Source organism: Ostrinia nubilalis, chromosome 26 (assembly GCF_963855985.1).
Source record: "Ostrinia nubilalis chromosome 26, ilOstNubi1.1, whole genome shotgun sequence".
Classification (NCBI taxonomy): Eukaryota; Metazoa; Arthropoda; class Insecta; order Lepidoptera; family Crambidae; genus Ostrinia; species Ostrinia nubilalis.
The window spans coordinates 10,148,501-10,281,245 of NC_087113.1; the positions used below are offsets into that span (position 1 = coordinate 10,148,501).

Consider the following 132,745-nt stretch of genomic DNA (forward strand, 5'->3'; position numbering starts at 1 on the left):
TATACCACTTCTGATTCATAAAACTAGCACTTAAAGGCACATTTTAAATGCAGTAAACTCAAAATGTCAAGGTCAAAACTTTTTTATAACTCTACCTTGTTTTTTTTTTTTCAGACAAAGAGAGAGACATACATGCAGCTACCGAAAAGATCAGAAACAAAATGGAAGACCTAAAGCGAGAAAATCACGGTCTTCAGGACGAAATAGCCAGGCTCAATTCTAGGCTAGAAGAAGCTTTGGCAGGCCTTCAAGCCGCTTCCAGGCTTGGAGACCAGGTGGAGACTAAGACAGCTCAGATCAATGATTTGAAAGAGCAAGGTAAGAATTTGGAAGGTGAGAATGTAGTTATGTAAGCTAGTGATATGATTTTGTTTGTAGATTGGTGATACTATGTGACATTTTGTAGGTTTAGTTAGTTTAGTAATAAGAATGAAAGTGTATTTTTAGTAGTAGTTGAAACCGTTTGTTTATTGAATCTCTTTTTTTTATAGTTATTTTTTGAGGAATTTTATTTCCATCACCAGACAGATTCTTTCAATTTCTAAACTGTTTATGTATGTTCTTTGTAAATTAATCGAAACTTTGATTGTATACCCCGTAGTATCATTTTGTTTTGTGTTTCACACAATAATTCACACGAATATGACCATTTGTAACTTACACTTCACTTGCCATGTCGTAAGACTTTTGGCTAATGTTGCCAGCATTCACTAGCGGTGCATTGACTAAATATCAGCTGGTAATTCTGGGCTATAAGTCGTGCCCAGGCTACCAGTTGGTATACAGTTGGGCCCCGAACAGCCACATTCAATATCGACACATACCCTCAATTTGACACGTAAGTTTGAGTTATCTAGATGATGTTGTGTTCTGTCAAAAGATTTTAGTTCGCTTTTTTTAATTGTGTCGATTAGCATGTTGTATTTTGAGTGTTTTTATGTTTCGCGAATTCAGATGTAGTTTAAAAAACATTATCAACTTGAAGCTATGACAAACCAAGATTTTAATTGTCATGGGAAATGTTACGTTTAGCATTTCATTCATTTTTTCATTAAGAATTGAAATTAGTATCATCACAGATGATATTTATGTCTGTCAAAACAAGCATTGTTACGTATGCTGTTAACTCATAAATCGTGCATCATTGTTGTCCCGAAATCTGGATTTGAAGACAAGCTTCTGCCTGCTTCGGTCTAATCTCATTTGGTAACTGTGAGGCTTTATCACGGCGCGGCCGCTGGCTGTCAAACTGACAGCTGTCACGCTGACAGCCAGCTAAGTCGCGTTCAACTCAGATTACCATATGGGGTTTGATCGAGGTGTGTGGCTTCACATCGTGACGTCCTGTTTTATATCACCATTACCGCTTATTTATTAGTGAATGTTTTTTTTTTATAGAAATCTTTTGCGTTTGTGCTAAGAATGCGAAAGGTTTGCTATGTATTGAGTTTTGTTTTTCATCTTGCACAAGCTATTATAAATGTCTTATAGCACTTTATTGTTTTTATGTTTGCTATGTTGTTTGTTTTTATTGCATTGAAAATAATTAACTTATTGCCTGGTATTAAGGCCATTATTTACTGTAACAATCATTTCTTCAGAAATTCTACTTCGTAAAAATAATGTCAGTTTTCAATGCAATGAAATTTTTACCAATTATGTTTTTGATTTTCCTTTTTATTTAGTAGAAGAAGTATACACTAGAAGATTCGCCGAGTAAGCCGCATTGCTTCTGAGTATTACTTCAGGTACTGGTAGAATTGAAAAATGGGGAATGTCAATCGCCTACACTTTATCTCTTTTTAATAGTAAAATTTACTTATCTTTTGACTTCCCAATCTAATTACTTGCAAGATTTTTACTCCACAAAGTATGTCCTGAATCTGGGATATGAGCAATTTGAAATCCATGTTAGATATGACCAAAGACTATTGCCAAATCGAAATTGAATCAAAATACCTAGAAATATTCAAGTACATAGTAAGTTTCTGATGAAATAAAACAAAAAGGCATGGTTTCATGGAAAATTTTATGAGCCCAAGTAACCTAATAAATTATTTGAGGTATTGTTTTAATTTTCTCAAACCATATCTATTCTACATGGATGACATTCTCGTATTGTTGTTGGATCTTGCTAAGCCTGTTTTAAAATCATGTTGGCTAGTCAAAAGTGACTTTTATGAATTATTAATAATCATTATAGACTAGTATGTAATAAGCAAAGTGTGAGCGGTTGGTTGTTCCTTTCCCAGTGGCTGAATAATACTTTGAAGTCGTGCGTGCGTTTGCATCGAGCTTCGTTCGTTGAATGTTGTGTGTATGGTAAGATTGTACCGTAGATTTAGTAATTTATGCATTTTACTGAAGCTGTATGCGCTTGAAATGTTATAATTTAATTGTTATGTTACTTTGGGTCATTTTAAAATTGACTGCAATATTCTCTCCACTGACTACTCAAAAATAATAACCAATTTAGTCTATGTTTTGCGCTTCATTAAATACAGTACTAAGATGTATTAGATACAACAGTATAAATAATATCCTTGGAAAAACCAGCGATAGAATCCAAACTAATTTCTTACAAATCAAAGAAAAGCGTTCGGCATTAAGATTTAAATTCAATAAAGCAGTCAATTTCAAACTGACTTTATAATTGTGTCTCATGTTTTATGTGACATTTTACTAGAGAAACACAGAGGCATTTGATTTGATGATATTGTTTTGAAATGGGCTTTGCCCATAACCATTATTGTTAATTAATCTCTTTCTTTTTTCTTAAAGATTGTAATATTATTTCTCAATTACTTTGATGCATATTTTCTAGTTTCAAAAACTATATCTTGCTATTTCTATAACGCAGTGAGAACCCTCCAGACTTCAGTAGCGGCGGCCGAGGAGAGGTACTACAACGCAATATCGAACCAGCAGGACAAGGTCGACAAGAACCTGGTGAAGAACCTTATCATCAACTATGTGATGACTACCAACAGCAGCAATAACAAGTACGTTCTATTTTATTTATATTTAAACTAGCTTTCCGCCCGCGGCTTCGGCCGCGTGGAATTTTGTCTGTCACAGAAAAACTTTACTCGACTTGGTGGGTCGCACGCGTCCCTGTTTCAAAAACCGGGTTCTCAGATTGTAAAGGATATATCAAATTGTATCAAAAATATACCACAGCGTCATCATAATTTCAGCCACAGGACGCTCACTGCTGAACATAGGTTCCCTCCACCAATGATTTCCACATCGCCCGGTTGGTAGCGGCCAGCATCCAGCTACCATTTTTATTCTTTTTTTTTAACCATTACTAAAGCGTAATGTATATAAAAGCACCTTGAATTTTTGGGTTTTTGGACAGCCAAATTGAAGCCTAAAGGGCTGTGACTTATTATTACTTAGATATAACATCGAAGAAGATAAACATATTCGACTCTCTCTCACTTTGACTCTTCTTTCCATGTCTTACGCTGCCAGAATAGTTACAGATAGAACCATACCTGAATGCTCTTTTTCATCTTTCATCTACAGAACCCAAGTCCTCCGGATCCTCTCAACAGTGCTAGACTTCAACCAGCAAGAGTGTGAGAAGCTAGGTCTAGTCAAGGCCGTCAACGCGACCGACAGTTTAGCAGCGGAGTTCGTCAAGTTCTTACAAAACGAGTCCAGGCCAAGAGCAGCCTTGCCTAATATGATGGGCATAGCACAGTCCAGCAGTAGAAGCACCACGCCTACTTCTAGAAGAAGTTCTACGCTTGGTAAGTATTTAAAAAGCTTGCAGAAGTTTGTAGAGTTTTTTTAGAATGAATCCAGGCTGAAAGCTGCCTTGCCTAATATGATGGGCATAGCACAATCCAGCAGTAGAAGCACCACGCCTACTTCTAGAAGGAGCTCGACTCTTGGTAAGTATTTAAAAAGCTTACAGAAGTTAGTAGAGTTTTTCTAGAATGAATCCAGGCCAAGAGCTGCCTTGCCTAACATAATGGGCATAGCACAGTCCAGCAGTCGAAGCACCACGCCTACTTCTAGAAGGAGCTCGACTCTTGGTAAGTATTTAAAAAGCTTGCAGAAGTTTGTCGAGTTTTTCTAGAATGAATCCAGGTTGAAAGCTACTTTACCTAATATGATAGGGCTAGCACAGTCCAGCAGTAGAAGCACCACGCCTACTTCTAGAAGAAGCTCTACGCTTGGTGAGTATCTGACAGCCTTACAGAAGTTGGTCAAGCAAGTTACTCCAGAATAAATCTAGGCCAAGAGCTGCTTTACCAAATATGACAATCCAGCAGTAGAAACACCACGCCTACTTCTAGAAGGAGCTCAACTCTTGGTAAGTATTTAAAAAGCTTGCAGAAGTATGTCGAGTTTTTCTAGAATGAATCCAGGCCAAGAGCAGCCTTGCCTAACATGATGGGCATAGCACAGTCCAGCAGTAGAAGCACCACGCCTACTTCTAGAAGAAGCTCTACGCTTGGTGAGTATCTAACAAACTTGCAGAAGTTCGTCAAGATTCTCTAGAACGAGTCTAGCTAGACCAAGAGCTGCTTTACCAAATATGACAGTCCAGCAGTAGAAACCCCACGCCTACTTCTAGAAGGAGCTTGACTCTTGGTTAGTATCTGACAGCCTTGCAGAAGTTCGTCAAGTTTTTCTAGAACAATTCCTGACACTGCCTTGTCCAAACATTCAAGTATCTCCAGAACGAGTCCAGGCCAAGAGCTGCCTTGCCTAACATGATGGGCATAGCACAGTCCAGCAGTAGAAGCACCACGCCTACTTCTAGAAGAAGTTCTACGCTTGGTGAGTATCTGACAGCCTTACAGAAGTTGGTCAAGCAAGTTACTCCAGAATAAATCCAGGCCAAGAGCTGCTTTACCAAATATGACAGTCCAGCAGTAGAAACACCACGCCTACTTCTAGAAGAAGTTCTACGCTTGGTGAGTATCTGACAGCCTTACAGAAGTTGGTCAAGCAAGTTACTCCAGAATAAATCCAGGCCAAGAGCTGCTTTACCAAATATGACAGTCCAGCAGTAGAAACACCACGCCTACTTCTAGAAGGAGCTCAACTCTTAAATACTTAATTTAAGAAGCTTGCAGAAGTTTGTCGAGTTTTTCTAGAATGAATCCAGGCCAAGAGCAGCGTTGCCTAATATGATGGGCATAGCACAGTCCAGCAGTAGAAGCACCATGCCTACTTCTAGAAGAAGCTCTACGCTTGGTGAGTATCTAACAGACTTGCAGAAGTTCATCAAGATTCTCTAGAACGAGTCTAGCTAGACCAAGAGCTGCTTTACCAAATATGACAGTCCAGCAGTAGAAACACCACGCCTACTTCTAGAAGGAGCTCAACTCTTGGTAAGTATTTAAAAAGCTTGCAGAAGTTAGTAGAGTTTTTCTAGAATGAATCCAGGTTGAAAGCTACTTTACCTAATAAGATAGGGCTAGCACAGTCCAGTAGTAGAAGCACCACGCCTACTTCTAGAAGAAGCTCTACGCTTGGTTAGTATCTGACAGCCTTACAGAAGTTGGTCAAGCAAGTTACTCCAGAATAAATCTAGGCCAAGAGCTGCCTTGCCTAATATGATAGGCGTAGCACAGTCCAGCAGTAGAAGCACCACGCCTACTTCTAGAAGAAGCTCCACGCTTGGTGAGTACTTGATAGTCTTTAGCAACGAGTCACGAAGTGTTTATTTAGCAATCAGGTCAAAGTATCCATGATCAAAGAGCCATGTATGAACAAGTTTATTGATCTCTACACATTTTGTATTGATGCGATCTGACAATGCGGACTCCAGTAACGCATCTCTTCAGTCTGCCCGCGACCATGACTCGTGCAATCGATTAGAAACGTCGGGAGGGTAAATATCTGTTTACCATTATAAAAGTGTTTTTGTTGCAAAATCCCGTGACAGTGATAATTTTACGAGTAAAGAACTCAAACTGACAGGTGCGGGATCTAGTATGGCAAATCCTTAAAGGTTCGGACAAACCAACGCGTGCAGCGATGGCGATGGCGATGGCGACCACTGCGCGTGCAAAAGTTGTTTCACACTGCCGCGACCGCGATGGCGATCACTGCGCGTGCAGGTTGTCACTGTCACCACAACTGTCACGCATATTGTCAATCACGCCTATTCGGCAAAATGGAAACTGAATTAAATGATTTGTTTGGAGCTTTTGATGCAATTGAGACAGTGGAAACACTTTTTCACTCAAGTTTATTCAGGCGGCCATATATTATAGAATGAGACAGGATTACATGCGGTATAGGTAGTAGGTATTGGTTACTCATAACCAAGCTATATTTCTGGCTTCGTTTGTAGTCCCTAGAGCCCTAACAATACCTTTTAATTAGATTTAAAGAAAGGTTTGATAGGAAGGAGGACTGCACTAAGGCTTTCTTGGCCTCAGTGGGGGAAATGAAACACAACGCGGATGGTTGATATCTGGTTTATTACTGTTATGCTATTGCTATATACAAGATTTACATAATGTACACAATTCAATGTGTCCAGTCCAATGTGCCGTCGGTGTAGAGTGCCTGCGGTGCACGTTCGTTCAGGGTTCATGGGCCAGTCGGCTAGCATGTTGTAGGTCGCGGTCGATGCTGACGTGCTCGTACAGTATCCTTGTGGGCAAGTAAGATTATAACCAATTCATCTTTTTCCTTGAGGGAAAAAATTTGCCCCCATTACCTTTTACCATTGTCGTTCTTATCGTTAAATCGCACAAAACTACACAGAACTCAACACAACATCTATCAAAATCAATTTCTTCTTCTTCTTCTTCTTTTATTGATGGCGATGAACTTGTGCTTTTTCGCCACTGTTCCGCCAATGTCACGTGCGCAGCTTTTACACAGTGATAGAATCAAATAAAATAAAAAAAAAATAAAAATTTTTTTTTGAAGATGTCGTGAGTGTATATGTTGCCGAGGCCATTTTGAACAAAATTTGTAATAATTAATAAACGATCAAAATAATTATTTTCGTCTTTAAATTCAAGAAATCCACATTGAAAAACGATTGGGAAAAGGTTTTTACATTGCATAAGATAAATATTTTTTACCTGTAGGTGTTCAACGTGCTATTCAAACATAAAGGGGCTATAAACACAAATTTCGCAAATCAGTCCGAGTAGAGTCAATGCACTAATTTAAGGAATTTGTGAAGTTGTTGTTATTGTTTAAACAAGATTAGTATACCGTTTGAATGAGGATAGACTAGAGAAGTTTTGGTAAAATTCTAAGATCGCTATCTCTTTAAAAAAAAAAAATATACCCATGTAAACTTAAATGTTCAGTCCATTTTTAACTTTTCGGAAAACTTCAAAGCTGAATTAAAAAAAACTAGATGATATTTGCCAGTAAATTTAGATTTGATGCAACCCTACATTTATGCACGTCAAAACAAAATATTTACTTTAGGGCTGCGCCTAGTAGTTTTTTTTAAATCGAAATTAAATGATGCGATTTGGGTATTTTGGTGAAATTACTAAAAAAATTAATTTAAAAGTAGCCGCCTGGCATGGAACGTGTTATGGGGGCTGAAAATATAGGAAATGACCCATTCTATCCGCCAAATCATTTTGGCACACGATGCGCCAAACACCCTGTATATATATATAAAAAAAAAAAAAAAAATGACACGGGGGTTCATTTTCATTTTTGGTGCAAGTCATCTTGACATTTACTTTTTTTAAGGCAAAGGAATTACATTATGCACCTAAACCACAGAGTACATAATAGTCCAAATATCTTTTTTGTCTTTAATAATAACCCAAAAATACAAAAAGACATCAGTTTTGATCAACTAGGTGTTTCTAGTGGCACTAAATTAATGACTGAGACGTTTGATGACTTTAATTAGGTTTTTATTTATGGCATACTTAGAATTGCTCTAGGGCCTTTGAGAAAGCTGCAGACATGTACATTCTCAATTATTTTGTTCTGCAGATAATATCCCAATTTTATTTATGAAGTTGAAGAAGCAGGTTCTCGAGAAAACTAGAATAATTTGTTTAGTACATAAAAATAAATTCTGATATTGATACTTTATTCTAAAACCTTTTTTATTATTCAAGTAGGTCAGACTAGAAGTGGTATGTTATGAATAATTCATTTTTAATTGTGTAAAAACTTTTTAACAGATCCTACTTACTATTTATTACATCGATTTTAAAAAACAGAAACGTCGCAGTGACAAATGTCGCGATGATCGCTGATCGCTGCGTGCAGACGCTGCATAGATCGCCGCGACCAATGACAGGACGCGTTGATGTGAACTCATCGCTACAAATTCATACACGCTGTCTGGTCGCCATCGCCATCGTCATCGTGCACGCCGGCTGCACGCGTTGGTCTGGTCTAACCTTAAGAGTTGAATCTTTAACTCATTTTTAAAAACTTGAAAATATCTATTTCCCAGTTACCTTAGTCACCCAGAAAGTGAGAGGTCGTGGATTCCATTCCCACCTGAGGCAATCTCAGTTTTTAAAGTCGCACATTATTATGGACTACAAACACGCACTACTGCAATTTTTACACGCCCTTTATCTTTTCAGGCCCAAACCCCACCCCACAAGAGTTAGGCCACAAACGGAACCCTTCAACTGGCTCCAACAACCTCCTCTTCCAAAACATCGACGCCATAGAGACCAGCTCTACCTTGTCTGTGGACTCCGACCATAGAGACCCGAGAGTCGTGACGCAAATGGACACTGGAGTTAACCAGACCAGAAACACAGAGGGCGCTATTTTGAAACACGTTTTGAAGGATATGTGATATCTTTAAAATACAAGATTCTGAAATATAACTCAACCCAGAAGTTTATTTTTTCAAGACAAGTGAAGAGCTATTTACAGGGCAGGTATTTACCACCCTAAACTGCATTATTTTATACTTAGGCCCAGTTTTTTGATTCGTAGTTAAAATAACCAATGGTCAAATTTGACAGATGTCAAATGACAAGTGGTTAAATATCAGAAAAAAATGTTTTTCGAACAATGGTTAGCGTGACTTTTAGTACATTTTTTAACCATTCGTTTACATTTTGTTAATATTTAACCATTAGTAGCAAAATTTAACAATTAGTTATTTTAACTATGAATCAAAAAACTGGGTCTAGCATCAGTTGTGATTGCGGTCTAATACCTGCCTCTAAATATTAAAAAAAATAAGGGGAGAAAGAGACATGCAGCTTTGCCTCAAAGATTTATGATGATTGAATCTTTATCAATTTGGCGCGAAAAGTGAATAATGACAGCTGTCATTTGTCAGATGATAGTGACAAATCATAAAATTAACTTGATGATTGTCTATGGTTAGTTCAGGCATTTTTTCTAACATTTTATCATGCAAAAATTATAACAATATTCGTTCTTTAAATACATTACTTGTTTTAATATTAGATTGCGTCATCTTCTTAGAGCCAAACTAAGTTTCGATAGTGAAAACCAATCGGAATGTTAGCAAAAATTATGCTTGATAAATACTGGTGCGTACGTAAGTTATTAGGTAAATAAAATATTTAGATTAAATATTAATCGATTTGTGGTCTTTATATCACTATCCACTAAAAATATCCAGTAAAATATGTCACAGACTTAATTACCTACTTCATTGTCAGAAAACAAAATGAAGGACATGTTTGATTTTAAATTTTTCGTCTGGAACATACTATTCAGTGTCAAACATGCAATCAGACTACATTTTCATGTCAAACTGACGAAGGGAAACGCCCATTTTGACAGTTTGACATCTGACTATACAAATAACCGAGTGTCATTTAATTAGTGACTTGTATTATTCCTGACCGGGTATTATAATAATTATTAATAGAAATACCGAAATAATTCACCGAATAATAATACTGGCCATTTTTTTGTGATCATTACTTTTTATTTCAATTTAAAATATGAGAATGCTTGAAAATTTTTCACTTTATTATACCTACTTACATTTCCTTTTCTCATAATATCAACATTTCCATCGCACGCTGTAAAAATATTGTAGTCTTTAGTACACTAATATCATTACTAATCACTATTATTTAGAAATAAATGTATAAACTTTCGCATTTATATTAATCTTTTGTAATTATGTATAAATTTTACGTTCAAATAAAAATATTAGTGTATAATTTTAGTTAGTACCTAAATTTCCATATTATGTATTTCCATATGGTACCTGTATTCATTTAGTTATCATAGTTATGTATAATATAATTTACTCTTTCAGTTTACGAGCATGTATTAATTTACATTTGATTTCATTGTATAAATAATTTAGATACTTTCAATATTTCGCGTAATAATTTATTCATGTATGTATGGGTCAAAATATCAAAATGTAATAAATTAAACTAAAATTATTACCGTGTATGTATACATTTTCGGTTTAAAATAATATTTATATTTTTAATTTGTAAATTTTTCGATATAAAACAATTCGCCTATATTTTAGTCTCAATCGCTGTCTTGCTACGACTAGATTTATTTTATGTGCTTTTGATTCAATAATAAATAATAATAATATTCAATACAATTTTATTGAGATTATTGTGTCATTATCAACAGAATTTAAGGCAAATACCGGCCACTTTATTATTATTATTTCATTATCGATCGAAGAGCATTATCTTTCAAATTAATATTTTTAATTGAGTCCCATAATTGACATTTAAACCAACAACCTTTCGCAGTGAAAATTTTATGTCAAATAACTGACTCGATTAAAAAAGCCAAGTTTCCTTACTTTCTGTACAGTTGAGTACAAATGTGTTTTCTTAAAAGTCCTTTTGTCAGTTAATTTAAAAAAACAGCTGAATCTTTCAGTAACTTTTGTCTGCTAAATAACTTTTTCAATAACATTTTTTGTATACTACTGTTCAAACCTGAATCTAAAAGTTCAAAGTTGATGATGAAAATCGGTTATAAATACCTAAAAAAGTTACCACAGAGTAGAAATCTATCTGAAATGTATTATTTCAATAAAAGATTCTGAAATAATTTAAAATTGAACAGATTTATTGGAAATTTTGTTATCTCTAATAAAACAACACATTTCTACACAAGTGTACAATCGATTTGCCAGCAATGGTTTGTGAATATTGTTAATAGATTCATTATTATTACGATGTATTCGTTTAGAATTGAAAAAATAAACTGGCGTCATGAAATTATTAAGTTTTATCATTGAGTACAGAAAATCTGTCACTTCTTACCTAGTATTTTCCATACACAAATGTCTAATTTTCTCAACTGGTTACACTGTGAACTCTCTTAGTATGCTGTGCCCGACAGGGTCCATAATGAGGGCTATCGTTTTTATACTTAACAGTTGGCACCCCTGGCGATTGACAGGACCTTACTCTACAGTGGCGCCATCTTGATGAGTGCAAATGCGATAGTCCTCCTACCACTTTCGCGCTCACCAGTTGGTGCCACTGTCTTCGCTACTAGCAAGTGACAGGACCTTACTCTACAGTGGCGCTAACTGGTGAGCGCTAAAACGATAGCCCTCATTGTATCTTAAAAAACCATACATACCACCTCTCTAACATTATGGATGCAATAAAGCATTGAGTATTTTCTGACAAGCTTTATATTACTTGCTTCAACCACACCAACGCGTGCAGATTGCCATCGCCGGCGCGATCATAGGCCAATGACAGGTCGCGCGACCCATGACAGTCCGCGCGACCCATGACAGTCCGCGCGACCCATGACAGTCCGCGCGACCCATGACAGTCCGCGCGACCCATGACAGTCCGCGCGACCCATGACAGTCCGCGCGACCCATGACAGTCCGCGCGACCCATGACAGTCCGCGCGACCCATGACAGTCCGCGCGACCTGTCATTAGCCTATGATCGCGCCGGCGATGGTGATCTGCAAGCGTTGGTGTGGTTGAAGCATTAAGTATTTTGATTTTGATTCTTTTCAACGAAGTTTCTTATGTTCTGACATTAAAGGTACCCGTTAGGAAGATAGATATACAGTTTTCCTAATGAGTAACAGTGTGACTTGATGAGATTTTTTTCCCCAACGAGTAACAGTGTTACACGATTGAGTGTGACTCGTTAGGAACATGCGGTAAATAGCTAATATAAAAGTAATAAGTTCAAGATACTCAACATCTTTAAGGAAACACTTTATTTTAGACTTGAACACCGAGTTGGTTTTTTATTTGCTCTAAAATTCGATATTGATTAGGTAGGCATAGCTTTGAAATTAATCAATTAAGTTATAGTTCATTCAACTTATGATGGTGATTTAGACAAATAAAACGTTTCGTTTCATGATTCCAACTTTCTACGAATACAAATATTGAGTTGTAAAAATCAATCACTTGTGTGTTTTCATCCTTCCAAAATATCAATTACTAATCTTTCTCAATTAACGGTTGTATTAAATTGTGCAATATAAATTACTGTCTAGTAAAATCTGTGTTACAAAAAGATAAACTGTAACAAAACGATAGTGTACGTAGCGATGAGCGACAGAAGTTTGCGCGGCATCGTCGCGTCGAGTCCGAATAAGTTGCACACCTCGAACTTGTTGGACACACGAGACATTCGGCAGATATTCTTGTACATTCGCCTTTCTTGCTCTGAAATAAAAAGAAAAAACTGTTAAAGCCTGGTCCGTGAGCACGTAGAATTTTGTCCAATGACCCCAAGCTACCCATCCTTATCGCTCGCGCGTAATTATGTTGCTGTCGCGCTCGCACACTCACTGCGGGCGCCCGTCGCACAGTCGCGACAGCAATATAATTACGCGCGAGCGATAAGGATGGGTAGCTTGGGGTCATTGGACAAAATTCTACGTGCTCACGGACCAGGCTTTAGTGTAGTTTGTCGCACTGACTGTACCACTAACGAAAGTATTGTGCAAATGCGGGTGGGTGAAGAAAATTCATCGCGCTCGAGCAGACGACGCCGAATCTATTCAGTCTGCCCGCGACCATGACTCGTGCAACGGAGTCTTTTTCGGAAAATCAGGCAAATTTCTGCATACAGTGCCCTCTTAGGCTGAGTTGCACCACCTAACTTTGACCGTAAATTTAACGATAACCGGTGTTATTTGTATGGAGTTTGACAAATTTTTGACGTTTGTCAAAGTTAAATTAAGATGGTGCAACTCAGCCTTGATAGTGAACTAATAAGTTTGCTACATTTGCATTGAAACCTCCGAGTTGTGAGACTCACTCACACTCTCATATATCATTGTAGCATAGGGGCGAATAGATATATTTATTGCAGTGTTTTTGTTTCTGAGAACATTATTTAATGAAAGAAAAAATTGTTTGGGTGTTTTCAATATTATTATTTACGAGACTACGACTGTTCGATTCACACCGTAGAATGAGGGTAGTTCTACGGTTTACACATTCCAACGCAAGCGCTCGCGCATTCGTCGCTCAGTTCGGCTTGGGACGTCACGCGTACCACGTAGTTGTTTTCGGGGCTCGGTGGAAAAAACAACGTCCTGAAGCTACGGACTTATCGTTTGTTGCAAGAAGTGTATAATGTGTTTGTGTGTGATCCATACTGAAGACTATTTTTCTGGACAGGATGCCACGCTTTGGAACCTCATTATGTGTGTTCATGGACGCTCTTCGGCTGCGACTGCAGTTATTTTAGACTTGGTCAAGGTGAGTGGTTATTCCATATTTATAGTTGTTGCAATGCAATTCACGAAGGCGAGTGAGCTTTACATGTGTGGTGGTTCGCTGTTGTTCATTTTTCAAAAGTTTTGATAGACATTACACTATCTTTATGTGCATGTACACGTACCTACACACATAAGTAAAGCTTACTCGCCTTCGAGAGTTGCAAGAACTATACATAGTTTGATTGGAAGTGTCTTAGTAGGTACTTGTATGTGTTTCTGTTTTGTGTAAAGTATTTCTATTTATCTATAGGCATACCACCGTCTCAGACATAAACAATAGGAACGTTTTATATTCCGACAAAAAGGTACATAAAATCATTGAATTGCATTAACTTTCTTCTGACCTTTTTTTACGTAAACCTAGTAAGTGAGAATTCAGTTCATACCACGTTTAGGTCAATCAAAACATCCTCCTCTTTACCTTGGTGGAAAATGAGCCTTACTCCAATAAAGAAGACTTACCAGAGCACTTGTCATTGGTGATTTGCGCTAAGCTGTTGACCACCGCATCATTGACAGCCATGTGGAATCTCTCGAACTCCACGCTTAGCACCGTCTCGTACATGAAGTTCTTCAGAATCCACACAATGAGCGTGCTGGCAGCGGTCATGTTACGAACCTGTAATTGTAGTGTAAAGCAACAAAATCAAAAGTCATATCGGACCCAGATAGATATTTTTTAATTTTTTACACTACCTACCAGGGGCATGCCTGAAATATGATAGGGGAATACCAAAGCCTTATGATTATGATGAAGTTGGTACCTAAATAGATTGTTTCATCCACGAAGACGCGCCCCACCAATTTTTGGTCGAGAGCTTCCCTCGGGGTGCAGGGAGTTTGATCCGAGCAATCTGAGCGTCATTATTGTAGTGTGAGTGTGCGCTCATGGATAATTTAGCGTGTACCGATAACTCTATTAGCGGAAGAATGGTGAGACGCGTCTTCGTGAAGGTAACGATCTATCAAATATTTTATACTCTTTTCTTACAGCGTGCGTCTATATACTGCAAGTGTTTAATGTACCGTTTTACATTTAATTTTTACCTCAATGTTAGCTAACTGAACCAGGGTATAAACTGTTATTATAGTATGCACGAATGTTTCCATGCAGTGGTACATAATCTGAAATAATTAAAAATAATTTTTAAAAAATAGTCAATTAAAAAATAACAGTTCAAATAAGGGGTAGGTAATTTATTTTTAGCGGACACTAATTACGCTTCTAAAATGGAAATGGAAGTATAGTAATTTACCTACCAATAATTGAAAAGCACCCTTTGCAGTTTCTGAAGCTTCCAAAATGTTGGCGTAAACCTTTAAAATATTCTCCAAATCACAAGACTCTTCTTTAAACGGTCCCGTGAAGGTCTTCACCGCCGAATGATGCTCAAGATTCAAAATCCATTTTCTCAACGCTGACGTTAAAAGTTTCATAATTTGAACAATGTAAATGATGTGAAAGTCAAACGTAAACAAACTAAATTGACAAAGCATCTCGAAAATTATGCGCCAAAAATATGTCTTAAACATAAAAAGCATAATACTAAAACATACTAAATTGCATACTGTGAAGTTAGTAAACCAAATCCAATTATATTTGGTATGTTTTTTCAAAACACTTTGAGAAATTACTTGGGATCTGGACAAGTCTTGAAGCTTCAACACAATGTTAATGTTGTCATCTTTGAAAGATATGGTAACGTAGAAGACCAAGAGGAAACCAATGCCGTAATATATAGAATCGAATACATTAATGAAGGTATAAAATAATGTGGCATCGTTCCTCACAAATATTCTTATGATATACAAAGCAATAAGTATAACAACTCTGATGAAGCCTGTTACAGCAGTGACAGTACTGATGCCAGTGATAAAGTTATCGGCTATTGTGTACATAGGAACGAAAATAATCGACAAAAGCAAATTCATAGGTCGAAGAAACGCGTGTATGTTTGACTCAATGGAATTGTAGAGCAGATACTCGCTCCGGCCAATATCAAATTTTCGAGCCATCGCACGTTTTGTCGGCTCAAGTAAGCGAAAAGAACTCCATCGTAATATTAAATTTCCATTAGTAGATAAAAATGAAGTCGTCCACATAGAAATTACCAATTAATTAGACGAAGTACTTTTAGTGTTATTAATGAATACCGTGTTATTAATAAACACTCGGCATGGGGCCCACTGAAAACCAGGGTCGTGACCTTCCCCACTGTGGGCCACAGCATATGCTGAGTGGAGTCCCATTGAATTTAAGATACATATAAAAAGTACCCTTATGTCCAAAGGGTACTACAAGGTTCGAGACTATATTGATGACAAGGATGCGTGGTCAGTTCAGTCTGCACATATTTGATGTACTTGAATTTGGTTATTCTTCTTACCGTTAGATAATTCCTGGCAATTAGTGGTGACTGAGTTTGTTCTTGTTTGACCTTTTAATTTTTATTTTTTACTACATTTTGACGTTCATAAGTGCCACTTGTGGTCTAAACTGAATAAATATTTTTGATTTTTATTTTTATTGCGATGAGCATCGCTGTTGCGACAGGATAGCAGCTATTTATGTCTTTTTTTCTGTATACGTTCTCTGTTCTCTGACCTTAACTAAGTGATGATAACTTTAAACATGTGTGTGGTGAGCTTCTTTTAGGTATAACTAGCTTTTGCCCGCGGCTTCACCCGCGTGAAATTTAGTGTCACAGATCGGCATAAATTATAGCCTATCTATTAATCTGGGTTACAAACAATAATACTGTAAAGTTTCAACAAAATCCGTTTAGTAGTTTTTACGTGAAAGAGTAACAAACATCTAGACATCCAGACATCCTGACATCCAAACTTTCGCATTTATAATATTATAGTAAGTATAGTATATTATAGTATAGTATAGTACTACTTAATCAAGTGCGTGGGTCACATCAACTATGCCGGCATACGTCAAGTACTTAATGTCACTTGCCCTAAACATATTTTATGTCATAATGAAAATGTTCACTAACGATGGAATAAAGTAAGTAGAAGAACAATGGCAGAATTCGACCCATTAATACAATTTAATGTACTCGTATGTAAAAGTATGACAAACAAAAACGGTTCCATTAGTGAACCCTGAAGTACTCATTTTTACGGAATGGAAAAACTTCATTACAATCATTTGAATGTCTTTATTTATGTTATGTTATGTTCGTTCACTCAGTTTTAATTAAAGTTTGAACTTTCTTTTTGACTAATAAAACTTGGTTCTAGAGTTGTATAATGTATGTAAATAGTTGTGATAATACTTCCACGCCACATCACAAAATCAAATTCACTGAGATTTTGACATAATAATACTTATGTGATTTTATCATAGTTTTATTTAATATGTATTTAATTACAAACATTAAATTACTTAGTGGTGTGGCTAAAAAGTATTATTTACAGCCGTGCCACCTCTCTGCTTTAAAACTAATAAAATCATACAAAATATTTCTTAAACAATGTAATTCTTACATGTCTGTTTATTTTCATAATAATCAATCATAATATCATTTCTTTATTGCTTATGGCTCAAACTTGGAGTGCAAGTGTGGTTGTCCCCAGTCGATGAATGAAGCACATGATGTCGTGCCCTGCGTGCCCAAGCAACTGCACGCAGGAAGATTTAATAAAGGTTATTGACAGCGCCACTCTTGTAGCGGAGTTTTGGGCGGACACTGTAGGTTTGTTGTCGACACGACAAGAAGAAGTGTATATCTTCACTAGCAGTGCCCGCGACTTCGTACGCGTGAAAATCATTTTTGCTCTGCACCTATTACTCGTAGCGTGATGGTATATAGCCTTCCTCGATAAATGGGCTATCTAACACTGAAAGAATTTTTCAAATCTGACCGGTAGTTAGCGCGTTCAAGTAAACAAACAAACTCTTCAGCTTTATAATATTAGTATAGATCACTTTAAAATTACAAACTGAAGCAAAACAAAAGTGTACGTTGTCAGTAGCGCGACGAATTTCCTAGAAGTTGTTGCATTCAGACCGAACAAGTTGCACACTTCGAACTTATAATAGACCCGGGAAATACGTATCACATTCTTGTGCATTCGCTTCTCTTGTTCTGGAATAATACAGAATTGAATTTAATATTAAATAAGTATATACAGGGTGTCCCAGTATGGGTGAATCAAACTGATAGGGGAGGTAGCTCTACTAATGTACTTTCCCTAAAAAATATGTCCCATTCTGGGACACCCTTTATAGGCAGAATTGCCAAAATCAAGTGGCAGTGGACGGGGCACATAGCTTGTAGAGCTGATGGCCGCTGGGGCAGAAAAGTTCTCGAGTGGCGACCACGGGCTGGAAGACTCGGTGTGGGCAGGCCCCCCACTGGGTGAACCGACAATCTGGTGAAGGTCGCGGGAAGTACCTGGATGCAGGCTGTAAGTGAGCTTCTAAAGCTCCCACAATGCCAATTGTAAATAGGTACTTTTAAGGTACACAAATCGGAAGATGTAGTGTTGGTAGGTCTCCCACTGATGGACCGACGATCTGGTGAACTTGGATGCGGGTTCGATATAAACCATATAAATAATCGAAAAACTGTTTATTGATCCTGAAAATGCTGAAAGCTGGAAAACATTGAATTTTCGGATAGAGTTTATTCTGTAGCCTGTTAATAATACAGTTTGATAAAACTCGTGAAGAACTTTCAGGATCAGTAACCAGCAAATTCGATATAGAATAGAAAAGATACTTTGACTCTAGTTTCCCAAAAAGCGTCCTCAAAACCAGTGGCGTAACCACCACCCGAGGCCCGTTGCAAATTCATTGAGGCCCGTTGCAAATTCATTCATTCAAATTCATTTGAAAAATGAACTTTGCCTCTTGAGGTCCGGCCACCCTGTAGTTACGCCACTGCTCAAAACCTAAAAACGTAATTAACAAATTCAGAGCAGTACCTGAACACCGATCATCGGTCATTCGTACAGTGCTGTTGGTAACAGATTCATTCACAGCCATGTAAAAACGTTCGAACTCCAAACCAAGTATTGATTCGTATATTAAATCTTTCAGTATCCACCCAACTACCATGGTAATCATTGTTATTTCTACACCAGTCTGAAAATCATACCAATAAATTAACCAAATCTAATATGACGGAATTGCTTATTACGATCCTCCGATATGTGCCCATAACATCTCGCCCGCCGGTTCCTCAGTTACTCCGTGATGATGGCTCGTAATTAAGGTACTATCGGGGACTCGAACGCCTTGACACCTTAAGGGCCTAAATTGTTTGCACACACACGCTCGATTATGTTCCGCCCCCGTTCATTCATGTTTCGGGTCTAAGCAGCGTCGGCGCACCACTGTAGATGTTTGCCCTAGCAAACCAAGCTCTATGTAAAGCATTTAGGATTGAGTATTGCTTATTACCCGCATCCGTAGCGCTCGTTTGGCAACGTCGCATTTTAGTCAATTTGAAACCCAATAAAGAATCGCTACAAAATATTATATGAGGCTTCGTGTAAAATTTGAACTAGCGATTGCCCGCTCGGGTCACGAAATTGCTATCGCACATTCCGATGTAACTATGCAATTTCCCGAGAAAAAAGTAGCCCTTTCTACAATTATTGTTGATATTATGAGTGTAAATCTCATGATATTAGTTTAGCTAGTTAGGGCGAGAAATACAAAATCATACAGTTACTTTCGAATTTTACTTATTTAATAGGTATTTAATTTATTCGGAACTTATAATTTAAAACAATATGTAATTGAATTAATTAGTAAAGAGTTAAGGAATATTTGTGGCTTAAAAACAATTATTGTAAGATCTGGCTATAACTTTCTTAAATCCTTGAATGTAAATAAAAACTTATAATAGGTTTCTATTTATTTTTAATGCATATTTTGTTTTCCGTTTTAAAGAAACACTTATCTACGTTATTAAAATTTAATATAAATATTGCACTAGGTAGCAATGATCCAGGTAATTGGTTATCGTAAATATTATAATATTAAGTTAGTTTTATTTCAAATTCAATTTTTTATTGCACATTAAGTGTCTTTACACAAGGTCTTAAATCAATAACAATTAAACTTCAAACTAAATAATACTTAAACAGTTAACAATGTATAGATAAGTTTGTAAGTAAATATAAGAATTATTTTGAGAGGCATGGTTCAGTAATCGAGCGGAGGTCAATAAAAAGGCAATCAAACAGTCCAATTACTAGCACGGGTCAACACAAATCAATCGGTTAAAGATCACGAAACTTCACAAAAAAACAAAGGAGAGAATATGTCGACAGATCGCCAAAGCAAAAAGCAGACAGACCTCGTATAAAAACACAATATTAAAAAAAATACATAATATCTATTTGTTTGTAACCAAATTCTATTATTAAAATTCTAAGGCTGAGTTGCACCATCTTACTTTAACTTTAACAAACGTCAAAATTCTGTCAAACTCCATACAAAAAGCACCGGTTACCGTTATAGTTACGGTCAAAGTTAGGTGGTGCAACTCAGCCTAAAACTAAGAAAGATTGAAGAAAAAGAAACATTTCGTTTTAAACCTTAACCGTATGACAATAAAGTGCACAATGGTATTTCGTATTGCAACCTAAGCCCTGATTGTCTCTTATTGGTCGTAGTAAAAATATAGTAAAATGCGTAACCAATTAGAGACGGGGTGAGCACGTGACCGGAGCGATGCGCTTACGCTAAAATTTCTACAAAGTGGTCAGGCGGAAGAGTCCCCGATAGTACATGGTAGTAAATCCCGTCATTAATAAATTAATTTTAATTATAAGAATCTGCTTAAGATTAAGCCTTAAATTATTGGACTAAATTAAATTTATTGTTCGTTGACGTCATTATTTTAAATAAATAATTCTTACCTTACCATCCTGCACAACTACAATTCTTATGATGGTGTAAACATATAGGAGAACCTGCACGAATGTTCCCACAAAGTTATATAGAATCTAAAAAATAAAATTAAAAATAATTGAGATTTCCTATATTTTTGAATAAGCTTCTTGAATGATTTAAAAAGTGACTTACCAATAATTGAAAAGTGTTTTTGATGATATCAGAACTTTCCAAAATGTTTGTATAAGACGCAAATGCGCTTTTCCAGTAGCTTTTTTCTTGAATCTCAATCCAGTGTCTTAAGGCTTGTGTTAAAATGCTCATGATTCGGATAATATAAATCATATACACGTCGAATACAAGCAAAGTGAAATGGCAAATGCATTCATAGAGGATCCACAAATTGCTGAACAAATAAAGGGTTATGCCTGACATAAGGAGATAGAAAAAAACAGGAATGATCATATAAAACCAATTAACAATGGTATATTTTCGTAAAACGTCACGCGTGATTACTTTAGATCTGTACAAACTTTGTAGCTTCAATACGATATTAACATTGCAGTCTTTATATGATACAGACAAGTAAAATAGCAAGACGTAACCAAGGCTATAGCTTAAAAAATCTAACAAATTATTTAAATTCCAAAGTATATCACTTGAAAACCCTCTGAAAATAAGTCGTATGATGTACAAAACAATAATTATCGTAACCTTCATAAAGCTAAAAGCAACCGAAATATTACTGCTGTCAGTAATGAAGTTATCGCAAATTGTGTACATAGAGACGAATAATATTGAAGGAAAGAAATACAACGGAAGGAGAAACGCATAATATAAGTCTCTATCCAGGGCATTGTGGAGCAAATATTCACTGTGTCCAATGAAAGGTTTTCGAGACATAACACGTTCTATCGGAACGATAAATAGAAATGGAATAAATTCATTGTTAAAGTAGAGTACGTAGTGAAACACGTGTCTTCAATATTCATGATTGACAAGGCAGTGGATTTCGAGGTGATTGTGTGTTATCGACAGGACATTATATTAAAACACACCAAAATTATTATGTACCTAGTACTTATACATATTAAAGATAAAAGTCAAAATTCGTTATGGATTGGATAGCTTCTGTCGACTGTAGGTAGGTACCTTCCATTAATGTAATCGATGGTTTTCATTTAATAAAAATAAAGGTCACAGATAAAAACATGTAAGGCTGAGTTGCACCACCTCACTTTGACCGTAACTATGACAATAACCGGTGCTTTTTGTATGGAGTTTGACAGACTTTTGGCGTTTGTCAAAGTTAAAGTAAGATGGTGCAACCCAGCCTTAGTATTAATAGAGCAAGTCTAATAAAACTTTTAGTCTTCTATTGAAATGAACATAGAATTCTAATGGTAAAAGAAATTTTCCATGATGATGAACATAGGCGGTACGAAGTTTGCTGGGACAGCTAGTTGCTATACAGGGTGACTTTGTAATCAGTATCCATAAACTCTATAGAACAATTCAACAGTATAACTTAACTTAATTATTATTAATCGTGGTATTTTTCGCGAAAAAAAATATTGAAAATCTAATTCACTGGTGCCCGTATCTTAATTTTTAAAGGTTTTAAGGCTTATTTTCACGTACCATTATTTCTATTAAGCTTTGTAGTTAACTGTGTGTACTTATTTTTCTATGAACGAAACAAATATCCGCGTGTGCCAATTTTGAAACCGCGTGCAGCGGATAAAAATAAGTAAATACTTATGAAAAAAAAAAGTTTTCTTTACGTACATCAATAAGTTACTGATTCTGAGTCGCTCCTAAAAATTGGACACTGATTGCAAAATCACCCTGTATAATTTGACTGGATTGGCCCTAGACAAGGGCCTTCTTCAAGCAGGTCAGTAGCACGCTGAAGTGCGCCAAGCTATTAATCCGGGAGTGGCTGCAGCTGTCAATTACACTAATGCTTCGGAAGCTTTTACACTGAACGAGATTTCAATCGGGCTGGGGGTAATTAATAACATTACGGCGTACAGAAGAGGTGGATTCGGGTCAAAAATTGGCAGGTTAGAAACGAACTTGGAAATTTCTCCAGCAATTCATAGTCATCAGCATCATTTCAGCCACAGGACGTCCAATGCTGAACATAGGCCTCCCTCAAAGATATGGAAATCATTGATGGGTTGGTAGCGGCTTGCATCAAGCGCCTTTCTACTAAGAGGTCTTAGGTGCACCTTTAAGAGGTCGTCGGTCCAGCTTGTGGGCGGTAACTTAGGAGCCCTAACAGCATAAATACATGTAGGTACATAAGAGTACCTACAACTTGGCTTCTCGGCAAATGTATAGTAGGAATCAAATCAAATTCTACTTTAACATTCGAACGTTACATGCTGACAGGCACAGGGTAGGTAATATCGTGTATTTTTTTTACAAAAGAACTCTTGTGGCTCTCATTCGGACTATAACATTTTGTTTTCAAATCGGCCATATTATCACAACTGAATAATATTAATTAGCTTAATGTCGTCTCTGCCACAAAATAAGGCTAGAAAAACCTTGTAAGTTCATTTCGTAGGGTGTAAATTGTAAGTCCGAGGGTAGTTGCATGCGCTCGTTAGTGCATACGCCCTTGAACCGGCGACCACGCCTGAACTGCGCCAGCCGAAATATTGATATTACTAGCAGAATTCATTAATCTAAATCTTCATGAAACTTAAGAGCGTTTACGCCGTTTTGCGCAAAAACAGTACTTTTTCAACTCGTTACAATCATTAACCAGTAATACTACAAATATGTTATAGGCATAAATAGTTAGGCAATTTCGTCGTCTAAATAGTTAATTGAGAAAATATTGCGATTAGTTTAGCATTTAAGAATTCTATCAAGATATGTCCACACAGGTTTTGTAAATTTCCACTTTAGCGTCAGTTTACAAGCTGAAATTTTTATAAAAATACTGTGAAAACGATTTAACAAACATTGATATCCTATAGCATAGATCCTTGGGCAAATAGTTATCTGAGAAAATTTTTAGATTTAAGCATTTTACAATAAGAAATCACAAATTAAAAGAACGTGAAATACCCAAAAATCAAAGTGATTTTTTTACCAATATTCTTCCTTTATTCAACGCAAAAATAGCTTAATATAATAGAAGAATATCTTATCTAAAATATTTACTTTGAAATTTAAAATAATTCATTGTAATTTTTTTTCTATGAGTATTTGAAAACTACTATAAATCGCCGCGCACGAATCGCTCAAATTCATTCAGTCCGCCTCGAGGCGTTCCAGAGTGAGGTCACGTCGCTCGGTGCTCTGCTGACATGTGTCACGCGTACGTTAATCTTTGACAGGTAGCTGGACTTTTATAGTGTATCCGCAAAATCTTGGTGGTAGATTTTGCGATCACGTGGTAATTAAAATATTTTATTGTTATTTTTCATTACAGTCTATTTTTACTACAAATTCTATTTCAGACGTAATGAAAAATAAAATTAAGTTATTTTTAGCGATTAAACGAAAACGAATGACGAAAATTTGGAACAGCAAGTTATGTATGTATACCTACTAATATTATAAAGAGGAATAATACTAATAATTTATTTGCCATAAATAGGTGGTTACAGAATAGTTAATAGGAATGCTCTGCCAGCAGGGTCCCACCTAGTTGTAGGGGGAACATACACAACGTATTACAGTCGGAAAATCTTTGCGGTAGGTACCTCGGATTGTAGTTAGTTGGACAGTGGTCATTTGACGGCCACTTGAATCGTCTCACCCCTAAGCTTTTGGTTACCGCCGGCGCACTAAGCCGGTTGATGCCTAATCTCGGAGGCCCGGCTGCACTGAGTCGCTGACTATACTTTTGCGTCACGCGTTATATGGTCGTATATGGGGCTCGAGTATGGCACAGTGCTGTGTAGTCGTGGAGCATCCTACTGTTAAAAAAAGCGCAACGCATGATATCACTGAGGCACAGGCTGAGGTAATTCGTGGATATCGCATAGTATACGCAGTCCATCTATTCCCGGTTGTGGACACTGGCTATGTCCCTACTGAGGATAAATGGGAAAAAAATATTGTCATTAGTGGCGACGTATAACAATCCTACTAATATTATAAATGCGAAAGTTTGGATGTCTGGATGTTTGTTACTCTTTCAGTCAAAAACTACTGAACGGATTTTGTTGAAACTTTACAGTATTATTGTTTATAAACCAGATTAACATAATTATAGGCTATAATTTATGACGATATGTGACAAATAAATTTCAATAAATAAATAAGACGTGTCTAAAAAGCGCAATCTATCGTCATTGGTTAAAATCTACAGCGCTGGACAAACTACTGTTTTTGACGTTCGTAAATATTCATGCGGGGGAAGCCGTGAAACAACATGATATCAAACAACAGATTTTACGAACTAAGGAGTAAAACGAGGTCCACGCGTACGAATTATTAATAAAATTAATAATATTTGTATTCATCTGGTCTTACTTGACTTTTACTTTACGTATGTCATGCACGATGACATTTGTGTCAATATTTGTGTACGTGGGTCCCCACTAGGCATAATTGGGATGTATTTTTCTAATTTGTCATAAGTTGTGAGAGAGCCTGTAGCTACAACTGGGAAAGTATGTGTCACCACTGGTGACAATCGATATTATTTATGCCATTTATCCTCAGTGGCGACAAAGCTAGTGTCGACAACCGAGAATAGACGCCAGTTGCGAGGTGACCATAGGTCCCAAGGGGAAATGTACGTGTACGTGCACCACGAGAGGTGGAAACCAAAAGGTAAAGGCTTGAGGATCTAGGCCCTAGAGTGCTGAAGGGTACACCTGGCCGTCAGCCAAATTTTACGTCGCACCATAGAGGCAGTTCTGCCTGTATTAGAGGAGTGGGTGCGACGGCATGATCGCCTCACACATAGGGCGACCCAGGTTCTACCGGGCCATGGGTGCTTCGGGCCATTCCTCCACCGTATAGGCCGAGAGCCTGTAGATGGTTGTCAGTTAACACTGCAGTCTTGGCACGTGAGTCACCGCAGCAGACTGACACGCTCCAACAGTGCCCAGCCTAAGCGAACGAGCGGCGGTTGGAAATGACCTCTTCCTACCAATCGGGAAGAGGCGTGAGATAGATAGATAAATTGTTTATTTGTTGTAACACACTTTTTTTAATGCTTTTAACACACACATTATGTAGGTATAGTTGCTATTGAAATTCAATTCAATATCGAAATAAAGTTAGTTAGTCAAGAAACACACTAGGTGACACCACTGGTATTTTGTTACACAGGTTAGTAATAATTTCAACAGTTGCAACATAATAAAAGTGACAAAACAATATAAGATAAAGATGACTAGCGTTTCAAATAGTTCCCTGCGTCAGAGTGATGTGTGCCGCAGCGATGCAAAAAGCAAAGAGCTCAGTATAAACACTACCCTCAAAAGGGCAGAACACTGATTTTCAGCTTTTGCTAGAGAACGCATGAAGCGTACAGGTACGGAATGAACCCGCTCGCTTTCGGAAACAATATCTACGTTAGTATAAAATATATGATGAGACAAATAATCTTATGGTATAGTGTGCTTACTTTCTGTGAAAGTGTTCTTTCACAGAAAGAAGCAGTGGAAAGGGGGAGCGAGAGGCCTCAGCCGACACTCCGGTTATCCGCCGCCGACACCCTGGGCGCAAGAGGACAGCTTATGGTCTCCAACTGTCCCTTCCTAACAGGCCTCGGTCGCTAGACATGGAGGTGTCTGGTGGCGGCTAAGGACGAATGCTACAGGCAACAGCCAATAGCGATGTCCCGCGTTCCCTCATATCTAAATATATAAAAGGAGAAACTGACTGACTGACTGACAGATCAACGCACAGCCTAAACGGCTAAACGTAGGCACTTGAAATTTGGAAGGGACGTAGTTTAGGTACCGTAGAGGTGCACTAAGAAAGGAATTCCCGAAATTACCACGGGAACGGGAATTAGCGGAAAAATCCTTTTGTATGAAAAATCTAAACCGCTTAAGTTAGATGCTTGAAATTTGGTGTGCAGGTACGTTAGTAAACTTAAAGCTTAGGTACAACAGAATATCGTAAAATTCCCACGGGAACGGGAGTTAGCGGGAAAAAACATATGTATGAAAAAATCTAAACTGCGTAAGATAGACGCTTGAAATGTGGCATGCAGGTACCTTAGTAAACTTAAAGCTTAGTTACAACAGGATATTGCAAAATTCCTACGGGAAGGGGAGTTAACCGCTGAAGATAGATGAAGGGGGTAAAACGGGATCCACGCGTACGAAGTCGCGGGCGGCCGCTAGCTATCATCTATCTATCTATATAAATAAAAATGAATTGATGTTCGTTAGTCTGATTATAACTCGAGAACGACTGGGCCGATTGAGCTGATTTTGGTTTTAAAATGTTTGTCGTAGTCCAGGTCTAAACGGTGAGTAAATACGCGCGCGATATTGTTTTTCTGTGACAGACAAAATTCCACGCGGGCGAAGCCGCGGGCGGAAAGCTAGTCACTCATATGGATCATGGCAGAAACAGTCAGGTTTTTAGTGGGTGTAGTACTACTGTAGGGGCTACCCACCTTCTGGTAGGAAGAATCCTACATAACCCACTAGCTACCCCCGCAGCTGCATTTTCCGGATAAAAAAAGAATAGTAAACAGGAAAAGTTTGTTTTGAATAAAACCGAATTGAAAAAATCTCTCACCATTAAAATTCAAAAAAAATTTCTGCTGAACATAGGCTGTATAATATATTCTCAAAATAGTAAAAAACCTTTGATAATTTACTATTTGATAAAGAATTTACGTATTTATTATTGATTAGGACTAATGTATACCATTATTTATAATTATGGAGTCGGTGTTGGAATATTTGAAGATTTTATAGTTTCCTTGAGCTGTTACTTGACAGCCTGGCACACTTTTACGATGGTGGATCAAAGTATTTTGGTTTGACTATAGAGCGTGAGAACACGCACACAGTCATAATTATTTTAGTGTGAATAAAACTAGCATCGAAATTACCTAAACTTGACATGCCACGCTAGACGTAAACGCTCTTAAAATTAAATATCGTAAATATTCACAAAGACATTTTTGAAAATCAACACAAAAAACGTTATATTTTCTCAAATTATAATCTACATTCTAAAGACATTATAATGGATATCGTAAGTGAATCTGAAATTTTGGATTTTCCATAACATTATTGTTATTAATCTAGAGGTCTAAGAGTATGTCTAGTAGCTTAAATGAAAAAACTAGAAGCAAGATATGGCTTAGGCAGGTAGATAGGACATATTAGTTTAATAGAGCCATATAGTTACTATGTATTGAACTAAATAATAATTGGGACGTGTGCTCTGCTGAAAAGAGGCCCAAGTACTGAATAAATATTTTTATTTACTTACATTTTTATTTTGAATAGGTATGGCTATATCACGACAACATCAAGATTAAATACGCGATAGTATTAAGAAAATTTAGATTTTCAAAAGGTTGTACCCTACATAAAAATGCCTATACCTACCTGAAGTCCTGAATCACAATACCACAGCTTGCAATGTTCTAACAGGGCAGGGACCTTCCAGTATTAACAGTAGGAATCCAGTTCAACAACCTGCATGCAAGGGCTATGCGTGTACAACTACCCGCATAAGCTGCACGCAGCATTCATTAATTATGTACGGGAAAAATATATATATTACATCTTGGGCAGCCGCCCTTTAGGTTTTTTAGATCGGGCTTACTTTGAAATTGACGATTTTCTAGAAAAATGCAGTGATTTTGTAAGAAATTAGAAATATAAGAAAACTAATTTTGGTAAACTATATAAAATTAATTTAATAGTTTACCAAAATTTGTTTCATTTAATTTATTATCTAGTTGCCTTAGTGCACGTGATAGTTCTGCTTAATTTACGCATTAATAAATAACGTTTAGGGCCAAATAACTGGTTTGAAAATTGGTAACAATTTATAATACTTATTTATTACTTCGTGTAGTCTAACTTATAGTACATTATTTATCATGGTGACAATAACCTAACCTAGTAGCAGTTCTAAAACGGTCTCAGGTCTTTTATAGTAGGTACCAGTTTTTTTACTCGGGCTAGCGGCGCGGCATCGCGGCAGCGTCAATATTGAACTGCCGATTCTAGCGTCACGAGTTCGGATCCCGTCGATTGCTAAACTATTGTGGCTTAACTTACTCTTAAACAAGCATGGGTTTTCTTTAGCTTATATAGGGGTTGAAGGATATACTATAGATAATTTTTGCAGTACAAATTGATAAAACTCAACTGAATACTGCCCCCCAAGAAACTCTTATTAATTGGTATTCGACCCAAAAACTATCTTTCTTTGATATGCGTACGTTATACCTTCTTAACATGGCATCATAACCCAAATAAACAGTTCCTATAAACGGAAAATCAGGTTTCTGAACGCACTCCAACATAATTAAAAAGCAAAATTATTCCACCCCGTGTGATTAACAACACACCCCCACCTACAACCACCCTCGTACACCCCATTTCTTCATACAATGGTCAGTAGTTTCAGAACTGCCTTGTGAGCCATGCCGTAGTCAAAGAAACCTCAACTCAAAACAAAAATAAACAATATTTTCTCGTGATAAAACCTTATTTCACAATTATCAAAAAAGTTTACGACAAAAAAAGTTAAGTGTTTTTTTAAGTGCAAGGCGGTGACATGTATTTTTATTTTCAAGTGGATAGGTGTGCTAATTTTTTATCATGGCGGACAAGAAATATAACCTTCGCGTCTTGAAGCGAACTTTTTATAGAAGAAAACGTTTTCTGTTTAATCTGCCTTATTAAATTCTCCTTTTCGTGATGTTTGTGTTATCTGTGCATTGAGAATTCTTTTTCAAAAATGTCATCTGCGATGACGTATTTTCGCGCCAAAAAAACTATGATGGTGGACGCATTTTCGGTTATATTTTACGTGTTTAAAATCAAATTGAAATGACGACACTGGAACCGTGTACTGTGATTTGATAATAGCGAAAATGTGAACTTGTGTGTTGGAATTTGTGTATTTACAAGATTTTTGACTGTGTTTGTGAATGTGTCTTACTTTGGCTGATGACATTGGTTTTGTAGGTTGGTATTACTTTTTTATTATTCCAAAAACTATTATAATATTTTCTTATTTACTTTTATTAATACTTAAAAACTGTTCTTTGCTTGGATAACATTAACATTTTTCAAGTGACACATCATTTCCAAATCTTTGACAAATATTAAAAGTAAAGTTGTATGTAACTCCTATTAATTTATCTAGGCAATAATCTCTGAATTTTTTTTTTTCATCTTCTTTTCTTCACTGTTTGTGAGCATTATACAAAACTTTTCCCGAAAAGTTACTCATTTTATAAATTTAGGCTCAATATTTTTTCAATGGACACTTATCCAAGCGTACCCGCAGGCAAAGGCGAGTGTTACAACCGTACAATTTATTCAAGATACATAAACCATCTAAACTATAGTGACCTCATAAAAATATGGATCAACCTAAGAAAGCGGGCTCAGGGCTGGGACCTTGGTTTTCCATGCAAGCCTAATTAATTGTATGCTATACGATTTAATATTACCTTGCTCCTTCGTGTGATCAAAATAGTTTTATGCCAAAAATGTGTATTGATCAAAATAGTTTTATGCCAAAAATGTGTATTACTTGTTAAACTACGTAGCAGCGTTTACTTTGAAATAAAATCGTCAGCTGATAAACAATAACATTTGGAAAGAAACCAAAACTTTTTGAACGAACAAAAACATACGAATATTAATAAAAAAATACCTTACACAGTTGTCATATTTTGCGCTATGACGGACAATTTAATAAATTCGAATTAATTATGATGTTCTACGAGTAAGTTGTTTTTAAGCTTAGAGTCCAGGACTAAAAGAAACTACGAACAAAGTACTCCATTTCTCACATTTTCTTTTTATATGTCATCAGTTACTTGGAAATCTGGCCAGGAAAACAAAAATCACGCTCTACATACATATACAGGGTAGAAACGATAAGTGATCTCATTCGATTATTTCGATTAGATATCCAAAAACTGGTTACTGATCCTGATAGTCCTACACGAGCTCTATCTAACGGTACCAATAATAAGTTACAAAATAAACTGGATCTATCCGAAAATTCAATGATTCCCAGCTTCCATACTTTTTGTAAAACCACATAATATCAAAAACTATACAAGATATCCAAAAACTGGTTACTGATCCTGAAAGTGCTTCACGAGCTCTATCTAACGGTACCAATAATAAGTTACAAAATAAACTGGATCTATCCGAAAATTCAATGTTTCCAGCTTCCATACATTTAGTACTGCCACAGTCATGGCACTCATGTCTTGATAAAGTTATAGCAAGTAAAACTTAAAACCAATGTTTTCCATGAATAATTTTTAATAAGAATGCAATTTGCGAGTTAATAAAAAAATTAACGCTTCTAATATTGTGTGGCTGGCATACATTTAGTATGGAGGCTGAAAACATTGATTTTCGGATAGATCCAGTTAATTCTGTAACCTGTTACTGATACCGTTTGAAAGAGCTCGTGAAGCACTTTCAGGATCAGTAAACAGTTTTTTGATATCTTGTATAGTCTTGTATAGTGAGATCGTTTCCACCCTGTATACGCGATTTCTCCTTTAATATGTTTTCGTTCAAAATCAAAATCAAAATTTTCTTTATTTGTTTAGACTAATTAAATTAGTTCTTGCAAATCGTCAAATGCTCTTAAGGAGCCTATACATGTCTCATTCTTTTTTTGCCCTACCAAGAGCTTTCCAGCTTATGTTTTAACTCCTCTCAATGTCAAACCAGACGTTAACGGGTCATGGTCATAAAATTACAGATCGAAGAGCACTTATGTCAACGGTCAAACTGTTTTATTTCAATTGTAACAAATTACAGCTTGTAATTAAATAGTTTTGTCCGCTTTCGTGGGTGCCAATCTACGCGCCGATCTGCAAGGTCGCATCGCGTTGCTGGGTATTGGAATACATTTTGATGTCTTGCTTTAATTAGTTTTGTTATTAGTTTATTTGCGAAGTCTGGGATTAACATGTTTCTTTTTGAAAAACATTTTTTATGCATAACAAGGCAGGTATTTGACCGCAATCGCACCTGGCTGGTGTTAAGTGAGATGCAGTCTACGATGGTACATATCTGCTCTGTAAGTGCCTATTCATGGCGCGACAGGCTAGTGAAATAATCAACCTAGTCATCAATGTAAATCAGTTTTTTTATACCATACAAACTAAAAGGCCATTTGACACCTATTAGAAATGATTGGGGGGGCTATATCATTAATCAACTGATTTAATTTATGCAATTCACACGGATATTAAAAATGGATGAGTGACTAGTGACCACACCGACTTAAGTGGAATATCTATTTACTCTAATTGCTCCTATTGACAGAACTTTGTCATTAAATAATAATCTGAGTAGCAAACCGAAATAGCCCCAAAGAGTACTTATTATTATTCTGTGCCCAAAGTAAGAAGTTTTTATGTGGGTAGATTCATTGAACATAGGACATAATAATATTATTTTAACTACATAAACATTATTCGTGCTCATTACACTAACATTTGCCCTCACCGGGACTCGACACCGCAACTGCAACTGCACCGTTTAGCCAGATGGCTCGATTGTCGAGGTACACCACGCTGTGCTGTGATCATAAGATAGTCAGTTAGCTTTCATTAACATAAAATATGAGTGTCACTTCCCCTATCAAATTCAGGGTAAATCTGCCGTATGTCGTCTCTAGAATCAAACTCGAAGAAATGTAATTGCACAGTGGCTCCATCTATGCGGCTACTGGACTGAAGCAGACAATGAACTCGGCCAGTCGGCATACAGACAGGAAGTGCTGTAGAGGTAGCGTCGGCAGAAAAAGCACTTATATTTAGAAATTGATGTAATTTTCATTAAATTAAATATTTTCTTGTCTTCTTCATGAGGTCATATTATGATTTCCTCAGCAAGAGCACGCTCCTCTAATTTAACAAAGATAAATGGAGGATTTGACCTATATTCCCCGCGCTGATCAGACGTGCTGGGGACTTTGCTTGTCATATTAGTAAAATATAAATTATATGTACCTATTGAACATCATAACGCTATCTAACTTATAAAATACTTGTTGCCGGTTTCTTTTTCCTCTGAAACCGAAAATTATGCGTCTGTCTAAATTTGAACCTTTTTAAAAACGATCATTTTAAAAATTTACTCTGCAACAACAACGATAAATGGTCGTTTTGAAAATCCTTGAGAGGCTTTTGCCCAGCTATGGAGGTCTTTTGGCAGAAAAGATGGCTAACGACAACCAGAACTAAAGTCAAAAGTAATAAAGTATCACGAAAGATAAGTGAGAGAGAAAGATACAGATGTTCTCAATAGAACAAAAGATCTCTCTATCTAAAGAAGTTCTTTCCAAACAATTTTATACTTTTACAGTAGCCTTCTTTAATCGGCTACTAATGACTTTAGTTGCCGATTAAAGAACGTTGCTATAGATTAGCTGCTAATGTGTCTCGTTTATGCTCAAAAATATCTCTTCATTAGTGATCATGAACTGTCTTCACTGACGCTACCGTGGTGTTTGCGTTGCATACCGCCGGGATCGATATTAAGACACGTGCATAAACTGTGCCACAGCAAGGTCGAAATTTTGACCTCCACCCTACAACTTGTCTTATCATAATCATGTTTGTATTCTTTTGCTGGACAGTTTAATTACTACTTCGATGATAATTTCGACAAGCTGCGGTTGCAGGTACGAATTCTGTAGGAGGCAAATGTTTCGTTCAGCCAAACGACGTCCTCTGCTGGACAAAGGCTTCCCCTAATGGATGTTTATGAAATCTATATTCCTCATCCTATCTATCTGGCTAAAGTGGGGAGTGTAGACTAAATCCTCCATTTGCCTCTCTGGTGATAAGAGTCGGTCTCTTGCAGCGGAGACCAAACGACCTGATTGTATAAAAATATTTTTAACAATGTTGGTTTATTAATTACTAGCGACCCGCCCCGGCTTCGCACGCCATGGAATTTCCCGGCTTTTCTCTTCTATAATATGCATGTTTTATACCTATAAACCTTCATCTTGAGTCACTCTATCTATTATAAAAACCGCATCAAAATCCAAGCATAATCCAAGTTCTAAAAGTGACTTTGTTTTATGCTATGTAGTGATATCACATGCAACTTACCTGATAGTCTCTGTTATCTATCTAAGCCTATCTGATCTAAATGAGCCAAGTCAGAAACCTTCAGTGGGTCTTGAAGTCTGACATCAGATTTGGGACCTATACTGAACAACCCAAAGAAGAAAGCAATTAAAACGCTTCAAATTCTATGTAGTTACTTTCTCACTTATCCTTCCAATTTTAATAAATCTAAGCAATTAGAAACAAATGCAAGCCGCATATAATTCCAATTAGCAAGTAAAATGAACCCTGACCCTTGGACCGGCGCCAGGCAATAAGCCACTCGGCTGTCAGAGCGTCTTATCAGTGAGGAGTTTTTGATCCTGAACAAAAACTAGCTGTCTACATAATGAAGAAAATAATCTTTATTCTACAATCCTCCTTCATGTAAATAACATCATCATTGCAGCTAATCTAAATCGACTCCTTCATTTGACATGCAAACAATATAATTTCAGCAATTCTAAAACGAAGTCCTTCTGCTGAAGACCTAAGAAAAAAACGTAGCAAACTAAACGTTCTTGTAGTACCTACCTACAATCAGCGTCAAATAGTTCGTGTCCTGACACCCAAAGTAGCCAAAAAGTTCGCAAAACGTCTTTGTTTCAATGCAAATAAGGTTGTGTTGATAATTTTTTGGCCACTTTGAGTGTCACGAAATATTTGACGCTAACTGCACGACGAGTAGTAGGTGCAAAAAGTTTCTTGATCTGACTTGAGATGCTGTCTAGGATAGTCCCCGTTGAATCATCTTCATCATCATCAACAACAGCCCTTTACAGTCCACTGTTGGACTATGAGCCTCCTCCAGTATAGTGGAAGGTTTTGCCATAATCCCCACGCTTGGCAGGCGGGTTGGAGATCGCAGTTTAAAAGATTGATGTTTTTCAGAGAGCGCTGCTGCCGCCCGTTCTCTGTTTGATGTGTAGTCCCTAAGTCGCATCTTACGACACCCGCGGGAAGACTAGGGTTTGGTGACAAAAGTATTTTACTTTGCCGTCACCACACGGATTCCCCGTTGAATAGCCTAAATAAAGACTATCCTATCCTACCCTCAAAGTTCTAAAACTATCTCTATCTATCATTTAGATATCATTCACTGGGTCAACTAGAAAACGTTTAACAGACAGATAGAATCACTTTCCCATTTTATTATTATGGATTGTTCAGACTAACTAGACTTTAGCATTCACCCCGGTGGCCTTGCTGCCAAGTGTAAGTACGGAGCCTTGGCGAAGTTCATTAGAACAAAGCAATGTCGCTCCAATAATGTGTAGAGCGCTTTTTGTAAGTATTGGTATATTATTAACAAATTAGGGTTAATGGTCTGGCCACAGAATAATAATAAGTACTACGTACAGAAGTTTTACTTCGCGAAGGTATTTAAAAAAATGTATGCTCAATGTCATTAACAATATGGTGTAATTTAGCTTGTCTCAAGAGTCAAGCAAGTTTGTCAGAAGTTTTGTTGACAAACGTCAGTGATCGGTACTGCGCCGAAGCTATAGGGCTGACTTCGGTAAAATGATGTGACGTGAGGTGCCAATCTGCAGAAAATGGCGGAGGAAATACATGATTTAGCATGAATTATCATGAATAATATTAACTACTTATTTACCTCTCAGTGTCTTCAGGCAACTTAAAAAAGTACATTCTGTGTTTTTATTATTATTTAGGCAGTTAAATACTGCACAGTATTTAGTACACCATTTTCTTTATCTTTTTCCATCATACACAAGAATACGCGTGCGTGAGTCAATGTTCGCTCGTATGTGAGGCCTTGTCGAATAGTACTCTTGTAGGGGGCAATCGTGCGTGTTTTGTTTTCGATGTAAACTCGCGGAGATGAACAGGCCTGGTCTGGCCGTAATGTTAACCTGTAGGCCTAAGATGCGCGCTGTGATAACTTTTATCGACGTCAATTTGTATGGGCCAAATCGATAAAATGGCGTGATAACCGCCTATCACGGCGCGCATCTTAGGCCTACTGGAAGGGTTTGATCGTGGGTAGCTGTAATAAGCAATGTTTATAAGATGAACAGACGATAGCATCGTTCGTTCGTTCGTTTCAGCCTAATGACGTCCACTGCTGGACAAAGGCCTCCCCTAAGGCTTTCCACAACGACCGGTGCTGCGCTGCCCGCATCCAGGTTCTTCCCGCGACCTTCATCAGATCGTCGGTCCACCTAGTAGAAGGCCTGCCCACGCTACGTCTTCCGGCCCGTGGGTGCCACTCGAGAACTTTTCTGCCCCAACGGCCATCGTTTCTACGATCTATGTGCCAACACCACTTGATTTTAGCAATTCTGCGAGCTATGTCGACGATAGCATATCAAGCTAAAAACTTGGCACCTTTTCTTATGACAATATGGTAATGTCTGAAATGCTATAGATTTGTTAAGAATCAGACCTAAAACATTTCGCTTGCTGGGCGACTGCTCTTACCACTGACTTTCTCTAGTTTTTCCAAATTTAGTTTATTGTAGGTATCAGGAAATAATGGCTTCAATTTCTCATAAACGCCAGATTCGAGGTATTAAAACAATTCCCTCTCCACATTCATCATCATTTCAGCCAGATGACGTCCACTCCTGAACATAGATTTCCACATCGCCCGTCCAACACCTTCCTGCTACCTTTATGAGGTCGTCAGTCCACATTGCTGCATTGTAATTTAAACTGAGCCCAAAACCTATCTATTTAATCAATACAAGCGTGTTCCACCCCAGGACGGTAATTTAACAAGTTAATTATATCACGTGGCTAGTAACAAAACGGAGCGTTTAGTCGACCCAATGGTAAAGCACTGTAATTTCCGTCCTTTTGCATCGGCTTGGATTCGTTTAGGATTTTCGCGAAAATTATTAAGGCATTCCGTTTTTGATGTTATTAAATTCTGAAGGCATTTTATGGTGTACTTTTGTGCGGCACGGCAAGTAAAGGCCTAAACTATCACTATTTCCATTTTGTAGTACCTAACTACGGTACGGATATATAAATGTCATCTGTCGAAAAGTAAATATAAACGGATCTACTACGTATGAGGCCAAACGTTTGATTGAAAATTGGTTAAAAATACAAGATTATGCTGAGACCGAAGATATTCTAACCTAATCCTCCTTTGACACGCACACGCACACGCACACACACACACGCACATGCACACACACACACATACACATACACACCACACACGCACACTCCCACGCAGCTGCGATACAAGCGTGAGCTTAGTGCAGAAAGCCGCTGAAAATGTTTAAGTCTGTACTACTTCTTAGAAATAAAGCTATTATTTATTTATTATTATTTATAACTACTAAGGTTAAAAATTTGGGTAGTAGTAGTAGTACCAGTAGTACCTAGTAGTGGCAGACGTAATTAACGCTATAGGCAAGTTAATATTCTTGGTAAATACAGAAAGTGATTTTACACTATGTGTGTCACGCCTGGGAATCGAACCTAGAACTTCCTACTCGAAAGTCACTCTGTTACCACTGATCCACTGAAGCGTTTAAAATAAATTGAACCTTGCCAGCCGTTTTTAAACTGCCCTACGTCTTGCCCCGTTAACACATTGCGTTAAAAATATCCATACCACAATCTACCACCCTACGTAGCCGAAAGAGCCACGCACCGTGGCCCTGACACAGTAAGGCATGACGCGATCGCCTAAGGAAATGACCAAGGACTGCCTGTCCTTGCGTCCTATACGACTGTATATCATTAGTGAAAACGTTTTGGAGATGTAATACCTACTTATTAAAGGGCCCGTTATAGTTAAGGGTCACTTTTGTGCGATTAAACAGCGTTTATTTTGCACATTCCGTTTTGATTGTTAGTGTGAACTATGTATGAAGAGTGCCTTTTACTCGTACCTATGAGACTTCGATATTATGGAGACTGCTTGCACCATGAACACGGATCAACTGAATAAAATGCTTTAATATTTGTGATGATAACTTGAACTTAGCAATGTTGTATCGTTGCGACACTTTGCTATTATGTTTTAGCTGAGTATTTTAGCTACGTTTGAACACTAGCCAAATTAATAAATATTAATTAGTTCTTGAAGTCCAGAAGAAGACATTTTATTTTGCAGGCAGATTTTTTAATTAAAGAAATAACTTCATTCATACAAATGCTAACGATCAAAGGACAGTCAACGCTGATCCCCTCTGTATTATTAAACAAGTCAGTGTTATTTCCTTGTCATTTTCTAATCCTTAGCTAGGGTTATCTTCTTGTTGAAATAGTGCTCTTCTTAAATGTTCATTAATAACATCAGTAATCAGTATTCACCCTGTAATACCTACCCTGTAGGACCGTAAGTAGGTTATTTGTATATTGAAAATGTATCAAGAAAGACCGCAATTCCATTATTATAATGTAGCAATTCTAATTACATCGAAACAGTACCTAAGTTGTATCGACCACGTCCTCAATGTTGGTCGGTCATGCGAACAGAGTATTACGAACTCGCGAATCTTGTAAACTGCATAAAACGTAAATAACCGCCACACAATTAATTGTAAACACCGTTGAGGACCTGTTCTGGGAAAATCTTCCATATTTAGTCCAGAAATAGCGGAAATTATTTAATAGTTCGGCCGAATTCTTGGGTGGTAGGGCGTCAGTATCAGCGGGTTGAACCAAAAGCGATCATAATGGTTTATTTATTTACTAGCTTTTGCCCGCGGCTTCAATCGCTTGAAATTTAGTTTTTCACAGATCGTTATAAATTATAGCCTATAGGATAGTGAAATGAACTGCAAAATTCTTAAAACATAAACCAAACCAATTTTTTCTCTGTAATACGATAACGTGTTGTGGTAAATTAATTACTTATATAATATGAACAAAAGGTTTATGTAACAGCAGTAGTAACACCGATACCATTTTGTCACTTCATTCATTATCATCTTAAAACTTTTCTGCACATAAAGGCCAAACAAGGCATTTTCTTATATTTTTATTTTAGAATCAAATCGAACCCGCTGTTGCTCGCTCCACACCCGATCATATTACCAGCACGTAACACGGTTGTTCCAAATACTTAAACGTATTCCATATTTTAATTGCCGCGTATCAGAAGGACTCAAAACTAGACTAGCATGTCTACTTGTCAGAGGATGCAAATGTCGCAATTATTATAAACAGAATTACATTAAATACCTAAGTACTTGGTCCGAAAACCTTGAAAAGATACTCAATGAAATTGGCCATGCTTAAGCTAGAATTTTTTAGGAGGTTCGATAAGTAATCTTGTACACCTAACTAGCTATTAGGTTACTAGTTATTAGCTAGTACACCATACAAGAATGCGTGGTAAATTCAGTGAACTGCTCCTGAATCAAATGAACCTACTACAGCTTTTTCTATTTATTTAAATTAACCGGCAGACAGTGGTGACTGAGTTTGTTGCGGCGCTTCTTCTCAGCACTTGCCAAATGTTGGTCTCGAAGCGCTGGTAGGGTTAAAAGATTATGAGACATGTAGAGGCTCCTTAAGAGCAAAATATTTGACGATTTGTAAGAACTATTTAATAGTCTATACAAATAAAGAAATTTTGACTTTGACTTAGGAGTTCATTAGTTTTTAAGACAATCTATGCAGAGAGAGAATTTTATTTAGAACCAGTAAAAGTCTTCAAAATTATAAATCTCAGTCCATTCCAACTTCGAACTCCCCCTGTGTTCTCTGATTAATTTCGATGCGGATCCAATGACAGATAACTTTTCCCCGGGACAAACTTGACCTTCACTGGTTGGGTTTATTGGCGGTCAAGCTGTAGATCCTGGCTCCACAGGAGTTGCAGCGTGCGGTGGGAACGAGAGGTGGGATTAGTGGGAACAGTCCCGTAAAATCTCAGTCCATAATCGAAGGCGTAACCTCACAGATTTGTAGCGTTTTTCTATTATTAACTAGCTGACCCGGCGAACTTTGTTCCGCCTTAATGGCAATAAATAAGCAGACTTTTTTTTTATTTCGAACGGGATAAAAAGTATCCTATGTCCTTCTCCTGGCTCTAAACTACCTCCCTGACAATTTTCAGCTAAATCGGTTCAGCCGTTCTTGAGTTATAAGTGGAGTAACTAACACGACTTTCTTTTATATACAACGTGTCCCAAAATTCAAGGATAAGCCGGCGCCGCAGGGTGGACCTAGTCATGACTGCTTTAGGAAAAATAAGAAAAAAAATTTATCTCAATTATTTTTTAAGTTACACAATAAATTATGAAATTCGTCGAAAATTGACACCCCTTATGATATTTTACATTACCACGACTACAATTTTTCAAATACTTCAGTTTTTTTGTTTGTATTGGCAACTTAAGTAGTGCTGCTGTCCACCCCAATTCTTAAAACCCTCAGAATCCTTGCAGTTTTTACACAAAAGTTAATCAAAATATGATATTTCCTTAAAATTCTGAACGATTTTTACTTACACTCCACTTTGACTCGTCGTTTTGTAAAAAAACAGTATGAACACTACTGCGGCAAGTTTCTTATAAAGTTGACGCAACTATCCAAGATTCCGAAATGGTATAATACTCTAAGAAAACTAGTCGCAAAAAAGATATGCGTACCATTTTTACAAGCATTTCGCTTGTAAGTTGGTATGAGATAAATTTTGCAACTGAATTTAAAACCAGTTCTCTTTAACCAATTGAGCTGAAATTTGGTATACTTGTGTAAGTACGATGACAATGCAATATTATGGTACCATTGAGCTGGATGGAGTATGGAAGTGGCCATAGGAACTCTTAACGAAACGGCGGAATTACATCTAGTTTGGGTTCGTTGGACTTGTCTTTTCGAGCACTTTAGTGCTAGACGATGTTCAGGGTCCTGATGATGAAGTCAAGAGGTGGCAGGAGCTGGCCATAGGAACTCCTAAACGAAACGGCGGAAGCTTATCGAGTTTGGGTTCGTTGGATTTGTCTTTTCGAGCACTTTAGTGCTAGATGATGTCCAGGGTCCTGATGATGAAGTCAATTATAATTTTCAAACGAAGTCAAGCTTGTTTTTAAATAAGTTTTTTTTATTACAACTTTATTTTAAGCTTTTTAGTTGTTTCTCAATCTCATGGCCCAAGTGCTCGGGAAGACAAATCCAACGAACCCAAACTCGATAAGCTTCCGCCGTTTCGTTTAGGAGTTCCTATGGCCAGCTCCTGCCACCTCTTGACTTCATCATCAGGACCCTGAACATCATCTAGCACTAAAGTGCTCGAAAAGACAAGTCCAACGAACCCAAACTAGATGTAATTCCGCCGTTTCGTTAAGAGTTCCTATGGCCACCTCCATACTCCATCGAGCTCAATGGTACCATAATATTGCATTGTCATCGTACTTACACAAGTATACCAAATTTCAGCTCAATTGGTTAAGGAGAACTGGTTTTAAATTCAGTTGCAAGATTTATCCCATACTAACTAATAAGCGAAGTGCTTGTAAAAATGGTACGCATATCTTTTTTGCGACTTGTTTTCTTAGTGTATTATACCATTTCGGAATCTTGGATAGTTGCGTCAACTTTATAAAAAACTTGCCGCAGTAGTGTACATACTGTTTTTTTACAAAACGACGAGTCAAAGTGGAATGTAAGTAAAAATCGTTCAAAATTTTAAGGAAATATCATATTTTGATTAACTTTTGTGTAAAAACTGCAAGGATTCTGAGGGTTTTAAGAATTGGGGTGGACAGCAGCACTACTTAAGTTGCCAATACAAACAAAAAAACTGAAGTATTTGAAAAATTGTAGTCGTGGTAATGTAAAATATCATAAGGGGTGTCAATTTTCGACGAATTTCATAATTTATTGTGTAACTTAAAAAATAATTGAGATAAATTTTTTTTCTTATTTTTCCTAAAGCAGTCATGACTAGGTCCACCCTGCGGCGCCGGCTTATCCTTGAATTTTGGGACACGTTGTATATAGATTACGTCGCACTCATATAGGGTATTGGCCCGCCACAAGTAACTCGCCAGTAAGGCAATAGCGGGCAAGGTCTCGATACACATCTCTCAGGGTTTTAGCTATCGGACCGACGATATTTTACATGTATTTATTTACTACGTGTATAATAATAATGTTTGTACACTTCGGTAGATTTGTAGAGATATTGAAGTTTCATAGTGAAAATGAAAAATCTTTGTTCAAATTACACCAATTTGTAACCTGCGGCCGCCCGCGACTTTTTACGCGTGGATCCCATTTTACCCCCTTAAGGATGGAGTTTTGTAAAATCCGTTCTTAGAGAGCACCTACGTTCTAAAAGGATCCCCCACGCAAAATTTGAGACTCCTAGCACTTTTAGTTTCTGAGATTTTGTGAGGAGTTAGTGAGTCAGTCAGTGACCTTTCGCTTTTATAGATATAGATTGAAAATATTATGTACAGTTAATAAAATAAATATTTATCAACCTCGTTTCAATCGAATGATTAGGGCAACAGAAAATTTTATTTACGAGTATAAATACGTTTGTCTAATTTCTAAGCTCTGTAGTAGTCATATTCGTGTGTACACGAACTAATAAGTAACTAGTAGTTAAGCAAGTTTCATTTATATACAGGGTGTAACAAAAAGTAGTGACAAGCCGAAGTCCAGAGGTAGAGCATCACTAGGGCTATCTAAATCACCCCGTGTATGTTCCGCGATTTTTGATAGTTTTTGAGATAAAATTGTTTTAAATTTCTGTGCTTAGGCACCTTTTTGTTCACTGTGGCGCGAATAGTCAAGTTACATGCCTGATTTTTTAATTATTATTAGATGAATACTAGGCCTAGCTGATTCAGAAGTATTAACATCCATAACACAAATGTAAACTAAAATCCTGTATGTTGTAAAAAAAACATAACTCGAAAACTATCAAAAATTGCGGTGATTTTGGTAGCCCTAGTGATGCTCTAACTCTGTGCTTCGGCTTGACACTACTTTTCGGGACACCCTGTATAATTATGTTTCTTTTAATGTATGTTTTACCCAAAACAATCTTTTAATATTAGTAGTAATTATTATTACTAATTCTAAAGTCATCTATACGTCTAGAGCCAAATTACGGAAGCAATTTCAATTAATGACAAAATTGAACTACAAGGAATCAACTACGCGGCTTCTTTTATTCAATTTGTTCTTACAACTAAATAACCAATCTTTATTTGTCTTTGTTTTTATTCTATTCTAATTGTTAACATTCTTAGATCGGTCAGATAAAAGTGACTCGTTACAGCAGAGATTGTAGTTTTCAGTCACGCGCTGCTCATCTGGGACGTTTGTTATTTATCACCAATTAGTTTACGGCGATAATGCTATAACCGCACTTATAGCGATAAGCTCAGTCAGTGCCTGGGGTATGGTAGCGGCACGGGAGGGGTGACATTGACATAATATGACGTGACAGAGCATATAAAGGACAATGACCAAAAATGTATGGAGTGTTGTCCAAATGTCCACCACTAACGAGACCTATGTAGTAAAATAGTCTACTAAATACTGATTCATTATAACCAAACCGCAATCAAAAATATGCTGTCAGTAAAAAGTTATGACTGAATGAAAAGTCATATTTTTTACCTTTCCATCTGAAAAATTTTCTTGATATCATTCTATCCATCGCACATTTTGGATTAATCTATGCATGTTATGTCATGTCGCTTAGTGTGAAAAAAAAATAAACTCAGAAGAAAGACAACAATATTGGAATTATGGTCGGGTGGTCGCTGCTCCGCCCCTATTGGTTGTAGGGTGATGTTATAACCTAAAATGGATAAATGGGCTATCCATAACAAAAAGAATTTTTCAAATAGGACCAGTAGTTCCTGAGATTAGCGCGTAAACTACTACAATTTTTCATACAGCCATAACTTTTTACTGACAGCTTATTTTTTTTTCGTCCCATACTGAAAGTTAATCTCTATTTAATGGACTATAAGCCAATATAGGTCTCATTAGTGGTGGACATTTGGACCACTTTTGGTCATTGTCCTTGGAAGGAGATCTGAAGTCTCGCTGTCGTTATACATGAATGACTAAAACACCCTCTCGTATCGCTCGCATACCTCAGGCACTGATTGAATTAAGTGCTGGACCATTGCTTCCCAAAGTGGAGGGCGCGCCCCCCAGGGGAGGCGCAAAGACCTTTAAAGGGGGGCGCGGGCCATCTGTGTACTTAAGTATAAAAAACCTGCGACCGCTGAGAGAATGCATTCCAGACTGCTCGATACGACCAATAAATAATCTTGACTGGAGGAGGGGGGTCGCAGAATTTTTGTATGGTCGAAAGGGAGCGCATCTCAAATACGAGTAAGTTAGGGAACCCCTGTGCTACACGATAACGACGAGTCTCTTAGGGCATGTGACTGGCATAATCAAGCTAGACAAAGTAACATATACATACAATATACATATAATATATACAATAACATAACATATACAGTGTGAGTCACGTTAAAGTGTACATATGAAAATAGATGAAACTAGACCTATTTTTATCGACAAAAAAGAGGTCAAAAAATTTTTGAGATTTTTTTTAAATTTTTTATAGAATTTTTCTTCTTCCAATTACTTATTGTAAAGAAAACGTAATAACTTTTAAACTAAGCGGTATATCCTGATAAAATAAAAACAGTAGTAATGCTAAATAACAGGCAATACTAAAAAAATACATAAAATACATAAAAAAGGCTAACAAATAATAAAAAATGATACTTTTTGAAAAAAATCTGCTTTTAAATTCGTGTTTTTTTTGTTATTTGATAAATTTCTCCAAAAAATGTCCCTATAACCGGTGGTTTTTATTACTTTGTATTATTCTCTATCGTATTACCTTCGTAAAACCAAAAATCGCATGTCTCTATCCCTATCACAACGTTTGCAATGATCGTTTGAACTAAGCCTCTCCGGGCGCGCCATTCAACGCTTCGTTAACAACGAAACTGAAAATGGCTCTAGATTTGTTATTTTGATAAAGACAAGTTAGATTTCAAATAAAAACGAAAGATTTCGAAGTAAAATAAGCATTTTAGTTAAAATTAAAATTGTCTCTAACTGTAGCGGAGAATAATGTTGTGGCAGGCCTTTGTTCAAACGATCATAGCAAATGTTGTGATAGGGATAGAGACATGCGATTTTTGGTTTTACAAAGATAATACGATAGAGAATAATACAAAGTAATAAAAACCACCTGTTATAGGGGCATTTTTTGGAGAAATTTATCAAATAACCAAAAAAACACGAATTTAAAAGCAGATTTTTTTCAAAAAGTATCATTTTTTATTATTTGTTGGCCTTTTTTATGTATTTTATGTATTTTTTTAGTATTGCCTGTTATTTAGCATTATTACTGTTTTTATTTTATCAGGATATACCGCTTAGTTTAAAAGTTATTACGTTTTCTTTACAATAAGTAATTGGAAGAAAAAAATATCTATAAAAAATTTAAAAAAAATCTCATAAAATTTTTGACCTCTTTTTTGTCGATAAAAATAGGTCTAGTTTCATCTATTTTCATATGTACACTTTAACGTGACTCACACTGTATAGTATAGTAGGTGATAAGTTGTAATTTCGAAATCACTTCAATCTGGCTTTTTTTGTAGGAGTTACGTACTTTTTTGTACTTTGTGATTTGACCTAAACCTTCGATTGATGAGTTTAAGGTTGATCACATCTGAAACACTAGTTAGTAGACTATACTACTTACTATAAAAAAAAAGTATTTAAGTAGTCTAGTTACCCATAGTACAAGCTTTGCTTAGTTTGGGACTAAAAGCGTAGTGTAAAATGTCCAAGGATATTTATTTATATTTATAATACTTACTACGTACTTTTTATAATGATTAGTTACAATAGATATTGTAGTAGGTACATCGTAGGCCTCTAACAAAATAGAGGTTAATATAACGCAACAGTAGTGTGTATTTGGGCACAGATTTGGGTACATAGATATTGATATTGATGACTTCATACAACGAAAAATGCGCTTCACTTAGGTAAGTTAATTATACAATAACGTGTTATTATCAATAAATTAAATAGAGACATGTTAACCTGACCAAAAATTCAAGGCGAAATTAAGGCTTCTTGATTTTTATATTGGGAATTTTATGAGACAAGACACCAAGCAATGGAATAATTTATATATTTTTTTGTGTAGTAATTGTATTTTCCTCAACAAATACAACAACGCGTTCATTTCTTTTTAAAGTAAATATGTACCTACCCGTAAGCTCCCAAAGTATGTTCCTTCACTGGAAAATTAAAAATGCGCTTACGCACGACAATGTACTTTTACTAACCATGCCTTATTTGTTTCAGGAACCAAAAAATGGCTTTGAAACTGAAATTCAAGGACGAACACGGGATATTACACATCAACATGAGTCCCACCTCGAGTCCCGAAGCGAAGGAGAAGCCCGACCTCACGGACCCCAAGTTCGACTCAATCAACAACCGCTTCGGGCAATACGACCTCTTCGGAGGGAAATACGACTTGGAGGGGCAGTCGCTCTTTCGCAGCCGCTACAACAGTGTCGAGGAGGAGTTGGCTAACACGCCGTACGCGTTCGCTACCGAGCGACTACGCTTCAACAATTTAGACGTTACGATCAAAGCGCGCGGCGTAGACGCATCGCCCTCGAAGGATATAGAAGACGATCGGTTCTTCAATCGGAACGACGACGATCTATTCGGGCCTACGATCGATAACACCCCGGCGTTTACTGTAACTCAGTTAATACACGCGCAGGATCGGTATTTTGATCTGTCGTCAAGGAGTAGTGTAGTGGACTCGCCTAGAGTGAATAGTTTGGGGTTGGAAGTGAGTGGGAGGGAGAAGGAAGAGGATGAAGCCTTCAAGGTGCTGTCTGCTGGGACGGCTGTGAAGGCGGTGCAGGTGGAACCACCGACCACTTTACCGTGAGTACCTACCCTCTTTTATAATTGACAAGTTTGATAGCAAACTGAAATCTTTCATAGTGATTAAAAAGGTGCTAATTAAATTATCCGTGTTATTTTTTAATTAAATTGCAACAGGGAAGTGTTAAATATTATTATGTAAGGAAAGAGGGAAGACGTTGCTTAGATTTATGTATTTGATAAATAACCAATCAAGTAAAATTAGACTGTGTATAAATTTATCGAATGCCAAGTAAAAAGACATATTGAAATGATTTACCTACAAAAAGTAACGAAATATTATTTCGTTACACAAATAAAGTCTTCGTTAGCAAAATAAAAATATATCAAAGCGATTTCAATGAAAATACATGACATAATGCTACAAATCAATCGACTATAACATAATAAATAAATAATTAAAAATTGTTTGTAAATAAATATTAATACCTAACGAAGAATTCCATCCATCCATTTAGAAAATGTTTTTTTACACAAATGGCTACATTGTTGACAAATGCTACATTTTATCCTCGGCAATATGTATTATAAATCCCCCGAAATGTTTTATAATATAGGTAATTAGAACTATATAAAATTTGCTCGCGCAAAACAGCAATAATTGCATATTCATCATTCAGAATAACTCTTCACAGCTGAAATTATTACTTCATTATTATATAAACAACGCAATACGGATGCATAAATAACATTTATTACTTAGTATTGTAATTTAATAATTATGTGAATCCTCAATACATTTCTAAATGATGCGTGCGCGCAACGCAACTAAGTAATATTACTAATTGTCAATATCTTACTTTCAGCGGATGGAACGAACTAGAAATCGCTATCTCTTACAAATTATTTCAATTTTGATACTAATTAAACGACTCTAGATGACGATGATAAATAATAATTATAATAGAAATGTGTGTCAGTAAGTTTACATGCGACAGGAAATTTTTAAGAATTGTACATTATTATTACCAGTATTTTTCGTTTGGTGAGAGATTTAGATACAAACGATAATTTGTAGAACTTTCTTTACATCTGGGTTTAATATAACGGGTATTTTTATAATAATCACTTAAAATGTAGTTTTATTCATATAATCGTTATATAAGTGGCTGAACTACTTTTTTATTAAATTTAATGAATTAACAGAAAGAAAAAGCTGAAGGTCAAAGCTAGGACAACTTTCTTTTCGTAAATGACAATAAAATTGCAAGAACCAATATGAAATGATACGGCTGACAATGAATTTAGAGCTTTTAAGTGTGAGAAACTAAAAGATGGTAGAGCAAGCTTTTTTTTTTATGCAGAACAAGTTAGGTATTTGACAATTGCAGCTGATGCTAAGTGAGATGCAGTCTAGGATGATAACTACATTATATCTGGCCTGTAAGTGCCTATTCACTCTCGCCTTGCTCTATTTTTTAGAAAATATGCAACTGCCCTGAAATTGTTCTGAATTTAAATTGAATGTTTTGTTGGTAGTGCGACTACTGATCCAGTTTGAACTGTGACAATAATAAATAAACAGATATAGCAACAGTTTACAACAGAGCCAGCCACTGGAACGGTTGAAACACGGCTGAAACGTGAATGTAGCGTCGAGCGTCTAGTGAATAACCACCTTAATATTATATCCTGCTTTGATGGTCGTAAATCATCCAATTTGTATCAAGAATACTTAGTATATCTATTTGTTATTCTTCGATTATAGGTAGGTACTAAATAGGTACTATTTATAATTTTGTACCATTAGCACAAAAAAGAATTTTTTTTTGCCAACGTTATGGTTAATAAACCAAGCTTTTTCCTTATTAACCTGTGAATAAAACTTAACCATTTTACATGGGGTTTTATACCTACAGATGTTCATTTTGTATAGTTTAGCGTAACGCAGTCATGGCTTTTAAGTATTTTAATCCCTTATAAACAAGTGGGAATATAGATCCCACCATATTTTGAACCTCATTCGCATGTCTTAAGGTCCAAAAACAATGAAAAATTTGTTTATGTTAGGATCAAAAACAGTAATATCAAAACAAATTGTTAAATACAATCTCCACGATAGAATATGGGTGGGTTGCACCATTTTACTTTAACTTTGACAAACTTCAAAAATCTGTCAAAATCCATACAAAAAGCACCGGTTATCGTCAAAGTTACGGTGAAAGTTAGGTGGTGCAACTCAGCCTAAGTGTCTAAATCATCCTGTATTTTAATAATAACTTAACATCATTATAATCAGTGCGGAAGTTTTGTCACCCGCATTTAATTTAACACTAATTCTAACACTTTATTAATTGTGTGATTAGTAAAAGAGGTGATTAGTGAATAAACATTTTCTCATCGACATTCAACAATGCTACAAACTATCATAATTAAGTATAATACTAATTAATAGTTATGCAAAGTTTCACTTATAAAACTGAGCGAAGAGATACCGTTTGGAAAGCATGATTCATGATGAATTAATATAACTGTTACAGTTAGTTACTGAACGTGTACCTATGTATTAAGTGATAATAAATATTATTGCTTTGCGTTGTGGTCCGGCTTAAGAAAAGCTCACAACAAATAACACAAAAAATACCTGTCATATTCTGCGAAAATTATTGATCCGTAGTTGTACCTATAAATAAATAAATCTGTCTTGTAGCACTACTAGATCTTTCCAAAATTCTTTAGGGTATTTTATTTATTCAATAAGTACACATACAGGTTACAGTCGTTTACATAACAAAATACATAAACAACCACAGTATGATAGAGTTACGCACTTTTAAAGATTTGTCGTCAATTAAAACAAGTTAAAAGTTTACGAGAAAAATAAATAGAATTAAATAAACAGTTAACATTCATCGGCTATACGAGTACCTATTTATATAATATAATCTAATGTATTTACCTACTCATTCTTTGGTATAATATTTTAAGATTCAAATTATTACGACTTTGATTAATGTGACATCCTGACACTAAAAATATACCCAAACGTTACAGTTACGCCCGTATTCACGAACATTACTATGAGGTCTCACAGTGTGCGTGGACGCACAGGGTGACACACGAACCAATCACAGAGCTCTATTCAACACTGTGCGTTCGATTTGCTGCTTCACTTAAGCAAGCATCGTTTGTGAATACGGGCGTTAGTGATTTAAGTGTTTTTTGTATGAGCTTAAATTCTTTGTCCCACTGAAACACAAACAAACAAAATCGCCAGCGAAGCAAAAGTATGCCAAATAATTTGTTTCTTAAACATTATCAATTTGCAACATAATGCAGTCAGGTTACTTCATAGTTTTAAAATGTAGTAACTTTTCGCCTAAATGGCCGGATGTGATAATAGCGTCGTAAGTTACAACAAAAACAAGTGGTTTGTTGTTTGTTACATTTTGTGCAATGTCACTAAATTGGTTACAATATTATACGTTAGGTTCTGGTATTGTCCTCTGTTGAACATACTATATCTTATTATAATTATATAATAGAGTCACTTTTTTATATTTATTTATTCAGTTGTAAAGCAAAGCTACAGAGAACATACAATAACAATAAAAAAATAAAAAATACAAAAAATATATCTCGCGTGTCTAAGTTAAAATAAATAATGTAAGTCAAAATTTAAAATTTTATACACTCCTATGATTTACCGATATACATTCTTCATCTTTTAAGAAAATAGATACATGTAACATAACATAATACGAGTATAATTGTAAAAGAGAAGCCTAAAAAATTATTTTAATTGAATACAATGTTTTTTAAGAAAAATGTGTATTCTCTTTCTAATAATTAATATTTTTCAATTTAATGCTACCTATTAAATAGGAGTCAGTAAATATAAATATAGCAAAAAATCAATATAAATTGGACATCTTGCAAACAACACATCACACTGACACCAAATGTATTGTTCTTAACGAGTTTTATAAACAATCAAAGATAAATAAAGAAAATTGCTATAATGAATTAAATTAAATTGACGATTGGGTCATTTACGTCGCTAATGAAATAATGTTTAGCTCATTACGACAATTTCATATTTGTATTGTACCTACATAGTTTGTATTGCGTAAAGGACAGACGATAGTACAGTCACCCGTATTCACAAACGATGCTTGCTTAAGTGAAGCAGCCAATCGAACGCACAGTATTGAATAGAGCTCTGTGATTGGTTCGTGTGTCAACCTGTGGGACCACGCGCACTGTGAGACCTCATACTAATGTTTGTGAATTCGAGGGTAAGGCCAATCATCATCATCAATATCTTTTCTTAAAGGTTATTAAACCTTTGTTTGTCACCTGTCATCCGCTTTGCAATGGAGGGAAGTCGAATCTTAATTTCGAACTCCTATGTTCTTCTGATTAATTTCCAATGACAGTTTAACTTTCCCAGGGACAAACTTGACCTTCATTGGTTCGGTTTTTATGGCGGTCAAGCTGTAGATTTCTGGCTACACAGGAGTTGCAGTGGTGGGAACGAGAGGTAGGAATAGTCCCGTAAGGCTCGAATCAGACACTAGCGATAGAGGAGACAGAAGAGAGTTGTAACAGCTGGGTTGTAACAAAGTCAATTTTTCTGAACCTAAAACTGTTTGTCGAACTAGAAACTTCGCGAATTCCTTGCTTTTTCGACACTCTACAGTTTGCGTGAAACTGTCAGCTCGTTAAGGCCGGGTAGCAGAGAAAATGGCGAAAATGAGGTTTTCATTTTTCATTTTTGAGGTACTAAACAGTAAAATTAAAGGCTAAGATTTTTATTGGGCATAGTTGAGGATATTTTCTAGGGCTATTAACGGATGGAAACACGATTTGATGAAGTTGACTCGATAGAATAAATTCCCAAAGTTACCTCTATTCGTTTTCTATTTATGGTTTTATTTTTAAAATAAGCGATTTGAGATTCTAAATCTTTTACTAAACTAAAGTTCAGAAATAACTTGAGGGCTTTTAACGGATGAAATTTTTATATTGCGTCTTATTTAGTTACTATGTTAAAAAATGTGGAAAAAATCGTCCATGACGGCTTGGACAATCTCAATCAGTCGCGCGGTGGCGCTTACGGAGGACGGACGCGTGTCAGTTTTTTGGCCGTGACAGTTCGCGATTTGTCAATATTTTTGACAATGATGACTTTGATGAGTCACAGTATAATAATATCCCATCAAAAACAATACTTGTCAAAAAAACCAAGTCTCGCAACTCAGTTGTTCTACGGTAAAAAGTTGTGAGATCCATGTAATACCAAGTCCAGGCCAGGAAATCTTTAACGTTTTACATAAATTATTGACTTGGCCATCGCACTAAATAATTTAATTTACACGTGTTTTCATGCGATGGCCAAGTCAATATATTTATGTAAAACGTTAAAGATTTCCTGGCCTGGACTTGGTATTACATGGATCTCACAACTTTTTACCGTAGAACAACTGAGTTGCGAGACTTGGTTTTTTTGACAAGTATTGTTTTTGATGGGATCTCATTTCTTTTTGTATTTTGTAGACAGCAGTTATGTATCTAGAAAACTGGACCGAAATTGAAAAATTTTACTCGACTTGGCGGTTGCACTACCGTGCCCCCAAATATTTTAGTTTTTCCTTGATTCATACACCAAACACTACTTATATTCCAAATTTGAAGCTTCTAGGTCTGCTAGAAGTGCCTTAGAATTTTGATGATCGGTGAGTCAGTCAGTGAATCAGTGAGTCAGTGAGTCAGTGAGTCAGTGAGTGACAAAATTAAGTAACTTTGACCCGTTATAATTCTTAAACTACTGGTTCAAATTGAATGAAATTTTAAATATACCGTGTCTTTACAATGCCTGCATAGCTAATGAAAATTCAGCCTTCTAGTTTTATCCACAACGAAGTTACAGGCGGTCGAAAATGGCCTGAATTGCTTCGAGAAAAGGATGGTACGGCCGTGCCGCTTTTTTGCTCGACTTGGTGGGGGCACTGCCGTGCCCCCAGATCAGTGTTACTGGAGAAAGCTTAAATTTTTGATAATTAAGAATTATCAATTTTGTCTACCTATTGAAATTTAAATCGTTCGCATCCTTTTAAACGAAGACTCTTCTCATGATACATAGTACATTCCTCAAATATGAGACAAAACCAATGAGTTAAAATTACATTTTAATAGTACCTACATACAATCGTCTTACACTCTTTAGAAGAGCACACTGACACAAATAAATAATAAAAAATACTGTCTAAGGTCTGTAGCTAAAGGTCTAAGCTGTAAGATAGAAGAATCTTCTAGCCAAAAAGATGGCAGATGCAGCAGATGTCAACGGATTTAAAACTGGACTTGATGTGACTCCTTGTAGACTTGAGTGTCTAGAGCGTCCCTTCCTCCACCATGCGTAAGAATGTTTCAAAAATACTGTCTAAGGTCTGTAGCTAAAGGTCAAAGCTGCAACATAGAAGAATCTTCTAGCCAAAAAGATGGCAGATGCAGCAGATGTCAACGGATTTAAAACTGGAGTTGATGTGACTCCTTGTAGACTTGAGTGTCTAGAGCGTCCCTTCCTCCACCATGCGTAAGAATTTTCACAAAAATACTGTCTAAGGTCTGTAGCTAAAGGTCTAAGCCGTAAGATAGAAGAATCTTATACCCAAAAACATGGCAGATGCAGCAGATATCAACGGATTTAAAACTGGAGTTCATGTGTATCCTTGTAGTTTTGAGTCTCTAGAGCAGTGGTTCTTAACCTTTAAGTCATGAGGGACCATTTTACCAAATTTCTGTCTTGTCAGGGACCACCTCATAATCGGTCAAAACCAGTTTGACTGCAAAAATCAGTTAAAAGTGGTTTTGACCAAGGTGTGCAAGTGCACATCGTGGACCACTTGGAATGCCTCCAGGGACCACCAGTGGTCCGCGGACCACCGGTTAAGAACCCCTGCTCTAGAGCGTCCCTTCCTCCACCATGCGTAAGAATGTTTCAAAAATACTGTCTAAGGTCTGTAGCTAAAGGTCTAAGCTGCAAGATAGAAGAATCTTCTAGCCAAAAAGATGGCAGATGCAGCAGATGTCAACGGATTTAAAACTTGGAGTTCATGTGACTCCTTCTAGACTTGAGTCTCTAGAGCGTCCCTTCCTCCACCATGCGTAAAAGTTTTCCAAAAATACTGTCTGGGGTCTGTAATAAAAGTCTAAAGTGCAACATGGCAGATACAGCATATATCAACGGATTTAAGACTGGACTGGCACCACCTTGCAATGTCATCCTCTCATTGTTATCTGTAATGTAAATTATTTTTAAAATGTATTTAAAAAATAAAATGTTCGTTTTATTATTTCAATAATCTGACCTCTCAACTCAACTAGGTACACTACACAAACACCTTTGTTCGCAACTGTACTGACGAAACCTCGATATTATACCGTTCATTTAAGATGGCAAGCCTTATGTATGGAACGGTCGCTTTTTTGTAACCTTTATAATTTGGTCGGCTTATAGAAGAATTCCTGATATTTTTTGCAGTTCGATAACTTTCTTATAAGTCGTAATATAAAGCTGAAATTAACAGGATAGCTTATTTAAGGAACATTTTAATTTGTCCATTGTATGCCATGTTCCCTTGTTATAAGGGAATCGCGTATTCGGCCACGAAAGTAAGACTGTTAAAATAAATTAGATTTCTTGAAATCTCTCTTTTGCGCAAAGCCACATCATTTATATTTACTGTGGTTATAAAGGTGTACCAAGGGTATATGCTACACTTTTTTATTCGATTGTAAGAGTACTGGTTTACTCACAAATCCGTTTTATCTGATTTTCTGAAATCTTTTAATTACACTGGTGTTTATCGTTCAAATCAATGACTAATGTTTGAACTAATTTGGGCATATCAAGGTCTATCATTGGTATTTTTTTCAAACTTCTGCGTTGAGCCATTTACGAGATCTGGGACATCACAAAACATTACCCCAGCAAAATTCTAAATAACTTGAGAACCGGAACACGAACAAATTTGCTATTCGTGGACAAATTACTACGCAACAAGAGCTATCTATCCATGTATTTGGTTCCGGGATAGAACGACTTTCGAAAAAAAATTTGCCAGGGTAATGTTTGAAACGTTACCCCAGCAAAATCTGTGTTTTCCTAATAACTTTAAAACTATAATTTGAACGAATTTTGCTATTAGTGGACAAATTTCTGCTCACGATGGACTAATTATCTGCTATACTCTCGACTCTCTAAAGCACAACATTTATAAAAATTTTGCTGCGGTAATGCACTCCAGGTAACCGTGTGTGATGCTCATTGCTCAAAGTGACTTTCGATACAGAGCCCCGTACATACGTTATACATAAATTATGGAAAAAAACACCCAGACCAATACAAACAAATATGTTTGCAATTTTAGTATGATATTTTTATTTATTAATAAACAAAAAGACTGAACAAAATTGATGCGTGTACTGATTAATGTAATTAACTACATGCAAAGCTTTGTGAATTGCAACAACTATAATTTATTATCCAAGCTCTAAATAATCGCTACTACGAGTAACTGATCATAAAATGTTTTTCCAATCGCTCAAGCTCCCGAGGATCTACCGATAGGTCGGGTGACGTAATCTTGAAATTATTTTAGCCGGCGCGGAACTTCCGGAAGGTCGGGTGACGCCACGCCTCTTTGAACCGTGTTTACTTTGGCAGTTATATTATATATTTATTCGATTCTAAAATATATTCCCAAAAAATTTGAAAGTTGTTTTAATTTGTATCACTTGGATATGATTTGTATTAGAAAGTGCTGTGAGTGTGACGCTTGAACGGAAGGAAGTCAACCTAACCTAACCAACTGCGTATTTCTAAACTGCGTATTTCTATACTGTGTAGCCGCGAGAGCTCTTTGGCGCGCTGTCTTCGGCGAAGTATTGCGCGCGCAGATTTTGACAGCGCGAAATACCTACTTTAGCAGAAATACCAAGCCTTAACTATCTAGGTGTAGTGAAATAGACTATTTGACACCATTCCCCAATAATTTGAAATCACAACTTAATTATTTATTAATAAGACACTTCATTATGGTTTTAAAAACTTAATAATTAATTTAAAATTACCTGTAAATTGATAATTTTGGTTGCATAGTTACTGAAAAATATAGTAAAGACAAAGTAGAGACGTCACAGGCTTGTATTGCCATACAAAGTCTATGGAAGAGTCTCGTTTTGACAGTTTTAAAGAGTAAGTCAATTGATCAATTGGTGGTGTCAAATAACACATTGGCTTTGTGACCACTCATCTCTGTTACAACTCTCCTCGGTGATGATGAGATGATGAATTAGAAGGGTTGATTTGTGAGACCAATCTTAAAATAAACATGATCAGCAACAAACAAAAATGTTCCATCAAAACTTTGCTACACCTTTTCATCCTCCATAGGGTTAAATAAAACATGAAAATTAAATATCCCTTATTATTCTTTGTTTAAATTAGGTACTGAAGCTTCAGCTTTCAAGGCCCAAAACCTTAACTTAGGCATTGATAAGTGTATGAGTCATGGCTTTTTACAGAGTCATATAAAAAAATATTGTAGAGTAGGTAATAGGTATATTATTTGGTTTTTAACTACTGTATCGTTTTTTGACTTCTTTGCCACCTTTCAGTTTGTTTCCAATCAACTATCTTTCTTAAGGTTTACTTAGCGAGATCTCTCTCTAGCGATAAGACTTCTCCATTGTGACGTTCTCTATCTATATCTACAAGACTTCTAAACTCTACTACGCTGTATTAATATCAATTACATATACCTACTTGTTAATACATTTGACCTTACTACAAAACACAAGTCTTTAAAATCAATAGTAGCCCAGTCAATTGAATATAAAAAATACTTTGACGTCACAGATTGGCACTTTCATTCAAACCCAATAAAGTTATAGCATTCTAAAGCCTACGTAATGTGACGTACGTACACGTATTAAATTACTATGTGTACTTACTTACCTACTTACAATGAACTCCATTAATAGGAGGTGTTAGAACTGGATAAAGTAAAGGCGACTAAAGGACAAGGATGATTATGCGAACATCAGGCCTCCCCAACCCATCTGGCCAGCTTGGAGGTTTTAGGCCAAATCCTCGATTTCATCATCATTTCAGTCACAGGACGTCCACTGCTGAACATAGGCCTCCCCCAGTGATTTCCATATCGCCCGGTTGGTAGCGGCCTGCATCCAGCACCTTTTTTTTATGCTAGACAAGGCAGGTATTTGACCGCAATCGCACCTGGTGTTAAGTGAGATGCAGTCTAGGATGGTACATATCTGCCCTGTAAGTGCCTATTCACTTTCGCCTTGAAACCTTCCTACTACCTTTATGAGGTTGTGGGTCCACATTGCGGGTGTACGTTTTCCGATACGTGGCCTCCACTCCAGAACCTTGCTGCCTTATCGGCCGTCAGTTCTGCGAACTATATGCCCTGCCCATTGCCCTCGGTTTGCCTCTGGTAAATTAGAGAGGGCCGTGCTCCTGCAGTGGAGACTAAATGTCTTAATTATGATGATTAATATGTTTGGTAATATTAGTGCGAAGTATAATCTAACGACGACCTGATAAAGGTAGCAGGAAGGCGCTGGATGCAGGCCGCTACCAACCGGGCAGTATGGAAATCATTGGGGGAGGCCTATGTTCAGCAGTGGACGTCCTGTGGCTGAAATGATGATGATGATGATAATAATCTAACACTCTATACAGGGTGTCCCAGAATGGGTGAATCAAACTGCTAGGGAAGGTTGCTCTACTAATGTACTATCCCTAAAAATATGAAAAAAAATAAAGCACATAAGGAAACAAAAAAAATTTTTTTTTGAAAAAGTGAAAATAAATCAGCTTTGCCTAAGTATCTGGCTATAATTGCTGCGTTTGGAGTTTATTTGTACTTATTTCTTACTAATATTAATTGTACATGATCGCTTCGTTTATCTGTAAACAAACTTTTGAAAATAATGACTAGATTTCGAGTTTAGAGCACTTTATTTTAAAAAAATCCGAACTCAAAATTTTTTTTTCATATTTTTTTGGGATAATACATTAGTAGAGTTGCCTAAATGACACCCGAGATTGTCATTTCCATAATTAGATCATTTTATAGCCGACTTTTGTCATCTCTCCTTTTAGAGACATCTGAGTCGATGACTTCTGCCTACGTAGTCTTATGAACTTTAAAGGCATATTTGGATTGATATGACTCATATTATACCACTTTATTCGAATGCTAGTTAAATAATACATCGGTAAGGCATTAACCTTGCCGATGTATTAGTATGCATTGATAAATAGGTAAAATGCATTTAATATATTTTACGTAATTCAGACAAAAATATCTTCATTTTGTTATAAAATACTTAGTTATTATTCGGAAGACTTTATTATTATTTCTAACTAGCTGACCCGGCGAACTTTGTACCGCCTATGTTCATCAGAAATAATGAACTAAGATACTAATAGTAAGATTTTTCAAATCGGTCTAGTAGTTTTTGAGCCTATTAATACAAACAATCAAAAGCTTCCTCTTTATTTATGTATCTATAAAAGCGAAAGGTCACTGATTGACTGACTCACTCATCACGAAATCTCAGAAACTACAAGTGCTAGGAGTCTCAAACTTTGCATGTGGGTTCCTTTTAGAACGTAGGTGCTCACTAACCACGGATTTTACGAAACTCCACCCCTAAGGGGGTAAAACGGGATCCACGCGTACGAAGTCGCGGGCGGCCGCTAGTAGACAAGTACTCATGAGAACCAAAACATCAAGCCTTGATCACAAAATTAGCGTTAATAACAACAAAAACCCCAATGATAGCACCATCACCGCCATGACAAAGCACAGACATCTGACAACAAAAACAAAACAATCCCGCAAAAACAACGATTGTTTAAGACTAATGAAGCGTTGGTCATAGACTCTATTAAATCCCATTTTGCTATAAAAGTGCGGAAAACTAAATTTATAATAAAAAGTCAACATTGAAACTATTGAATTGATATTTATTGAAATAAGGTCAGTGGTAAACCGCGGAAGATTTAGTATTTTTTTGTATCAGTTAAAATAAATAATAACGTTTTTCATTGTGAAGAATACGCGTGGTATTAAATATCTAATGCTCGTAAATAGAAATTTAATTGCTCATATCAGTGGAAAAACAGTATTTAATCTAATTTATGACTTTAAATTATTGATTGTAAAAAACTGTAAATACATTTAGTTAAACCTGAAATTAGTAAATCAATTTTAACATTTAAGTATTAAATAATACTATTGAGTGATATTATCATTTTAGAAATACTTTTTTGCAGGATTTTATTTGGATAGATCTCAATGCATCCAAACGTTAGCATTTAAATTTTATTATGTAGGATTAATCTTATTTCAAAATATTTAATTACCTAATTTACGTCTTCTTAATCACCATTCAGAAATCAGGGAAAAATGCATAAAAAGTGATGGGCCGACTATGGTCTTTGCCGACTAACCGACTAGCCGACTAATCGGTTTTCAAATTGCCGACTAGTCGGCCGACTAATCGGCAATGCCGATCATTCTAATACCTATTTTTCGGAAGATTAATATCGAAATTTCATAAAAAAATAAGAATAACTAGATTTATTAAAGAAATAAACATATCAAAATTTCTTGAGATAACTTCTTAAGAAATAAAATTTCTTAAAAATATGAAAAAATATACTTTACTGCAGTACCTACCTAAGGTTGCTGTCATCATTTACGAAGCTTGAGGGGTCAGAGGAGGTGACAATATGATCGCCTCCTGGTACTCCACGGTGATGGTCAGCGAGCTGAGGGCGTGGGGGCACCCCTGCCAGCATTGCATGGACCACCATCACCATCGGAATAGGCAGAGCCCGCCTTGAAGGCGGGCAATTGCCGAGAGAGACTGTGTTAGTTGATGTCTTTGTCCGGATTCCCTTTTTTTTAGTTTATTTTTTAATGCGTAACAAGGCGCAATGAGACCGCAATCGCACTTGGTATTAAGTGAGATGCAGTCCAGTATACCATCCTGCCTATATCTGCCCTATAATCGCCTAACTCTTGCCTTGAAAAGGCCCGGATTATAATGTTGGGGAAAGACAGCAGCAGGCAGCAAATTCCAGTTGTTCGCATTATAAAACAGTTATCAAAACGTTTAGTGCGAGCTGGAGGAATGTCGACAATCCTAGATTGTTGATTCATTGGTACGCTAATCTGCGTCTGGTTTCCCGCAATAAGGCGATCGACGGAGCACAGAGATTATTTTAGTGGGTACTGGGTAGTATGTAGTATGCCTTATCCTTTCAGTGAGAGGAGCCCCATATAACCAGCCCTATCCCCACAGGGTAGGTACGCAATTCCATGCATTTTTCCCCGAAAAAAGTGTTATAATTTTTAAATGGAGACAAATTACATAAACTTCACACATTTTTGATAATTTTCCTGGTAATTTTAACTAATCAACTTTGTATGAATTTAGACTGATTGCCAAAATTTCAAATCAGGTGAAACCACTTTTTACAAGCTTTATTATTATTATTTTACAAGCTTTATATTGACTTCACTTGTTAGTATGTGTGGGACAAATCTTGCAACTGAATTTAAGACCACTTCTCCTGAACCGATTGAGCTGAAATTTGGTATACTTATGTAAGTACGATGACAATGCAATGATATGGTACCATTGAGGTGGTCTGATGATGGAGTCAGGAGGTGGCCATAGGAACTCCTAAACGAAACGACGGAATCGCATCGAGTTTGGGTTCGTTGGATTTGTCTTTTCGAGCAGTTTAGTGCTAGATGATGTCCAGGGTCCTGATGATGGAGTCAGGAGGTAGCCATAGGAACTCCTAAACGAAACGACGGAATCGCATCGAGTTTGGGTTCGTTGGATTTGTCTTTTCGAGCAGTTTAGTGCTAGATGATGTCCAGGGTCATGATGATGGATTAGGGAGGTGGCCATAGGAACTCCTAAACGAAACGGCAGAAACTCATCGAGTTTGGGTTCGTTGGATTTTTCTTTTCAAGCAGTTTAGTGCTAGATGATGTCCATGGTCCTGATGATGGAGTCAGGAGGTGGCCATAGGAACTCCTAAACGAAACAGCGGAATCTTATCGAGTTTGGGTTCGTTGGATTCGACTTCTCGAGCACTTTGGTGCTAAATAATGACCCAGAGATTGAGATACAACTAAAAAGTGTAAAATAAAATTATAATAATAAAAAAAACTTTTTTAAAAACAAGCTTTATCCTGAAATGCAGTTGTACTAAAACGAAAAAAATAATTGAAGCGCAAACAGAAAAAAAGAGGAATAAATTCCATGCGCGATACAAGCTTTTGAAATTCTTTGAACCAAGCATACAATTATTTTTTTCGTTTTAGTACAACTGCATTTCAGGATAAAGCTTGTTTTTAAAAAAGTTTTTTACTGATTTTTTGCAGTCAAAAGTGGTTTAGATAAACGCCCGTGGTCTACTTCATAATCTTCTTGGTGATTATGAGTTTTATTTCGTTCACATATTTAATTTTGTAATGCGCCGATTATAATCGGCATATTTTGCCGAATAGTCGTCACTAGTCGGCCGACTACAAATGATGCCGAATAGTCGGCTTTCCCGACTAGTCGGCGACTAGTCGGCCCATCTCTAAAAAATATAATTCCAAAAACTCCAGCCTAGCCAGCTACGCATATTCGAACTTCGAACGGGTTACCTCCGCCATATCGAATACCAATATTACCATCATCATCATCATCATCTCAGCCATAGGACGTCCACTGCTGAACATAGGCCTCCCCCAATGCTTTCCATGTTGCCCGGTTAGTAGCGGCCTTCGTCCAGCGCTTTCCTGCTACCTTTATGATGTCGTCGGTCCACCTTGTGCGTCCCAATATTACCAATTGATCGAGAATCAAAGCTTAGCCTGAAAAACATCTTCTCTTCTCTACACATCTCCGCTTTAGCTTCATAGCAGACTTATCAACTCGGAAACGGATCAACACCGTATCGCCTTTTGCGAGCTGTCATCGCGTCAAACGCGGTGTGGATAAAGTGTGCAGTATGGAGTTTCATACAAAGAATACTGACCGCCTCGAGGGTATGGAGGGAAGTCGAACCTTAATTTCGAACTCCTGTTCCTCTGATTAAATTCGTCGCGGGTCCAGTGACAGTTTAACTTTCCCCCGGGACAAACTTGACCTTCATTGGTTGGGTTTTTATGGCGGTCAAGCTGTAGATCCTGGCTACACAGGATTTGCAGTGGTGGGAACGAGAGGTGGGAATAGTCCCTGATCGCCTCGAGTTGATACGGTTACGATCCCTCTCTCTGATAAATGTGCGAAGACTTTTAGTAGAGTCCTGGCCTTGAATCTAATCTTGGGTTTAGAAGGCTCATGTCCGTATTGACCATCAATCCCTAATTTAAGTTGACCCCTAAGAAAACAAAATTCCTGTTATGTTTTACCGGGGTCACTTAAAAATTAGGGATTGATGGTGAAAATGGGCATCAGTCCCTAAAAATATTTTACAAAAGTCAAAGGTGAACTGATTTTCTTTCGCCACTTTTTCTAGTACCAGTCCATATTATGTTTTCTTGAAATGGAGGTAGGGCAAGTTATATTTGGGAGGTGTATAAGTGCCCTGGAAAGAGCCCAAGTACTGAATAAAAGATTTGATTTGATTTAAAATATTGGCGAGTTCTTTTTACTGGCGTATCACATATAAGGCAGATTATAAAAGAAGTAAACAAATAACATATTATGTGGTAAATATACATATTATGCCTTCAAAGTAAATAAAAACATTAAAAAAAGACGTAACTTTAGTCACGCTTACCTTTATGTCAAGCTAGTTAATTGTAAGTAGTAAACGTTTATAATTGCTTAGGCTTAGGTAATTAATGTTTTAATTATGTCAAAATGCTTTATCTACTGTTTCAAGGTAAGTTATGCTTAATTTGCCTAAAGGGCTAGTTAAAAATATCGTGATTTATAACACAACTAGCTTTCCGCCCGCGTGTTTTTTTTTTTTTCAAAAACCGGGATAAAAACTATCCTATGTCCTTTCCCGGGACTCTATTTCTATGACAAATTTCATCAAAATCGGTTTAATGGTTTAGGCGTGAAAGCGATACAAACAGACAAACAGAGTTATTTTCGCATTTATAATATTAATAATAATAGGGAAGTAGCGATTAATATTATAAAAAATACTTTAATTTATTTACCAACTAGCTGACCCGGCGAACTTCGTACCGCCTATGGTCATCAGAAACAATGTAGGATTCTAATGTTAAAAGAATTTCTCAAATCGGTCCAGTAGTTTCAGAAACAAACAATCAAATCTTTCCTCTATAATATTAGAGTGGATAATTTAAGCCATTTTTCAGTAATTAATCCTACCACATATTTGTCTACTATGTTGAAAAGATTGATAGACCTATTCCTTAACTTAGTATACTTTTATGGTTACTTTTATGGTGGGCTATCATAATTGCACGATCGTCTTTGATTGATTTACTAATGTATGTTTACAGTATTAAATAAAATTATTTTCATTGACTATTTTTCTTGATCATCTTTTAATTCATAATAGACTTGAAAAGCACCTAAAATTACTAAATATTATTTAAAAAAAGTTAATATTGCGCCAATTACTTAGAAATTAGGTAAATAATTAGTTACCGGGCTACAATGATGTCGTTGTTGGTTGGAGATTTGAATCCCTCTAGGACAATGTAGTCTTGTAAATAATAAAGTCAAATATCAATCTTCTATTTATAAATCTACTAGCTTTCCGACCGCGGCTTCGCGCACGTGAACTACGTTATCAACATATTTTACGGAACCCTATTTTTTTCCAAAATAAAATTTAGCCTATGTTACTCGTGGATAATGTAGCTTTTGAATGGTGAAAGAATTTTTAAAAACGGTCCAGTAGTTTTTGAGCCTATTCATTACAACCAAACAAACAAAGTTTTCCTCTTTATAGATAAAAGGTCACTGATTGACTCACTCACTCACTCGTCACGAAATCTCAGAAACTACAAGTGCTAGGAGTCTCAAACTTTGCACGGGGGTTCCTTTTAGAACGTCTGTGCTCACTAAGAACGGATTTTACGAAACTCCACCCCTAAGAGGGTAAAACGGGATCCACGCGTACGAAGTCATGGGCGGCCGCTAGTTATTTATACAACCAACTTGTATATGTAGATATATCACCTGTTTTATGAGTAATTTGTAAAGTCAAAGTCAAAATTTCTTTATTTGTTTAGACTTATAAATAGTTCTTACAAATCGTCATATGCTCTTAAGGAGCCTCTACATGTCTCATAATCTTTTTACCCTACCAGCGCTTCGAGACCAACATTTGGCAAGTGCTGAGAAGAAGCGCCGCAACAAACTCAGTCACCACTGTCTGCCGGTTAATATAAATAAATAGAAATAGTAGTAGTAGGTACATTCGATTCAGGAGCAGTTCACTGAATTTACCATGCATTCTTGTATGGTGTATCATAAGAATGGGTATACAAGATTGCGTGGTATATTAAACAAGGTAGTGACGTGCTAATATCTAGACTTACATATTAAGGTACTAGTAGAAATGACTCGCATACATAAATTTGAATAACTTGGATTGACCAGTCCCCGAAAGCAGCGCCTGTTCACAGACATGACGAGTGAACCAGCCATCGCTTCACTCGACCATATTAGAGGGAATGTAACGACCCGCCTCACTACGCCACCACCCCAGAGACATTTTAGTGAGAATGACAATGCCAAGTTATCTCTTTAAAAAAAAACTAATAATAAAGCTAAGTAACAGTCCAGATTGAGAAGCATGACACTATAACATTTGAGGAATTATTATTAGTTTATACAATATTACTTTTCATTTTAATTCTTTTTAGTGCGAGCATGAGAGGACCATAATCCTACTCCCAGGATGACTTATCATTAAGAAAATCTCGAGTTGTACATAACATTATACCTTAGTAACCATATTTCATAGTATAAATATTAATTAAACAAAAGGTAATAAAGCCTTCATCTTCTTATTCGTTTCGCTCTTAGTAGAGAGGTCGTGGCCACGTTGAGTGTCGAACTATAATTTGTTAGTTGTATTTTACAATAATTATGTATTCCAATTTATGCTTTATTATGAAGTCTGTCATATACCTACCTTATAGAAGGTACTATTGTTATAAATGAATACGATTAACAACATTATTTATAACTAGCTTTTGCCCGCGGCTTCACCCGCGTGAATTTAGTTTGTCACAGATCATAGCGTATAATGTTATTCTGGGTCATAAACAACAATAGGTACTGTATAGTTTCATCAAAATCCGTTCAGTAGTTTTTGCGTGAAAGATTAACAAACATGTTAACATCCACACATCCATACAAACTTTCGCATTTATAATATTAGTAGGATTATGTATCAGGTTATCAGGTATGAATACGAGTACAACTCAACTATTCATATCAATATCCACACCATTATTATGTACAAGATTTGCTCAGTTTTGGGTTAATTTTAACAATCTATGTACAGACAACGACACATCAAGGCCAACACTGGGATGTTTATGAATAAAAAAGCAAGAGTTTATAAGTCTGTCAGTTAACTCATTTAAAAAATACAGACACGTATTTTTCACTTTTTCAAAATAATAAAAATTTAAAGAGATAAAGCGCGCCAAAGTTCAAAGGAAGAGGCCCGTGACGTCAAAGCGTGCTTAAAAGTGTAGCACTTTGTGACGTCACGCGGTTATTTTTTGGGAAACTAGCTTATTGGCATCTTAGATGCTACTTTGTCACCAAATACATTATGTAATACTCGTAGCTAGTCTAACATGTCATGGACTCTACATAATATGACTACTAGCGTGAGTGTTGAACGTATTAAATTAAGCTATTAATTTCAGCCCCAAGGTCATTATCGCTGTTTCGCTAAATATTCAAATTAATTAAGCCAGATACGACGGCACTTTAAGCTGAACACTGTGGGATCTTATACAGTTGTAATAGAAGCTAATTTGGAACAAAAATAGGTGGTCTGAGGCAGGGATGTTATGGATATCCGTAACCGTAACCGAAACTTTCGGATGTCCGAAATAAAAATATATTCGTAACTGTAACCGATTCAAAATTTTCGGATAGTTTCAAATGTAGGCAAAGTCAAGCAAGTCCCTACGCTGATTTTGTGATTGCATTTTGATGTCTTTTTTCCATAAGATGACAGCTTTTTTGTAAGACCAACCATAGGAGCGTGACAGATGCCAAAGAAATCTCTTCTGTACCCATACGAATAGAATGGGAAGGACAGATTGTATGGAATGAACCGTGTAGGACAACTTTTGCAATTTGCATTCTATAGCATAGTTATCCGTAACCGTAACCGAAACTTTCGGATATCCGAAATAAAAAAAATATCCCTAGTATAATATTATTTGTGTATCCGTAACCGTATCCATAACCGTGTCCATAACCGAAACTACATATTCATAACATCCCTAGTCTGAGGCGCTGATTAAGCCAGCGGTACATGACATCGGATTTTTCGTCCAAGGCGATTAGAAGTGCGCCACGGAGCGTATAAATTTGTTTTATCGTGCATTAGTTACGTTACTGTAGGCTGGTTACGGGAAATCCGATTGCAGTGATTTACATTGTAATAGGTGGTAGCTTCTGCCCGCGGCTTCACTTGCGTGGATCAGTCTACTTCAGTCTTTAAAGAGGGTCTTAATCATCTAATACCTTTTCAGTCATCTGTCTACCATTTTGCAATGGTAGGTCCATTGCTATACTTCGAACTTCTCTGACGAGAATCTTCTGATTAAAACTGTTCCAAGACAGTTGGCATACTGTAGGTATGATTGGCAGCTAAACTTTAGACAGGTACTGGCTATACAGAAGTTGTTGTAGTTGGAATTACTTATATGTTCTTTGACACCACTCATTTATTGTAACTATTTTTCCAATTATCACCCAATCAAAACAACTGAATAGATTTAGGCGTAATAACTTCCAAAACTAAACAGACGGTAACCAAAGATCAGTAATCTTGAAATCATTTTGCAACTCTCTACATCAAACATTTTTTGTATTTAACTCAATAAGAAACAACAGAGTAACGCATGAAAATTATACGCGTACATCCTTCAAATGGCTTACTAACCTGCACATACTTAGCTAAATCTATCATTTCATTCAACACTAGGTACTTCAGTAAGAAGGTACCCTAAAGACCTTGCGACCAACATGAGAAACCCATGTTAGCAGTAATTTTATTGTACGCCTTTGTTCAAAACAACTGGACAACTAACTACATAATAGCTGTCGAATAGACGAGCGCGGCTCCAAGGCACATAATAACTGTCGAATCAGACAAGCGACTCCAAGGTTTCATAAAAACAGTTCACTCAATTGTGGAAGACGAGGTCAGTCTGAAGTTCAGGAGCGTAAAAAATGTTGTCACAACGTGATTGGGATGATGTTCATTAATCTATACAAAGAAACATTAAAAAGTACTTATACAAAGACATAATAAGAATACCATCAGTCAATCAGGTTAGTTTTCATGAGCTTCAAAGCAATTTTCTCGGTAGAGTTTGTATTTAGTTATTTGTTTATTTCAGGTACAGTTACAGTACTTTGTAATTTGTTGGTTTATGTCTAGGAAATATCTACAATTATGACGATACTTTTTACATAAAGTTTATTGTTACGAAATCAAACAAACATCGAATAGAACAAACAGCTAATTTAATTTGTTTTTATACTTAGTGCTCATTTCATAGTATACTAGTCTAGCTAGACTCTAGTACACAGCTGTATGCCTAGGAATAACTACTTACATCAAGACATCTATATTACTAGGTACGAAAGAACGCTTCTCTTAAAAGTCGACTCTTAAATTAGTCCTATCAAGTAAAATATACTCGGGAGCAGAACTAAATGACTAATAGAAGACAAAATAAAGTCATTCATTTGATAATATCACGCAAGGGTGTGATTCCATACTTTAGTTTCAGTTCGAGTCTTTCGGTTCGAGACAAACATTTGGTATAGACTGGAACCACCAAACGAAGAGCATTGTATGTGTAAACTAAACCTTCAATGGGCGACCTTGAAGTGTTTCCATTTCACATGATTTCTTTACGGCCATTTTGTTCCGTTGTTATTGCTCAAAATGTTGAAAACTTACTACAATAGTAAATATGATAAGTTAGCGCAATACTAATCTACTCGTATTGTATGGAAACGTAACTATTGTAACTGCTTATTGCTGACATGTCTCAGTAAAAAAAACTTTTTTGCATGAAATAGTGATCGAGTTCTAATAGAGTTGTGTGAGCTTTAAAGCTCCAAATGGAAAGCATATAGGTAGGCATATTAGGACTAAAATCAAAAGACTAAATCACCATGTGACACGTCTGACCAAAGCAAATTCACTTGCCTTCTAAACGACGAAGTCATCTTTAATAGTACAAAAAACCAAACACAAATTGGTCTGTTCATGTTCCACTTCGTGCGTTTCATCTGGGATTCGAACTTAAGACACCTTGCGAATCTATCACATCATTAGATGAGGCCATTGAAGATGTGGTACCTTTAAGGTGTATTAATTTACTCATTGCTTAACTTATTAAAAATTCTATGCCAATTTTGTATTGAATACTAGTTGATTGCTCAAGCTATAAAGCATGCCTCGCCTACAATAACCACCTAACTGATTTACTTTTTGCACATTCAATTTAAGTAAAAAATATCACGTAATACCTACTTAAAAGTCTAGTTTAAAATCATAGAGAAAGTAAAATAACCGTAATGTTTTGTATGGTAGAGTCCAAGTTTGCTTACATTATTAAGTATTATAGTTAATACTTTTTATAGAAATAACTGGCTAGTTACTAAAATCACAGTGCTGAAATCAGTGAAGCAGTTAGGCTTTGGCAATGTGATCTAATTTTCTGTCGAATTTAGGCTTCAATGTGTTGATTAGTTGATATCAATCTCTTTCACTGTACAATGAAAATTGTTTTAACCAATTAACTTAAGACTTTAATAGAAACACTCGACAGTACTCGACACTGAATCACAGAACCGTCTTTCTAAGCTATTTTTTTATTGCAAGACAAGGCAGGTATTTGACCGCAATCGCACCTGATGTTATGTGAGATGCAATCTAAGATGGTACATATCTGCCCTGTAAGTGCCTATTCCCTCTCGCCTTGAAAAAGCCCGGATTATTATTGAATAGAGAGTTGTCACCACAAATCATCTATTGCATGTTCCTACTTCTTAAATTAGATTTTCTTCATGATAAATAATATAAAATTTCCATAATTAGTTATACTTATTGTTTATGAGTATATTATTGCGATAGCGTCAATTTTAAAAGTTTAGGTAATATAGCCGTAATATTAGACTTTAAAAGTTCTCTATTAAATCGTGTACCTATCTCTTAGGTAAATGTACCGAATTTGTACTGAAATACCAACTGTTTATACCATTAAAGTGTTGAATACCTCCCAAGACGGAATGTCTGCAAAAACAAAAATAATCCTCAGTTACAGTGATATTATATACCTTTTTGCCGTTGATTGAGATTATTATAGTGACGTAATGATAATGACAGTCCTGTGACTGACCTGGGACCTCAATTGGCTTGCTCTATGACCTGCAAAGTATGATTGGAATTTAATAAGATAGCGCATAAATTAGTACTGCGATAACATGACTGCTTTAGTAAAGCGTAGCTTACATGACAGTTGTAATTTTGAATCAGTTTTTGTTATGTGTGTGAGAAATACTTGGTTGTTTCTAAAAATACTTAAGGTAACAATTTAGTCTTGACTTCATAAAAATATCTTTACAAATTAATTAACAATCAAAGAAGCATGCTAAAAGCCTCCAACAAAATACACTTTGATTACACAATACTATGTTTTGTATATTATATAATTTTTATGTCCCTTCTGGGTCCCATTATATGCCCCTGTGTCCAAAAATATCTGCATCTATCTTAGTCCTTCTTTAAGTATGTCTTTTGTAAATATTCCTACTTTTATTATAGGAACATGTAGGCCTGTAATAATCTATGGTTATTTGTTACTATTTCACACAAAAGCTACTGAATCGATTGAGATGAAACTTAATATGTTACTAATGAATTCGCAAGCAAGATGAAGTCGGAAAAATTCCATATAATGTAGAAACATTCTGTGATTTCATTAACGAAAAATCTTCTATTAAAGACACACATATTATGCGAAAATGTTGTAAGGTACTTGATACAAATAAGGCCTACGTTCTAATAAGGCCTATACATCAAAAAACACAGATAAATAAATCCAACCGGGACAATACTTCAAGGACACGTACTCATATGCCCTATAACCCAGTAGAGTGCTAGAGCATCCCGATCCACGATCCCAGCACCAATTGGCACGCGTTCTTCTAAGGTGGTGGGTGATTTCGTGCTCGCTTATAAAAATCCGGCGATTTCATCTTAAGTTTTCGGTAAAATGACGCTGTTTTAGATTAAGCTTTTCTTAGTAATCGTTTCTAAATATATCTTACTAGCTAATAATTACCTTAATTTGTACTACTGGCTATAGATGCATTATTTGTAATTTTTTAAAGACAACAAGAGCGAGATATCTAATAAGGCCTAGGCCTTATTTCAGCATGGTAGGCCATATTAGATACTTATGTTAACACCTGATTACGGACAAATTCATTAAACTAAATAAGTCAAAGAGTAACAAAATAATTATTTAATAAGAATGTTACTAACAGCACAGAAAAGAAAAAGAAAACAGTGTCAAAAAAAATTTACAAAACCTGTAAAAATAGAAACAAAATACAAAAACAATAAAAAAATAAGAAAAAAGAAGCCGTATGTATAATTCTTAAGGAAAGGAGAATAAAAGCTGGTATTATTATGCCTGTTTCGAAGACAAAGTAGCAGATACGCGACCATAAATGACTGCTTTAGGTGGTATCACAAGTATTGTGTAGGAGTTCGCAAAGATGATTCAGAAGCCTTTTTATGCCCTAGTTCTAACAAAAATTGATATCTCATTTTGTTTACAAAAATTCAAGACTAAATGATGTTCCTAAACTGATTTATTTAAAAGGTTTTATGTGTAGGCCTTATTCGAACACGGTGTTTTAATAAGCCCTATACAAAAAAACAATATTGTTTGTTTTTGATATATTTTTTTTATAATATATGTAAGGAATCGTTACTTTGTTACTATGAATATTTAATTTTATCTATAATAGCTTTCCGCCCGCGGCTTCGCCCGCGTGGAATTTTGTCTGTCACAGAAAAACTTTATCGCGCGCGTCCCTGTTTCAAAAACCGGGATAAAAACTATCCTATGTTCTTTCCCGGGACTCAAACTATCTCTATGCCAAATTTCATCAAAATCGGTTGCGAGGTTTAAGCGGGAAAGCGTAACAGACAGACAGACAGAGTTACTTTCGCATTTATAATATTAGTTGGGATTTATGTATAATTCTTAATAAGTGGAATTTAAGTTTATCTAGAGATGTACAGTATATTTCTGTTTACTTGGTATGTAAAATTTTGATAACGCAAACAAATCGACGTGTTTAATGTTTTAAGACCGCATTTTGTTTAATGCAACCTCAATTTTAAGGTCTAGAGGCATTTGAATCATGTAGGCCTTATTCCGTGTAGGTGATTTAATAAAGCCAAAATCTGTGGTTTCGTAATTTGCTTATTTTGAATAGATTTAGTTAAAAATTGTGTTATTTTTTGTAATATTGCTAAAATTAAAGGATGGAAGAAGATAATTAACCTTGTTTTTGTTAATTGGCGTTAATATTTATTGAATTATAAGCATTTAAAGTTAGGTAGGCCTTATTTGTATCAAGTACCTTATTATTATGTTATTCTTAAAAAACTAAACTTAGTTTTTTAAGTAAGTAAGTAAATTAACTAATTTAGAACCTGTAAGTAATTAATTAAAGGAAATTCATGCTTTACGATCACTATAATTACCTGTGAGTGTACTTTTACAAACAGTTCGCTATACGAATGACATAATATTAACTTAGTTGTGATTTCGTAAGAGAAATGGCGATTCTATTGTTCGTATTAATGTGATCTACTTTTGCTTACGTCTTAGATTTAAGATAAACAAACATGAATAAAACATACAACTATATGTTTTTTGTATGTCAAACGAGTCTAGCTAGTGACTTGAGTAGGATTGTGATTTTTACAGTCAATTTCAATACTAAAAAAATAGCAATTAAGATATGTTATAAATCTACTAAAATATAAATAAATCTTTTATACAAAGAAGCTAACATTTAACTAATTTACGATCAAGTTTTTTTATTCTTAACGATGAAGCCTAGACTGTAAACTGTTTGTAAACCTATTACAAATAAATAAATTTAGATTTTGTACACAGACATGGGGCTCGAAGAAAAACTTTTCATTGTTACTTTCATTTTCAAGAACTTATCCATTTACCCCATTCAAGATTTAATTTGACTGCTACTACAGATAACTATGAACTGAAATTTTATTACTTACTGTATGTAGTTAATTAGCTACTCTAGATCAACTTGACTAACTCTTGCTTACTAACTTTACTGTTCAACTTAAAAGTAAGCAAGCAGCGATGCGCAAACAATAATGTAGGTAGATCCACTATCTTCCATACTGTTACATTCACGTGCAATCCCCAAATAGCTCACATTCGACACATAATATCGTGAATGCAAATGCTGTAACCGCTTTGTTTACTCTTGAATTTTATAATCAGTTGCATAAAACACTTTTTTGCATATCACGAGCGGTAAACCGGTTTTTGGGTAATTAGAAGCATTAGGGTGAAGAAAGCGTATATACATTGTTTGGGGCGTAATCGACACCGATCTACACTCGCAGTAACAGAAACTATGGAAAATTCTAATTAAACCAATTTACGACCGATTTGAAGCGGTTAAAACTCTAACGACGTGGGTTTGAATCCCACACAATACAATTGCCACTTAATACAACTGCATGAAATTCTACTGTTTATATTGTGCTGTTGTCCATAAACTACATAATAATATACCAAATAAGCAATTACAGGATTACATGGAAACTTTGTCGCTAGGAAGCGATCTCTTCTAGAAAACTAATGAGAGAACAGTCGTTGAATTTGTTAATAAATTATGTTCGTTCGTTCGTTCGTTTCAGCCAAATGACGTCCACTACTGGACAAAGGCCACCCCAAAGGTTTTCCACAATTAACCGTCCAGCGCTGCCCGCATCCAGGCGTTAATGTATTATTATTCAAATATCTCTTATTTCTTTTATTTTGGACAGAAGTAAGGTCCAATAGTTCGCGGACGACCTCCTCTCCATGGAAATTATGACGGGTTCAGTTCTAGACACCCTGTATATCTAATAATGACTCTATCCTAAAAATAACTTTATGATGAAACTTTAAATTGTTATCATACATTTATCTCCTGAACAAATACTAAAATGCATCAAATTGCCGTTTAAGAAACAGCTCAATCACGTATTATATTACCCAACTACATGTAAAATGATTACAATTAATCGATATTTATTGCCAAATGACCATGATTATTCTCGGTATGGATGTGGGACGGTGATTTTGCAATACACAAATTGCAAATTGATTGTTTTATTGCTTTCAAATATTTGACCTGAGTTATCAATTGGTTACAGCTAAAACACACATTACACAGTCATGGTAATATATTATTTTACGTTTGCTAAATTTATTAGACGACTTTCAATGTTAAACGAATGTATTATTTAACAAGTTAATTTTTTTACGTTTTGTTTCAGGTTTAGTTTATTTTTGATCTTTTATTTTTATTTTTCTGTTCCAAAATGATAACTTTTCTTCTCTACAATATTATCACCCCTTAAAATTGTATGTACAGTCGACAGCACATCAAATTCTATAAAGAGTAGAGTTTATAATATCTATATGAAAAGCGAAAGGTCACTGACTGACTCACTCATCACGAAATCTCAGAAACTAAAAGTGCTAGGAGTCTCAAATTGGGGTATTGGGGTTCCTTTTAGAACGTAGGTGCTCACTAAGACGGGATTTTGCAAAAGGACAATGTTCGTTCTCCATACATTGTTCGCCGTTAGAGCAACAGTGCCGAAAAAATACTTTCTAGGTTCTAAATGACACAATTCTTTATGTAAGAACAATTATTCCTGGCGGACCAAGTGTCCGTTACAATCTAATTAATATTTATGTATTCAAAAAGTAAGAGATTAATTTTGATACTTTACTGCTGTGCCCAGGAATCTAAGGCCGTTTCTGATAATGTCCTTTAACCCCTAACGGGGTAAACCGGGATCCACGCGTCCGAAGCATTATAAAATAGAGTCCCAAGTTAGCCTAACACAATTAGCTACATTATAGCGGTGATTCAATTATGTATTGGCATTTAAACTGAAAGTAATGGACAAAGTTATTTTCAATTATCTTCTAAGTTTTCTTTAATTCCTAGTCTATGACCTCTACTCTCTACTAAATCAAAATGCATTTAACGTGATACCATCAGTTGCATAATTAAATAATGATGAATCAATCCGCCCATATCACCTGTCATGCGAAATTTCTCAATCGTAGTGGGCATAGAGTAATTGTCTATGGAAAACAAAGACGAGCCTTCACGGGAGTGCATTGTGAGTGATGTGCCTCCCACTTGCAAGGTATAGTGTTGGATAATTTCGAAATTATTAGTAAAAGACCTGCGTACTGGTTGGTAATTAAAAAAATATTTGAGAATTTTGGACTACAACTGGTGTTGAATACATAATATCATAACCATAAAGAAAACAACAATGTTAACAGCATTGTTGTGTTCTGGCAGTTAGAGGTAAGATAGCCAGTTCCTCCGTGGTTGAGGATTCCGGGTTAAGCTCGCTTCTACCTTCGGCCTGAACATCACTTACCTACCATCAGGTGAGATATAGGCCAAGAGCTTCCTCGTTGTGGATAAAAAAGGGGCATAAATTGCATTCTTATCAGTTATATCATGTAACTAGCTTACCGCCCGCGACTTCGCCCGCATTAAACTTTGTCAATCAAAAACCGGGATGAAAACTATCCTATGTCCTTACCCGGAACTCAAACTATCTCTATGCCAAATTTCATCAAAATCGGTTCAGTGATTTAAGCGTGAAAGCGACACAGACAGCGTTACTGTCGCATTTATAATATTAGTAGGGATGGTCTCAAAGCGCTGGTAGAGCAAAATAACTTATTATAGAACTACATAGTTTTTGGTTTGATGTGCCATTATAAGAGCTACATTAAAAGAGCTTTTTAATACAATACGAAAGTTTTTTGGCTAGAGCTAGAGCTCCAGTCAAGACCGCGAAGAGGTAGGTAGAAATAAAGTATACACTGCTATATGCAGTGGTGGTAATGAACAAGAAGTTGTGTAAAGAAAACTTTTATCTTGCGAAACTTATTTCCTGAAGTAACATCACATCTTAACCTATTAAAGAACTTTCTTATCTACCAATTGCACCAATTAAGCATCCAAGTCTGGATGCGGGCAGCGTAGGACCGGTCTTAACGACAATGGATGTCGAACGAAACGAACGAACGAAAATACCTAAGTAAAAATATTGGCATAAGAAACTCTAGATTATTCTATCACGAGCGTGACAATGCCCATTGCATGGAACTCAGTGGAAAGGAAGCCTCAGATGGTATCACCTCATCTCATTTTACGCGCGTGCGCAAACGTGCTGGGATGCCGCAACATGCATTAGTGCATTTGAAAGGCATTGTTATAAGTTTTTATACTAACGTAGCTATACGAATTAGTAAAATATTGAACCAACTACGAGCTTTTGTTAGTAAAATATATAATCATCTATGGGCTCGTAATCTAAAATAACTCAAAAGTGACTGACTGACTGACTGACATAGTGATCTATCAACGCGCAGCCCAAACCACTGGACGGATCGGGCTGAAATTTGACATGCAGGTAGATGTTATGAGGTAGGCATCCGCTAAGAAATGATTTTACGAAACTTCACCCCTAAGAGGGTAAAACGGGATCCACGCGTACGAAGTCGCGGGAAGCCGCTAATGTCTTCATATGTCACATAAGAACAATCTATCCATGGAAATGAAATGTTTGCAAATAGCAATTTCGCGCATATTCCACGCACACACAAAGCGTAGGCGCAGGATATGGTGCAACACTTGCATGTGCGTATAGGCGTTGGTTAATCACTGTGCATCTTATTTGCTTGAGAATTGTGTTTATTTGGTTAAATACTCATTACAGTTAAATTATTCCATAAAAGTTGTAAAAAAATACGAGTTTACTGAATTTAGATTTTTCTATTTTATTAGAAAATGAGCATGCTCAAGCAGAAACCAGGGTTTCTCGGAAAAAACATCTCAAACAAACAGCTTTCAAAGAAAACTTTGATGGAATCAATCAAACGACCGCAAGGAAACAATACTTTCGCGTTTAAACCAAAACCACAATAACAAGTTATGTTTATAGAATTAGTGTCTGATTTTCTTGTTTCGTTCCGTGACCCATATTTTGTAAAGCAGTATTAATTAGTAAGGTTGATTGAATTTTAAAAGTTTTATGGGACACCTCTTGTTGCAACTCCTGTTCAGCAATAATTTACAGCTTGATTACCAATACAACCTTATTGGAGGCTAATAGCTAGTTCAACACCTGCCTTGTTATGCATAAAAAGGGGATAGCAAACCTTGATAGATGATGAGGAAAAAAAAGGATAATTACCTTTACAGTCATCTATCTCGCGCTTTTAACGGAGAGAAGTCGATATTACCTAAATTTCGAACTCCTCTATGATTAAATTCGTTGCGGATTCCAAGACTGTCAGCTATACCCGGGACAACTCAACCTTCACTAGTTAGGTTCCTCCTGAATATTCAGGGTGTCTTCTCGAGGTACAGGAGTTGCATTGGCGGGAAAGTGTGGTGGGATTAGTCCCTGATGATGAGGATAGTTAAGCTTTCATACCTAAACCTGCCTGGATAGAACTACCTACCACTGGATCCAACCACCGGCACATAGACATAAAGCACGCGACACAGCATAGACCGCGTCACGCGCCACGACCGCTACGCAACCAGACTTTCGCCCGCCACGCGTCGTCACACTCGCGGGTGTGGTGAGCGGCAGCGGGCGATGTAGCGGGATCAGACTATGTTATACTCATAGAGATAGATAATAAAATACTTTATTGTACACCAAACAAACAAGAAAATAAAGAAAAATGTACACGAAAGAAAAGGCACTTCGGTGGTCTTATAGCTCATACATATTGAACTGCTGCTTCATCTCTGTAAAAAGAAATCTACCTATATAGCGCTTCATCCGTCACATGATTTATTATATGAAAAGAAAAATATTTTTAGTGGCATGCATGAAGCGAAGGGAGACAGTCTAAACATCATATTTTACAATATTATAATAGTAGAAAACTAGCCCTCCACCCTCATTTTTAGCTGAAAAACATGTGGGACAAAAACTTTTAGCCAATTGAGCTTAGGTGGCTGGAGTTTCTTACAACATTATTCTTAGCACCAGCCGACCGATATAATGTCCCAAAGCAGTGCTAGGGCAAATTCAAATTGTGTTTATTGTGGCTGGCTGTGTAAATGCACTTAAAAACGGGCCTTCTCATTATACACTTAACATCAGGTGCGATTGTGGTCAAATACCTGCCTTGTTATGCATAAAAAAATAAAGTAAAATAAAAACAATAAAGAAATTTAATTTCGGAGGTTCAAGAAGTTAGAATGATCTGCCCGCTCAGCTTCTAACTTAGAACCCACCCGCCAGCACGGCCAGTGGCCAGCAGTCAGCAATTGCAGTCACCCCAGCACCCGCCCCGCGGTCAACGGACGTCGCGTTGTAGGACACTTCCAATAATATAATTGGAGACAGCAGGTTTGCCTTGGTAGATGATGGTACCACCTGAGCTAGCAATATCAAAGAAAAGACCACTTGGGGAACAATTCTTCTGAGGATGGGGCACGTAAATGTATAAAATACAGTAAATAAGTAAATTATGTAATGGAGCCAATATTGGATTAGGTTAGAACGGACAATAACTACTTCTCCCAGTGATCTTCTGAAGCCACAATAGCCGATTGGTGAAAGGGTCAGATTAGCCGACTCATGATCCGAGGAATACGGATTCGATCCCCACCGCCGCTCGACTATTATCGTGAACCTACTCGTCCAAACTAGAAACAAATGTCCCCAGACCTAGATCTTTAAAACTAAATTATCCAGGACCTAAAGTAATGGTCCTACTGAAAACATCCTCAACTAGTGCATCAGTCAATAGCCGTGCACTCTACTTTGTTATAACCAGTATACATAACGCGTCATTTATGTCAACTAGTGTATTGGAATCAATTCATTATAACGACTGGTATCGAACAACCACTTAGCTAAGTATCTAATACGGGGGCGGGGGACTCTCCTATCAACAAAGTACTAATAGCAAAATTACCATGAATACATTATGTTAGAAGTTGAAATGGTTATTAAATCAGGCTTGTATCTATACTGACTCCAAGTAGATCCTTTCATTATGACGTTGGAATAATTACCCATTCCTCTTCTTCTTCTTGTCGTGTCGACAACAAACCTACACAGTGTCAGCCCAAAACTCCGCCACAAGAGTGGCGTTGTCAGTAGCAGTCATTAAATCTTCCTGCTTGCATTGTTTGGGCACGCAGGGCACGACATTATGTGCTTCATTGACTGGGAAACACAACCGCATTTAACAAGCTCATAGTATTCCACAAACATAGATTCTATCATCTAGAAAAAGGGATTAGCCAGGAGGTATAATGCAAGGAGTAGACGCTATTCTCATACAAAAACCGTTCTGTCACATGTCCTTTCCTATGAAATTGGTGTTATGGATGAAGAATTTAACGAAAATTAATTTTTCCCTATTAAGGTAAAAAATCTGTCAAACTCCATACAAAAAGCACAGGTTACAGGTTAATGTAAGTTGGTGCAACTCAGCCTAACATTTTTTAGATTTTTAACGACAGAAGGACCAGGTAAAATGTAGAGTTGGTACCAAAACGTTCCAGAAATGGTTCAGCAAAAACTCTAACGGCAGGAATCAAATAACGTCTGTTGTAATACTTGTAATAGTTTTTGTGTCGTTTGTTCTACAAGGAAATTCTGTTAACGATCACATTTATTAGCAACGTTTGGTGACTTAACAAAGGGTTAATTAGATATCTATTTCTGGGGTACTTAACCAATAATTAACAGTAAATTGGCTAAGGAGTACCGCAGGGAACAATTGTTTGTCCTCCATTCTATATTGTGTTTTTTTATTATCTACAACGAGAAAGCTCATGGCCTGCATCTCACCTGAGTTTAAGGGGCTGCTCAAAAACATTTACAACTTCAAGATTAGTAACTAGCTGGAATGTGGTTTGTGGTAGAAGACTACCGAACCATCCAAATTATTTAACAACTGACCAGAAGGCAAGGCTAAACAATCTATCTAAAAAAGCAGTTTAAACCTATAAAATAGCTGCAGGTTGCGGTTCTGACCGCTACTCTGGTAGATCACACACATTCCATACGGCTATTGTCACACTGAGCCACATCTAAGCCACAAGTAACCCAATTTAAAGCCTGTTGTAGGTCTATGTGCCTGAGGTATGGAAGCGGCACGGAAGGGGTGACATTGACATATTATGACGTGACAGAGCATACAAATCTGCCCCCCTAGACAAAACGCACTTTTTGATCGAATCGAAAATCGAATCCGTCAAAACTCCATACAAAAAAGGGGCTTTTCGACCACTTTTCGACTGGTTTGCGATTATAATTTGCACTTTGTCTAGACCCACTGAAGCCTATCTGAAGTCTCACTGACGTTTGACGTGTTTGACGTCTCAAAAACACCCTCCCGTGCCGCTCCCGCCTCCCATACCTCAGACACTGACTGAGTTAACAGTTAGACCTATAATACTAGTCTAAGTGGTTCAGGATTCCGGGTGAAGCTCGCTTCCACCTTCGACCTGATCATCTCTTACCATCAGGTGAGATACAGGCCAAGAGCTTCCTCGTTGTAGATGAAAAAAATGCAATACCGCTGCAGAAAATGAGTCACACAAGACTTACAATTTCAATTCATAAATTCAAAGCACATATTAAAAGTACCTTAATGAAAAAGGGCTACTATAAAGTCGATGATTATTTAAAAGATAATAATGTTTGGGATGCGTTACTGCCTAGCTCGCATAAATATTTATAACTTTGTACATTTGAAAGCCTGTAAACCTTTGAAAAAGAGGCTGATAATAGTGACTGAGTTTCTTGCGCTGCTTCTTCTCAGCACTGGCCCATTTATTTATTGTCCTGAAGCAGTGGTAGGGTTAATACTGGGACGTGTAAATGTGCTTTTTTTAAGCCTATTTACAGAAATAAATGAGTTTTACTGAGTTTTAGAGTTTATTACAATCTGACACCTGACCTTTCTCTAATTGAGCGTGCATCAAACTTTTCTTTCGCAAATTACTCATCAGAACAAAACAATAGTTACACCCACGTAGTGGACGTAGGAGTTTCTGAAGTGTGAGTGAGTCACTCATGTTGGAGTGATTATCCGAATTGTGGCCAAGGGCGTCGGTTCAACTCGAATGAGTGTGTATGAATATGATGAACTTAATTTCTAGTTTCTAGACTTAGTACTTATGGAAGCCATAAGATGACTCATAATGCCTATTGATAAAGTTGTTATAGCACAATACTGTATCATATAAGCAATTTAAATGTACCTACTCCCTAAATCTAAGGCTCAAGGTCACCCCAAAGGGCGATGGAGCGTGCTATGCTCGGAGTTTCCCTGCGTGATCAAATCGGAAATGAGGAGATCCGTAGGAGAACCAAAGTGACTGATATAGCCCGCAGAATCGCTAAAATCAAGTGGCAGTGGGCGGGGCACAAAATCATGTTTGGCTCAAAAGTTGACTAGATGAGAAGAAGAAAAATAGATCGCCTTTTGTTGATATTAATTATCCATCCCTCTCCGTCGTAACGACGCCGACGTTACTGGCGACAACAACATCAACTTAACCAAATAGGAAAATAGTTTATTTATGTAAATATAACTCAATTTTCCTAAGGAACAATCTAAATAAAATTTGAAGTTCAAAGCACTGTGACTCAGAGGCTTCATGCTAATATTTGTAAAGCTGAAGCTATACGGTGCGTTGTACTATGATAGCCTCTAGAAATTGCCCGAAAAGCACGGACGTGACGTCATATTTTTATCGGATTATCAGGATGATTCATGTTTTCAGTCATAGAACTGGAAACTCATTCATACTAATTCGATTTTCTACCCCTCCTGGAATTGGAACTCGGAATTTTCGAGTCTAACGCCCGTATTTCACAAACAATGCTTGCATAAGTGAAGCAGCAAATCGAACGCGTTGAATAGAGCGTTGTGATTGGTTCGTGTGTCACCCTGTGCGACCACGCGCACTGTGAGACCTCATAGTAATGTTTGTGAATACGGGCGTAAGGTCCGTAGCCCGAGTACAAAGCAATGTTGAAAACTCAATTTAATGCAGGCGTATAGATTTTGTCCTATGCTTGGGCTTTGTACCTATACTGTATAAGGACCTAAGTATGTCTGAAATAGATGTTTTGATTTGATTAGACTTGAAATAAATCAAAAGGCTCAATCTATTTTTGAAATAAAATCAACTTTGAGCTTCGTTCTACGAGTTGCGAATCTATACACAAGAGAATCTTTAGCTCTATTATTATTTAAAACTAGCTTTAATGCGCGGATGTTCTCGCGTGGTTTTCAGTCAATAGGCTATCGCGTGTCCAGCGATCTATTGTCGTTTAATCTTTATTACTCTGAAAGAGTCTTAAAGCATAAATGTGGTTGATTTCGTTTATTATTTATAAGTACATAACATAATAATATTTCTTTAGTTGGGACTAGATGGCGCGATGTAAAAATTCCAAAGATATTTATATTTGTTTGTGATTATTTAAAGACTACCAGATCGTCGGTCCACCTAGTAGGAGACCTGACCTGCCCACGCTACGTCTTCCAGCCCGTGGTCGCTACTCGCGAACTTTTCTGCCCCAACGGCGATCGCGAAGCAACGATCTGGTAAAGGTCGCGGGAAGAGCCTGGATGCCGGCAGCGCAGGACCGTGCATTGTGGAAAACCTTGGAGGAGGCCTTTGACGTCATTTGGCTGAAACGAACGAACGAACGAACGATTTAAAGACTGACGGTGTTGCTTACATAAGTTAGATAAATATAAAGTTAATTCTGAAAAAAAAAACATCTTTCGTCTCTTCATTGAATAGCGGAGTGATAGGAGTTCTAACTTCTGACAGTCCAAAACATGGGAAATATTTATTTATTTATTTATTTATTTATTTATTTTATTGGGCTATCAACATGAGATACAGTATTATACACAATTAAAAAAATTAAGCCAAAGGTCTCTAGCTAACTGCTCCCACACAAACGATAACCACAGCATGCATAATATTATAATGTAAGCAACCCGTGAACTTTACACAATACAATAACATAATATAATATAGTACCTAATTACAACTTTGAATTTAAACAACAAAAAGAAAGCAACAAAAAAATAAAAAATAAAATAATAAGAGGCCTCCTAGATGCATTTCGCTTAGAACACCCAACTTTCTTCGACATTATACACTCGGCATCAAATAAATCGCACCTCCCGCGACAAGCACTTTCAAACGTATGCATCCCCACTTCCTACCAATATTGGCACCATTTTAAAGCCTAGTTCTAAACTTCATTTCATTAAAGGAAAGGTTTTTACCCCAAAAATGTGTCTTTAGAAGTATCTAGGGTCACTTTTTCAAAAAATAGGTAGTTACGCTTGAGCCACCTTTCATGGTTATAAAACTGTTAAGTTGGAATTAATTGCTATCCATCTGTTAAAGAGGACACGTGCGATCATTATTTGGTTTTATAACTATAAAATTTGGTCTAATTGATCCCAGAGGTGAGCCCAAAGTGAGGTCTTTTTTCAAGTCACATTTATGGTATATGTTATTCATTTATTAAGAAATTAAATGTGTTTTTCTTAAAGGATCTTTATTGGGCTTTCAAATAACACCAATATTGTTGGGGGACCATGATTGTGTCAGAAGAAAATCTTTGAAGTTCGCGTCGCGGAAGGTGCGGTTTATTTGATGTTGAGTGTAGTACCTATAACAAGGTATATAACAACAAATAAAATGTTACATACCAACAAGCATATTCACTTTCGCTATTGTTACATTTCGGTGACCCACTGAACCCCCATCGAACGGTAATCACGGTAATATCACTCCATTTCCGGTTACACCGGGTTCGAAGAAAAACCTTTGTTTTTAACCAAATTATGTATGCTATTGTTATGGGGAAACGACTTATTCAGACATCATAATTTGGCAATATGTTGGGAAAATTGTTTTTGTATTCTCAATGTAAAGACGAAACAATGCAAAAATAAATGTATCTACAAAATAGTCAAATATTTGGTGGAATAAATATTTATCATTCCCTGAACATGGTAACTGGTTACGTTACAGTTCCGGAAAAATTCACTTCCGGCAGCCACTTGAAGGCTTTTAATCAATCAACCCTAACACTCAACTAACATCAATCATAAGGGGTTAATTTAAAAGTGCTAAAAAGCCAGATATTTTTCAAATTCAAATTGCTGTATTTGTATAGCTTTTTGAGTCTAAAACTAAGTGACTCGTTTAAATAAAGGGCAATACAAATTATTTCTTTACCATTTCACTGGAAATCATCTTCTTAAAGTCGTTAGTCCATCGAGTTGCTGAGCTTATCCTATCGTTTGGCAATAGGAAGTTCAAGGACTTTAATTCAAACACGGGTCTCAACGCACCATTGTATGAGTGTGACCCGTGCTTCTTTATTTTAATGAAAATGGAACGCGAAAATAAAATATTGTAATTAACTTTGACGTTACTTTTACTAGTAATCGCTCATTTTCCTATTATGTAAAAAGTTAGAATTGTTCAATTAAATTGTAAAACTACTGTCAATAACAAACACTGCAAATGTAGTTCCAATTACGATCAACCGGGAAATGTACACGAGAAGCAATATTTTATTAAACAACAAAAAACAAACATGACAGGAGTGTAATTATACAATATCAACTATAATTATTAACTAATTAATACTTTAAAAGATTCTTCAAGTACTTCGGAACTTGTCTTTAAAAATATTTTGTTATAAATTGTTTAACTGCACGCACATCAAAGTTAGCCCTATAGTTCTACTTCGTGTAATTTTGCAACAAACTTTAGGCAGTCATGTAGCTAACGAGCGATTTCTTTAAACAATCCAAGGAGAAAAATATTAAGGCTTTCATTCGCGTTACCTACATCGTTCGTTCGTTTCAGCCGAATGACGTCCAGTGTCCACTGCTGGACAAAGGCCTACCCCAAGGATTTCCACAAAGACCGAACCTGCACTGCCCACATCCAGGCTCCTTCTGCGACCTTCACCAGATCGTCGGTCCACCTAGTGGGACTGCCTAAACTACGTCTTCCGGCTTTTGGTCGCCAATCCAAATATTTTCTGCCCCAGCGACCATCAGCTCTGCGAGCTATGTGCTATGTGCCTGTTGTGCCTACCTACATATTGAGTCTATATTCCATTTTTTCCGATACAGCATGTAAGATCCATGACAACGTTTTTGGTACCTGTCTTATCTGTCCCATTTAAAAGGCCACCCTGTATAACCGTTAAAAAGGGGAGTTTAATTCAATTTACGCCGCCACATTAATTTGTAGGCCGGTGCAATTTGTTACTTCAGAATGAGGAGCAGACCCGTCGTTTATCATTATGCCACGGTGTTGTAATTAATCCTGGAAAAGTTCAGCAAATCATCACGCTTTGTTACATTTCATTCAGAAAATTTGGATGCATAGTTACGGTTTTCACAAGAATGAAGATTTTAGGTCCCGTTTTATCATGGCGGTCCCCTCTACGAATAGATATATCAGTAAAATATTTAGTACAATTAGGTACTGACTGTAAATGAGCTAAAAGTTTTAAAATTCTTTATTTCTTGTGTACCTATTTGAAATCGCTGTAAAGTTGATTCATTCATTGAATTGACAAAATTCTTTATAATACACAGGTTTTTTTCGTAACGTATCGATTTTGTGGCAAATCGACAATAACCCCTTGTCACTACGCTGTAGTTGTCCGTAGTAGGTACTCGTGTACAACGATGTCATAAGAAATTTCTGTATTGAGTCCCATTTACTTTCAGTTTTAAATGTAATGGAACTCGAAAGTTTTAAAATGTTATGAGATCTTAACAATTGTAAGTAGCATCATCATTTTTTTTAAGTTACTAACTTGTATTGCACAAAAATAGTCCCGTTAGCCCCTCGTACTAAGCTAGTACTAGCTAGAATATGCTCACCACAATAGTCGAGAGGTGGTGGGGTTCGAACCCGCATTCCTCAGATTTCGAGTCGGTTAGTCCGACCCCTTCACCGTTCGGCTATCGTGGCTTCAAACTATACTCAGTTTACAAGTTTTTCAAGCAGTGTTTTTCTTCTTCAACAGCGTGGTGCCAACATCGAAACGAAAGCGCGAGTCGTCGTTCGCGATACTAACGGAGACTCCCGTCGCCTCCCGCCCCACCAGCCCTCGCTCGCTACCCGTGGAGATCAGATCCGACAAGCGAAATCCTTTCAAAGGTAATTGGATTTAAACTCTTACACATTTAAAAAAACATGACCCTTTTTCTCCACAATCAAGTTAAAAATATATTTTCCTCATTCTCATGGTAATCAAATCAGAAGGGATGGTCACTCAGTTTTTGAATCTGCAATAAACATCACAAAACATGATTATTCGTCAACAAATGAACAGTTATAGTAGTCCATAGTATTTACCTACTTTATATCTACTAAATCAGGTATAATCTACCGCTTTTAAGATCTAAATAAAATAGTCACAATATTATGTGTAATAGCCACAATGTGTGTTTTACTTTCAACCTGTTGTAACTAAATCTTTTTTCTTTATTTCAAGGTCGCGGCTTCAGAGAAGAGACCTCCCGCCACAACACGCCCAAAACCTCAGCTGCCAACTCCCGAGCCAACTCGCCGCCGAGACGAAGGACCAACTCCTTGTCCAAGATCGACAAGATGGCCCAAGCAGCCACCCTACCCCTTCCCATACCCACCCTGAGCAGACCACACTCCCCCAGAAATTTCGTCAAGGAAAACATAGAAGAAGTGAGAGAAATTAGCGAATTGAACAGAGAGAGGCACGAAGCTGAAGCAGAACAGAAAAGACTAGAAGAAGAAGAAGCTTTACTCAAAGAGATGGGCTTGCTAGATAAAAATGCAAAAAGCGACGCCATCAGAAGCGTCGTCTGTTCTCGGACTAACTCTAGAAGTAATTCTCCAACTAAAATTAAACTTAGGTCCAGATCCAACTCTCCGTCGGCAATATTACATTATGAAAACATTCGTGCTACTAGCAAAGAGTTCATAAATGCAGAGGATGGGATGGCCCAACCTGTAACGCATAGGTCTAGAATCCGAACTGTGTCAAAATCGCAACCTCAATCCAACGAGGGATCTCCAAAACATTCAAAAATTCCCAAACGCCAAAACTCCGTTTCCCCTAATCGAATGAGTAAAAGAGACGGCTCTATGAGTAGACGGCCAGTTGAAAATGGCCTGAAAAACCAAAAGTACATGTCGAGTAGTGCAAGCAGTATACACGAAACGATCAGGATAGGGAGCCAAGTTCACGATAAGAGAAATAGCAAAAGTACTCAACATTTAACTATAAGTCCAGCTCTTATAAAAGGGAAACCTCCAATATCACCTGGAAGAGGCGGACCACCGCCTGCGAATAGATCTATCAACTCAAAAAGGCTGTCACCTATCGTAGGTACTCCAAACAAAAGCCCTATTGAAGACCTCAAGCCAAGTTCTGCCAAAACAACACCAAAACCGTCACCAGCTACTAGAAAAACCAACAAAACTGCTGGTAACACTCCTGCTACGTCTAGATTAAATTCTAGACAGCCAAGCAGAACTGTCAGTAGAGACCCCAGCCCTGAAAAGCGAAAGACTGTAACTAAGACCTCCACTTCTTCTAAAATAGCTAACAACGTACCAGGGAAGCCGGTGGCTCGGACAACCAGCACCAGAACTACGCAGAAACCTGCTCCTGTAAGTAAACCAGAGCCTAAAAAACCTATGAGCCGTACCAATAGTGTGAAAAGTTTAGTAAGAACCCCTAGTAGTAAAACTTTAAATGAGAAACCTCCACTAGCAAAGAGAAATAGCAAAAAAGATTTGACGGAGAAAAATAAATCTACAACTAAATTAAATGAAGTTGGTACCAAGAAAGATTCGAGTAAAGACGACAAAACTCCAAAAAAAACAGAATCTGCTCAAAAAGAGAAAACAAAAAATGACAAAGGGTGTAGTAATGCGGAAACGAAAACGAGCGTAGATTCGGGAACCGACGCCGAAGAGCAAGTTATGAAACAGGACAATGAAACGCAATACGACAAGATAACGAACGAGAAAGGTGAACTGGTACTAATGACGAAGAGAAACATTGTTTCCATGACGACGGCAGCGATCACTTCACAGCCACTTGCAGTAGTAACCACCGTCACCAATCAGCTACCAGCAGCTTTGGAAAAAGCGAGAGAAAAGGGTATCTTCGAGAGACTTAACTCTAGAGACTCTTTAGCACCTAAAGATGAACAGAATGAAGGAAAGTCAGAAACAAAAAAGGATAACGAGACTATGAAACCAGATACAAAGGATGCGATTGAAGAGAAAGAGAAGACAGAAGAAAAGAAACCGCCTAAAGTAGAAGAAAAGAAACCACCTGCTGCAGCCCCTAAACCTAAAGAACCCACGCCAGTCTTCGTGGACGATAGTATAAAGTTAAAACTTCTACAGCCTCCCTACAACAATCCTCAAGTTGAGCGCGCCAGACAAAAAATAGACAGTATATTAAAAGAGCCTGAAGTTTCTCCTGAAAACATTTTAGCTGCTGCGGCAAAAGTAAAAGAGCCACCCAAAACATTCAAGAGCGTAGCTGATAAAACGAAGACAGAAGTGAAAGAGACAAAAGATGAAGTAGCGAAGAAACTAACAGAAATAAAAGACGAGGCTGTGAAAAAGGCGGACAAGACAGCAGCTGATATGCGGTCTGAAGCGACTAAGATCGTTGACAGCATAATTACGCCTGTTGAGACGCCAAAAGAGGTTTTAGAAAAGGCAAAAGTAGAAGTCAAGAAAGAGATAGAACCAATAGTGATGGTTGTTAATGAAAAAAAGAAAAACGGGCCAGCGGAGACAGTGGAGAAAATGACGGAAGCTCTGGTCAAAGGAGAACCGGAAGTGGAAGTGCAAAGTTCGAATCTGTCGACGCCGGGGGACAAGATGGCGCCTCCGAAGAAGATGGCCGACGGAAATGACTCGGACAAATCGCAGAGCAATGGCGGGTAAGTTTTAAAATTGATTTTATTTACACTATGTTCATAATATTATCACTAATACTATGATCACTTTTTTGCTTACTGCACATAATATTACTTAGGCCTGATTTTTCAATCGCTGAATAACTTTTAACTGAAGAATAAGTTTGGCATATTGACAGTTTCAGTTGGAAAATATGTCAAAATGACAAGTTTATTCTTCAGTTATAAGTTATCTGACGATTGAAAAATCAGCCCATAAGTGTAGAAATCATAATATACCTACAAGTAAGAATATTCTGAAATAGCATTTTATATTCTAAAATCACGAAATCAAAATTTAACCGGTAGTAACATTTCAAACACATCTGTTGTGAATCGGAACTCGGACATCACTGAATGAATTATGATGATGAATTCATGAGTAAAATATGAAGATATGAAGATGTAAAAATAACTAACTGACTGTGACGGAGTGACTGAGTATTATTGTTGTGCTTCTTCCAAGATAATGGCCAAAACACAGTTGTAAAGAACAGTTTTCCCGAAATAGTTGTAAAGAAAAGTTGCATAAAGACGTGCATTAACGGCGTAAACAGGTTTTTAAGTAAAAAATAACTTCATTTACGACTTGTTCGTCTTTTGTAGCTTAGATCGTTTAGTCGTAATTTTGTATACAGTATACCACATTGGCCGACCTAGAAATAAAACTAATTCCATATCAATCACGGCTTATAAAAACCAAAAATTTATCTTATGCCCTTTCCACCAGGGCACTTGTATACGTCCCAAATATAGCTTGCCCTACCTCCTATTCGGGACAATTATATGGGCTGATGCTGAGAAGAAGTGGCGGAAGAAACTCGGTCACCTTTGTCATTATGTCAGCATTTTCTTTACATAAGTGTGTATTGTTACAAAGTTAATTTAAACATTACAAATATAATATTTAACAGTTATATGTATGTAACATCTGATACATAATATAACTTCCTAACCAAATCCCAGCACGACTGACACTCCCGGGAATCAAACCCGCCTACGCATAAGTCAAAGGAAAGTGTGCGGTAATCCACAGAGAAACTTCTTTTCACTGTTTTCCCCATAGAGACCATAATATCACGGTGATTATAGCGGTTTGCGACGTGCATTTTAAGTTTCTTTTTATTTATTATTCGCAATGGAGTAAAGGTAGTTTCATAAAGGTAGCAGGAAGGCGCTGGATGCAGGCCGCTACCAACCGGGCGATGTGGAAATAATTGGGGAGGCCTATGTTCAGCAGTGTGGCTGAAATGATGATGATGATGATGACGGAGTAGTGGATAGTTATGTTGATAGTATTGTAGGATACAAAAGTTACAAGGGCCAAGTTATATTTCCACTTTAAATCTTTTTGGATCTAATAGAGCTTCATTCATACATTACGAATACTTTTTAGCTTTAGATGGTCTTGATACTTGGTAGCGACGATCTCTTTAATTTACCTATGAAGGAAATCAATTTATTGGTGGAGATAGATAATATACTGTGCAAGGCGTTAGTCAAAGTTATTTATACGAATAAAAATTAATTAATTAGGCATTCAAATAAATTGATACATCTCAATTTTTGAGACTTATGGAAAATAGCTTGTGTAATTATTTACACATTCAGTTAATTTATGTTACAAGGTTGTGTACTTATTTATTTGCAACTTTTTTTTTATCTCGCACGAATTATTTAATAAAAGTACACCTCCTTCACATACTGATTTAGATTGATTATAAAGATTGACGACACTGCCCGAGCATTCATAAATAATTTTCCACCAAGCTTCCCTAGTGTAAATCGTATTTGTAAGACTTGCAGTTCCAGCTTCAATAACATTAACTATTCATCTTGCTCGCTTACAAACATGCAAAACAAACCGTACATAAAGGATAGTTGTCCTGGTTCCGGGGGTGTCGCCCCAGGACGACGGTCACGTATCGAGCGACGTCTGGTCGCGTGACCTAGCGAGAATTACCATATCGGACAACAAGGGAAATGGGAAGCCAAGTTCTGCAGCAGATATTCACTATGCATTAAACTTAGAAACTACACTTCTGTATTAAACTAAAATTATTGTTATATTTACTTAAATATTAATCTATACCCACCTATAATATGGACGGACAGATTCAGATCTGTGATTGGCTCAAACTCTAACCACCTAACTAATGAAAAGTTATACGCATGTTGAACTGTAGTTTAAAATGACATTTCCAGACTAACTAAACGAACACGAATAATTTAGCAAGTGTCAACCGAGGTTAAAATACTTTTTGAAATAATGCTGAAATTCACCCTATTACAAGATTAAATTTTAGATCTCACATAGGTATGACAACTTTTGTTTTAGCGAAAATGCTGTTTTGATTATTAAATCTTGGCTCGGTACTACCGTACGCCCAGTCTAACCGTAACGCGTCACAGGCTGGGTAGTAATCGGTAGTATATATCTGCTGCCCAACCGCGCAGGGTATTTTAGAAACTTTTCTCTACTGTGAAATTTACATTCTGTATGTATGTTAATTAGAGAGAAGAATTAAAAATAGGAAAATTCGTAATAAAATCTAAATTCTAGCTTAAATATTGGGTTTGACTAGGTATGACTGATTTTATTTAATTGACACTAATTACTTACGAGTACAATTTGGAATACATTGACAATACCTAATTATAGCCTGACCAGGAACAAAAAAACCCTGGCACAGAGGCGCGTCAATTGCATTTGATAGTGCAACACTGAGTACAGTCGTACCTGTGTTAAATTAATAGGCTAACTTTATGTATCAGGATTCAGGATTACGGGCTAATTTGATATTTTCGTAAATTAACGAAAAAATATTATTATAGGTAACCTGGTTTAAATAAATTAAATGAAACCATCAATCGAGCTAGTAGGATTTATTTTATTATTCATCAATAATCAAATTCAGAACTTGAATATTCAACTGCAATGTCTGCTCATGAACGCTTCAAACTCGGTACTTCTTTCCCAATTCCATAAAATTCAACACTTAGAAAGTGACAAAAATTTTAATATAGATAGTTGAAACAAACCACAGCAAATTTTCATAGTGGACTGTACTATACGATAAACATGTCAGTCAATTTGACAACCTTTGTCGGAAACATTATTCAATGAAAATATTGTCCGAACCCTTAGTATTTCTCTTCGACAAATACTTTAACACATTGTGAACCACTTTTCTTTCACGACTATAAAAAGATTTTAGCAATTTAATTCACAAAATCAATTGCGCACATTTAAAATAAAGTTTGTTTACACTTTGACAGCAATAGACTGACATGCAAGGTGACATGTCAATGAAGTTTTCAGTTACTGTTGCCATTAAAAGAAATTAGTACCATTAGTTTTCCGCAACATGGCGAGGGTTTTTATGTTCCTGGTCGGGCTATACCACCATAACAACTGTCTACAGTATTTTTGCACATGGGTTATGCATAGCTTATTTTTATTGCTTTATAACCTAGAAACAAGAATAACAACAAAAAATTGTTCTGAATTTGCTTTTATGTGTAAAAAAATAGAAAAATTCATATCAATGAATGTATGAAACATGAACATAGAGATGATTTAATTTGTTGCCAAATATATTTTTTTCTTTCTTTCATTAATTCTTTCTAACTATTAAAACATAACAAACATCCATTTAAGATTCATTCTCACAAGAGAAAAATTAAAATAGAGTCGAAATCTATATTATATACAACGTGTCCCGAAATTCAAGGATAAGCCGGCGCCGCAGGGTGGACCTAGTCATGACTGATTTAGGAAAAATAAGAAAAAAAATCTATCTCAATTATTTTTTAAGTTACACAATAAATTATGAAATTCGTCGAAAATTGACACCCCTTATGATATTTTACATTACCATGACTACAATTTTTCAAATACTTCAGTTTTTTTGTTTGTATCGGCAACTTAAGTAGTGCTGCTGTCCACCCCAATTCTTAAAACCCTCAGAATCCTTGCAGTTTTTACACAAAAGTTAATCAAAATATGATATTTCCTTAAAATTTTGATTGATTTTTACTTACACTCCACTTTGACTCGTCGTTTTGTAAAAAAACAGTATGAACACTACTACGGCAAGTTTTTTATAAAGTTGACGCAACTATCCAAGATTCCGAAATGGTATAATACACTAAGAAAACTAGTCGCAAAAAAGATATGCGTACCATTTTTACAAGCACTTCGCTTGTTAGTTAGTATGGGATAAATCTTGCAACTGAATTTAAAACCAGTTCTCCTTAACCAATTGAGCTGAAATTTGGTATACTTGTGTAAGTACGATGACAATGCAATATTATGGTACCATTGAGCTGGATGGAGTATGGAGGTGGCCATAAGAACTCTTAACGAAACGGCGGAATTACATCTAGTTTGGGTTCGTTGGACTTGTCTTTTCGAGCACTTTAGTGCTAGATGATGTTGATGAAGTCAAGAGGTGGCAGGAGCTGGCCATAGGAACTCCTAAACGAAACGGCGGAAGCTTATCGAGTTTGGGTTCGTTGGATTTGTCTTCCCGAGCACTTAGGCCATGAGATTGAGAAACAACTAAAAAGCTTAAAATAAAGTTGTAATAAAAAAAACTTATTTAAAAACAAGCTTGACTTCGTTTGAAAATTATAATTGACTTCATCATCAGGACCCTGGACATCATCTAGCACTAAAGTGCTCGAAAAGACAAATCCAACGAACCCAAACTCGATAAGCTTCCGCCGTTTCGTTTAGGAGTTCCTATGGCCAGCTCCTGCCACCTCTTGACTTCACCATCAGGACCCTGAACATCGTCTAGCACTAAAGTGCTCGAAAAGACAAGTCCAACGAACCCAAACTAGATGTAATTCCGCCGTTTCGTTAAGAGTTCCTATGGCCACCTCCATACTCCATCCAGCTCAATGGTACCATAATATTGCATTGTCATCGTATTTACACAAGTATACCAAATTTCAGCTCAATTGGTTAAGGAGAACTGGTTTTAAATTCAGTTGCAAGATTTATCTCATACTAACTTACAAGCGAAATGCTTGTAAAAATGGTACGCATATCTTTTTTGCGACTAGTTTTCTTAGAGTATTATACCATTTCGGAATCTTGGATAGTTGCGTCAACTTTATAAAAAACTTGCCGCAGTAGTGTTCATACTGTTTTTTAACAAAACGACGAGTCAAAGTGGAGTGTAAGTAAAAATCGTTCAAAATTTTAAGGAAATATCATATTTTGATTAACTTTTGTGTAAAAACTGCAAGGATTCTGAGGGTTTTAAGAATTGGGGTGGACAGCAGCACTACTTAAGTTGCCGATACAAACAAAAAAACTGAAGTATTTGAAAAATTGTAGTCGTGGTAATGTAAAATATCATAAGGGGTGTCAATTTTCGACGAATTTCATAATTTATTGTGTAACTTAAAAAATAATTGAGATAGATTTTTTTTCTTATTTTTCCTAAAGCAGTCATGACTATGTCCACCCTGCGGCGCCGGCTTATCCTTGAATTTTGGGACACGTTGTTATATAAAAGAAAGTCGTATTAGTTACTCCACTTATAACTCAAGAACGGCTGAACCGATTTAGCTGAAAATTGTCAGGGAGGTAGTTTAGAGCCAGGAGAAGGACATAGGATACTTTTTATCCCGTTCGAAATAAAAAAAAAGTCTGCTTATTTATTGCCATTAAGGCGGTTCAAAGTTCGCCGGGTCAGCTAGTATTTATTAAAAAAATGAAAATTTCTAATTTCCTGTCATGTTCCATAGAAGATTTTTTTCATAAAAATCTAACCCTATCATGCTTTCAGTATACTGGCCTTGGTAACGTCGTTTCTCAAATCCCACTATATTTTGATGAAAGCGTGCCCCTTGTTCTTGCGAACAAGCCCCCATAATTATTTATAAATATTATATCCCAATGAGAATGTGACGTGCATCTTGAGAGACATTCTACTATGAAGATGGAAAATTCAAATCGCTATAACTTCTATTTTTTTAAAAAATATTTTCGATTTGTAATCGCACTTTTTTATATACATTTGCTTATATAATCAGAATGTAATAAGTAAAATCTATGCGCAAAAAAAAATTTTTTTTGTCGACCGGTGTAAGATTAACCAAAAACAATCAAAACTGGGAATTGAACCCAAGGTGTAAGAGCGTAGACCTCTCTAAACACAAGACCACACAAAACTCCATCATTATTATCATCACAGCTACAATCATTTTAAACTTTCATTGGCTATAATATATAAAATCTAACGTACCAATTTATTGACATATTTGAACGAATTACATTACGTAGACAGTTCATAGAACTCCGCCCACGTTCACGGCCATTTCACTTTAATTTACAACAAAAAACAAACTGACTAACCTCACCGTCATTACTACAATTATTTTCTATTATCCAAGCTTTTCCAATTCCAAAGCTCCAAGTATAGCGAAAGCTAATTCGTCGTGGGCAGATACGAGTAGCTTCGACGGCTCAAGGCTTCGCCCTCAGCCTGAATTACCTCAATCGCTCAATAATAATCTAATTTCCGTTGCGTATACAAGTTTTATATTAAATTTTGGCAACCCTGCGGCAACTCGGCACATGAATTGAGGCACAGGTTAACTTATATTGTCCAATAGTGACTGAGTTTCTTGCGCTGCTTCTTCTCAGCACTGGCCCATTTATTGTCCCGAAGCAGTGGTAGGGTTAATACTGGGACGTGTAAAGATGCTTTTTTAAAGCCTATTTGCAGAAATAAATGAGTTTTATGGGTTTTATGAGTTTTTTATGAGTTTTCATAATCATCGGACATTTACTTTAATACGTGTTTGTATTTATATTAGGTACTAAGTGTACTAACGCGTCTCAACATATAAAAAAATCGACGTAGGTTTTCATAATAATAATAATATTCTTGGTCATTTTACACTCACACATGTCATAATTAATGAATCAAATCAGTCATATTATGAATAAATAATTAATAATTAAATAAAATATGATAAGACAATGATCACCGAATAAAAGACATCAACGCGTTAAAAGATAACATGAGATGAAATTGATGATTCTCTTATCTAATCATTTATTTCAAATGCTATTTTTAAATCACTTAAAGCTTAAATTTAAGCCCAAACTGAGCTCGTGTAAATATGCTGATTGCTGATGAAAACAAAAAGAAAAGTTTTGCTGTTTTGCTCTTAAAAACTTAATCCGTCTTATTACAAAAATTTATCGCGCATTAAACACTAGTTTATAGTGACATGTATGAAAATATCATTTTAAACAAGTGTTCAATCTGTGTTTAACTTTTTTGTAATAAAGCCATATGTGTTAAAAAATCAATGTTATTAATAAAAACCAATGCAGTAACTACGCTTAGAAATTGACTCCCCATTTTGTGTAACCCATCACAGCACACACGGTTCACCCCAAACAAGTTATTCGTACAAGTGCTACCACGCCTTATCTATGTGGGCCCCAATAAATCAACGGACGGCCAACAAAGGCCGGTGTAAATCCTTCGGTATGTTGAGGTAGGATGTTCATTCAGAGTTTTCGTACTAGTTATATAGAAAATCTAGGTTTTGCCTATGACCACAGAATAATAATAAGTACTACGTACAGAAGTTTTACTTCGCGAAGGTATTTAAAAAAATGTATGCTCAATTTCACTAACAATATGGTGTAATTTAGCCTGTCTCAAGAGTCAAGCACCATTTTTTTGACAAACGTCAGTGATCGGCACTGCGCCGAAGCTATAGGGCTGACTTCGGTAAAATGATGTGACGTGAGGTGCCAAACTGCGGAAAATGGCGGAGGAAATACATGATTTAGCATGAATTATCATGAATAATATTAACTACTTATTTACCTCTCAGTGTCTTGAGGCAACTTAAAAAAGTACATTATGTGTTTTTATTATTATTTAGGCAGTTAAATACTGCACAGTATTTAGTACACCATTTTCTTTATTTTCTTCCATCATACACAAGAATACGCGTGCGTGAGTCAATGTTCGCTCGTATGTGAGGCCTTGTCGAATAGTATCCTGTAGGTGGGCCATCGTGCGTGTTTTGTTTTCGATGTAAACTCGCGGAGATGAACAGGCCTGCTATGACTTCGCTTGCTTGAATTTCGGTTTGCCTCAGAAAGACTATCGCACCGCATAGGCCTCCCACTAGGTGGACCGACGATCTGGTGAGGGTCGCGGGAGGTGCCTGGTTGCGAGCGGCTCAGGACCGATCTTTATGTCCCTACTCAAATCAAATCAAATAGTTTATTCAGAACATAGGCCCAAAGGGCTTATACACGTCCTAAATATAGCTTGCCCTACCACGACTTCGGGACAACATCCCATATGTTGTCCTAAGAAGTGGCGGAAGAAACTTAGTCACTTTTGTCAGCCTCTTTTTCAACCAAATACAGTCATTTAAATAATCGTGGTATCCTTTTTTCATAAGGATTTTCTTAACCTGTAGTTTGAATTTATGAATAGGTATTTAAAAACTGGAATAAAAACTCGAGTGTTTTTCCCTGTGTCTCAAGCTCTCCCTACCTATGAATATTAATTCAGCCATCTTTACGTGAGGAGTGATTTACATACATCACTATTATCGACTGCTTTAGCTATCGACACCTAACATCACTAGTCACCGTCACAAGACGTCAACTGCGTGTCACACACGCGTTAAAGGTTCTTAAGTTTTTCTAGGGCACTCCACAAGTAATATACATACTAATTAACCGCAATTATTCCAAAAATAAAGTTCTACATAGCACATTAAAGTGTGTGATATTTCGCGTTTAATATTAATAACACTTGGCCTACATAAATTGTAGTGGTAGGTGATAAGACTAAAAAGAAAAGAACTCACTATTATTTTTAGATTAAATAAAAATTACTTAGATTATTACAAGACATTATTACTTACAAAAAGTGATAGTTTAATTCAACCATCATCACTCGGGTTGTTGTGGAAAATTGTGGTTGTGGCTGACAATAGTGACTGAGTTTCTTGCGCTTGCTTCTTCTCAGCACTGGCCCATTTATTGTCCCGAAGCAGTGGTAGGGTTAATACTGGGACGTGTAAAAGTGCTTTTTACAGGCCTTTTTGCAAAAATAAAAGAGTTTTATGAGTTTTAAAACTGTAATAAGACGGACGCCCCACACTAGTCTTTTTAAAGCATTCAATGAAATTAAAACACTACTCACCTTTCTGCAGTCGGGTAATAAATACTTTACCAACGATGCACAAGGCAGCCATCTATGTAGCAGCTCTGAACTTTATTTCAGAGTCAGTCTAACTGTTGTTCTTATTGGCGTTGCTAGATGGCGCTATTCCACTTAACCACAACAACTCTGAACCTTATGATTTATTTTTTTTGCTAGTTAGTTTTTAAAACTCCCAAGTTAAAATCATTACATAAAAGTGTGAAGTAGATGCAAATCCTTAAAAAAATCTAATCCTGTAACATTATGTTAGCTTTTTCATAATCTTTTTTATCTTTTATAATGTTAATAAACGTTTTTATCTGTAATCAATCTCCTGAATTCCTGATACCTCGTACTAAACTCGTTTACAACAAAATTAAAGACACTGGTGTCAAACGTTATGAATCTTTCAAGGGACCAAAAAGCAAATGACAAACTCTAGTGTACTTTTGTCAGTGTTTTTGTTCTTTGAAAAACGCTTCAAAATTTCATGAGTCATCAGTGAGGTTTACTCAGTAATTTTTAATACATATTCTCCAACTCACAAGAGCGCTAACGGCCGTCCTTCGCATTTAATAACAGCTAATTTCACTATTACTTTCTTTGTGTATCGACAAGCCTCATTATGCCGAGCACACGCCGCAAACCACGCAATACTTGGCACTCGATTCAACCCTTAAGAAATTGGTTCAAGCGTTAGTCGACCCTTGCGTGTTGAAACATTCGCCCGTCGTTCTCAACCCGCTATGGCGCGAAATAAATACTCCTTCGTCAATGATGTTTGTTATCTGTGCTGGGTAGTGCTATCTAATCTGTGAAAACGCGCGCGAAATTCTCAAATCAATGACAATGACAGTTACGTTTTTTAAACTAGTGCTTCCATCTTGATTTGAAATGTGAATCGAGATGATGTGTGACCTCTTTGTGGATATTTTGTAATAACGATGATACACAACAGAACGGTGTACATACTGCCAAATGAACTACTGCCAAAGCGGTATGACGATGACAACGGGTAAAATATGAATAAATTGAATTTGTATTTAATGTCTTCATGTTTTTGCCAGTTTTATTGAATTATACTTCATTTTGTATATAGCATGGAAACTATATATTTTGTATTTCGTTCAGATATCTCGGGCCTGCCGCATTGATAAGGTAACGTGGCTTAACACATCGCATGCACGCCTCACTTCAACACAATTACCGAGCAACGAACGACCGGCCAAAGTCATATTTCATTTCACTTGAACACCTGCCGTACATTCGAAACTAAACTTTATTACTAACACGACGAATTATCATAACACAATGTATGTAACTTAGATATTTATGTTAATTGGATGGATAAAAAGTACTGTGTTCCTTTTTCTAAACATCAAAACACTCATCTTTCTAGCCCGTAGCCCAAATGCTTCTTTTATTGTTGTATTAATACCAAAAAAATCCAAGGGTTATGTTATATTTATACAATATTGATTGACTTTTGGCGCCCAACTATACCTACCTACTTAAAAATTTAGTACTTGTATTTATTTCTTGATTTAAAATATCCCCTTTTATGTAAATATCTTGACACGAACCCTCTATTAATCAAAACTTACTTTAATTAATTTAAGCCAAGCATATGATACGTTCTACCTCTAAAACGCTATTTACAAAAACACCACGTTGGGCGCCAATCCACAAAATTTCATTTTCAAAATCCTCTTGTCAGGTTTCCGCAAAGTACAAGTACAACACCGAAGCCCCCAGCGCGCGGGCACAGAAAGACTTCCAAAGATGAGAAGAACACGCCAGAACCGACGCCACCCCCAGAAGACCAGCATCCCAAACCCCCCAACATCTGCCAAAGACTCATGGGGAAGTGCAAGACGAAGTGCTGTCCTTGTTGCATCAAGGGCGAGGATGACGAGGCGACAGAGATGGAAGATGCGCAGAAGAAAGGAACGCTGAGCAAGTTGAACTGCTGTAAGAAGGGAGACGTGGAAGACCCAGAACAAATACGGGAGGTGGCGAGAGCAGCAGGAAAGGTATGTATTAAGTCTGTAAATGTTGCAGGAGGCGATCTGGAAATCATTGGGAGAGGCTATGTTTAGCAGAAGACGTCCTGTGGCTTAAATAATGATGATAATTATTATAGTTTGGTGGTATTTTAGATACGTTCATAACGTATCCATAACGAGGAAGCTCTATAAATTAGAATTTTGACTTTCTGGACGCTAGTAGCTATAGTTTAGACTAGTAGGCTACTAGGACGGTCTGATTGGTGATGCAAACCCTGGCCGTAACAGTGTATTACTCCTGAAAATTTCGACGGGTTCACCTAATGTCTAAGTAGCTCAGATAAGTTAGGAGCAGTTGCTTGGCAAGCGAAAATTCGTGAATTCGATTCCTGTCTTGTGCTTCAACCACACCAACGCGTGCAGATCGCCATTGCCGGCGCGATCACGGCGCGATCATAGGGAAATGACAGGTCGCGTGAACTGTCATGGGTCGCGCGACTTGTCATTGGCCTTTGATCGCGCCGGCCGATGGCGATCTGCACCCGTTGGTGTGGTTGAAGCCTTAGGCAATTCGAATTAGTTTTATATTCTCACGACGCTCGGTAAAATAAACACCCATAGTACGGGTCTAGTGTTAATAGGTTTCTCAGACTTGCACTCGATTTCCTCCCATTTGCATAGTTCAGGGGGCTGACTGGGCCGCTAACCGCTAACCCTGGGCGACGCAATCGGTCTAGTGTTTATTGGCCAATTAGTTCTTTGTACTCGAATAAACTTAACACGTTGGGTTTCTAATTTCTTTGTTTGATAAGCGAGTAATTAAATTGTAAGATGTAATGTTGCCACGTTAAAATATAAGAAGATTATTGTCTATCTTTATTGCTAAATTATTAACACTTATAACACAAATAAATACAGACTGACAATTCACATTATTGCATGAAATGGAACGTTCGAGAAAAAAAAAGTTGATAGATTTTTTGAAGACAGAAGGTAGTATCATGTTTTTATTTACAATAAACAGAATTTTTTTTTTAAACTAAGGCAAACTTAACTCTAAACAAAATAAAAATATACTTATTTTACTCAAAAATGAAAGTGTGTCCGTGAGGCAAAGAGGCGAGGATGCTGGCTGCATTTCCTCGCTGAATGGCAATACTAAGCCTTTGTGCAAGGTAGTTGAACAAAAAACATGGTCGATTTATTAATGTAATGGATTCATAGGCTATTAGTACAAATCAGTAAAAGTGGTGTCTGTGTTGTTCTAAAACTCAGTGAAGTGATAATAAGTGTAACAACCGAATTGAGAACCTCCTCTTTTTGTCGAAGTCGGTTAAAAACATTGAAACATGTATTATTATAAATCATATTTTCGTGTGGGGAAATTGCTGTGTACCCGAAGGCGTCTTGAAACTGATACATGAAGAAGAGCCTACATGGTATGAAAGAGTAATTGGACTTCTTGGCGGGAATCTGAAGCGTCATGTTAGCGGTTTTGTTTTATTTCCTCAAATTCGTGTTTGGGCGATTATTAATGTGTAATAATGGTCGATTATTAACCATTAAGTGTTCGTGAACGTGCATGAGTGTGGGCAAGTGAAGCAAAACAGTGCATCGTGATTCTTCTGGTTCTCTCAAGTTGTCCAAGAGTAATTGAATGCCTGTATTTTATATTAGGTAACCTACCTTCTAAACATAAATCTCGCTTTATGATTTTTTGTATTTGTACAGACGACGGCACGTCAAGGTAAACACTGTGGGTTGTCTTGTGCAGTTGTAATAGGGGCGAGTTTGCAACAAAAATGGGTAGCCTGATGTGCTGTCGTGTGTTCATTTTCGCTATCACAAACTTGGCCACATTTCAACAATCGACATTGGCCTAACCGGTGTAACCCCAAATACGAACTTATACGGGGGTCATCAAGTAGGAAATAAATCTTCTACATTCGCACAACTCTATTCCACAGGAAGCAACAATAGAATTCGAAAACGAAATAAAACGCAAGCTCACCTTCCTCGACATATTCTGCGGGTGCTGCGGCCGCCGGCGGCGCGTCGGCGACGTGTCCGGCGTGGTTTCTCCCGGCGTCATGTCGGCGGGCGTGGTGGACGCGCCGGTTTCCGGCGTGGTCGCCGAGACGGGCTGCTGGGGGAAAAGGCGCGGGGAGGAGAGAAGGGACAGCATATTGAGCGACCGACCACCGCCAGGGTAAGAAACTTTTCTTTAGTTTAGATCTTACAACTTAGGTTAATTTGGCCTTCACTTGTTGGGTTCTATTGGTGATCAAACTATAGGTACCTAGATCCTAGCTACATAGCAATTACAGCCGTGGGAAAGAGATTTTTTTATCCAAGACAAGGCAGGTATTTGACCGCAATCGCACATGGTAAGTACGTTAAGTGAGATGCAGTCTAGGATGGTACATATCTGCCCTGTAAGTGCCTATTTACTCTCGCCTTGAAAAGGCCCGGATTTATTGGGAATAGGTAGTCCCTATCTTACACACTTACAAATACACAGTAGGTATATTGGCTTTAAAGTTTTAACGTACCTAATACGTAAGCACGTACAATAAATTAGTCGGCCGTTTGGTGTAGTGGTTCAGAACGGACTACTATGCCGAGAGGTCCCGGGTTCGATTCCCGGCCGGGCAGAAATTGAAATGATGAATTTTAATTTCTGTGACGGGTCTGGGTGTGACTATGTATAATATTTATGTATACAAAAAAAAGTATATAAGTAGTATATCCGTTAAGCTAGCACCCATAACACAAGCATTAAGTTGCTTACTTTGGGCACAGAATAAGTAATAGTACAGGTACAGAAGGATTACTCCGCAAAACGATTTAAATAAATGCGAGTCTTGCTACGACGCGATACAGTGGAATTCAGCTCGCACAGCACTACGTACCTACAATTTTATTCACCTACAAGTTTTGTCTCTTTATATCGCGTGCCTCTGAACTCTTCTTACGCTGTTAGGGTTGCTGTCTAGTGAAAAAATAATTAATCTACTTATTTGTAATGAGGTACGTATGTAGTAAGTATGCATTCATTATGGAAAACCTTGGGAGAGGCCTTTGTCCAGCTGTGGACGTCATTTGGCTGAAACGAACGTACGAATTCTGAGCAGTAGTCATGGTAGGTTAGGTTCCTATACTATCCTAAGAATTATTGATTACCTACATGGCCAACACCTTTCAGCATCTTTGGGAAGCGAAAAAAAAAGATAAACCCGGTAGATTTCTTTTCGAATTTAAACACCCGAACGCCGCACAATATTTTAAATTTCTCTTTATGTCCATTTTTAAATAATACTTCGATTATAGAATTAGGTACTACAACGCACGCCAGCGTCCTGACGGGCGCGCGCGTGACACTCGACTGATATAATACCCGCCGGCGGGGCGCTTCGCTGTAGGTAATTATCGGATGTACCGCGCGGAGTGAGCCAGGCCTGCTTTGGGGCTAGCTGGCGCTGTGTGAAATTGTCCAAAGATTTATTTGTTTTATTTATAAATACGTGCTTATTTACCAGATTTAATAATTATATTATGCTATTTATTCAACGCTCATAACAAATTTGAAGGGAATAAAACCTTTTAATCCAGACTGTATTTAACCACTAAAATACAGAAAAGTTTTAATACCAATGAACTTGGTAACTTAAATCAAAGTGAAATTGCACACAACTTACAAATTTCATTTGAATTCTTTGAAAGAAAACTATTTCATGCATTTTTACTTTGCTTTATTATCTACAAAATAAAATTTGTGCATTTCTTTTGCTTGATAATGAAACAAAAAAGAACTTGTAAAAATTATGCTTGGCGCCCAACATGGTGCATTGCATTTCAGTTTCTTATAGCGCAGTGTTGAAGTGTCCTTTCAGTGCATTAGTTTCACTGACTGCTACAAAAGTGAAGAAATAGTTATAGTTAAGTGTGTTGTTGATAGATATTAAAAAGTATTTACTACTTGCCTTTTCCCGACCTACCGTACTTGATCTTCACTGGTTGAGTTCTTATTGGTGGTCAAGTTGTAGATCCTGGCTACACAGGAGTTGCAGCGGTGGGAACGAGAGGTGGGTCCCATGCTAGCTTTTTGCTGCTGATATGCTGCGTGAATTTCGGTGTGATCCATTATAATAGTGGAATTTTTTAAATGGGATCAGAATTTTATGGGTTTATTCGTTACAAACATACAAAATTAACGACGTAGTTAGTGTGGGCAGGCCCTCCACTAGGTGGACCGACGATCTGGTGAAGGTTGCGGGAGGTGTCTGGATGCGAGCGGTCGTAGTGGAAATCCTTGGGGGAGGTCTTTGTTTAGCAGTGAACGTCCTATGGCTGAAAATGATGATAATGATGATGACTGTTTCTTGAGAGGGGCTTGCGTCCACCAGTGGACTTTCATTGCCTGCAACGATAAAAAAATACCTAGTAGGTACATAATTTGTGCTGTTAACATTGGCTGAAAAGGTGAAGACGTAGGTTATTGAGGTTAGGAAGTGTCTACGCCATAATGTCGCTGCTGATCTAGGGACCAATCACAGCGCGTAACGTGGCCGCTCCCGCGCCGAGCTGTCAAATTCGCACTCCAACGACAGACCTCTTTTGCCTCCCGAACTATTAACTTGATTGCATTGTATTTATATTCAAACTTGGTAAATCTATAAACCTATTATTCCAAAATCTAAATCTTTTATTGTTCGTCTAAATTCCCTGAACAGGAAGACTTAAAGTGTATTATTATTTATTAGATTTTTAGATGTTTTTTTGTGTATTTACTAATAGTTCTGTATTTATTAATAGTTCTGTTTCGTGGTGAGCTAAATATACTTGTGTATATTAAACTTACTTGTTATTTGTGAACTAGTTGCTGCACGCGGCTGTGCACGTGGATGGCAGGCGCGTGCCGGCGGCGCTCCGAGGCGTCGTCCAGCCGGCGCACCAGCATGTTCTCCAAGAACAAGAGCATGTCGCCCACGCTGCCGCCCGAGGTACGTATACTTTATAGTAGACTAGCTGACCCGGCGAACTTTGTTCCGCCTTAATGGCAATAAATAAGCAGACTTTTTTTTTTAATTTCGAACGGGATAAAAAGTATCCTATGTCCTTCTCCTGGCTCTAAACTACCTCCCTGACAATTTTCAGCTAAATCGGTTCAGCCGTTCTTGAGTTATAAGTGGTGTAACTAACACGACTTTCTTTTATATATATAGACTAGCTGACCCGGCGAACTTTGTTCCGCCTTAATGGCAATAAATAAGCAGACTTTTTTTTTAATTTCGAACGGGATAAAAAGTATCCTATGTCCTTCTCCTGGCTCTAAACTACCTCCCTGACAATTTTCAGCTAAATCGGTTCAGCCGTTCTTGAGTTATAAGTGGTGTAACTAACACGACTTTCTTTTATATACATACTAGCTGACCCGGCGAACTTTGTTCCGCCTTAATGGCAATAAATAAGCAGACTTTTTTTTTTAATTTCGAACGGGATAAAAAGTATCCTATGTCCTTCTCCTGGCTCTAAACTACCTCCCTGACAATTTTCAGCTAAATCGGTTCAGCCGTTCTTGAGTTATAAGTGGTGTAACTAACACGACTTTCTTTTATATATATAGACTAGCTGACCCGGCGAACTTTGTTCCGCCTTAATGGCAATAAATAACGGGATAAAAAGTATCCTATGTCCTTCTCCTGGCTCTAAACTACCTCCCTGACAATTTTCAGCTAAATCAGTTCAGCCGTTCTTGAGTTATAAGTGGAGTAACTAACACGACTTTCTTTTATATAATAGATATAGATATTCTTGGGTAGAGATGTACCTTTTTTTTTTTTTTTGACTGAATCTGACCGGTCACGATGGTCAAATACCACTACATAACCGGTCAAAAACGGTCAAATTCAGTCAATTTGACTCAATAGTACTGTACTACCACCGAATAATTTATTTATTTAGTTATCCAATTTATATGCAATTTTAGATGAAGTTACGTTAATTTGTAACAAATTAAGAGAGAATAAGACGTCATCAATGTTGACGTGACATTTTTACAAATAAAGTGATTTGATTTGATTTGATTCGTGCGCAGCCATGCGACATTGCCATTCACCTATAATGCATGTGAGCGGGGTGCGGGGCAATTCCGTAGGGAAAGAAAGAGAGTACAATAAATCACTACAAAACACTTACCCCCTTACTAATAAAACTTACACGCTCGTTGATCAGTGTTTTAAAGTGACGTTTAGTATGGAAATGTCATTTTAAAACAGTGATCAACAACTGTGTAACTTTTTATTAGTAAGGGGGTTATTGTTTCAATTTAGAAGTTGTAGACTCACTGTAAAATGTTTAACTAGGTATAATAAATCATCACAAACCACTTTTTTATTTCAATTATGATGTTGTAGACTTTTATCAATCACAATCTAAGAAAAAACTAAAAAAAATCTAAACTATTACTGAAATCAAATTGACCGAAATTGACCGTTTTTGACAGTTTATGACTTGTTTTTGACCAATTTGACCGTAAATGACGGTCAATCAAATTCAGCCGCTAGTCATTTTCAACACTATTCTTGGGACTCTTGTCAAATTCCAACGACAATCATCTTCCTGGGATGTCGAATCCTAGACATAAAACCATCTGAATTTTGGTAGCTTTAGTCACGCTCGCATTCGTCCGAGATAGTCCCAGATAACGCGTACGTGATCGGTGTCTATGTGTAGAGGCGCGCTTAGTATGGAGTTTACCTTCTGGTGGTTCAGTTTTTGTTAGATGTATGAAGATTGAAGATTGAAGCACAATAATGAAGTGTATAATTTTGTAAGTAGATACAGCCACGGAATATATAAACAGCGCGCAATGATGTGATGACTAATATAATTATGCCTTACCTACTTGAGTATTTTTAAGATTCTAATGATAGCACAGAATAGACGGTCTATTATTAAAAAGCCTTCAAAATGTCATTCACCTTAATTTTTTAGAATTTGGTACTTTTTTTAAATTACTCGTACCTATACATAATTACGAACTCAACCAGTTTATACCCACCAAACATAGAATGTGTTCTTGTATACTACCTTACCTACACTACACTTAGTATTTTAATTTAAAACCGCATTCTTCAAATTTTAATGCACTTTCATAAACTATTATGTGTCTTCTTATCTCATTTCCAAAGTTTTCCCAAAGATACCTCTACATTTTTCTCAATCACGCCATCTGCTCGTTTACGATAGCTGAAACTGTAGGGCAATCCGAAACGCTGTTTACGTAGTTTCTTTCTCCCTGTCACTGTCGCTCATGCTGGCATCTCGCTTTGCGTGAGAGGGATAGCAACATTCGAAACTGGCCAGGGTTTCATAGTAGACCCCCTAATGACTATTATACCCGTGTTTCAGTCCGAGTGGGTCATTACACTGGATCACTCCCTTTTAATTGGAACACAATTTATGCAAATGTCAAAGGACCTGCGAGTTGGCGTGACGAACAATTTCTGTGACTCAGAAATGTAAAGAAAAAGTAACGTAGAATTAAGTAATTTTCTAAGGATTAAGACTGACAGGTAACAGTGAAACACGATTAGTAGAATGAATTTACCAGTTGGTGAAAAGAACTTTTGTTTTTAAAAATTATTCTAGAGACTTTCTAGAGATTAATAGTTATTAATTATTATTTATAATTTTAAATAGGTTTAAAAAAAAAGTTAATTATTTTTAGTCGATACCTATTGCTGGTTTGCATGGGGAGTTTTAAAGATTTTGTTCTCAGTTATCACTACCAATAAGATAGAAGAACATTGATTCGCTGAGTCAACACGAGTATACGCGACTTTAAACAATTACAATCTACCTACAAGGAATGGTAGTACATATTAGTAGACAGAAGTAACATTGGTTGCATGTGCTTTTCTATATTTACTCGTGCTTTTAAAAGAACCCCGTTTGCATGTTTTTACACCGTCTGACGTCTAATTTAATAAAAAGGGAGCATGATATACAAAAATAACACGTTTACCAGAAAAACTGAGTCGATAACGTACTCGTCCTTGAAGTTATAATAAAAAGTCATTACGTGCAAACTCTGGAAACATTTTCCAATAACTTACTACGTATTACCACAGAATAATAATAAGTACTACGTACAGAAGTTTTTCTTCGCGAAGGTATTCAAAAAAATTTATGCTCAATGTCATCAACAATATGGTGTAATTTAGCTTGTCTTAAGAGTCGAGCACCGTTTTGTTGACATACGTCAGTGATCGGTACTGTCTTGATGCCATAGGGCTGACTGCTACAAGAAGCTACTGTGTCGCCATCTAGCGCACCACACTTGCATTCACTGCTCTTCGCGGCAACGCGCAGCTACATGCGGCCGCCAGTTATATAGTGTAAGAGCTAGCACCTAAATATTTTATAACACACATAACTGTGACAATTTATTTCACGTGGGCGAAGCCAAAAAGCTAGTAAGAAATAAAAATTCAATTCAGTAGGTATTTCAAACCAAATTTTATTACATAAACAAACATTATACTAATTTCATTATGGGCCCTTAGTATGTGAAAACTGCAATTGACGATATTTCGCAGTGTTTTCAATATTATGTATTACAGAACGTATGTGTGATGGGATGATATTTTCTAAAACACGATTAGAAAAAAAATTTCTCGAATAAAAAACATTTACCTCTGGATTTTTTTATAAAAGTTTAATATGACCGTGTTTTACAATAAAATTCCTATAAAATCACAAAGGTATCATGTTTGCCTCTTTGATTTCCTGGCTGTTTTAGATTTCAAAAACCTAAATATATTAATTTATTAACTTTCTGATAAAAATGTGAATGGCTCTTACGATGTCCCCCCCTTAAATCAAAATGTCTTTATTTGGTCTATATGCCCATCATCACTACGTAATAATTATAAAAAAAAGTCGCTTTCCTGTCTGTCTGTCCCTATGTATGCTTAGATCTTTAAAACTATGCAACAGATTTTGATACGGTATTTAGGGTTCCGTAGCCAAATGGCAAAAACGGAACCCTTATAGATTCGTCATATAGTCTGTCTGAACATAGAACGTTTTTGTGCACTTTTTAAAATGAGTTAACCAAGTATATGGCTATTAGACTTGCACACGTCCGTCCGTTTTTTGTAGGATTAGTATAATTAAGTAACATTTATTTTTTGCATTCGGCTCTTGGTCTAACCCAAACGAAACACGAACAACTAATGAACTAACAATGAACAAAGTTGATAAATTAGTAATATGTAAATAATGAATTTGTTTTACGAACTGTCCTGGCGTACTTCGTACCGCAAATTAATATAAAGTTGTTTAAGTGATTTATAAAATCGCAATATTAATTTTTGAAAGTAGGGTCATTGTGCTGGTTTTCTATCTAACTTCGGTTTTCGTCCATTTCACTGAGCTGCCATAAACACATGCGTAAAATTTGAATACAAAGTATTGTATTCACAGAAGGCAGTAGCCATCCCGCGCTAGTTTTGTTGCAATCTATAATGCCTAAGCAACAGTTCTACCCAAATGAAAATGTAATTTAAAAAGTAGTGAGTTCCAAAAAATTACGTAAATGCGCGGCCATACACCGGTCACCGGTACATTGCAGAAATCATCGCGCTAGAAAAAAAACGTGCTGACAGGAAAAGTTTTTGGCACGTATGTCTAATTGATAGCATTATAAACACAATTTTAAGTGTTTATTAAACTTCTTCATAGAAAATTAAATCTTAGATGACTAAGGGTCATTTTTTTAAAGCATAGCTCAGGTCATATAGCAGGCAAATCAACTCGGAAAGGGATCAACAACGTATCGCCTTTTGTGGCATGGAGGTAATAGTGGAGAGGAAATATAGATCTATACAAAAATTCGACAAATTAATGACAAACAGCTGTTTATCTCTTTCTAACTTACCCCTGGTGATGTATAAAAAAAGAAATAGATAATGTTTGGTCAGTACTCATTCTGGCAACATTTTCATGTGACGTCACTAACTACTTGACTTGTGCCCAGTAGGTACCTACATACAAGATTTAAGAAAACAACATATTTATAGGATATAGCTGACAACTACACGCACACACACACACACAAATACCTGTCAGCTGATTGCCTATATTGCGGTCATGTTGTTTTCTTAAATCGTGTATGTATTTATAATGCGTGTAAATGTGTGCGTAATGTACCGAGTACGTTTATTTTAAAGTTACGCCAAGTCCATGAGACATTGATATACGTCAGAGTTTTGCGAGCTGTCATTGCCCTTCGCGCGCTGTCATCGGCGAGGCAAGGCGTTTACGTTACGGTGCGGATTGTGTGTGCGTTGCAGTATGGACTTTAGTTGACTGCCTTTATGAGCACTCGAACGACATAAAATAATATGATACATTTATGTAAGGGTATTTTAAGATCACAAAGTTGGCAACTCCGATAGTTGGACGAAAACCAGCGCAAAGACCCTATCCTGTTTGACACCTATAATAATTGACAATAGCTGGCTCGGCGAACTTCGGCAAACTAATGTGTGACGTGAAGTGCCAAATCGCGGAAAATGTCGGAAGAAATACATGAATTTGCATGAATTATCATGAATAACAGTAACCACTTATTTACCTCTCAGTGTCTTCAGGCAACTTAAAAAAAGTACATTGTGTTTTTATTATTATTTAGGCAGTTAAATACTGCACAGTATTTTTTACACAGTATTTTTTTATTTTTCTCCATAATACAAAAGTACGCGTGCGTGTGTCAATGCTCGCTCGTATCTCGTATGTGACGCCTTGTCGAATCGCCTCCTGTAGGTGGGCTATCGTGCGTGTTTTGTTTTCGATGTGAACTCGCGGAGATGAACAGGCCTGGTATTACGAACAGCTATGTTTGCACGCTGCTTGCACGACATAGGTACCTGGGATTGACCTTAAAACCTTTTTAAATAAAAATAACTGGCTGCTTTTTTATAAAAAAAAAATCTACCCACCTACTTAGTAAAACAAACTCTAATTTTAGTTCTTTTCAATAAATCACGGTTATCAAATTAATTTATCTGACATGATAAAAAGTAATTTACTTTAATAACAAAGTTTTTGCCCGAGAATTCTCTTAATCTATATTTTGAATTTATTTAAGAGATTGTGATTTTTAGGTACTTGTACAACACTAGCTTTTGCCCACGGCTTCGCACTCATGAATATCGGTTTGACACAGAGACCTTATCACTTATGTTTTTCCGAGGCTCTCTATACCAAATGTCATTCAAATCCGTTTAGTAAATTTTGCGTAAAAACGTAATAAACATTCATCGATCCATCTTCACAAAATTACACAAATAAAATATTATAGAAGAAGAATTTTAATAAGTAGGTACAATTCCTCAAGAAAGAACCAATTACTTAGCGTACCTAGCGTGGAGTGTGAAATGGCAAGTAGTATTTTTCTTTCTAGTATTGTATGATGAAAGGTTTTAGTACTAAATGAATTCAAGTAACACCTATCGATGTCACCAAGTGCTTGCCTCGCCAAACTCGCCCTTGACGACGTTCGGGTGGTCAGCAGTCGGCACGCGAACACAGGACATCGATTACGACACGAACGAAGAAGTTTTGGCAGTTATTATGTCAAGTTCAAGTTTTACACGCAAGATTAAGTTAGTAAAATATCGACTTTTACTTATAAAATCATTTAAAATTTGTTACGAGTAATAAGGTTAATTACCTTACTATTTATTCCTTTCAATAACAAAACAATATTCAAAAACATAAAGTAATAAATACCATAAGTTTTAGTTGCTTTTACAAAGTTGTAATGAACACCACGTTGGGCGCCAAGTTTTGTTTTTGCATTGGAGCATTTATTCGATTTCACAGGCGAAGAACTGCAGTATGACTATTAATTTGTGACAATGACACTGAAAGCAGCGCTAGCAGGTTCAAAACTGCCGGATAAATTGTTGTTTATTTAATGCTTTAAATTGTACCAGTTACACCTACCCTAAACTAAGCTGAGCTTGTACATACTATGGCGACTAAACAACGAATAAAAAAATATCTGGAACCAAAAAGCACTCATATTTTTGTTATTATTCATAAGAAAGATCCTTTGACCGCTGTTGGCATAGTAATGCACTACGCACAGCTTTATAGGCTGAATGATGAATGATGACAAGCATTCACCTGAGTCATAGCTAGTGGTGGTCATATATGACTCATTAAGACTAGTAACAAATTTACTGAAAGGGATTTGAAAGTTTAACGTAAAAAAGGGTATATCAAATTGTCCACCGAATACTATCTAGTATTAATTTATTATAGAAACAACCATGTTAGTTTCAGCTATAAAACATCGTTAACTTGATATCAAATTAAAATTTAATCAAAGATGACATGCATTTCATTCGCCAAATCAGAGTAGATTTTGGTTGGCGCCCAACGTGGTACAGTAAAAACTTAAAAAAAACTCGCCTGATAATAATCTATCACTATTAATGTAACTACTATTCGTAATCACTCGTAAAGTAACAAAACATTTATAACGCTCGATTACCACGCAAATGTGTGTAAACAACGATCGTTTTTATTTATAATCACCACAAACATTTCTCTTATGCGTGAGAAGCGGACTTTTTCTGCATGATTATGATCTACAATATTTAAAACTTATTTATTAATACATTAGCCAGTGGGTCAGTAGGTCCAAGGTCGGGTTTGGCACAAAAGGACGAATCGATACGTTTCAATTCGCGTAATGAGTTATTATTTACGAAATACGTAACATTTTTCGATCTGTTTTATTAGTGTCTTCATGACGACTGTCGGACTTGGAAGTGCTAGTGGTTTCAGTTTCAAAGCACCCAATTTCCTACTTTAAAATTATCCAAGTGCTTATTAAAATTAAAATAATAAAATATAAAGGACAATGACCAAAAGTGGTCCAAATGTCCACTGTTGTGTATGTGTACGAAGAAACAGTAAACACCTTGTATATCAATACGGGTTTTATTTGACTTTGTTACAATTTACAATTATTTAATGTACGACCAATATGGAGTGCAGTCCAGAGTAAATCCGTGGGCGGAACCGGAAACCGCTAAGTTGTCAAGTCCGAGATGCAATAGCGATAGGGCTATAGTCCTAGATGTATTTGAGATAGGGCGGTATCCAGTGGCCAACATTCTCTCCCTTGTTATTTATAGGTTCAGTCGTTGCGGCTGCCTAATCGTTCGGCCGCTCCGGCGTAACACTGTTTCTCTTGCCGGCTGTGGAGGAGTTAACACGGTCTCCTGCAATACCGGGCCTTGAGCATGCAATCCTCCACCACTCATTTCACTTGTCATCGGTGAAGGTGAAGGTAAAGATGGTGTGGCACTTGCCCTCGGTGAAGATGGTGTGGCACTTGCCCTCGGGGAAGACGGTGTGGTGGAGCTCATGTGTGTAGGCTGCAATACTTCTTGCGGTTCTCTTGGTGCTGACAGGTAATTGTCCGGTGTATATGAGTTACTTTCCATGCATGCCGATTTCAGTATCTGATCAACATGTCCGTGGTGTATCCTTCCATCTACCTCTACTTCATAATGTAGTTTTCCTCTTCTGTTTATAATATATCCAAATTTCCATTTGTTGTTTTCATACATTCTAATTTGTACTCGCTCTCCACTTTTAAATTCTTTGTTAAAATTTTTCTCTTCATTACTGTCATTGTTTATCCTTTCATATGTATCTCTCTTTACCAAGTCTATCTTCGTTCTGTATATTCTTTTAAACATCATCTCCGCCGGGCTCAACCCTGTTGTGCTATTAGGAGTTTTTCTATACATTATAAGGAATTTGGATAATTTGTCTTGTAAAGATCCTTCTTCATTAGCCATTGCTTTCAGTTTGTTTTTCAGCGTTTGCACATATCTTTCTGCTTGGCCGTTTGTAGATGGGTGAAAAGGAGCAGTAAACTTGGCTTGGATTCCATTTTCTTTCAGAAATCTTTGCATTTCTTCCGATTTGAACTGTGTACCATTATCAGAAACTTGAGTGATCGGTAGACCAAAAGTAGTGTATAATCTTTTTAGTATATTTATGGTAGATGTGGCAGTGATAGAGGTAGTAGGTATCACTTCCAGCCATTTTGTGTATGCATCCACCACTACAAGAAAATATTTGTTCATGAAAGGGCCCGCATAATCTATGTGAATACGGCTCCATGGCTCTTTTGGGTATTCCCAACTATGTGTAGGTACTTTGGTTGGGTTTTTCTGCATCAAACAACACATTTTGCATTGTTTTACCATATTTTCTATGTCTGCATCTATATTTTTCCACCACACATAGCTTCTGGCTAATGCTTTCATTTTTACAATCCCTGTATGAGCTGTATGTAGTTCCTCTAATATTTTTGGTTGTAATTCTTTTGGTATAACAATCCTTATCCCATAAAAAATGCAGTTATTTTGTAAAGAGAATTCATGTAGTCTCTTAGGGTCATGTATTCCTGATTGTATGTCCATGTATAGTTTTTGAAGTTGCTGGTCTCTCGCTGTAGCTCTTTTTATTTCTTGTAATGTAATGGGCATTTCTGTAATTTGGTTCAGGTAGAATGCATCATCATCTGTCAGTTTACTTTCTGCTACTTTATTATTATTATTCTGTTGTAATCTTGAAAAATAGTCTGCGTTTGCATGTTCTGTTGTTTTCCTTAGCTTTATTGTATAGTCAAATCCTGCCAAAAAGTTTGCATAGTGTACTAATCTTATCGCTGTAGTTGCAGGTGTCACTTTTTCTGGGTGTAAAATTCTAGCAAGTGGTTGGTTATCGATGATCAGAGTAACTTTTCTTCCATAGCAGAATTGGAAGAATTTCTTCAATCCCCAAATTAGTGCTGCTGCTTCTTTATCTAGTTGGCTGTAGCCTTCTTCCGCTTTAGTTAGGGATCTTGATGCAAAAGCTATTGGTCGCTCAGTTTTGTCTGGCATGATATGCGATAATACAGCTCCAAATCCCATTGGTGATGCGTCAGTGGCCAGGGTTACTGGTAGATTTACATGATATGGTATCAGCACTTTTTCTCCACATAACTCCTCTTTGAGTTCTTGAAAAATCCTGTTGCATTCCTTTGTCCACACAAACTTCGTGTCTTTATGTAATAGTTTATATAGTGGATTGAGCTTTGAAGCTAGGTTTGGTATGAATTGTTGGTAATAATTTATCATACCCAGAAATGTGCGAAGAGATGATGTATCTGTTGGGCACGGGCTATTCTTGATATCATTTACTTTTTCCTGTGTCGGGTGTAGGCCTTTTTCATCTATAACGTGTCCGAGGTAGTTTACCGACTTTTGCATGAATTGACATTTCTTCCTATTTAAGTGTAGTCCGCATTGTTGTAATTTCTGGAATACTCTTCTAATTCTTTGTAGTAATTGTATGTATGTAGCTCCTTGTAGGGCAATGTCATCAAAAAAACATGCTGTACCTTCCATTCCTTGAAGAGTTTGATCCATGTATCTTTGCCAAATATTGGGTGCAATTTTCACTCCAAACATTAGTCTTTTGACTTTATATGTACCTTTGGACGTACTTATGGCTTGCATTTCTGCTGTTTCCTCATTGGTTTTCATGTGCAGGTACGCCTGGTTTATGTCAAGTGTGCAAAAATATTTTCCTCCACTCAATTTCGCAAATATTTCCTCTATTCTCGGTATTGGGTAGTTATCACTTTCTAGGCTTTTATTTAGAGTTGCTCTGTAGTCTGCACATAATCGTACCTTCCCATTTTGTTTCATTACCGGAACTACTGGAGTACCCCACTTTGAGTAGTTAACTTTTTCCAGAATTTTTGCCTTTTCTAACCTATCAATCTCTGCTTCCACTTGATCTTTGAGAGCTAATGGTACTGGTCGTGGTTTCAAAAATATGGGTGATGTTCCTTCCTTCAATTTAAAGGTAGCTTCATAATCATTTATTTCTCCGATGTCTTCAGAAAACAACTCTGAATATTCATGCAATAACATCTGTAATCTTTCACCAAATTCTTTTTCCGTGATATCGTTTCCTTCTTTATTTAGTGAATTTACTTCAAATTGAATTTTTAGTTTTCTTATCCATTCCCTTCCGACCACCGGGTCTACTTCTCTATCAATCACAAATACTCTTCCTTCTATTTCTTTATTTTTATATTTGATATTTAAGTTGCAGGTTCCCATCGGTTGTATTGTTTCTCCAGTATATGTTTTCAATTTTATTGAAGTTTCTTGTAGCTTGATATCTTTGAAATGCCTGATGAAGTATGTAGAGGAGCAGGTTGTAACTGCTGCGCCAGTGTCCAGTTCCCAGGTATGTGCTTTTCCATTGATTTGTAATGTGATATTGAACTTGTCGTTTTGTGTAATATTGTTTTCCATAGGTATTTTATGTATTTCAAATATTTCCTCATCACTCTCTTCTACTGTATTAGACATGCCTTCAACTTCCAGTTGTTTCTGATCTTTGAAGCAAACTGATTGGAGGTGTCCTTTTTTATTGCAAATTTGACAATATAGTTTGTTCGCAATCCGGCAGTTACTTGCTTTATGGTTATCTTTTCCACACCTAAAGCACTTAATAGTTTTTCTTTCTTGACTAGCGCTGTTACTATTTGTTTTAGCATTATTCTTGTTATTTGTATTGTATGTATTCGTATTGTATGTATTTTTCTTGTTCTTATGTAATGTAATTTTATTTATGTTTGTATTTGCATTATCCATTTCTTTAGTTTCAGATTTTGAGGTCTCGATAGCCATTGCGATTCTTATGAGGTCTTCCACTTTTGTTGTAGGTGGTTCTTGAAGTAATCTCTCCTTTATTTCAGCACTGCGCAGGCCCCGGATGAACTGAACTCGCAAGTGGGTATCGAAGGTGCTGTTCTGGCATCCATTACACACAAAGTTGCACTTTCCCCCAATTTCTCTTAGCCCTGCTACATAATTAGCAATAGACTCATACTCATGCTGTGATCTCAAACAGAATTTGTGTTGTAAAGCCACTTCACCTGGTTCAGGTGCAATATGATTTCGTAGTATTTTGACAAGCTCATTGTAGTCCTTGCCTTCCGGTGTACTCGGAGATGTAATATTTTTAAGCACCTGATAGTATTTAGGGCCAATACAATTTAAGAAGATGTGTGCCTTTGTAGTGGCATTTGTCACGCCTTTCAAATTGATATAGTTCTCCAGCCTTTGTAGATATGAATCGAATGATTCGTTAATTTCGTCGTAAGGTTGCAATGATATTCCACTTACGGAATTATTTTGTTGTTGCTCCTGCATGCGCGCCATTGTTTCCAGCATTTTGGTGAGTACGTGTGCCAATTGTCCCTCCATTGTAGCAATTTGTTTGGAAAGGAAAAACAGGATGTTGTGTAGCGGGCTATCAACACAGGTAATAGGAGGCCCCTGGAAAGATGGGAGTTTAGGTGTAAGGACATGAGTTTGGGCACATTTTGGAGGTTATTCATCCACTTGAAGTACACGCACAAGGTATTTCACTTTCCGTAGATTCGTTTCGGTCCTCGTCGCCAGCTGTTGTGTATGTGTACGAAGAAACAGTAAACACCTTGTATATCAATACGGGTTTTATTTGACTTTGTTACAATTTACAATTATTTAATGTACGACCAATATGGAGTGCAGTCCAGAGTAAATCCGTGGGCGGAACCGGAAACCGCTAAGTTGTCAAGTCCGAGATGCAATAGCGATAGGGCTATAGTCCTAGATGTATTTGAGATAGGGCGGTATCCAGTGGCCAACATCCACCACTAATGAGACCTATATTGGCTTATAGTCCATTAAATAGAGATTAACTTTCAGTATGGGACGAAAAAAAAATAAGCTGTCAGTAAAAAGTTATGACCGTATGAAAAATTGTAGTAGTTTACGCGCTAATCTCAGGAACTACTGGTCCGATTTGAAAAATTTTTTTTGTTATGGATAGCCCATTTATCAAGGATGGTTTTAGGTTATATAACATCACCCTACAACCAATAGGGGCGGAGCAGCGACCACCCGACCATAATTCCAATATTGTTGTCTTTCTTCTAAGCTTTTTTTTTTCTTTTAGCGAGTATCTAACACGGCACAATAAACGACATGACATAACATGCATAGATTAGTCCAAAATGTGCTATGGATAGAATGATATCAAGAACATTTTTCGGTTGAAAAGGTAAAAAACATGACTTTTCATTCAGCCATAACTTTTTACTGACAGCATATTTTTGATTGCGGTTTGTTTATAATGAATCAGTATTTAGTAGACTTTTTTACTATATAGGTCTCGTTAGTGGTGGACATTTGGACCACACTCCATACATTTTTGGTCATTGTCCTTTAGAGAAAAGTCCAAAATTTCATATCTATTAGACCTTTAATGGTTTCAATGTTAGTTTCAAATTAAACAAAAAATCTAAATATTGTTTTACAAAATCACATAATTGTTAAGTATTTTTAATCTGTGGAAGAATGACATTAATCGAAAATACAGTTAATTAACACGTTGCGTCTAGTGACAGCAATTAGCATCAAGTACTTTACAACTCGAGACAGTTAGCGTTCAAAGTGTGAACCACCAGCATTTGTCACATTTTTATTTATAATTTAAATATTTTTACAATTAATTTACAATCTTAATAAATAAATCATCACATTGTAACTCGTGACAGTTAGTTTAGTATCAAAATTGTGAACTACTTACCCGCACTTCTGATAGTAAAATTAAAGATGAATACCCTCCAAGTACCGACTCCCGTGCCGTCGCCTGCGCCGTCGCGGCGGTCCACCAGATCTCGTGTCATGATCAGCACGGACCTGATGAAGAAGGACACTGACGTGGAAGAAGATGCCGAGGTAGCAACGAAGATAGTGTTGTCTTGTTGTGAAAATAGTCTCAATTACTTACCTACCAGAGCGTTACCTAGGTCCTAACGAGCATAACACATGCTGAGTGGCTGCCATTTTGATTCAATATTAAACAAGTTGTAGTACACGGATCTCTGTTGTAGTCTTAATAAGGATTTTGAATTACCTTTTTTTTTCACATGAATATCTTCTTTACCTTTGCGTTTTATCAAGTGTAAGGTGGTGGTGATTAATAAAATGCACAAGTTTTTGATGTTTAAAAAGTTTGCCGGATGGTGGTAATGGTGTCCCGTGTCAGTAACAAGTGTACGTTTGCATAGCCCCTAGAGATATTTTTACATTTGCCCTTAGAGCTCTTTCAAATTAGAAGTTTTGAGACGGACGTTTGTCGTCGTTTGCAGGACCGCACACTGAAAATTGTATTACAACTGCGTTGGAATAAGAATTACAATCAATTACCAACAGAGTGTGCGGTTGATCAGTTGAACAGATTGTGCGGTCTCGCAAACAACCGATCGTTTGCGAGACCGCACAATCTGTTCAACTGATCAACAAAACGTTCGCCTCAGAACGTTTAATTTGAAACAGCATTTAGGAGTTTATTTATTGCCCCGAAGCAGTTAAAGTAATACTGGGACGCTTTTCAAAAGCCTAATTTGCAGAAAATAAATGCCTATTAACTTAACTTAACCCTTCCCTTCTCTCCAGGACACCCGCAAGAAGCTGGACTCGTCGCTGGTGGAACACACGAGCGTTATGAAGGGCGCCATCCCCGTGCTGCCGATCGTCCTGGCCTATTTCTGCCTGCTGTGCAACGTCTGCGTCCCTGGCTTGGGTAAGTTGACTTCTCAGTTGTTAAACTTCTGACAGAATGGTCGTTAGTACCTCTAGCATGAAAAACTCGTCTTCGCGTCTGCGTCCCTGGCTTGGGTGAGTAGCAGCGTTGCCAGACGTCCCGATTTTGGCGGGACGTCCCGATTTTTAAATCAAATTTAAATGTCCCGCGCGGGACAGGCTCTGTCCCGCTTTTCGGAGAGAGACACTCACTTCATCAGACTATTGTTTGAAACTCCATATTATTCTGAAGAATAATTTTTTTATTTCGATTTTTCTTTTTTTATTCTAAAGACAAATTTAACGATAGAGTAAATCTGATTTAAAATATTATTTTTTTTGTTAAAATACATTTTCTATGGCTACTTTTGCTATCTATTGCGTGACGTAACGTACGTAAACGTAATTTTAAGTCAAATAAAAGGATAAATATTTGAAAACCTTTGATTATATACGTTTTTTTACTATGTCCCGCTTCTGACGGAAGAATCCCGCTATTTTCACTCAAAAAGTACCAAAGTCCCGACTTGGCGAAAAAAAAAAACTGGCAACGCTGGTGAGTAGGTAGACTTCTCAGTCGTTAAACTTCTGACAGAATGGTCGTTAGTACCTCTAGCATGAAAAACTCGTCTTCGAATAGTTTGTTTATTCGAATCGCTATCTAATGATTTAGTATGAAAATTTAAAATAAATGCCCCTACTGTCATAACGAGAACTAAGAAATATTAGCAGGAACAATTGTAACATATTGGTATCGAAATCGAATAGTGAACGTGACGTAAAGTGAACTTACGAGTAGTATGAGAAATAGTAACACAAAACTAATTTAGACAATCGAGATCGTCACGTTATTGTTGGCGAAGGCTGTGTATCGAATTTTGTTTCGCCGTCAATGTTTTAGTGAGAAAGTTACGTCCTACGCAAACGATTCGAAGACGCAAGTTTTTTGTGCTTGAGGTACGAAAGTGTAAATTGTTTGTGGAACGTCTCACCATCTTTTCCTGTTCACGGTTCTCGGTCTTATCCAACACGGTTCACTCGTGTAGGGGACAACCCATCGCAGTTTTGATCAGCTCTACTTATCCTTCGCATTGGCGAACGTCCGAGTGACCTGGTGTCCTCTACTTTGCCCTGCACCACAAGACACTATGCAGTCTATTACGTCTCGAGTTGACACCTCCATGTTAAAATAATGGTGTCTTAATGGACGACAGACTTTATTACATACAGTATGAGTAGGGCGGAGCTGTCGCTTGGCTACTCGCCAAGTTGACAAAGAACCGTGAATAATGCGATGCAAAAACACGATTAAAATACCTACTGAACCTACGAAAAAACTCATTCTTTATAACACTTTTAATAGCTAGGCAGTAAAAACTAGTTGCTAACCTAAGTTTGAGTTGCACCACCTAACTTCGACCGTGAATATAACGACCAACTCATTTTACATTCGAATGAAATATTGGAATTTACTTACACCCGTATTCACAAACGGTGCTTGCTAAATTAATATTCACAAATACAATTCTTGCTTCAGTTAAGCCAGCATCGTTTGTGAATACAGGCGTAAGTGAAGCAGCAAATTGAATGCACAGCGTTGAATAGAGCTCTGTGATTGGTTCGTATGTGATCCTGTGCGTCCACGCGCACTGTGAGAAAGATGAGACCTCAAATGTTTGCGTTAGAATAGTTATTATTGCCACTGATGTTTTTTTTTGCAGGTACAATTCTGAGTGGACTGTTCTGTCTGTGTTTCGGCATACCGAGGTTCGGCGTCTACGATGGAGCCAAGCAGAGGATAGGTAAGTGACGTTTGCAAGCTTACCAGGGAATATGAACTTCATGTCAAAGGTCCTTTACAGACTATTGGGGATAGAACCAAGCAAGAAAGGGGAGTGTTTTTATCCCAATCATCCATTTGCCTCTGGTAAATTGGACTGTCGTGTTTCTGCAGTGGAAGCTAAATGACCTGATGATTATGATGAAAAGGGAGAGACGTGTTCCTGTAGTGGAGGCTAAATAACCTGATAATTATGACCACGAAGTGCCACGAACGACCCTATCTTACTTCAAAATCTTGAATTTGTCGGAATTAGAGGAAAGGAGAAGGAATACACGGTGAAAATTGGTGACCTAAACAGCTCTGAATCCCACACTGAATGTGGAGTCCCACAGGGCAGTATCACAAAATATAACAGAAGACAAACTCCATACTAAACGCGCTCGAGCCACGCACACATAGACACCGCTCTAGCAAGACTGTCTTGGACGAATGCGAGCGCGACGTGGCGCGACAGACGTTCGCCACACGTTCGCTGTGGTTCGCTTGAGTCACGCGCCGGTCAACCGCCTGTGATATTATTTTGTTTTGCGAAATTGACGAAAATGAGTGAACAGAAAAAGTCGTATTATAATTGTTCGGTATTTGGTTGCTTAAACTCATCATTAAATACCGAATTTTCATTTTTTAAATTACCAGTTGATTCGGGGAGGTAAGTAAGTTATTTATTTGAATTTCAATTGAAATTGAAAGCCAACTCAATTATTAGGAATATCGAATTGTTTTAGAGAGGTTTTAGGAATTATTGGATAACTAGCTTTTGCCCGCGGCTTCACCCGCGTGAAATTTAGTTTGTCACAGATCGTCATAAATTATAGCCTATATGTTATTCAGGATTATAAACAATAATACTGTAAAGTTACATCAAAATCCGTTCAGTAGTTTTTGCGTGAAAGAGCAACAAACATCCAGACATCCAGACATCCAAACTTTCGCATTTATAATATTAAGTTGGATAATAGTGTCAACCACTCAACTAAATACTACTTCCTTCTCGTGTATTTGTTTGCAAACTATTACTATAATAACGTACTAAATGTAAATAAGTATACGTGGATATCTGTTATTGTCTTTCTTGCATAGTATTAAGAGTAACATTTTTCTATCATAACGAAATAAACGCAACACATGACAAGACAACCCTAGCGCGACGGCCGAGCGTGCGAGCGAGAGAGGTATGCAAAGCGAGGTACATACATGAGTTTACCTTCTGTTATATTTTGTGGCAGTATCCTGTGGCCAAGCCTGTTTCTTATAAGATGATAAACAAATAAATTATTAAAATAGTAAGACACGGGTCTTAACGCGACGTTTATTAATGAGTTACATAATGTACTCACGGCTTGACGTTTCGGCTGCGATGTGCCGTGGTCACAAGCAGACTGGCGGTTCGCGGCGTCGTCCGTTCGGGCGGGCTTGAAGATTTTCAACTACCCTCATATTGTCATTTGTTACACTACCACTAGTGATGTTACCCGTGTCTTACTATTTTAATTGAAATGGAACGCGAAAGTTTAAAATCTTAAATAAATGATTAAAAATAATATGAATGAAACAATAATGCAAAATGAACAATAACAAACATTTTCATTTGTATCTGTGCAGGCTCGCTGGTGATCAACCTGATTGTGGGGTGCGGGCAGCTGTTCACGGTGCTGTTCTGCCTGGTGGGCTGGGGCTGGTCCATCTGGTGGGGCGTCATCATGCTGCGGGTCTCGCGTGAGTATCCACAAGACTTATTACCTTACTATAGACGGATAAAATTGATTGGTGGTATCTCGGCCGTTTGGTGTAGTGGTTCAGAACGGACTACTATGCCGAGAGGTCCCGGGTTCGATTCCCGGTTCGATAAGCCAATTTAAAATCACTGTAAGTCAGTTTGTAAGCAATTTATGAATAAAATTACTATGTAAATAATAAAAGTGTTTATTATAGTTCTTTTATTATCAAAGTTTCTTTATAATACTATTTGGGATCAAACATTATAAACGGATTTAAAATTTGTAAATTTTTTGGACCAAAATTGCACTCTGAGATCCATGTTAGCAAAAAAATTATTTACTGAAAAAATATTATTTGTTTTTTATCTTTCATAGTATTCAAGACTTTCTACTACCTGGTACATGGGGTAAATCAATTTTTTGCAAGTCTTCCATTTTTTTTTTGTCGAGTGATTTCGGACTTTTGAGTAGACCCGCAGTTTTGACGGCCAATTTTAGAAAAATGCGCAGACGCTAGCAACCCAAGCTTTACTGGCTTATTGACAAATTTAGTAAATGAGGCTTTCCTGGAATGCCAGCTCTCTGGCGCAAGTTTTTAAAAAGTTATAGCGTAAAATGTTACCCTGGTCTACTATAGTAGGCCACGCGTGTACTCTAGTGTTAAGTTGCTTACTTTGGGGCTAGCTGGCGCTGTGTGAAATTGTCCAAAGATTTATTTATTATTATTATTTATCTACAGGCAGTGTGTAACCGAGAGGTTCGTGAAGTTATTGGAGTGGGAGGGATGAATTTAGACGTATCGGAGCTGCCACAGTCAGTCTCGTGACATTTGATGTTCTACGCGCTTCAGGGCAATGACTGTCCCAATACTGTTTTATGAAATTACTAGCTTTTGCCCGCCGCTTCACCCGCGTGAAATTTAGTTTGTCACATATCGTCATAAATTGTAGCCTATATGTTATTCTGGGTTGTAAACAATAATACTGTAAAGTTTCATCAAAATCCGTTCAGAAGTTTTTGCGTGAAAGAGTAACAAACATCCAGACATCCAAACTTTCGCATTTATAATATTAGTATTAGTAGGATTATAAATAAACGACTCCTTGCTAAAGTAGCGTCTATTATCTGATTTTTTTTTCTTTATTCAGAAAACCACAGCTCTTTATAATAATAATACAAACAGGTATTTTTGTTCTTACAGCCAATAATTTAAATAATATCAGTTGAATGATAATTACGTATTTAAACGAATTCGTTTCAATTTAATCTAATGAAATAGCGTCCTTTGTTTTTGTAAACAGCTGAATTTAGTGATGCGTGCCAATCGGCAGTAAACGTCAAGTTTGTTCGTTGTCAACTATAAGTTGGCGCCCAACGTGGTGTTCTGTTTTATAGTCACTGTTAACTTCTAATTTAAAATAAGAACTTCGATAATCTGTAGCGCAAATAGGATAGGACATTATAAAATTCATCCGAATCAATCATCGTTTCAGCCGAAAGACGTCCACTGCTGGACAAAGGCCTCCCCCAAGGATTTCAATATTATGTAGTATAAAAAAAAGAAAATATTGTTTTCAGGTAAATACCGCAAGTTGAAAGCGGAAGAAGCGGCAGCAGAGGAGGCAGCGGCGCCGCCAGTCACCGCCAACAACCACACGAGGGCGTAACGACCGCCACGCGACAGCGTCACGACCGCTACTCGACCACGTGACGGTCGCCACCCGACAACGTGGCGATCGTCTGTGAACAATGACTGCCACAACAGGTCAAGCTCTATGACAAATAAGCAGAAATAGTCTGGTTTCGAAGTGATAGTTTGATACAAGCAAAACTAACTCTTATTTATTATTATGATAATGTATAAAATTGGCACGCCATCTTGAAATTTGGGTGAGTGTTAGCTTGACACTTCACTTCTTAAAATTGTGTAATTTATCTTTTTTAACGCGAATTCAATGTTAGACAAAAGGTCTAAACGTTGCTTGTAATTAAAAATAAACGATGAAATGTAGAAATCGTTTTGCTTGATTATTCGATAAATCTGGCTCGAAGGACCAAAAGAGCGGTTTGACAAAACAATGTAATGTTGCGAAAAATGTAAATAAACTAAGGCTTAAATCATAAAAACATGTACAATACGAATAGAAGTTGGATGTGGACCGATATTTTTAAACTTGTAAATTTTAGGAAATTATCTGCAGGTCAGATTTTGAATTTTAACCATTGTAAATGGTTTTTTGAATAAAAACACTTCCATTCGAAGTTTTCCGACCACTTTGGTCTTTTTAGTGTGTAAGTTACTTGTCAAGGGTGCCACAAAGATGTAAAATAAAATTTTCCTGCTTTTTAAAGTAAATAAAGAACATGTAAATATAAAAGTAAGAAAAAATTCGTTTACTCTTAACATCTGGCAAAACATTGAAAAACTTTAATGACAAAATAATTATTTCCATTATTTTATTCAAATAAATAAGTAATTTTTTTGACTCAATATATAAAATTATGTGTTAACAAATCGCATCTTTGTGGCAGGTACTTGAGTACTATGTATATGATACGGCCCCAGTGCTTCAACTATAGTATTTAATGAACTCAATATTTAATAAATGCTCAAGATAGAAGACATTGAGTAATTGGAGCGCTCATTATATTCTATTGGCTGTAAGTACATACTTATTAATATTCTTATTTGAAACTCATTTAAAATAAAACTTAAACTTTTTTTAGTCTTCTATCTTGACAAAATAATGAAAACATAAAATAAATAATTAAGAAACTTTTGTAAATGACCAAATATAACTTTTTTGAATTCAAATATTAGTAGCGGTCACAATACTAAAGTTTTTTTAGCAAACATAAGTACTTACTGTAGTTTTTGACATTTTTCCATACCAATATTAACTAATAGTTATTTATGCAGTTAATTAAATTGTGTTAATCAACATAAATAACCAATTATAGTTTTAACTGTATTGATATAATTTTTTAAACATTAACTTGTATTAATGCAGAATTTTATAATATTTTTAAAACCCAAAATCTTGAAATTTAAATTTTAAATACGTATTTGTACAGAGTATAAAATAAATGAATTCGGAAATAAATTATTGCATGTAAGAATAAAATAGTAAAATTAAAAATTATTTAAGAAATAATTAGAATTGTGTAAAAATTGAGATTTGCGAAAAACTTCTATCGAGTTCTTCCATAAGTTTAAGTTCGTATTAACTCAAATATTTTAAATTCTTGTTACTTATATTAAGTTTTATTGTATTCTCTATTATAGTTGCTTGTACAACTAATAATCAATAAAAAAATTAAAACATCATCATTTTACTATTTTTTTCTATAACTAACATTATAAAGTAAATTGTATGAATTGGTGTAAACTTGCTGGACAATACGAAGAAGAAACAGAAGAAGAAAGAAGGTATCTGAAATGAAAGACAAGATTATTTTACAATATCACTTTATTAAGGGTTCGCATTACATAGCGTCATATCAGACGAAGGGCGCTCCGCCTACGTCTACTATACACGGCCTAACACTCGCTACTTGTTGAAACTGAACAAATAGTGAACTGTAAACTCGAAAAATCAGTTTTTCAAGATTTTATCTTAACATTATGTCATTTTATGTTAAAAACTCGAAAATCTGATTTTTCGAGTTAACGCAGTATACTATTTTAAGTGCGAACTGTAAAAAACACAGCAATAACACAAACATGACACCAATCAGTTGTACAGCGCTGCACCATATGGTAAAATTCACGAGTAATTTTAACTATGTGCTCATATAGGGCGAACTTTATAAGTGTACTGTAAAAGTATTTTGCGAGGATATACAGGGTGTGAAAGTGAAAATTGTACCGCTATATCAATAGGCCAACGTGTATTGAAAATACAATTACATCGGGGCATAGTTTATAAAATATCCCACATTCCAGATAAATAATAGGAACTAACAAACCTAATTTTATATTTTTAATAGAACAGACCTGGACAGTTACACTAATAAACAATCACCCTATATATCTTTCATTTTAATAAAGAAAGTATAATCAAGCTAAGAAGTTTGCAATTAATACTCCAAACCAAAATTTAATGTGTATGTAACCATTTAATCATAAACTGTGTAGAATTTTTTAAAATACATTTCAAATATTCATATGACAGCCAAACACTTGAGATCCCGTGACCGCCATCGCCATACATGTCATTTTATAAAAACATAAAATTAAAACAATACTTAAAGTATACTACAAACCGGTATGAACAACTGCCTATTTTATCAAGGGCGAGTTAACTTTACCATTGGTAAATAATTGTCACCAAAAAAACTTACAGGATTACCAATTACTTTTTGGAATTATTCGTGTCAATTAACCAATTCTTGCGTTCACGGGATCTTGCTCAAATATTGCAATATCTTTTATTTTATTGTGACATTTTCGAGATCGCCATTTCTATTTAATAACCTTTAGTGATGCGACATTACAATCGTTTAAATACCGTACTTATACAAAAATTGCAGCCAATCTGTTAGTTTAACATCACGGCCGAGATTGACATACATTGAAATTCATTTATGACACATTTCATCGATTTATCATCATAGGAGGAAGTTTCAATCGAAAGCATGATCCAATGTAACATGGCGTTACACAGGGTGACTTGAAATTATAGCATAATCTTGTATGGCGACAGCAATATAATTACGCGCGAGCGATAAGGATGGGTAGCTTGGGGTCATTGGACGAAATTCTACGTGCTCGGCGACCGGGCTTTAGTACAGATCATTTAGAACATATTTGTATATGGACATTGGACACTCATATGCAAAAGCGAACCATTCCATTATGCTCTAATTCCAAGTCACCCTGTATAATGTCAAACCGACAGACTACGCAGCCCCGTGAATAAAACATACTACTATGTACAAGTCTTACAAATTGCACGCCGTTGAATACAAAACCAAATAGCACCTCTTCCGTCAACCCAGGGAATTCGTTTATCGGTTGGGACATTATTACTGAGAAAATACAGGGTGATAAAAAATCTATTTTATTTTTGACGATTTCTTTAAGTCACATCCACTCATCCCAAACTTTTTGGACTGTAAGAAAGTTTTAAAAGCAAGTACAGACAACGGCACTTCAAGGTAAACACTGTGGTACCTTATGCCGTTGAAATAGGGGTTATGTTGCAATAAAAATTTCATCTAATGTTCTCGACTGTAAAATAAAAATCCAACCGATAAACAAAGACAAAATACGTATTTAACAGCGGTACAGTTAAAGCTGTTACTACAATTATGTAATAAACATTAACGCCCGAAATCACAAACATTACTACGAGGTCTCACAGTGCGCGTGAACACAGAGTGACACACAAACCAATCGCAGAGCTCTATTCAACGCTGTGCGTTCGATTTGCTACTTCACTTAAGCAAGCATCGTTTGTGAATAAGGGCGTAAGATTATCTTACTTTTGATCATACAGTGAATATTGCATTTTGTTATTTTGCAAACCATCTACCTTCTGCACATATTTATTTATGTAAATGCTATCAAACTATACTGCTACTGAATGACTGTAGTTTAATAACGTGAAGTTACGTGATCCTATTCTGAAACGAGACTCAAAACTCGATTCAAAACTTAAGTATAGATTCAAGCCAATCCCAGGCTTCGTCGTTACAGAATACAGAACCTTCTATCTTGATAACTTTAGTGACTAAAATGGTATTTTAATGTTTTATAAAAATCTAACATAATGATATCTCACTCCATTGTTAATATAAATTATTTTTACTCGATGATTTAATTTTAATTCGCGGGTAGTCAAAGAAATAATTTGTATTTACTGTCTCAGGCAAGAGGTCGTTCAAATAAATAGAAAATTAACAACTAAAATTATATTTACACGTCGAAAGCAATTGATTTCAAATATACTTAAAAAAATAAAAACTCTACCGTCGTAGTTCATAAAATCAATTCAACTATGGCAAATTGTACTTATTTATCACCGTTTTAATAAAAAAAATGGGGCGTTAAAAACAATAAAAAATAGATGTATTACATAAATGTTCTTTGGCAAATACCAAAAAAAAAATAAGCCGTATAAACTTACTGATACGGGGTAAAATTCTACGAATACATATTAATTAGGAAACAATATACATGAGTATTATGCGTCTCGTAGTAAGGCCGAATTTATTTATTACCAATCGTCAAGCACTCTTGTGTGGCCCAGTCAATAGTGTAGTAACGAAAAATGTTTAAATGTGCCATTCCCGGGATCTTTACCCAACTCGGGAATATTCCCGATCCCGTTACCGGAATGTTTCCATTGAGGAGTATTGTAGAGGGCTACTGGGAATATTCCCAGAAACCTTCTCGGAGGGTTAACTGATCTTACCAAGAGTGGGAATATTGGGGAATATTAATAATAAAATTCCCGGGAATAACCATTATTATCCGGGAATATTTCCGAGAATGTTCTAATCATGATAAAGTTTTAGAGAAATTATTTTTAATATTGGATCAACAATTGCCTTATGTCAAATGATGTAAAATTAAACGCTTAAATCTGCGCCTCAAAATTAGTTTTAAAATGGTAACTATTGACCAAACCAAACTCAAATCTAATGATACCATTTACAGACAGATCCACGAATAATTTTCATTTCGTCGTTTGATATAATTCTTACGTCCGTATTATTAATAAAAATAAATATTATTATAATATTATTATTCCTAATGGACTGACCAAAGTACTTGCTCGCGTGGTGACGACAATACATCGCAGTGATACGTCTAAAGTAAAAAATAATTTAGAATACACGATGCGCGCGGGTGCGATTTTTATTGTAATTTTCTTGATAATATTTTTAGCGTAGCGCCATGTCTTACATTCAAATGATTAGTAAGAAATAAAATTAAAGCCAATAATTGCACCAAACATCATTGAATGGATTGTGAATTCAAGGCATAAGTTTCAGGAAATCTGATAGTGTATCTTGCTTGTGTAGGCTTGTGAAAATATACTTTATACACGCCTTTTTTATGTATTCAATATTCACTTATACATGGCTTCAACAAGCCATATACAGGGTGTTAGGTGAATGGGTATATGAGCCGACACTAGCCCATGTTAACATGGGCATATAAATAGTATGGTGAAGTCAGAAAATTGATATCTTCATTTTAATTATTTAAATATTCATACAAATCTGATTTTATAAAATTTATTTTGTATGAAAATTAAAAAAAGATTAAATGATGATATCAAATTTCTGACTTCGCCATACCATTTATATGCCCATGTTAACATGGGCTAGTGTCGGCTCATATACCCATTTACCTAACACCCTGTATAACCAGTAAGCTGAAAAACCGAACATATCCAATTTTAGCACCAATCCATTGACGCACCGCATCCCGCGCGTATTATATAATTATTATTTAAGTTAAATAAATAATCGACTGTCGTGTAAGCTGTTACTGTAAGATACAGTTGTTTTTCCTTTGTATTTCCACTTGGGACAGGTTTCGTTCTATCGTTTCGTCGTCCGCTATCCTGTTGGAGAAATTAATATTGTTTACATTGAGTTCTTTTGAGATAAAGGGGTAAAAAAGGGTGAAAAGTGTTACTTACGCTTTCTCTTGCTCATCCATTTCTTGTACAAGCCTATCTCTTTCGTTCACCGCTGACAACAGCTCCTGTGAACAGTGAAAATTGGTTGGTCAATTGTTTGTCAATGACTTGTTTTGGTAATTGGTATTTAGACTAAGAGCTAGAGAACGCCAGACCTACGTCATTTTATAAAAGCTGAAAGTTTGTCAGCGTATGCTTCCAATATAGGATATAATGTTGGTGAATTATGAAGTTTGGGTCATGGTGGCTTTAGGAGCTACCTTAAAAAAACTGTCTGGCAAGGAGTTGGAACTGTCAAAACTGTCTGGCTGTTGGGGAAAATACTTCTAATTTATTGTCCAAATATTATACATAAAAATCAAATTTAATGGTATAACGTTAGTAGAATTACAGTCTATTGAATATACAGAAAAAGCCACCGTAAAAGTTAAACTTACTTAGTCTAATTGTTCTCATTTTTTCGAGGTGTATGAAGTCATGTTTTGTTTAGTCACTAAGTTGCATGAAACGTAATTTATGAATCAATGATTACGTAGTGTAAGCAGGAACCGATGACCTGGTGAAGGCAGCGCAACCGGTTGCTGTGGAAATTCCTGAGGCCTCACCACTGTTTTGGTTGAAATGACGCATGAATGAATCCTCCATCTTGTAGCTCGCAGCGACAGAAGTCCTTTCTGCTCACTGGGTAGTATGGCAATAACATCTAGAGCATTGGTTCCCAAAGTGGGGAAGACCTTTAAAGGGGGGCGCGGGCCATCTCTGTACTTAAGAATAAAAAACCTGTGACCGCTGAGAGAATGCATTCCAGACTGCTCGATCATCATCATCATATCAGCCATAGGACGTCCACTGCTGAACATAGGCCTCCCCCAATGCTTTCCACGTTGATCGATTGGTAGCGGCCTGCGTCCAGCGCTTCCCTGCTATCTTTACGATGTCGTCGGTCCACCTTGTACGCTGTATTTTCCGGTACGCAACCTCCATTCCAGAATCTTGCTGCCCCATCGGCCGTCAGTTCTGCGTACTATGTGCCCTGTCCATTGCCACTTCAGCTTGCTAATCCGTCGGGCTATGTCAGCGACTTTAGTTCGTTTACGGATCTCCTCATTTCTGATTCGATCTCGCAAAGAAACACCAACCATAGCCCTCTCTTGCTCGATACGACCAATAAATAATCTTGACTGGAGGGGGGCGCGCATTTTTGTATGGTCGAAAGGGAGCGCGTCTCAAATAAGTTTGGGAACCAATGATCTAGATCTGAAGATATTTAACCGCCTCTGTGGTCTAGTGGTAAGACCACCTGCTTCAGACGCAGAGGTCTCGGGTTCGATTCCCAGTGGGGGCAGATTTTTCTGTTCGATTTGGTTGGTGGTAGGGTTTGTTCCAAGTCCGCCTGGCTAGCTACCACCTTCTTACCTAAGTCAGTCGCCATAACAACAATGTTAACAGCATTGTTGTGTTCCGGCAGTTAGAGGTAAGATAGCCAGTTCCTCCGTGGTTGAGGATTCCGGGTGAAGCTCGCTTCCACCTTCGGCCTGATCATCACTTACCATCAGGTGAGATACAGGCCAAGAGCTTCCTCGTTGTGCATAAAAAAAAACCGGCCAAGTGCGTGTCGGACTCACGCACAAAGGGTTCCGTACCATTGATTTATGAAATTTTTTTTTTTTTAATTTAAGTTATTTGTAAGAAAGATTACGCGGTAATAAGCGGTTTACGATTTACGAGGTATTAAACAAAACTACTTACTAGATCTCGTTCAAAATAATTTTCGTTGGTAGTTTTTATAGTAATGTACATCATAATGTTTTTTTTAGATTTTTCATTTTCTTATTTTAGAAGTTAGAGGGGGGGACCAACTTTTTTCCACTTTGGAAGCGTCTGTCACGCAAACTATTCGGTTTAGAAAAAAAGTATTTTAGAAACCTCGATATCATTTTTGAAGACCTATCCATAGATACCCCACACGTACATGTGTTTGACGAAAAAAAAATTTTGAGTTTCAGTTCTAAGTATGGGGAGCCCCCAATATTTATTATTATTTTTGCATCAAAATCTTAATGCGGTTCACAGAATACATCTACTTACCAAGTTTCAACAGTATAGCTCTTATAGTTTCAGAAAAAAATGGCTGTGACATACGGACGGACAGACGGACAGACATGACGAATCTATA

At 36.7% G+C, this 132,745-nt stretch overlaps 4 protein-coding genes across 4 annotated transcripts in view; 2 read left to right on the plus strand and 2 right to left on the minus strand.

Moving 5' to 3' along the window:
- The window catches only part of LOC135084446 (thyroid receptor-interacting protein 11-like), a 70,164-nt gene extending 61,382 nt beyond the window's left edge, over nt 1–8,782 (plus strand). The window contains exons 6-10 of the mRNA XM_063979229.1: nt 115–318; nt 2,861–3,002; nt 3,532–3,787; nt 4,689–4,797; nt 8,562–8,782. Coding sequence (XP_063835299.1) covers nt 115–318; nt 2,861–3,002; nt 3,532–3,787; nt 4,689–4,797; nt 8,562–8,782 — 932 coding nt within the window. The remainder of the gene's footprint in view (nt 1–114; nt 319–2,860; nt 3,003–3,531; nt 3,788–4,688; nt 4,798–8,561) is intronic.
- Nucleotides 8,783–12,250: 3,468 nt separating this feature from the next.
- Nucleotides 12,251–14,287, minus strand: LOC135084646 (uncharacterized). The gene is made up of 2 exons (XM_063979423.1): nt 14,137–14,287; nt 12,251–12,610 (listed from the first exon to the last, which is right to left on the minus strand). Exons 1-2 carry the CDS (start codon nt 14,282–14,284, stop codon nt 12,450–12,452), a joined length of 309 nt encoding a protein of 102 aa, XP_063835493.1. The 5' UTR covers nt 14,285–14,287; the 3' UTR covers nt 12,251–12,449.
- A 3,457-nt stretch (nt 14,288–17,744) lies between these two features.
- LOC135084447 (uncharacterized) lies at nt 17,745–21,439 on the minus strand. The gene is made up of 4 exons (XM_063979230.1): nt 21,272–21,439; nt 20,563–20,616; nt 18,340–18,417; nt 17,745–17,774 (listed from the first exon to the last, which is right to left on the minus strand). The coding sequence occupies exons 1-4, from the start codon at nt 21,437–21,439 to the stop codon at nt 17,745–17,747; spliced, it is 330 nt and encodes a 109-aa protein (XP_063835300.1).
- Nucleotides 21,440–46,153: 24,714 nt separating this feature from the next.
- LOC135084448 (protein stum-like) lies at nt 46,154–121,318 on the plus strand. The gene is made up of 9 exons (XM_063979231.1): nt 46,154–46,745; nt 85,459–85,592; nt 85,930–88,381; nt 99,323–99,638; nt 101,579–101,820; nt 104,491–104,614; nt 119,225–119,351; nt 121,072–121,152; nt 121,305–121,318. The coding sequence occupies exons 1-9, from the start codon at nt 46,156–46,158 to the stop codon at nt 121,316–121,318; spliced, it is 4,080 nt and encodes a 1,359-aa protein (XP_063835301.1). The 5' UTR covers nt 46,154–46,155.
- The last annotated feature ends 11,427 nt before the right edge of the window (nt 121,319–132,745 follow it).

Excerpts from the sequence above, each read along its gene's own strand:
- LOC135084646 (XM_063979423.1), bottom strand. The coding sequence starts at position 14,284 with ATGACCGCTGCCAGCACGCTCATTGTGTGGATTCTGAAGAACTTCATG. Across the intron at positions 12,611-14,136 it reads CACCAATGACAAGTGCTCTG|AGCAAGAAAGGCGAATGTAC; the intron begins GTAAGTCTTCTT and ends TTTTTATTTCAG.
- LOC135084447 (XM_063979230.1), bottom strand. The coding sequence starts at position 21,439 with ATGTCTCGAAAACCTTTCATTGGACACAGTGAATATTTGCTCCACAAT. Across the intron at positions 20,617-21,271 it reads CTGACAGCAGTAATATTTCG|GTTCTCCTATATGTTTACAC; the intron begins GTTGCTTTTAGC and ends ACATTCGTGCAG. Across the intron at positions 17,775-18,339 it reads TTCACGAGTTTTATCAAACT|AACAAGAGAAGCGAATGCAC; the intron begins GTATTATTAACA and ends GTATTATTCCAG.
- LOC135084448 (XM_063979231.1), top strand. The coding sequence starts at position 46,156 with ATGGCTTTGAAACTGAAATTCAAGGACGAACACGGGATATTACACATC. Across the intron at positions 46,746-85,458 it reads GAACCACCGACCACTTTACC|CGTGGTGCCAACATCGAAAC; the intron begins GTGAGTACCTAC and ends CTTCTTCAACAG. Across the intron at positions 101,821-104,490 it reads AGCGACCGACCACCGCCAGG|TTGCTGCACGCGGCTGTGCA; the intron begins GTAAGAAACTTT and ends TTTGTGAACTAG.